This window comes from Pelodiscus sinensis, chromosome 24, assembly GCF_049634645.1.
Source record: "Pelodiscus sinensis isolate JC-2024 chromosome 24, ASM4963464v1, whole genome shotgun sequence".
Classification (NCBI taxonomy): domain Eukaryota; kingdom Metazoa; phylum Chordata; order Testudines; family Trionychidae; genus Pelodiscus; species Pelodiscus sinensis.
This window is the reverse complement of record NC_134734.1, coordinates 7,720,628-7,832,656: the sequence shown is the minus strand read 5'-3', so window position 1 is coordinate 7,832,656 and position 112,029 is coordinate 7,720,628. Positions and strand designations below refer to the sequence as shown.

Sequence of the window (112,029 nt, the reverse complement as noted above, 5' to 3'; positions counted from 1 at the left end):
CCCCTTCCCTCAGTTTCCCTCTTTTGAATGGGGAGAGGAGGAGACATGCTCCCAGATGCATGTGTCACCTGCTCCCTGTGGCACCAGCTCCCCTTAGGGCCTGTCCACAAAGTGGGTTTCAAGGAATTCACAGACAAGGTCAGCTCCCAGAGAAATGCACTAGGCAACGCAGTATGGGAAGGAGGTGGACAGCCCTTAGTGAGGAAAGAACAAGTTAGGAACTATTTAGAAAAGCTAAACATACACAAATCCATGGACCCAGATTTAATGCATCCGAGGGTACTGAGGGAGTTGGCAAATGTCATTGCAGAGCCTTTGGCCATTATCTTTGAAAACTAGTGGAGATCGGGAGAGATCCCGGATGATTGGAAAAAGACAAACGCAGTGCCCATCTTTAAAAAAGGGAAACAGGACAATCTGGGGAACTACAGACCAGTCAGTCTCACCTCAGTCCCTGGAAAAATCATGGAGGGAATCCTCAAAGAATCCATTTTGAAGCACTTGGAAGAGGGGAAAGTGATCAGGAATAGTCAACATGGATTCACCAAGGGCAAGTCATGCCCTCACCAATTTGATTAGCTTCTATGATGAGGTAACTAGCTCTATGGATATGGGAAAGTCAGTGGATGTGATATACCTTGACTTTAGCAAAGTTTCTGATACGGTCTCCCACAATATTCTTGCCAGCAAGCTAAGGGAGTATGGATTGGATAAATGGATTGTAAAATGGATAGAAAGCTGGCTTGGCTGTTGGGCCCAATGGGTAGTGATTAACGGTTTGATGTCAGGTTGGCTGTCGGTTTCTAGCAGAGTGCCCCAAGGTTCAGTTCTAGGACCGGTTTTGTTCAATATCTTTATTAATGACCTGGATGAGTGATGGATTGTACTCTCAGCAAGATTGCAGATGACATTAAGCTAGGGGGAGAGGTAGATACGCTGGAGGGCAGGGATAGGGTCCAGAGTGAGCTGGACAGATTAGAGGATTAGGCCAAAAGAAATCTGATGAGGTTCAACAAGGACAAATGTAAAGTCCTGCACTTGAGATGGAAGAATCCCAAGCATTGTTACAGGCTGGGGACTGACTGGCTAAGTAGCAGTTCAGTAGAAAAGGACCTGGGGTTTACAGTGGATGAGAAGCCGGATGAGTCAACAGTGTGCCCTTGTAGCCAAGAAGGCTAATGGAATATTAGGGTGCATTAGGAGGAGCATTGCAAGCAGATCCAGAAAAGTGATTATTCCCCTTCATTTGGCTTTGGTGAGGCCACATCTGGAATATTGTGTCCAGTTCTGGGTCCCCCACTATAGAAAGGACATGGACGCATTGGAGAGGGTCCAGTGGAGGGCGACCAAAATGATTAGGGGGCCGGAGCGCATGACCTATGAGGAGAGACTGAGGGATTTGGGTTTTTTTATTCTGCAGAAGAGAAGAGTGAGGGGGGATTTGATAGCAGCCTTCAACTGCCTGAAGGGAGGTTCCAAAGAGGAAGGAGAGAGGCTGTTCACAGTAGTGATGGATGGCAGAACAAGGAGCAATGGTCTCAAGTTACAGTGGGGGAGGTCTAGGCTGGATATGACGGAAAAACTATTTCACTAGGCAGGTGATGAAGCACTGGAATAGGTTACCTATGGAGGTGGTGGAATCTCCATCCCTAGAGGTTTCTAAGTCTCAGCTTGTCAAAGCCCTGGCCGGGTTGATTTATTTGGGATTAGTCCTGCCTTGGGCAGGGGGCTGGACTTGATGACCTCCTGAGGTTTCTTCCAGCTCTGTGATTCTATGAGCTGGAGAGACGAGCGGACAACAAAAGGGCCGGGGTCCTGTCCCTCCAACCCACCAGCAGGGCTGGCATCTCCATGGCCTTTGGCTTGGAATTGCTGAGCAGCGGCTGCATTCAGTAAAGGGGGGATCTCCCCAGTACCTCTGGGTCCCTTGAGTGTCTCGTCCAAGGGGCTTGGCCAGAGTTGGAAGCCGAGAAGCGGTCAGGCTCTCCCTGGGCTGTGCCATGTTCAGGTGCAGCCTGGGGCTGGGGATTGCCAGCCTTTGGCCAGCCCCGGTCAGGCCCCCTTCACACTCCCACCCGGAATGAGAGGGCTGTGCCGGGCCCTGCTCTCTCTCTGAGGGGCGGATGTGGGGGACACCCCTGCACTGTGCCAGGTGGGGCCGGGGTATTCAGTCTGCCAGGGCGGCGCCCCAGCTACCTCATGTTCCCTAGCACACCCCACCCCACGCGGGCTCACGAGCTAGCGGCAGGATCCCTCCCAGCCCCATCCTCCATCCAGGACAAACCCTCCTTCCTCCTGTCCCAGGGTGCCCCTTCCTCTGTGCTCTCCGCGAGCTTGGCCCCACCTCCAACGCCCCTCCCCCCGTCTCCCCACGTCAGGGACACGGCTAATGGAACTACAGGGGCTGAGCGGGGCTAGCGACTCTTCCCCACCTCTCAATACTGCAGGCTGCAGGCCTGGCCCAGCTGTGTCTCTGGCCTGCAGGAGAGCGGCACCAGCTCAGCCCTTCTGAGATGTTCCAGGCACCGGAGAAGCTCTGAGTTATCAAGCCCTGGGAAGGGAAGTTGGGAAACTGAAACTGGATCCCAACTGTCTGCTCCTTTCAAACATTTACCCTCAGTGTCGACTGAGCCCAGCCTCCAAACAATCCGTGGCAGAGAAAAAACTCCACTTGTCATCGTCTGCATTTAAACTAAACAAGCCCAGAAAGTTTCCTGACCTGGCCAAATCTGTGTTTAAACTTTCCCTTTGTGTATATAACAAGGTGACATTTGGCTCTTTGCTCCTTCCAGCTCCACACAAGCGCAGGGTCAGTAGGTAACTTTCCTGTCTTTAGGACTACTCCACATCCAGATCCTTACGTCAAAACTGGATCCTTGGAGGAAGGGAGCAGCAGGTGTCGCTCTCCACTTGCCCCAAAGGATGTAAATGGAGAACCGCAGAGGCTGCAAACCTGCTCAGGCAGTTATCAAGTAACTGAAATGTTTGATTTAAGCCCTACGTGTCAGCACAGCAATTTTAGTGCACACACACACACACACACACACACACACAAAACCCACGTGCACACAGACATACACGCCACATACTACACACACCCCACATGCGCACACACACAAACCCCATGTGCACATGCACCCCACATGCACACATACGTACACCTCACATGCATGCACACACAGCACACGTGCACATACACATACACATACACCCCACATGCACACACACATAAACCCCCACATGCATGGGCACACACCACACATGCACATACACATACACCCCAATTCACACATACCACATGCATGCACACACACACCTCTCCCCACCTCCCCCGTTACATTTTGATTAGTGATGGGAATATTTCCCAGCAAGACAAAGCAAAGGAAGTGTTGCTGGCGAGCCAGTGGGAGGCGAATGCCAGGCTACTTACTTGGTGTATTTGGATGGGGGTTGGTGACAACGCTGTCAGATTATCAAATTTCAGTTGTAGCTCAATGGTTGAAAGTTCATCCCTTGTCATGAACGCCCAGGTTGTGCTCACACTTGGCCCAGGTCCCCTCCAGCGCTGAAGCCCCTTCTTGGGGCCACTCTCTCTCTGGCGCTGAGCCCCTCCGGCTCCTGAGACTGCCCCCTCTGAGCTCCCAGAGCACCTGGCTCTGCCCTGGGCCCCTCGGGGAGTCCACTCGCTCTGGGCAGGTCCTCACTCTGCAGCCCATTGGCCTCCCCCTAGCCAGACCTGGCTGTGCCATCTCAGCTGGGTCTCCCGGTCACCAGGCCACCAGTTGCTGGGGGCTTCATTCTCCAGAGCACTGGCCGGGGTCCACACCCCCGTGATGGTTCCTGTAACAACAAACTCCCCTCCCCTCCCCTGATTAAACCAGTAACAGCCAAGGGCACTCCTCTCCCCTCCCCCCTGCATGTAACCCCTTTGAAACTTTCCGCAAATCCCCCACTTTGTCTTCCCCCCGTCTCTCACAAGTCTGTAAATTAAAATGGCTAACAATGGAAAACCACATTTAAAACCCACACTTTGCACACCTGTGAATTCGAATTGACAGCAATTGGGGTGCAGGGAGTTTAAAAATCAATGTGGACAATATCCGTCCAAATTATGATACCGAAAATGAATTCTGCCACGCCTGGGCTCATTTGAAGATCTCACGTGGCCATTCATGAGTATGCTAGCTCAGCCAGGTTATTCAGGAATGTTTCTAGGTGCTGTGATTTTCCAGGATACGCCTTCGCCTAAGTCAGTGGCGTCTGTAGCATCAGCCAGTGTCATGGGTACACGGGAGGTAACACAACCAGTTGCCACCCTAAGTTGCACTGTGAGCTGTTCATTGGTGTTCATGTTAAGAGTTTGGTATAATGGTTGCTCACTTGGGCCTTGCAATTCACCGGGCAGGGAAGCAGTACTACTGGGGAAACTGAGGCAGGAGCCCAGGAATTGCCCTTCAAGCGCTGAGAGGCATGTGCCTCATTCTGGGATCGCGGAATGCACGAGGGTCTGGAACTAATGGGTGAAAACATGACGGCAAGAATGGCCCAAGAATGACGTGTCCCCCTGGCCCAAGCACCACCAACCAGGGAGAAACTGATGTGTGAAAATAGCCCAGACAGCTTAATACAGGCGCCGGGATAAACTGTCCAGGGAGGCCATGGATCTGCGGCACTGGTGGTTTTTAAGAGCAGATTGGACACACACCTATCAGGGATGGGCTGTGGATTAGATGCACTATGGAGAGCTCATCTGGTGCCACACACATCTGTGATGCAGCAAGAGTCCTCACACACACACACAAGCATGTGGAGAGAACATTCAGTCTCCAGCTCGGGGCGGGGAGTGGAGGTTGGAGGGTTAGAGTAGGGGTCCTGGGAGCCAGGACACCTGGGTTCTTGCTGTGCAGTGTTGGTGCTGGTAGTACTAGGGTGACCCTATTTCCCTGCTATGCTGAATATAGGACCCCTGCTAGACTTGCTCCTATTCAAGTCAGTTCAACGGCAATCAATGAGAATGACGCAGTACAAGTGTTCAAATTGACTGAGCCCCCATTAAAAGGAAATACTTAGTCACTGGATTCTTTAAATTTACCTTTTGATCTTTAAGGCTTTAGGATTCCCACGGGGAGCCGTGACACATCCCTACCCCGCACACACATGGGGACTGGTGACACCCCTGCACATCTCTCTCATACAGGGGGAGGGGCAGGTGACTGACCCTCCTCTCCCTGCCCAGTGCTCTCTGCTCTCCATGGCTGGCTGGGCCCCCAGCAGAGCTGTCCCATCCATAGGGCAGTTCAGGCAGCTCCCCTTGGTCCCACACTCTGGGGAGTCCTGTGAGCCCCAGGGCTGCCTGGGGGTGGAGGTGTAGCACGGTGCCACTTACCACTGGGGCACCCCTCCTGGTCACTTGGGAATTAGCGCTGCACAGAGCGCCCCCTTCTGACGAGTGCCTCACCTGCTGTCACCCATTGTCTGTTCATGGCTTCGCCACGTTACGTTAGTCCCCGCACCTCTCCCAGACCACAGCGCTCTTCCCTCCAGGTACTGCCCCATGGCAGAGCCCCCACACTCTGGGGCCCTACGCCCTACAGTCACCTTGCCTCAGTGACCCACCAGGCACCTTGGGGGCAAACTGCAGACTGACATAGCCACTTGTCATTAGCAGGGGGTGTGGCCCTGCTGCCTTCTCTTGCCCTGGCTGCTTCCCTGCAGCACTAGTGCCCTCAGGCCCCTGTCACTGGGCCTCCGCCTGGGACTGCCCAGGCCAGGGTGCCCTGACCCTGTCCGTGGTACCTCAGCTGGCAGGCAGCTCTGGCCTTCTCTCCCCAGCTGGCATGCGAGCATCTGCACCAGTCCTCCAGAGCCCATCTTAGGGCCTAGCCAAGCCCTGACTGGTTGGCTCTAGCTCACCTCCGATTGGCTCCTGGGCAGCCCTCCCCCAGGTCTGTTTTTTACCGTTTTTATTCCCTGGAGCGGGGTGCCCACCCTGCTAGAGAGCCGGGGGCCGGCAGCAGGGGTGAGGTAGCCCCACACGCACTGGTGGTGGCGAAGGCCTGGGGAGCGGAATGCCCTGGGAGCTGGGCTCAGGCCAGGTCGTTCAACTTCCCGCTGCCGTGGGGGGAGGGGCGACCCCTGCTGCCAGTGCCAGGCCCCCTGCTACTCCCCCAGGCGGCATCGCTTGGGGGAGAGGATGTGCAGAAAGGGGTGGAGGCGGGGCTTGGAAATGGGGGGGAGTGGTGGCAGAACAGAGGTGGCCAGGGGGTGGAGCCTGCAGTGGAGGTGGGGTTGTCCAAGGCTCCGCAGTCCCATAGGGACGATGCTGGCCCCCAGGACTGAGTCACCTCTCCCCATACCTGTGCTGCATCTTCCTGAGGCAACACATAGGGCAGGGTCACATGTCCCCCCCCTCCTGGATATCTGCCAGGCTCCCACCAGAATGTGGCCAGCAGCAGCCTTTCAGCACTGAGTGGGAGGGAAGGAATGGGAGCGCCACCCAGCCACAGGGGAGGAGGGGGAGGGGAAGGGATGATTTGCCCCATGTCTTTTCAGTCTTCATCCTTCCTCCCCCACTCCCACCAAAGTGTGGCTGGAAGCAACTTGTCCCTTCCTACCCGCAGAGTGTGGAAAGGCAGCTCACACCTCCAGGCTGCTGCTGGTCACCAACATAACTTGTCCCTTGGCTACATCGCAGGCAGGAAAGGGTTAAGCCCTCAGGTCACATTGTGCACCAGGGCCCAGAAATCCAGCCAGAGAGATGGTGCAGCATGGGAAGGTGCCCAGCAGACAGGGCAGCCCCATGCTCCTGGAGCTGGGACCCAGGCTGGCAGAGGGGAGGCATGGGTGAGGAGGTTGCTAATCCCCTGCCTCGGGGGGGGGGACTGTGTGGAGCCTGCATGTTTGGATCAGGAACAGGCTGGAAACTGCCTCCAGAGCATAGCTGAGGGGCAGACAAGCTTCCCCATGCCAGTTGTGTGCTCAGCAGTGGGGGAGAGAAGGAGCCTGAGGGCCAGGTTGTCCGTGGCTGGTTCTCCGCACAGTGCTGAGAACGGCACACACCCCACAAGGGGATATGCAGGAGCAGCAGGCCTGGGGGGCATGAAATATGGCAAATCAGGGAGAGGACAGCGAGAGGGAGTGCACATAAAGGGCCAGTGCGTGGGCAACAGGAGATACATAACCGGCCACCACCGGAAATGAGATGGTGGCAGGCTCTGTTGGCTGGCAGCCTCGAGGGGCCTGTACTGATGTATGAGCACAGGAAGGGGCCAGCCCCACACACTGCATCTTCACCTTGCCACCAGCATGGCACACCCACTCCTATTACCAGCCACTAGAACCCCCTACTCAGCACGGGTGGGCAAGCGGCTGGCAGGCAAGGATCTGGCCAGGCCCAAGAGCCAGGACTATGGGGGGAAGACAGAGGACCCAGGGCAAGGTGCCCTTTTTCGAGAAAAAGTCGGGATACCTGCAGAAGAGCTTCAAGTCTGGTCACCCTAGGTATAGCTTTATGGAGACAGAGCCGCTCTGAACCACACAGCACTGCCTCATCTGACCCCGCTCCTACCCGGCTGGACTTCTTGGGCGGGGCCACATGCCAGCCCGCCCAGTGCAGCTTTGGCCCCCTCTGGCAGTCTCCAGCTCGGCCCCTCCCGCCTAGCCCCAGGCAAGGAATAGTGAAACACAGAGTCAAATCCCTGGGAAATTCCCCTGACTGAGCCTCCCTGGTTGGAGACTCCCTGGAGGCAGCTACCTGAAGCAACAGGTGCATTGGGGTCCTCTATGGGGACTGGGGACCAGGATTCCTGGGTTCTCTCCCTGGTTCAGGGGCCCATAAAGTTGAATGGGGGGGGAGGGTTGAGAGACCCGAGTTCTTTCAATGACTCTGCTTGACTTGGTGATCATAGTCCATCTTCCAGCTGCATCCTCCTGGGGCCAATTTCTCTTTCTCCTCAGAGAGGAAGAGGGCTTGGACACCCAGCCTGGCTCCTTGACACAGTGTCGATGGGCACAGCTGGGGTTTGGCTCTGAAGGGCAGGTGGGGACATGGCCCATGCTGGGAGATGCTGGATGTGAGCAGAGGGGTCCTCTTGGGGCTGTCCCCAAGTATGCTGACAATGCCACTGACACTTGCCTTCCTGCTCCCTGGGGCTCCCCACCACCCGGTTGTGCTAGGCCAGATCCTCAGATCCTGCACACCCTGTCTGGACTGTTTGGATCCCACCCAACCCAACTGCCTGGATGGGCTCCCCTCAGAGTGACAGCCTTGTGTGTCCGCGGCAGACTGCTCTTGATGCGGCACCCGAAATCAACATCCAATGCTCAACCATGCACGGGTGTCCGGCGCTGTGGGCCTGCCCCGGGTGTCACTCCCTTGTGAGCCACATCCAGAGGGGCTGCCACACCGTGTGGTGCCCAGAGTGCAAGTGCTCCTTCTGCTTTCAATGCTTGAAAGTGGGGTATTGTGGGTACAGGGATCCCCAGTGCCCCATCCGGGGCAGGCAGAGATTGCAGAGCAAAGGACGCAGCCAGCCCCAGTGGTGAGCTACAAGAGACCATAACTTCTTATGGCCGTTTCCTTCATAGAACATGGCTTTACATAACATAAGCATAAGAACGGCCGTACAGGGTCAGACCAAAGGTCCATCTAGCCCAGTAGCCTGTCTGCCAACAGTGGCCAGCACCAGGTGCCCCAGAGAGGCAATGATCAAGCAATTTGACTCCTGCCATCCCTCTCCAGCCTCTGACAAACAGAGGCCAGGGACACCAATTCTATCCCCTGGCTAATAGCCATTTATGGACCTAATCTCCATGAAATTATCTAACTTCCCTTTAAACTCTGTTATAGTTCTAGCCTTCACAGCCTCCTCTGGCAAGGAGTTCCACAGGTTGACTACATGCTGTGTGAAGAAGAACTTTCTTTTATTAGTTTTAAACCTGCTACCCATTAACTTCATTTGGTGTCCTCTAGTTCTTCTATTATGAGAACTAATAAATAACTTTTCTTTATTCACCCTCTCCACACCACTCATGATTTTATATACCGCTATCATATCCCCCCTCAGTCTCCTCTTTTCTAAACTGAAAAGTCCCAGTTGTTTTAACCTCTGTTCATATGGGACCCGTTCCAAACCCCTAATCATTTTAGTTGTTCTTTTCTGAACCCTTTCCAAGGCCAAAATATCTTTTTTGAGGTGAGGAGACCACATCTGTACACAGTATTCAAGATGTAGGCGTACCATAGTTTTATACAGGGGCAGTAAGATATTCTGGGTCTTATTTTCTATCCCTTTCTTAATAATTCCTAGCATCCTATTTGCCTTTTTGACCGCCGCTGCACACTGTGTGGAAGTTTTCAGCGAACTGTCCACGATAACTCCAAGATCTCTTTCCTGATTTGTCATAGTCAATTTAGCCCCCATCATACTGTACGTATAGTTGGGGTTATTTTTCCCAATGTGCATTACTTTACACTTATCCACATTAAATTTCATTTGCCATCTTGTTGCCTAATCACTCAGTTTGGTGAGATCTTTTTGGAGTCCCTCACAGTCTGCTTCTGTCTTGACTATCCTAAACAGTTTGGTATCATCCGCAAACTTTACCACCTCACTGCTTACCCCTTTCTCCAGATCATTTATGAATAAGTTGAACAGCTTTCTTACAGTGTTTGCTCTCAGATCTTGCTCTTGTTAGCATTACATATTAAAGCAGGGCTACTCAACTTTGGAAGCCCCATGGGGCCATAATAATACTCATGGCACATGCTGAGAGCGGCAATTTAAGTGTGGTTTCATATACATGCAAGTATACATGCAAATATATACAAATAGCTTCTTTCACACTGACAAGCATGAACACAAAGATTAAGGCATGACTACTAAATACACAGGTCCCATTTAAGTCAGTTCTGCTGATATTAATAAAATGCAATATTTACCCAATTTCCACCCATATGACAGCACTTTTAATGAGCAATAACAGTCCAGGAATTTAATTACTAAAACACGTATAAACAGAAGACTATTATATTGACTACTTTTTTGTTTTGGCTCCCACCCTTAGGCCCTGCATAAACCCAAACTGCACCGTGGGCTGCAAACAAACAGGCCATGGACCGAATGTGGCCCACAGGAAATGTGTTGAGTAGGCCTGAATCAGGGTATACAACGTACAATGGAGCTCCGATAGCACCTACATGCCCTAAGTTGGCCTGTGCCTTTATACGACCCTGTGAGTCATCACTGCCAGCGTTCGCTGCTGCATCTGACCCACACTAACAGGAAACCGCTGGAAATCAAGCCAGATCCGTCCTGTGTCTTTGTGTTGCCAGAGAAGCCCCTCCAGGGCTTAGCCCCTGAACTCCAGAGTCCAAAACCCAGCGTGGGAACTGGGCCATGCAGCTGGGCTCGGCTGAGGCGACATGGCACTTGGGAAAGCCTGGAATAAACACCCCCAACTAATGAGCCACAGGAGAGCCCCCATGTTACAGCTTCCCAGAGACCAGCTCCTGACAGGACGTATGATTCAGTTCGGTGGAGATCTGGAATCCTATTTTCGCCACCTCCGCCTGATGGAGTATTTCCAACACACCAATGTACAACACACTGACCTTACTGCTCCCCCCCACCAATCCCACAAGAAGAAGGCTTCTATGTGGACCCTCACCAACGGACGTAACACAAGTCTGGATTTCTACATCGACTGCTTCCGCAAACACACTCGAGCTGACATTATCAGCAAACAACATATAACATACAACTGCAGTCACACAAAACGCAATGCTATTCACAGCCTCAAAAGCAATCCTTACATCATAATCCAAGAAGCTGACAAAGCAGGCACTGTAGTCATCATGAACAGGACAGATTATGAACAGGAAGCGAACAGACAACTCACTAACACAGGATTCTACAGGCCTCTCTCCTGTGGTCCTACTAAGGAATACCAAAAAAACATGAAAAAACTGCTCATGAAACTCCCTGATGCTACTCAGGACCAAGTCTATGCTAACACCCCTCCTAATCCCCGACCAGGAACTTTCTATCTACCACCCAAAATACACAAACCTGATAATCCCGGACTATCCAGCATCTCCAGCATTGGCACACTCACCACAGGATTATCTGGCTATATCAACTCCCTCCTCAGACCCTATGTCACCAACACTCCTAGCTACCTCCGCAATGCCACTGACTTCCTGAGGAAACTCCAAAACATCAACAGTCTTCCTGAAAATACCATCCTGGCCATGGATGTAGAAGCCCTCTACACCAACATTCCACACAAAGACGGATTACAGGCCATCAGGAACACCATCCCCGATAACAACACTGCACACCTAATTACAGAGCTCTGTGATTTTGTCCTCACCCACAACTACTTCCAATTCAGAAACAATTCCTATCTCCAAATCAGCAGCACAGCCATGGGCACTCGCATGGCACCACAATATGCCAACATCTTTATGACTGACCTTGAACAATGTTACCTCAGCTCTCGCCCCCTAACACTCCCACTTTACTTACGCTACATCAATGACATCTTCATCATATGGACACACAGAAAAGAGACTCTTGAAGAATTCCACAAGGCTTTCAACAACTTCTACCCCACTATCAACCTCAGCCTGGACCAGTCCACAAGAGAAATCCACTTCCTGGACACTACAGTACAGTTAAATAATGGACAAATTTCAACCACCCTATATCGGAAACCCACCGACCGCTACACTTACCTTCATGGTTCCAGCTCACATCCCAGACACATTTTTCAGTCGATTGTATACAGCCAAGCCCTACGATACAACTGGATTTGCACCGACCCCACAGACAGAAACAATCACCTACAGGATCTTTACAGAGCATTCATAAAGCTGAAATACCCACCTGGGGAAGTGAAAAAGAGAAAATAACAGAACTCCACTTGTTGTTACCTACAGTCCACAACTCAGATGCCTCCAACGCATCATACACAATCTACAACCCATCTTGGAAAATGATCCCTCACTCTCAGAAGCCTTAGGAGAAAAACCCATTCTTGCTTACAGACAACCCCCTAATCTGAAACATATTCTTTCTGATAACCATGCCACACAATCACATCATAAGCCTCCAGGAACACAGCCCTGCAACCAAAAGAGATGCCAACTCTGCCCACATATCTATACTGGCGAATTCATCACTGGAGCAAACAACATAAACCACAATATCAAAGAGTAATTTGACTGCACATCTAGTAATTTGAGCTACGTCATCAAATGCCAACAGGGCCCCTCTGCTATATATATTGGTCAAACTGGACATTCTCTGTGGGAAAGAATCAATGGACACAAATTGGATATATGTAAAGGGAATACTTGGAAAACATTTCTGCTTACCTAGCCATAATCTGACAGATCTGCAGGTGGCAGTCTTGTCACAGGCCAGCTCCTCAAGCCAAATTTACAGGGAAAGCCTGGAATTACATTACATACACAAATTCAATTCACATGCTAATAGACTCAATCGTGATTTAAATTGGTGGGGACTCTATTACTTAAGGTGTTAACAACTTTCTGAGTGGTATCCTTCCTGTCTTAGCAATCTATCTGTTGACTTTTATCTTTACCCTTTTCCTATTTATTTCTAGTTTTCATATCCCCTATTCATAACTCCCGTCATCTGAAGAAGGCTGTGCCCATGAAAGCTCATGATACCATCTACTGTTTTGTTAGTCTATAAAATGCTACCAGACCATTTGTTGTTTTTTTCCTGTAATAGACAAACTCGGCTACTCCCTGAAGCTCCTGCACTGCGCGGTGCCTCATAGCCATACAGCTGCCTACGCTTGGCTATTTGTTCTCGGGAGCATTTGGTCTCGGGAACATTAGCATAAAGTGCGGTCAGCAACTGACCTGCCATTTATCAGCTGTCACAACCATCCCCTCTGTCCTTAGACTCCGAACACAACCTGGGTGTGTTGTTTGATGGGCCTCTTTCTCTCCCAGATGTGGAGGGGAGTAGGGGCTGGGAGCCAGGACTCCTGAATTCTCTCCCTAGCCCTGGGATGGGAGTGGGAATGGGGGGGGGGGGGGGCTGGAACTCCTCGGTTCTCTTCCAGGCTCGGGGGCTGGTGGAGGGAGGGGCTGGGAGCCAGGACTCCTGGGGTCTCTCCCAGACTCGGGGGCTGGTGGGGGGAGGGGCTGGGAGCCGGGACTCCTGGGTTCTGTCCCCAGCCCTAGGATGGGAGTGGGAGTTGGGGGGGCTGGAACTCCTGGGTTCTCTTCCAGGTTCGGGGAGGTGCTGGGAGCTAGGACTCCTGGGGTCTCTCCCAGACTCGGGGGAGGCAGTGGGGGGAGGGGCTGGGAGCCAGGACTCCTGGGGTCTCTCCCAGGCTCGGGGGCTGGTGGGGGGAGGGGCTGGGAGCCAGGACTCCTGGGGTCTCTCCCAGACTCGGGGGAGGCAGTGGGGGGAGGGGCTGGGAGCCAGGACTCCTGGGGTCTCTCCCAGGCTCGGGGGCTGGTGGGGGGAGGGGCTGGGAGCCAGGACTCCTGGGGTCTCTGCGTTGCAAGATACTCCGGGGGAGCGGAGGCTAAACACGCTCACGCCTTCCCCTGGCTGGAGGAGCCGGAGCCGGGGCCGTGCGAGGGGCGGGCAGGAGGTGCCCGCAGGCTGCCGGTTCAGGCGATGCTGGCGGGACCCGCACGCCCCGGACCGGCTCTCGCCCGTCGCACAAGCCTCAGTCGCGGCTCCCGCCCCACGCGGGACGGGCCTGGCCCCAGCTGCAGCGCAGGGCAATGCGCATGGCCGGGCGCGAGCTGGGCGGGTCCCGGGCCCCAGCTTCCTCCCCCCGCTCCCGCCTGCTGGCGCGGTCCGGCCTCCGCCAGGCCCAGCTCAGGGCCGAGACCGGCTGCGGTCGCTCCCGGGACGCCGCGCGGCTGGGCTGCCACGAAGACTTGCCCGGCGCCCCTGGCCCCTGCTCGGAGGCGGGGTGTCTGCGGGGTGAGTGGGGCGGTGCCCCAGTTCCCGTCCTGCTGGGGGTGCCCGGCTCTGGGCGGGGGGCGGGGCTGGTGGTTGGAGCAGGGCTCTTGGGTGCTTTCCCTGGCTCAGGGGCCCATAAAGTTGAATAGCGTTGGGGGGGGGGGGGTTGAGAGACCCGAGTTCTTTCGCTGACTCTGCCGTGACTTGGTGATCATAGTCCATCTTCCAGCTGCATCCTCCTGGGGCCCATTTCTCTTTCTCCTGGGGTCAGGAAAGGGGGTTTGGGCACCCAGCCACTCTCTGACACAGTGTTGGTGGGTACAGATGGGGTTTGGCTCTGCAGGGATGGTGGGGACATGGCCCATGCTGGCGGATGCTTGATGTGACCGGTTAGATCACAGGGTCCTCTTGGGGCAGCCCCCAAGTATGCTGACAATGCCACTAACACCCGCCTTCTTGCTCCCTGGGGCTTCCCACCACCCAGTCCTGCTAGGCCAGATCCTCTGGTCTTCCCCACACAAGGCACAAAGTGAGGATAACCACCCCTACAGAACAACAGTACAGTTCCAGGAGGGCATAGCTGTAAGGCCTCAGTGCTCAGGAAATCAATCCCCAAAAGGGAACAAAATTCAAAACAAATCTTCCTTAGTCTGTGTAGAAGTTTTACACGGGGAAATCTTAAGCATCTGCCCCCTTTATCAGTAGGAGAGATGCACAGTGGTTGCCTCCCCAAGTAACAATTCATTATACCGGGTTTGATAATAAACAAAAGTATCTTATGAAGTACAAAAAGTAGGATTTAAATGATTGCAAGTGAAAACAGATCAAAGTATGTTAAGATAAAGTAAACCAAAGAGCTAGCTAGTCCTAACCCACTAGGAAACTTGTTACATGCAAATTCTTACCCTAAACAGCTGTTCTAATTCTCTTTTTGACAAGCTAAGCAGCCTCTTAGCTCAGGCCCAATCCTTCCCCATCCAATCTTAGATATTTCCAGCAGACATCTTAGGTTGTAAGGGCCGGGGGGGAAGGGGGGAGTCTCCTGGCATCTGACCACTGCCCCAATTGTTTGGTTCCCCTCTTTTCCCCCATGTGGGAATTCTTTGTGGTCAGTTCAAACTTTTCTCACTTCAAGTAGGAAAGTACCAGATCCAAAGTGGGTTTCAGCATTAGGACCAACCACAGTCAGGGCTCATAGGACAAACAAGAATATTCACAGGTCATTGACTTGATAGCTGAGTCATTAAGTTTCCAGGGCATCCAAAATGGCTATCATTAATGTGTACACAAATACAAACTTCATATGTCTAACTTCACACATAGGAATGATACATGGTTGCCTTTTAGCTATCACATTTTAAGTCACCTTAGCTATCACCTTTAAAGTCATGGAAGTTGGGAGAGATTCCAGAAGACTGGAAACGGGCAAAAGGAAATGAAAACAACCCAGGAAACTACAAACCAGTCAGTTTAACTTCTGTCAGGAAAGATAATGGAGCAAATAAATAGGGAATTCATCTGCAAACAGATGGAAGTTAATAAGGTGATAGGTAACATAGAGCATGGATTTATAAAGAATAAATCATGTCAAACCAATCTGAGAGTTTTCTTTGACAGGGTAACTAGCCTTGTGGATAAGGGGGAGCCACTAGACATGGTATACCTAGACTTTAGTAAAACTTTGATATGGTCTCTCGAGACCTACTTATAAAAAAACTAGACAAATACAACCTACATAGGGCTGCTGTAAGGTGAGTGAATAACTGGCTGGATAACCATTCTCAGGGTACGTATAGGCAGCAGGGCTGTTTAAGGATACTAGAGGTGTACTGAAATAGCTACCCCACATCTTTGAAAAGTGCCCATTATTTTGAAATAACAGGTGTGCTATTTCGGTATCCCTGTAACCCTCATTCTGCAAGGGTTAAGGGATGTCTCATAATAGCACATTATTTCAAAATTTGGCGCTGTGTAGATTTGCATAGCACAAATTGCGCAAGAGGGCTTATTCCTGAGCGGGAGCGTCAAAGTATTTGCACAAGAAGCACTGAATTCTTACATTAGAACATAAGTGCTCTTGCGCGAATTCAAGCAGCCAATGTAGACAGCTGGCAAGTTTTTGCGTAAAAGCGGCCGCTTTTGCGCAAAATCTTGCCAGTCTAGACGCACTCCACATGTCTACACTGCAGGGGTTTTCCGGGTTACTCAAGGCATCCCGGAAAAATTCCCATCATGTCCAAGGAACGTGTTTGCTCTTCTACTTTTTTTTGTGGAAAAGCAAATGTGCTCTTTCGGGGAGCCCTAATTCTACAAGGAATAAAGATTCCTCCAAAAGAGGAAAAGCCTCTTCCAGAAAAGCAATCAGAAAAAGCTACTCAAATTGCAGAGTGCAATTGCGGAGCTTTTTCCCCCCAAAAAACACCATAGCCTGACCTAGCCTGAGAGGGAACACAATAGGGCTGTGTCTACACTGCACCCCTTTTCCGGAAAAGGGATGCAGATTAGACAAGTCGGAATTGCAAATGAAGCGGGGGATTTAAATATCCCCCGCATCATTTGTATAAACACGGCTGCCGCTTTTTTCCGGCTCGGGGCTTTGCCGGAGAAAAGCGCCAGTCTAGACGGGATCTTTCGGAAAATAAAGCCTTTTCCGAATGATCCCTTATTCCTCTTAAATCCCCCGCTTCATTTGCAATTCCGACTTGTCTAATCTGCATCCCTTTTCCGGAAAAGGGGTGCAGTGTAGATACAGCCTAGCAATTTTCAAGTACCTAAAAGGAGGAGGGAGAAAAATTGTTCTTGTCTGATGATAGGACATGAAGCAATGGGCTTAATTTCAGCAAGGAAGGATGAGGTTGGACATAGAAAAAACTTCCTGTCCGGGTGGTTAAGCACAGGAATAAATTGCCTAGGGAGGTTGTGGAATCTCCATCACTGGAGATATTTAAGAGCAGGTTAGACAAATGCTTATCAGGGATAATCTAGATGGCTACATCTACATTGGCAAGATTTTGTGCAAATACTTTTAACGCAAGAGTTTTTGCGTTAAAGTATTTGCGCAAGAGAGCATCTACACTGGCATGTGCTTTTGTGCAAAAGCATCCGTACCAGTGTAGATGCTCTCTTGCGCAAGAAAGCTCCAATGGCCATTTTAGCCATCGGGCTTTCTTGTCAAGAAATTTATGTTGCTTGTCCACACTGGCCTCTTGCACAAGAACAGTTGCACAAGTGGGCTGCACAAGTACAGCAGCCCTATGTAGGTTGTATTTGTCTAGTTTTTTTATAAGTAGGTCTCGAGAGACCATATCAAAGTTTTACTAAAGTCTAGGTATACCATGTCTAGTGGCTCCCCCTTATCCACAAGGCTTGTTACCCTGAGTGGGAGCATCATAGTTCTTATGCAAGAAGCCCTGATTTCACACATTAAAACGTCAGTGTTCTTGCTCAAGAACTCCCTGCCAGTGCAGATAGGTAGCAGCTGCTTTTGCGCAAAATCATGCCAATGTAGACAGCTGATCAGTGTTTCTCAACCTTTTTATTATAAAGTACTCCTTAAAAAAAAAGTTCTCCTGGTATCTAATAGGTTTTTTTCCACCATTGCAACACATTTGTTCAAATAACTTAATCTGAGCCGAGCGGGTAATTAAATTTTTCGGTTTGAAATGTAGAAAAATAATAAAATGCTGTAAAACTTAAAACAAAAATTCAGTTTTCTCCAAATTTCAGTTGTGTTCACGTACCCCCTAGACTTCTGTTGTTGAGAAACACTGATCTAGATGGTGCTTCATCCTGCCGTGAGAGCAGGGGACTGGGTTTCATGACGTCTCGAGGTCCCTTCCAGCTCTAGGATTCTATGATGCATATTCAGGGGATTGTGACATTACAAAGAGATGTTACCTGAGGTAGTTTGTCTAAAGCATCTTTGAGTCATTCACATTTGTATTCATAAGCCAGTTCTCATAAAACATGCAGGAGCCATGACGCTAGGGCAAGGGGAACTGGGGCAGGAACAGGGAGGGGCACTAGGGATGCCCTGACTCTGGCAGGTGGCTCTATGACATGTGGCGCCCTCAGAGTCAAGAGTATCCTGGGCCCAGGGATTCTCCGGGACTTCCAGTCATCCTGCTAGCTCCCTACACTTGGCACTGTGGCTACTGGGCCTGGGGGATATACCAGTGGGGACTGAGGAAGAAAGAGGGCCAGGTGGGGACCTCAGAGGTGTTGCTGATGGCTAATGCTCCTCCCATCCCGCATTCTCCTAGTGCCTGATCCGGACCCAGGTGTCCTGTGTGCCCTGTCTTGACTGGTTGGATCCTGCCCAACAGCCTGGATGGGCTCCCCCCAGAGCGACAGCCTCAGTAGCTCACTGCAGACTGCTCTTGATGGGGCACCCGAAATCAACAACCAACACTCAACTGTGCACAGGTGTCCGGCTCTGCGGGCCTGCCCTGGGTGTCACTCCCTTGTGAGTCACATCCAGAAGGGCTGCCCCACTGTGTGGTGCCCAGAGTGCAAGTGCTCCTTCTGCTTCCGCTGCTTGCAAGTGGGGTATTGTGGCTACAGGAACCCCCAGTGCCCTATCCAGGGCAGGCAGAGACTGCAGAGCAAAGGAAGCAGCCAGCCCCAGCGGTGAGCTACGAGAGACCATAACTTCTTATGGCCGTTTCCTTCACAGAACATGGCTTTCTTACAGTGTTTGCTCTCAGGTCTTGCTATTGTTAGCATTAGAAATTAAGGTGTGCTTCTTGTCTGCATTGCAAACTGCGTGGTGTACACTTTTATTGTCATTTCCTTATGTAACCCTTTCTACAATGTAATCCCATCTGAACCTCTCTAAAATTCTGTGGTGCGAGTGAGGGTGTGTGCACAGTTCAGGAGAAGTGTGAAAGCTCTCACAAGCACCCAGATGGTCAACAAGACCAAGAAACTTGGAGACAATTGGAAAACTTCCATTGTGCCCCATGCTAAACGAATTAGCACAACTGACAGCCCAGGGGACAGGCAGGCACCCTCAAAAGTGAGACCTCAAACAAGAGACAATGATTGGAAGTCTGACAAGAGCTATCAAAGGAAAAGTGTGGGAAACTCTGAGGTTAACACTATTTAAAGATTACTAGGGGGCTGGGCCCCCTGCTCGCTGTGCTCACCAGACCCCCTGTTGTGGCCACTTTGTGGCCAGAGAGCCTGTTAATCTTGCACTGAGCCCAGCTGTGCTCCCCGAAGCCCCACGTCACTCTCACCCTTCTCCACTCCCACTGACCACATGTCTGGATGGGACCCTCTATCCGAACGGTCTCAGCCAATCTCACCCACTTGTGCGCTTCAGAGGCCAACCAGTCCCCACTGCCTGCACCCTTCCCGCTCCTGCCCCACCCGCCATAAAATAGTCCATGGCCCACGGCCCACCCCTCTCCTTCCACCCCTAGCCCCACCACCAGCCTGCGTTCCTACACCCCCATTCCCCTGCCTCCATTCCTACACCCTTCCTCCCTAACTCCTCCTACCTTGCCTCCTCCCTCTCCCCATCCCACACTGCCTATCTGTACTCCCACCTCCTTCCTCGATATTCCTACACCCCCATCCTTCCCTAATCCCGCCCATTCTGCACCCCCATACCATCTCCGTTCTTATATCACCCTCGCTTCCACCATCCCCCCTTAGTACACCACCCATCCCCACATATTCCCCTATCCCCCTTCCTCCCTCCTTACGCACACCCTGCCCCCTCCCATGAACAGGCAACCTAACCAGCAAAGAAACGGCACTAGCTTGTAGGCAGGAATTTGGGGGGGGGGGCTGCTCCCAGTGCTGTGACAGCAGGATATGGGGGGCTGCCTGGAGAGACGGGGCACAAAGGTGCATTGCTGGGGTGTGTGAAGTGGGAAAGGGGGATGTCTGTGGGCAGAGGAAATGAAAAGGAGGCACAGAAAGAGGCCGGAGGGAGGGTCAGAGAGCGGGGTTCTTTCGGGATGCCAGGTGGAGAAGGGAGGATGGGCTGAGGACACACATGGAGGATAGAAAGAGGGCCAGGGAGCCATGCAGTGAGGCTCTGGGCACCACCATGCAGAAGCAATCCCCTACCCCCCAACTAGCCTGCCCCCACTTGGCCATGTTGGCAGCCACTTCAAACGCTGCTGGGCCTTGCCTGTGTGATGCCTCAAGGGCTTCCGGACTGCAGCAGTGGTTTTCGGACTGCAGGGTGGCTTGGTGCTGGTGCGGCCACTTGGGGCGCAGCGGGGGATCGAGCAACCAGAGATACAGAACCTGCCTCTGTTCCCAGCACAAGTGGGTTGCTCTCTGGGCCTCACACCAGCTGAAGCAGCCCCCTGGGCCAGGGGTCTGAGAGCCCACATCTGGGAAGAGCATGGCCTTGTGGCCCCCGCTTCTAGGCAGCAAGCAAAAGTTCAGCCTGCCCCACGCCCGCGGTTGCGCACCACAGTTAGCTGCCAGAAGGGGACATGGTGCAGTGGTTGCTCCCCCTGACCAGGGAGCCTCCAGGGCTGGCCAGGCATGCAGCCAGCACTTCCCCTCAGCCACCAAGCTCTGCCCCGCTTCTCCTGTGGGCCTGCTCCTGCGTGTTGCCTCAGGCCCTCTGGTCTTTGGGTAGACTCCCAGCGACCTCAGGTCCAGCCATCCCAGAGCCTGTACCTGGGGTTTCCCCTCCGAACAATGGTGGTGGCGCTGCCACAGCACCATTTCCTGCAACATGCTGATCCGGGTTGGTGCCTAGGCCCTGGATGGAATCACTCCCTGCACTGAGCACTGTTCTGGGACCAGCAAAGCCACCTGGCAGCCCAGCCTGGGCAGATTCTACCTCCAAAGGGTCCTGCCCACTCAGCTCTTGCTGCAGTCTTTTGGGAGGCAGAATCTGTCCAGGCCGGGCTGCCAGGCAGCTTTACTGGTTCCCGAACAGTGTCTGAAGCAGGGAGGTTCTGGGACTGCGGAGCCTGTGGGATGCAGTGATGTGCACCACATCACTCTGTCATCCCACAGGAAAAACAATTTGTATAGCGAGAAATGTCAGCATGACATTGCAAAATCTGCAGCCTCAAATGGGAACTTACAAATACAAAGATGGGGTGCTTTTGCCATGGTTCTCTGGCTTCAGTCCTGTAGCACCTCAGAGCAAAGGGATCGTGAACAACAGAGCCCAGCTCCTCAATCATCTTCAGTCTAACTGGCCACAACAAACAGGTAACCAATCACAGGATGTGTCTGTGGGCATGTGTGCATGCATATGCTGCGCTCCCAGTTGTATTTCAGTAAACACGGCGCATTGCCTTTTCCCTGAATAGATCCCATGTGCGCTCCCAGTGCCAGGGAGAGAACGCCGGAGTCCTGGCTCCCAGCCCCTGGGCTCTAACCCACCAGCCCTCAACCACTCAATGGGGATGAAAAGGGATCAGATTTGAACAGCTCCAGCCATTGCAATGAACTTCTGCTCTTTGGCCTGTGGGCACCTCAGTTCCAGCAGGCAGGTGATTAAACACAGAAGAGCTATGAGAAGTATTGGAAATCTGGCCTTCGAGGGCACAAATTCCATAGCAGGCTCTGCAACATACAGACCAAATCACGATGCACTCCAAGGGCTGGGAGCTGAAGGGAGGCTAATTCAGGCAGGAAATAAGGCAGGTGATTCTTCACCACATAAGTAATTAGCTCTTGGAACCATTTCCTCAGGGGCTTCTCCATCCCTGGAAACTTGCACAGCAAGCTGGGCAGCTGGTCTAACACATCTGCTTTTGTTCAAAGGATGATGGGGGAGCAGCTCTGTGTTACACGGGGGTCAGACCAGGCAATTGTATACATGCTAACCTGTTCGTACCCCATACCAGGGTATGGGGCACCCGGCAGGCTTGGATTGGGGTACACAGAGCACACAATGGAGCTCAGAGAGCACCTAACGCCGGTCATTCGTGCGCTGTGCCCACGAAAGCTCATGATACCATCTACGTGTTTTGTTAGTCTTTAAAGTGCTACTAGATCTTTTGTTGTTTTTTGTTTTTTAAGATTACTTGCCCTACGTTGGCCTGTGCCTTTATACAGCCCTGCTCACCTGGGCACAGTGAGTCATCACTGCCAGCGTTCGCTGATGCATCTGACCCATGTTAACAGGAAACAGCCGGAAATCAAACTAGATTTGTCCTGTGTCTTTGTGCAGCCAGAGAAGCCCCTCCAGGGCCTAGCCCCTGAACACCAGGGTCCAAAACCCCACAAAGGCAGGACAGACCCAGCATGGGAACTGGGCCATGCAGCTGGGCTGAGCTGTGGCAACTGGGCACTTGGGAAAGCCTGGAATAAACACCCCCAGCTAATGTGCCACAGAAGGAGAGCCCCCATGTAACAGCTTCCCAGAGACCAGCCCCTGACAGGACGTCCTGCACTGCAGGGTGCCTCATAGGGATACAGCTGCCTAGACTTGGCTGTTTGGTCTCGGGAGCATATTTCACACCAGCATAAAGTGGGGACAGCAACTGACCTGCCATTTATCATCTGTCACAACAGTCCCCTCTGTCCTGAGACTCAGAACACTGTGTTGTTTGATGGGCCTCTTTCTCTCTTGGGTTCCAGCCCAGCTGTGGAGGGGAGTAGGGGCTGGGAACCAGGACTCCTGGGTTCTGTCCCCAGCCCTAGGATGGGAGTGGGAGTTGGGGGGGCTGGAACTCCTGGGTTCTCTTCCAGGTTCGGGGAGGTGCTGGGAGCTAGGACTCCTGGGGTCTCTCCCAGACTCGGGGGAGGCAGTGGGGGGAGGGGCTGGGAGCTAGGACTCCTGGGGTCTCTCCCAGACTCGGGGGAGGCAGTGGGGGGAGGGGCTGGGAGCCAGGACTCCTGGGGTCTCTCCCAGACTCGGGGGAGGCAGTGGGGGGAGGGGCTGGGAGCCAGGACTCCTGGGGTCTCTCCCAGGCTCGGGGGCTGGTGGGGGGAGGGGCTGGGAGCCAGGACTCCTGGGGTCTCTGCGTTGCAAGATACTCCGGGGGAGCGGAGGCTAAACACGCTCACGCCTTCCCCTGGCTGGAGGAGCCGGAGCCGGGGCCGTGCGAGGGGCGGGCAGGAGGTGCCCGCAGGCTGCCGGTTCAGGCGATGCTGGCGGGACCCGCACGCCCCGGACCGGCTCTCGGCCGTTGCACAAGCCTCAGTCCCGGCTGCCGCCCCACGCGGGACGGGCCTGGCCCCAGCTGCAGCGCAGGGCAATGCGCATGGCCGGGTCCCGGGCCCCAGCTCCCCTCCCTCCTTCTCCCGCCTCGCCCCCCGGTCCCGTCTGCTGGCGGGTTCCGGCCTCCGCGGGGCCCAGCTCGGGAAGCCGCGCGGCCGGGCTGCGACGGAGACTTGCCCGGAGCCAGAGCTCTGAGCTCTCGGCCCCTGCTCGGAGGCGGGGTGTCTGCGGGGTGAGTGGGGCGGCGCCCCCGTTCCCGTCCTGCTGGGGGTGCCCGGCTCTGGTGGTTGGAGCAGGGGCTGGGAGCCAGGGCTCCGGGGCTGCTTTCGGTCTAGACCGCGGCCCCTTCTTGTCATCTGAGCCCTTCCCTGCTGCAGCTGCCTGAGGGCGGTGGAGCCTCGGCCCGCCTCGCAGTAAGAACCCAGAGGCAGGAGCGGAGTCTGGGGGGAGACGGGGTCCCTGTGCAACCGGCCGGGCGACAGGCGCGCTCAGTGGCAGGGCCGGCCCACAACATTTTGGCACCTGATGCGGGGAGGTCAAATGACGCCCCCTTTTCTCCTGCCTCCCTGTTCTGTCTCTTGTGCCCCTCCTCGAGCACCGCCCGCCCCATCTCTGCATGGAGAGCAGAGAATACAGATGCACCAGCAGCAGACACAATTTTCTGCACTCTGGGTCCTAGTGCCCCCCACTCCCCACAGAGTCTGGCACCTGAGGCAGCCGCCTCAGTTCGCCTTATGGTAAGGCCAGCCCTGCTCAGTGGGCAGTTGCAGCAGGGTCCTGTGCAATGTGGGGGTCAGCCCTGGCTCTGGGCTCATTGCGGCCATCGCTCGGGACCAGATAATGGAGCAGAAGAGGGGCGCAGATGGTTTGAAGTCAGGGGCTGATGCAGGGGAAGGGACTCCGTGAGGCAGTGACTGTGAGTGGCACAGTGGGGAGGGCCGTGGAGCCTGCTTTGGAGGGTGGCGGGAGTTCCCCAGCTATTCACTAGCTGGTACCCTCCTGACCATGGTGATCAGTGGGGTCCTAGCCCGCCACAGGGCTCAGTGATTGGGGAGGCCCTGCTGTGGGGCAGAGGCCCCCCCTCCCTGGGATCTCACAGCTTCCCCCCCCCCCCCAGTGATACGGCTCCAGGAAATGGGCTCTTGCTGCAGCAGCGGGGATGGCTCTCAGCGCAGGACTGCTCCCAGGAGCGATGGAGATGGCTGGTTCAGCGGGGACATCGGTGGGGAATTCTTCGTCGGCGGGGACCATGTTGGCGGCTTTGATGCCAGTAGCAGCAACTGGGGCAGCGGCGGCTGTGACGCTGGTGGCAGCGGCTGGGACGGCAGCGGCTGTGACGCTGGTGGCAGCGGCTGGGACGGCGGCGGCTGTGACACTGGTGGCGGCGGCTGCGACGCTGGTGGTGGAGGCTGTGACAGTGGCGGCTGCGGAGGGGGTGACTGCTAAACAGCCGGAGCTGGCCCCGGGGACTGCAGGCTTTCCAGGCAGCCCTTGCTCACAATATGCACGGAACGAGGCTCGCTCCTCAGGACCCCCTGCTCTCTTGGCCTCTGGGAGAGGAGTGGGGGCTCATGGGTTAGGGGTGGGAATCCAGATGCCTGGATCCTAGTCCTGGCTCTGGGAGGAGAATGGGGCCTGGTGGTTAGAGCAGGGAGCTGGGAGCCAGGACTCCTAGGTTCTCCAAACCGCTCTGTCTCTCTTTTGCTGGCCTGTCTCAAATCATTCAGCGCTGGGGACTGGTCTCTCTCTGACCTGCATAAATGCTGACTCTTAGGAGGAGGCCAAGCCTGTCTGTCCATGTCTGGCCCATCTGGGGTCTCAGCGGTGTGATGGGCCCCACAAAGGGTGGCTGGGCTCCGTCCCCCTGTGGCTGATCCTGCCTCCCAGATGGGGCTGAGCGATTGCCATGAGCCCCAAGGATGCATGGGGCGGGGGAGTTGTGGAAATGGGGGGGATGCCTGAGGGCAGAACCCAGCTACCTTAGGGACCTCCACCGGGTGGGCTTTGGAGCGAGGGGCAGTCTAGTGGCACTGCTCACCCCGGGGCCCTTTGCTAGTGAATAAGGCGCGATAGAACTGGGCTGATTTTTATATCTGCACCTATAGTAGTTAGGCTAGAGACTACTAATTCTTTTGCACACTTTTCAGGTGTTGCGTGATTGAAATGTTCACAGGGGTAAGAGAGGGGGAATCAGATCCCTCTTTGCCAAGTCACATTTGCCTTAAATCTTTGGAACTGTTCACTCACAAACTCTCACCAGCCCCTCTCGAAGTAGAGTAAAAAGCCTTGAATCACCATATCACCCGTGTTTTGCTCTTCATTTCTCTCGGGCACATGGAACAAGCCTGCTTTCCCAGCCTGGGTCCCTGGGGTTAGATGCCAGTGCATTCCCACGGGATTTGCCTGGCTTTGCCATTCTGCACACTTGGATCGCGATGGTTGGATCCATGGCAGAGTGTGTGTGAGAGGACCCAGCAGAGGGGATTTTTATCTCTGTGGTTGGCCTGGGGACCAATTCTAAGTGCAGAGAGGGAGAGTTCTGAGTATTGAGCCATGGGAACAACTTTTCTCCATTTGGGAGAATTTTTCAATGATGAAGCGATGGTTTTATTCACCTTGTTATGTTGTATGTGAGTTCTGCTGTCCTGTAGTAACCGTGTGTGAGTGCCTCAGTTTCCCTTGGCATAGTACTAATGCCTAGATGGTGTCGAAGCAAACGCCTCACTCACTTTACGCAGCTAAACAGACAGTTTTATTGGCCAATAAAAGCAAAGTGAGCCAAACGTGGTCCTAGCAAAGCCGGGCCCAGTAAGGCTGCTTAATACAATCAATCCTAGTATTTTTATACCCTTAACCAAACAGTCTGACGTTAGGGCATCTAATTACAGAAATAATCAATTAGACTAGGAAAAACAAAGCCTTATTAACAAGATGGCAGACAGGTACGAGGGAGTACCTCTCCTCTCTGAACCAGCCCAATTAACACATTCCAATAGCACATCTGTCTTGGCCTGGCGCATGGGGTGATAGAAAGTTCACTCTGGCCTACGTGCAAAGACAAAAAGCTGAAATGGTTTCTGTTATACAAGATGGCTTCTAGCTAAACATAAACTAGCTTCATCAACTCCCCCCTTTTAGCCTTTTAAAGGCTAACCATGAAACCGTTTTACATCTTTATTTTTATCAAAGCCTTTATATACATTTTTTGTTCCTCTCTCTGTTCATCATATTTTAACATCATTACTTTCACATTTCCTTTAGTGAGGGTCTGTCCCTTGTTTTCTAGAATACAAGAAATACAGCATTTGATTAGCAAGAAACAAAAATAAGCACAAAAGAATATAGCCAATACTAAAACTACACTTTGCAAAATCCAGGTTCCCACATGTCCAAACCAGCCTTTTAACTAATTCCAGAGGGTCTAGTCTTCCCCCTGCCTTAAGCATTCCACAGTTTTTTTAATTTCTGAGGCATCTTCCTCCACTTCTTTGCTGGTGTTAGTGATATACACACAGCATTCCTTTCCTACTAAGGCACAAACCCCGCCCTTACTAGCTAGGACATAGTCTAGGGCCATCCGGTTCTGGAGAACTATTTGTCTTACTTTTTCTAGTTCCATATTAATGGCACGGAGAGCTTTGGTTGTGGCATTAGCTACTTTTTTGAAAGCTACTTTCAGCCTCCGAATTTCTCTTACTGCATAGGCCACACCCAATCCTGGGAACGCAATTCCCCAAAACCGCTGTGTTTCTGTTATCTCTCGGTAGTTTCGGATTCTACTACCAGGGAGATGGTTAGTGATTTGAATGGCTGGGAAGGCTGCTCCAATGTAGCAGGTTTCACTCCAGCCCTTGGGCACTGTTTTGTATGCTCGGCGACTACATATAAAGTAATGGCCAACCTTTGCTGTTAAGGTCCTTTGGCATTGGGGCTTTATTATCCATTGCAAATAGTACCCATCGATTCCAAAGTCATAAGGGCCTTTGTTATTTTCCCAGGTGTTATTTCTGTTTTATACTTCATTTAGGACAATGTTTACTTTACACCTGCTTTTCCCCACTCGGGCTTCTGTACCATTACATGTCCAGCAGTATTTTCCAACTGGTGTCAGAGCTAGGCGGATGTACCCTGGGCTAGTAAACCCTTTATCCTGCCAGGTATTATTTGGCTTTAGCTTATTAAACAATGGGCCATTCATTTGAGTGTTGTTCAGTGGAACTGGAATTATTGGGATGCCTCCTTCTGAATGTACAGGACTGTGAGCACATATCCAGCAACCTGTGGAATTAAATTCTTGGGAAACTTGGTTCATTAAAAGCATAAACACATTTGAACCATATAGGTTATAACTACTAGGTATTAAAAACAAAACTAAGCATAAGCTTAACATGAATTGTTTGTCCAGCCTCATGCTGACTGTTCTTCAGGACTTTGTAGACTGCTTCACCTATCGCTGGCAGGTCCTTCTGGGCCGCAGCTGGTACCTTGGCCTCGGTCTTTCAGGATCGTCTGCTTCAGGGCTTGGATTGCCGGTACTAAGCCTGCGCTGATCCTCATCTACTTTTGGACCTGGATTTCTGGTACCAGGTCTGCGGTGATCCCCGTCTGCTTCTGGACCTGGGTCTCCAGTACCAGGTCTGTGGTGCTCCTTGTTGGGGCCAACTTCTGTAGGGGCCAGGACGGATTTGCAGTGGGATGCGTGAATCCAGGTGGGCAATCCTTCGCACTTTACAGCAGTATGGGTGGTCAAAAGGACTTGGTAGGGACCCTTCCACCTGGGTTCTAGGGCAGTTTTTCACTGGTGAACTTTCACGCAAACCCAGTCTCCTGGTTGTAGTTTATGGCACGGCTCAGTCGGGGCCTCTTGGAAGGCGTCCTTAACCTGTGAATGATAGGACTGTACACACCTCATAAGTTCCTGACAATACTTGACTATGCTTCCTTTAATGAGTATGGCATCAGCCAGGTTAATGTCTGGGCTGCTTAACAGTCTTATAGGTCGGCCACATGCAATTTCATGTGGACTGAGTCCAGTTTTCTGATTAGGAGTGGCTTTTATGCTTATTAGGGCAATCGGGAGTGCTTCTACCCATGTTAAACCAGCGTCCTCACGTATCTTAGCAAGTTTGTTTTTTAAAATCCCGTTACGTCTCTCTACTGCTCTTGCGCTTTCCGGGTGTCGCAGGCAGTGCAGTGCTTGTCTGATAGAGTAGTGCTTTGTTAGCTTTTGAACAATTTGTCCAGTAAAGTGGGTACCTCTATCACTGGAGATCACTAGGGGTATTTCCCATGATGGGATGTAATGATTTAGAAGTTTCTTAGCTACTGTGATGGCATCTGCTTTCCTGCAGGGATAAGCTTCTACCCATCCCGAAAACAAACAAACAATAACCAGCACATATTCAAAGGATTGACATTTAGGCAATTGAATAAAGTCCATTTGTAAATTCAGAAATGGTCCTAAAGGCGGAGGTCTGGTTGCCGGAACTGTCTTTACAGGTTTACCCACGTTGTGGGCTTGGCAGACAGGGCAAGCCAGACAGTAATTTTTTGCTGCTTGGGAGAATTTGGGAGCAAACCAATTTTACTTTAGGATTGCCACCATCCCCCCTTTGCCAACGTGCGACAATTTATGGAGCACGGAGGCAAGGTGAGGTAGCAAGACTACTGGGGCAACAATGCGGCTGTTAGAGCTGCGCCACAAATGATCTGGGTGCAAGGGGCACTCTGCCAGCTTCTACTTTTGCTTTTCTGATTCTGGGGCTTGGTCCTGCAGGAGGGCCAGTTCTGACAGAGATGGCAAAGGAGCTGACGGTGGTGGGAAAGAAGGGTACAATGCTTCAGCTCGAGGAGGACATAGGGCGGTTGCCTTAGCAGCCCGATCGGCTATGTCATTTTTTAATGAAACTTCATTAGAGGAAGAGGAATGAGCTACACACTTAACAATAGCAAGAGCCGAAGATAAAAGTACTGCATTAAGTAAAGCGGCTACATAAGGCTCATTCTTTATAGAGTGGCCAGAGGAAGTAAGGAAACCTCGCTGCTTCCAGAGCGTACTAAAATTATGAACTACGCCAAAAGCATACCAGGAGTCAGTGTAGATAGTAGCAGACGCTCCTGCAGTAATGTGACAAGCCCTTGTTAGAGCTATTAATTCCGCCACCTGTGCGGAAGAAACAGCAGGTAGAGGAGCAGATTTTATGACATCCCGGACAGTACAAACTGCATAGCCTGCTACTAAAACTCCACTAGAATTATAAAAGCAAGAACTGTCTGTATACAGTATAAAATCAGGGTTATTTAAAGGCATTTTAAACAGGTTTGGTTTTGGAGAGGTGACGGCTTGCACAACTTGCAAACAGTTATGATGCTTCCCCTCATGGGGTGCAGGGAGCAGTGTAGCGGGATTTAAAGAGTTACAGCAAATTACAGAGACATTGGGAGAAGCAAAGAGAAGCCGTTCATATTTAACAAGACGGGCATTAGAAAGGTGCTGGGTTTTCCCTTTTAAAAGTAATGCTGACACCGAATGAGGAACAGCCAGTGTTAATGGAGATTGTAAAACCAAAGGTTCTGCTTGCTCTAAAATCCGTGCTGCCGCCGCAATTGCACGGAGACACGGTGGAAATGAGGCCGCAACGGGGTCAAGATAGGTGCTGTAATAAGCAAGAGGGCGGTATTTATTACTATGTTTTTGTACTAGTACACCTAAAGCACATCCTTCTTTTTTATGACAGAACAAAGTGAAATGACGGGAGTAATCGGGCAAGCCCAGAGCTGGAGCAGAAGCTAGTGTTTGTTTCAGAGACGAGAAAGCAGTGTCTTGCTCAGATCCCCACGGTATAGGGGAAGGGGTTGCATTACGGGTGAGCTCCTGGAGCGGTTTGGCTAGCTGAGAAAAGTTAGGAATCCATTGTCTGCAGTAGCCAGCCATACTGAGGAAAGAGTGGACTTGGGAGGGGGTAGTGGGTTTAGGGGCAGAAAGGATTGCCTGGATTTTATTAGCAGAGAGGTGACGGTTTCCTGCTGAGAGGTTATGGCTCAAATACCGAACTGTGGGCTTGCAGAGCTGAAGTTTTTGTTTAGACACTTTATGACCCTTATTAGCTAAAGCAGTGAGAAGTACAACAGAATCTAATCTGCAGGCTTCAAGGGAAGCACTACAAAGAAGCAAATCGTCTACATATTGAATAAGAGTAGAGCCAGAAGGGAATGTAATGTTAGAGAGATTCTGCTGTAGAATTTGTGAAAAGTAGGTGGGAGAATCTTTAAACTTTTGTGGCAGAACGGTTTAACAGTATTGCTGTCTTTTATAAGTAAAAGCAGTAAGATATTGGCAATCAGGATGGAGGGGAACACTGAAAAAGGCGGAGGAGAGATCAACGACAGTAAAATGGGTGGAATCAGGTGGGATAGAGGAGAGAATAGTGGTCGGGTTAGGCACAACAGGAAATTGAGTAATTACAATAGCGTTAATAGCGCGAAGGTTCTGGACGAAACGATAGTGTTTCTTCCTGGTTTCTTTATAGGCAGTATAGGAGTATTACACTCACTTGTATAGCGAACAAGAACACCTTGTGCCAAGAGATCAGAAATAACAGGCTGAATTCCTGCCTCAGTTGCAGGATTTAATGGGTATTGGGTAATACGGGGCAGACGCTTAGTTTTGTTAACAGAAATGTAAATGGGATCTACTGGTATCTTGCCCACTTTGTTTGGGGTGGTGGCCTACAAACAGTTGGGGACCTGGGACAAAAGATCAGCATCCGAATCAGGAATTAAGGGAAGTAGTTCGGTGTCAGGACCCTGCAGCAGGTCTTCCACCTCCTGTCAGGTCTGTGCAGGCACTTGAAGATAAACCCCATCAGGAGTATAGAAAATAGTGCAACGTAATTTGCACAATAAATCTCTTTCTAATAGATTTACAGGGGAAGTAGGACTTAGGAGAAAGGAATGATGCTCAGAAATAGGTCCTAGTACAAGAGACACGGGTTTAGAAACAGGGTGAGGCACGACTTGATTAGAAATACTAACTGCATTAACAACCTGGTTAGAAATAGGAATAGAGAAAGAAGACGCTTGGAGAGTGGACTTGCTAGCACCTGTGTCCACTAAAACCTGGGTGTTTTGTCCAGCAACTTGGCAAGTGAGGGTGCCGTCAGAATTCAGGGGAATAAGCGGAGATAAAAGGGTGAAGTTGCAATCCTCCTCTGGGCACCCCTATTGACTTTTAGCTGTTGCTAAAGTAAACTGACCCTGCGGGGGTTTGAAAGCTACAGGCTCTGGCTGCGTGGGGCGGTTTGGGCACTGACTTTTCCAGTGTCCTGGCTGTTTGCAATAGTGACAAGTGTTTGCATTTATCCTGGGGTTGCCACGGCCGGCAGAATTTTTAGACCAGGGTGAGCCCTGTGACTGTTGTTCTATGGGACGCCCCCGACCCCTGCCTACTTTAGTAGGCAGTGATTGCAGAACTATAAGCTTAGGTTCTTTGTCCTGCTTAGCCTTTATACACTGTCTGCAGTGGTTTGCCACTGTCAGAAGCTCCTCTAAGGGTTTAGTTTCCTAGCCAATGGTTATCTGTTTTAACAGGGTTTGGATAGCTGGATCCAGTCCAGTAACAAAAGCGGCACCCAGCACTTGCTTTGCAGTGTTAGCTGGGTTTTTAATGCTAGAGTGCCTTTCAAACACTTTAGTAAGCCTTTTTAAATAGGCACCTGGTGATTTATTTTCTTCCTGTTTGCAGGTGCTAATTTTAGCCTAATTTGGAAGTTTGGGAAAGACTTGAAGGATACTATCAAGCAGTCCATTTCTAGCTTGGGTGAGAGCCTCTTTATTAGCTGCTAAATCTGGGTCTCCTGAAATAGGTCCAGGTGGCCAGCCTGCTTTCTTTAAAATCTTTTTACGCTTATCATCAGGCAGAATTACTTTCAAAAGCAGATCGAGGTCTTGCCAGTTAGGATCATAAGACCGTATTACTAGTGCCAGTTTTGCTTTAAATTTTACCGGGTCCTCTTCTACCGAGGGAAAATTTTTGGCCATGGCGTGTAATTTGGTTTTGGTCCAGGGTTGGTAAACCCGCATACGCCCTCCTTGTGGGTTTGGGACTTCCCGTAAAGGATAAGCGGCGATGGGGCTATTATTCCCCGACTCAATACGTGCCACTGATCATTGTCCCTTAGGAGTTGCTGGCTGGAGGAGAATAGTGCTTCCCCCAGAAATCTTATATGTAATCGGGAACACCCCTGTTCCTTGTTTTTCCTTCTTAGTTACAGCCTGGCTTCTTGAAGCTACTTGGGGCTCGGGAACTGGAAGTGGGTCTGGGAATGGCGGGGGATTCCACGCGGGGCACAGGACATCATTCATGTTATCCTGTGAATCGGGGTTTGGGAGACAAGGATACAATTGCCCAACAGGTGGTGCACTAGGCTTAGTTATCACTGCTTTTGATTGAGTGCCAGCCTCTTTCAGCAGTTTAATTTGTGTTTGCAGTTTTTCCTGAGTATTTTTAAAGCTTCTTAATTGAGATTTTTTCTGCCTTTTAAAAGTTTTTTCATACCATGGTAGATAGGCAGACCATTGAAGATCAGGAGTTTTTGCTCCACGATCCTCAAGAGCCTCCCTTAAATATAAAATTTTAGTTACATCAAAAGTCCCTTTTAATGGGAATTGCAATTTTGGGTTATTTTGAGTATACAAATTCCACTTATCTAGAAACTTGCAAGTATTTTTTCTATAGTGGGTATACATAAAGAAAGCCGGACTGTCCTTAGAAGGCACTGGAATTCCTGTAGACTGACCTACCCCCATTTTCTGCGCGCGCTTAATTTTGTAAGACACCGAACCAAAGTTCGCCTGCTTACACCATATTCTGCAAGTCACCGAATCAGAATTCGCCTGCTCGCTCCGCGAGTCACCGAATCAGGATCCGCCTGCTCGCTCCGCGAGTCACCGAATCAGGATCCGCCTGCTCGCTCCGCGAGTCACCGAAACAGGATTCGCCTGCTTGCTCTGCGAGTCACTGAATCAGGATCCGCCTGCTCGCTCTGCGAGTCACCAAATTAAGAATTCACCTGCTCGCACTGGTCCCCCCCCTTTTTGTTGCGAAGCACTGGACTCAAGGTCCACCTGCCTCGCAGGGGTTTCTGGCACCTGCCCCAGCCCGGCAGAACACCACGTCCTGGCGCCTGGAGACAGCCTGGCGGAATGGGGCACTATGGCCTGGGTCAGTACTACACCCGCAAATAACAGAGAGAGACAACAAAGCTTTCCCACAGTTCCGTGTGCCGAGAGAGAGTAATGGCACCACACCAGCTTTTAGCGTCCGAACACAGAGGGTCTAGCGCATGGCTGCCTCACTAGAGACACCGGTGTGCCCTTTTGTAACTGTGACACATAAGACAGGCCTAATAAAGACAGACACAGACAGACAAAAATGTTAGCCGCTCCACAAAATTGAATTCTGTAGCTCTCCTTACCCCGATGGCCGGCCGTCACTCCAAATCCCAAGCCCTCAACTAGGAGATTTCATAACAGGTATCTCCTTACCTTTTATTGAGCGCTCTGAGAGGTTTGGAAGTGGAGTGCCGGTCCGTCCATACGGGTAAGTGGCGCGTTAGGAATCTCGGTGGAACCTCCAAATTGTCGAAGCAAACGCCTCACTCAGTTTACGCGGCTAAACAGACAGTTTTATTGGCCAATAAAAGCAAAGTGAGCCAAACGTGGTCCCAGCAAAGCCGGGCCAAGTAAGGCTGCTTAATACAATCAATCCTAGTATCTTTATACCCTTAACCAAACAGTCTGACGTCAGGGCATCTAATTACAGAAATAATCAATTAGACTAGGAAAAACAAAGCCTTATTAACAAGATGGTGGACAGGTACGAAGGAGTACCTCTCCTCTCTGAACCAGCCCAATTAACACATTCCAATAGCACATCTGTCTTGGCCTGGCGCATGGGGTGATAGAAAGTTCACTCTAGCCTACCTGCAAAAACAAAAAGCTAAAATAGTTTCTGTTATACAAGATGGCTTCTAGCTAAACATAAACTAGCTTCATCAATGGTGATGGGAATTTCATATGTAGCAGTCTCCCTCAGGTACGCAATGGCTGATACATTTTGTAACCTGAGCCTGGGAGGGGCTGCAGCCAGGTGACAACTTTTCCCCTGCCCTGGGAAGCTGGACAAAGGCCTGACTGGGGGCTGGGACCAGGAGCTGGGAGTGGGTCAGATGGCTGGCTGAGGAGGCAGAGGAAAGCCAGGGCCCTGGCTTTGTCTCCCCAGGATGGATGGTGCTGGCTGCTTCTGGTTCCTGAGCTGACAAGTCTGCTCCACACTGTGACCCTGTCACCTGATAAACCTTCTCTTCTACCTGCTGGCTGAGAGTCACGTCTGGCTGTGAATGGGGGTACAGGGCCCAGTAATTCCCTGCACTGCTGTGACAATGGGATGTTTTGTTGATAGCTCTGCTCTGGGAATGAGTCTGGGGCTCAGCAGGGAGTAGAGCAGAGGGTCTGTCCCTGGGCTCCTGGAATGTAAACGCAGAACCTGGAGGAGTCAGGTGGTCGGCCACGGTCCAGGGGGCTGCTCGGCTGTGGATCCCATTCCTGTGACAAACACACGGGGACCAGACTGGGGTGTTCTGACCCTGGGATGTTTCAGAGCGTACCACAGATGGAGGCTTTATTTGTTTCCTCAGACGCAAGGGTGTGAGTTACAAGGTACCAACCCTTGAGGGTAATAAAGCTGCTGCTTTTCCTGCCAAGCACCCAGGGCAAGGTCAGCTGGGGGCCAAGGAACAGCATTTCAGGCTCACTTTTACAACAAGGCCTAGAGAGCCAGAGGGGAACTCACCCTTTGCAAGGGTGCACTTTACAGCCCCGGTTCTTAGAACTACTCGTTTCATTGGCCTTTGCCCTTTATACAATTTCTCGTTAATTCCTGCCGCACTTTTCCGCCTCCCTTTGTGGTACCATTTATGCTGTCATAGTTTGGCAGGCATTGGACAGGCTGTTTATCTACTCTCTATTTTAGAGAGTTTGTCTGGTTCATCAAGAACTCCTCTGAAATGGTACAAAGCTAGGACCATCAAATTCAGTAGGCAGCTTCCTCACAGAAAGCAATGTAAGGGATGGTTGTGCCAGGACAACGGGATGGGCTTCTCATAAAACCCAACAGAAAAGAGACAATCACCAAAGCAAGTACAGGCCTCGCAACTGACATAACTGAGCCAATGTTGGAAGAGACTGAACCTAGATGAGCCAGAAACATAAGATGAACCTGGCACAGGATTGCTTCTCACTAGCCCTTCCAGGAAACGGAGACATTAAGAGCAGTGCCCTGTCTGAGCACTAACGGGCAAGGCCGGGTAAATTTGCAAAGGTTACAATATTAGCTGTGTAAGGAAGTGGCCGAATGCTAAGCATAAGATGGTGTTTAGTTTTATATGCTCTGTCCCAGGAGTTTTCAAAGTGCAGGTTGCAAGCCAGCACTCAGTCGCACTGGGGCACCTTGCTGCAGTGACCAGCAGGGGGCTGTCCTGGCACTGCAGACTCTGGTGCCTGGGAGGTGGTCAGCAGCAGGTCCATCTCCGGGGGGGGGGGCAGAGGGGGCACAGAACTTCACATGGCCCCCTCCCAGAGCACTGTCTCTGCACTTGTTCCCAGCCAATAGGAGCTGGGGGATGTCGGCAAGAGCAGAGCTGCTTGCATATGTAGGAGGTGGGCTTGTTGCTGGCTTCTTCTGGGACCCAGCATAGCCCACGATGCCAGGACAGGCAGGAAGCTGTGAGAGGTAAGCCCAGTCCCCTGTCCCAGCCCTGAGCCCCACCCCAAGCCCCTCACCCCAAGCCCCTCACCCCAAGCCCCACCCCTGCACTCTACTCAAAAGCTGTAATTATGCTGGGTCATGGCATCAACAATTTTCTTCAACTGGGTCACGAGACAAAGGGTTCGAAGCCCACTGCTGTATTCTCCAGCCCCCTTCCTGACCAGCAGGAAGGAGCAGCCTGGTGCCAGTGGTAGAGCCGCATTGGGGAAGCTGTTAGTGTCTGCGCTGACGCTGAGGCAGGAAAATACCAGGCTGGAGATACAGGAGAAGGCAGCGCTGGATCCAGAGTGTCAAGGGAGGAGTGAGACTGGGACATGACAAGACTCAAATGCAGCCAGTGTACCTGATGCCCAAGGAGAGGCAGATGGGAGACCCTGAAGGTGAGGCTATCTAGGAATAAGTGGGGGAGGGGCTCGAAAGGGGCTACCCGCAAGAGGGTACTCAGTGCCCCTGGGTGTGACTGGGTTAATGAGGGGAGGGGGAAGGCTCTGAGCAGGAGCAACAGGTGAGGAAGGATGCAGGGACCTTGGTCATGTGACTGCCCCTCCCGTGTGACTCCTCCTTGCACCATCCCTAGCCCCAGGCCAACCTCCCACCCCTGCCACCCCAGGCTCTACCCCTGCCTTTTCCCCCAACCCTCCTCCCCTGAGCGATGCAGCCTAGGGCACGGGGGGGGGGGGGGGGGGGGGGGCAGCAGAGGAAGGGAACGATACAGCCTCCGCCTGTTCCACTCCCCGACCGGGAGCATGGTGGGTGATTCCACCCCTCCCCTTCTCAGAGCGGCATAGCCCCAATGAGTGCAAGGGTCCAACCCCTGCCACAGGTGCCTGGCCTCCCTGCTCAGGGTCTCTGGCCCCTCCAGGTCATGGTGTTTAGGGTACACCCGCCTCCTTCCCTGCACCAAGAGAATTGTCTTGAGTTACCACAGAGAATTGTCTCCCTGGTCGCTAGGCCTGGGTCCGGGAAGATGCGCTTTCCAACCACAAAGCTGCTGGGGAGGAGGGGAGTTTTCTGTCACCAAAGGTGCTGCCAAATGGCACTCACACTGCCCACTTCCAGTGACGTGGCCGTGCCAAAGCAGTCACATGGCGGAAATTGGCGCCACGTTGACAGGGCAGGGCACGCTGATTTCATACCTGCACGTGGAGCATGGCACTGGTGCCAGTGGGCAGTATCTGTAACTCGGGAAGCCTGGCTCAAAGAAGGCCTGAGGACTGGGAAAACACCCACAAAAGAGTCCAAGTTGATGCAGATCACCCAGCTGGCCCCTCTCAGGCTGGCCTCCCTCTACCCTGAGACAGAGCCCTAAGGTGGGATTGCACAACATTACGCAAAAGGAAACGCGTAAAGGAGAAGCGGAGGAGCTGCACGCCAAGACTGCAGCAGGGCATGAAGTGACTGGTCCTAGCGCCAGCTGTGCGTGAGAGCATGCCCCCAGGATGGAGTCAGGGCATAGTGGTCAGAACTGATGGGGCAAAATCCTTTAGCACAGCTGGAAGTTGTGGGAACGCACCATGTGATCCAGTCCCCTCTGCTGATGAAGGAACATGCACTTGGGGTTAGAAGCTGGGGCGTTACCATGTCACAACAGACTCCTATGAACGGCCTAGAGCTGCTCATGGTGGAAAATCCATGCCCAGATCGGGCTGCTGTGCAAAAGGAGATGCTGAGGCCTGGGACAGATGTCTGAGCAAGGTCCCTCTGGAGAGCACCCAGGTCAGTAACTGGGTTCCCAAACCCTTGTGACCCCACTGCCCAGGCCTTATGAGAATTAGCTTGTGAATACAGGGCCAGACTGAGATATTCCAGTGCCCCGAGAAGACAGGTGAATTGCGCCCTGGGTTGGGGGAGGGCACATGCGCGGCCCCACCCCCGCCTGGTGCGTGGGGGAGGGTGTGTGGAGCTGGCGGCGGCAGGACACACGTGCCCAGCCCGGCCCAATCCAGCTACCGCCACTGGCATGCAGCCCAGGGTGGGCCGAGCCTGGCCGTGCAGGGCCCCACGGCTGCGGGAGGAAGGGCGCTGCTGGCCGGCGCTTCAGGGGTTAACGCGGCCCTCGCCCTGGGTAGCCACTGCAGGGTGGCCGCTGGGAGCTGCTGCAGCCCGCAATTCGGAAGCCGGGCACACAGCGCCTAATGGAAGCTATAAGGAGCGCTGTGGGCCCCTTACAGCTGCCATCAGGTACCCCCCCAGAAGTTGGCCCGGCTAGCCCATGCCTTAATCTGGCCCTGTGTTAATATGAAGAGCATAACTCAAAGATGCTTCAGATCTGATGCCTCATTTGACCTAGCCATTGTAATGTTGCAGACTGCTGTCTGTGGACACCCCATGTCTGGCCATGTGTCATTCCTGTATATGAAGTTAGAAGTGTGGATCTGTTTATAATTCTGAATGTGCTAACTAGGGTTGCCAGGTGTCCAGTATTTGTGGCTTCTGTCCAGTAAAGAAAACAGAAAATACTGGATATGTAAAATGTCCAGTATTTTTTGTTTTTCCTCAGATGGAAGGCTGGTTGGGACATTCTTCCCCTGTCACATTGTCGGGAGCAGGGGGAGCGGGGAGTGTGGGGATTTAAAGGAGCAGTGACACCTTTTGGTTTTGTGTGGCTTTTTTTTTTTTTTTTTTGGCTCAGCAACTTTGGTCCCCCTCCCCCCCCCTTTTTTTTTTCAACCAATGTTCGGTATTTTTTGTGAAAGTATCTGGCAACCCTAGTGCTAACCAGTGCCATCACTGGTGCCCTGTAAACATGACAACTCAGTTCTCAAACCAACAATCTGTGGGTGGTCATTTTTGTCCTGTGAGTCCAAACAGTGGCTGGTCCTAGAGAGACATGTGACCATGCCACATGGCACTGGAATCCATCTTGAACCTGGTATTTTTCCATGGGGAGGGGAGGTGCCCAGCAAAGGGTTCTTGCCCTGAGGGAAAGTCTAAACAAGAAGAAGCCATCAGATTTTGTCTTCATCTGGCTTTTGAAACTGCCCTAGGCACCCTCAGAGGATACAAGTCAGAGTAAAAGATCAACTTTGATGTGACGTTCTTTACCTGCAATAAGAACAGCTGTTTAGGATACATATTTGCATGTAACAAATTTAGTGGATTAGGATTAGCTGGTGGTGTTGTTCATTTAAATTTAGTGTAACCATTCTGCCAGGTAGCACCGCCAGCAGGTGTTCAATAGCTAGGGATTCCTCTCCATCCATCCCGCACAGAACTGGCTTGCACCCCCACTGTGTAACCTGGGAAATTGATACAACACCCCTGGATGCCTCCCCACAAGCATGCAGAGTCTGAGTGTAGAAGAGAAAATTTTAATAAAAGGGGAAAAAGTAACATGGTATCAGTTTTGGAAAACCCCACCAAGTTCGTAGGAAACCCCACCAAGTTCGTAGGAAACCCCACCAAGTTCGTAGGAAACCCAGAGTAAGCTGAGCAGTAGTTTGAGCAATGTCCTTTTCCTCTCAAGTCCACAACGTCACATGCCCACCCCTTCTCTGCACTCCACTTTCAGTTTCTGCCCTTGCTCAGGGCAGACCAGAGCTCAGAAGTGCTCTGCAGAGTTCACCTCCCATGGTGGGGGAGGCTCCTTTCACCCACTCTCTGCTCTCTGGCCACTCTGCTGCTGGCATGTGGTGGATTTGGCCCTTACCCAAAGCACAGTCCAGCATCCATTGGAGCAAGTTTATATACAGGCAGTCCCTGACTTACGCGGATCCGACTTACGAACGGGGCTTTTCTCGCCCTGGAGCTCACGGGCGGCGGGTCGCCGCCCGTGTCCTCCGGGGCGAGAAAAGCTTCTCCCGGTCTCCCTGGTCTGCTGGGGGGGTCCATCAAAGCCGCTGGACCCCCCCCCCCCCCCCAGCAGATCAGGGACACCCGAGCAAAGCCGCCACCTGGGCGGCTTTTCTCGTTTGCCCAGGAGCAAAGCCGCCCAGGCAGCGGGACCCCCGCAGCCTGGGCGGCTTTGCTCGGGTGTCCCTGGTCTGCTGGGGGGGGTCCAGCAAAGCCGCTTTGCTCCTGTCCCCCTGAACTCCCACAGCAGACCAGGGACACCCGAGCAAAGCCGCCCAGGCTGCGGGGGTCCCGCTGCCTGGGCGGCTTTGCTCCTGGGCAAACGAGAAAAGCCGCCCAGGTGGCGGCTTTGCTCGGGTGTCCCTGGTCTGCTGGGGGGGTCCAGCGGCTTTGCTGGACCCCCCCCCCCCCCAGCAGACCAGGGGGACAGGAGCAAAGCCGCACAGGCAGCATCCCGCCGCCTGGGTGGCTTTGCTCGGGGGCAAAGGATCAAAGCCACACGGGCGGCGGAGTCCCTCCGCCTGTGCGGCTTTGCTCGGGTCTCCCTGGTGTGCTGGGGTGGGGGGCGCAGCTAGTGCGCCCTCCCCCAGCAGACCAGGCTTTTTTTGTGGGACACCTCGGGTAGAGCAGCTGGTGTGCTGCCGGGTTGGTCCTGTGGGAACATGCCGGGCAGCGCCCCAGCTGTTCTGTCCCAGGCTCCAGATTCAGCAGCTGTTGAAACTGATCAGGCTGATTCCAGGAAGCTGGGGGCAGAGCAACTCTGCCTCCTGTAGTCAGCCCCTGGTCAGTTTCAGTGGCAGCAGCTGAATCTGGAGCCAGTTCCGACTTACATACAAATTCAACTTAAGAACAAACCTACAGTCCCTATCTTGTACGTAACCCGGGGACTGCCTGTGCAAAAGGTCTCCTGATGGAGCCTTCCTCTAACTCTGTCATAGAAATGGAGGGGAGAAACAGATTGATCCAGTCTTACAGCTGGAGGGTCTACAGCCTGTTGATTCACTTTCCTGCCCAGCTCAATCTAGATCTCTGAAAGAGCAGCCTCTGTCCATCCAAGTGCATTTACACCACAGGGTCTCTTCTTTTAACTGAATTAAACACAGTCTGACATTTGTGCATTCCCACACTAGCTGCAAGCATTGGTGCTCATATCTTACAATTCATGCAGTTAGTTTTAGTACAGTTTGTGACCTGCCCCCCATCCTTTATGAAATGGACTCATGGACATGAATATACATAACTCAAAGGTGGTTTGAGTGAACTATTTCATGTAACCCATCGATCTTCATGTCATGATCTGCTGGTTCTGTTTATCTTTCTCTGTTGTATGGATCATTTGCATGTGTAAAATTAAGCACATGGAGTGGGGAATAATTTGTGAGTTTCCAATGTGTGAATGGGAGACATGGAGGGTGTTTCCTGCAACTTCTAGATGAGCCACTGTTAAACAATCTTTTGTCCTTAAGTCTGAGCAGTGCTTGGTAGGGAAGGTCCTCAACTCCTTAGCAAACGGAATAGGAAAGCAGAGGCCTGGGTCTTTTGGCTGGACTGTACCTGAAAGAAGGGGCCAGGGACCCCAGGGAATGGAAGAAAGCCCTGGTTCGGAGGGGCAGCTGGAAAAGAGGTTTTAGGGTGAGTTTAAGTTTATACTGAGGTTTCAGTGGAGAATTAGCCAAGCAGTTTTGTTTCTTTTGATTTGTAGCCTACTTTGCTCTGCCTGTTTTCACTTATTACTACAGGCAGTCCCTGGGTTACGTACAAGATAGGGACTGTAGGTTTGTTCTTAAGTTGAATTTGTATGTAAGTCGGAACTGGCTCCAGATTCAGCCGCTGCTGAAACTGATCAGCGGCTGACTACAGGAAGCCCTAGGCAGAGTTGCTCTGCCCCCGGCTTCCTGGAATCAGCCGCTGATCAGTTTCAACAGCGGCTGAATCTGGACTCCTGGGACAGAACAGCTGGGGCACTGCCGGGTAGGTCCCCGCAGGACCAACCCGGCAGCACCCGAGCTGCTCTACCCCAGGCATCCCGCAACAAAAGCCTGGTCTGCTGGGGGGGGGGGGGAGGAGGGGCACACTAGCTGCGCCCCCTCCCCTTCCCAGCAGACCAGGGAGACCCAAGCAAAGCTGCAGAGGCGCAGAGGTCCCGCCGCCTCTGCGGCTTTGCTCCTGTCTCCCTGCTGTGCTGGGGGGGACTCCTCCCCAGCACAGCAGGGAGACAGGAGCAAAGCCGCAGACGTGGGGGACCCCGCCACCTGTGCGGCTTTGCTCCAGGGCAAAGGAGCAAAGCCGCACGGGCAGCAGGGTCTCGCCACCTGTGCGGCTTTGCTTGGGTCTCCCTGCTGTGCTGGGGAGTCCCCCCCAGCACACCAGGGAGACCCGGAGCAGCTTTTCTTGCCCCAGAGGACGCGGTGGTGGGACCGCTGCGCTCTGGGCGTTCCTGCCGCCCACGCGCTCCGGGGCGAGAAAAGCCCCGTTCGTAAGTGCGGATCCGACATAAGTCGGATCCGCGTAAGTCGGGGACTGCCTGTACTTAAATCCTACTGCTTCAACTTAATAATACCATTTTTATTTCCTATCAAACCCAGTGTAAGTGTTTGTTACCTGGGGGGCAACCAGCGTGCACATTCCCCCTTTCATTGTTAAAGGGGCTTACCTAATTCTTTGGGGTTTGATCCCATCTGGAGAGTGCTCTCTCAGGAGGCTGGGCTCTAAACTGCACTCTCCTTGGACCTGAAGTGGTTCTGTGTCTGTACTGCTTCTCGGTGGGGGCAGGGACCTCAGCTCGGGGTCTTGGCTGGGGGAGACCAGCGGAGCTGGCCCAGCAGGACCGGGCAGTGAGGAGCCCCAGAGAGCAGGAAGATGAGTGTTAGTGGCCGTGTCAGCACTCTGGGAGGAGTCGTCTGTGACCTCACCCTGTCACACTCCCCTCCCCAACAGCCAAATTGGTTGAAATGGGCAAAGCACCTTCTAACAGTTGAATATCCAGCAGGCCTGAGCAACCTGCTTGAAGTGTATTTACATAACCACACCCAGGATTCCTCTCCCATTCCAGCTGGCTGTAATGGAAGCATTGATTCAGATCCTGTTTACATTAGTAATCGAGATCTGTCTGTTTTCACTTGCAATCACTTAAATTCTACTTTTATCCTTAATGAAAACACTTTTGTTTATTATTAAGCCCAGTGTTACTAATTATTACCAGGGGGAACAACCACTGCACAGCTCTTGCTTTCATTCATAAAGGGGGCTGAACTTATGAGCTTTTACACAGGCTATGGTGGATGTGTTTGGGGCTTGGGTCCCTTTTGGGGGGTTAGTTTCCTGGTTGCTGAGCCCTTACAGCTAAGCTCTCCTGGAGCTGACTAATTCAGTTGTTACCTGCACAAATTTCTTTATCCCTTCCACACTGTAGGGACACACACCTTTACCCAGTTCCTAGGGCTCAAGGTGCAACCCTCTTAATTTACATACCCACCCTTACCCAATTCCTAGGGCTCAGGGCACATCTTCCTGGGGGTTGGCAGGATCTTAGCCACTGAAAGAGCCTTACACAGTAATATCCTTATCCTCTATTTATTGACAATTCTCCAACAAGCAGAATACACATGGTAAGCACAGTGTTATGCTCACCAGTCCTGGTACAGGCAGACTTCCCCTTTTGGCCAGGCAATATCAGTCTCTCTGGTCTTAGGCTGGGTCTTGGAAGTGAGTTCTTCTTCCAGGTCTTCCCCCTTCTTCTTGGTGTTCCTGGTCTTCCAGTCTTTTGCTTCTTTCCACTTTTGTCGACAAAATCCTGTAGTCTAGTGTGAGGGGGTGCACTCACCACTGTAACCCTCCTGCCGTCTGTCTTCAGGAATTGGCTCCTTCGGCGGGTAGGGTGCCTTCTCTGGGGTGATGTCTCCCCTCTTTACTCCCGGCTGCGGCATCCTCTTCACCACACTGCCCTCCGGCAGTACCCAAGTCTGTCTCTGAGCCCCCCTTCCGGGGGTTGATGTTCCTCCAGCAGGCCTTCTTTCAAGCCCTGCAGTCTGGGGATTTGCTGGCCAGAGCTCCTCTAGCCCTGCCTGGCCTCCCCCCAGCCCTGCCCTAGCTTCAGGGAGCCTCAGCAGCCAGGTTCTCACTCCCTCTCGCACAGCAGCAGCCCATTCTCTATTATAGCGCCCAGCTGGGCCCTAATGGGCTAGTACAGCCTCAGCTGGGCTAAATTCCCCAGCCCTGGTTCAGGCCGGGGTCTGCCCTTAAAGGGCCAGTGCAGGGCGAGCGCCCTGTCACATCTAGACACACCCACAGTGTCTGTGCTACTCTGCAGGGGGAAATAACCCCAGCTCTGTGCCTTGTCTGGGAGAGATCAGAGGATCTGGCTCAGCACAACAGGGTGGTAGGGACCCCCAGGGAGCAGAAAGGTGGGTGTCCGTGACATGATCAGCAGACCAGGGGACAACGCCAAGGGGACCTCTCTGATTTAACTCATCTCACTGCGGGCCTGGACTGCAGAGTGGGGGGGGAATCGGGTTGCCAGTGCTGGCGCTAGACTGGCTGGAGCCAGAGGCTACAGGATAGGGATCTACCCAAGAACATGAGGACCCCAAATCTGACCTCTCAGATCTGCTTCTGCTTGGTCAGGGGATGCTTGAGTCACAAGACTGAGATCTTAGCACCCCTTTTGCCAGCTCGCAGCTCACCATCTCTGCTATGAAACTGCCCTATGAGTCCTGTTCCAATCTGTAGGGTTATTGATCTTTGACTATTTGGCTTTGCTTTTTAAATAAGTCATTTAGTTAGGATTAAATGTAAGGGGCTGCTGTATTTGGGGTGATCTTAAATATTCAGGGACCCACAGGGTGTGTGCCCGATTCCTGGTGACTGGTGGAAATTTCTCTCTCATGAGCTGGATTTTCAGTGAGCCCCACCGCATTCGACTTGACTGCCAGGTGAGTCAGCAGCCGGTTGCTTTGAGAGAGAGTGGTTTTGTGGGTCATCAGGCAGCAGTTTTGCAGCTGGCTTAGCAAATCTAATGATTGGAGCAACCACTGGCTTGGGGGAGCATCTTCCGCCTTCTTTGCTGTTTGATTGACTGATGTCACCCCCACCCCATCCCCAGCTAGGCGATCACATTCCTACCTGGCTTGTTTCTCTGACCTTCCTGGTGCAATCCTAGGATGCCAGGTTCATTCACTGACACAGGCACTGCCATTGCCCTCCCCCATGCCAAAGCCCTGCCGTTGCCCCAAAAGGGGAGACGCTCACCTGGACAGTTACGGGTGGTGCCTGCAGAAGGTGGGCACGGGAAGGAGCTGAGGGGCATGAGAAGGCCAGGAGGACAGGGACCCAGCCTGGGGGGTGAACCACAGGGTTAGTGAGCTAGAACCTGGAGCCGTGGGTGAGCCGAAGTTCCCCTGGCAGCTGCTGTGGGTATGGCGCCAGCGAGGCTGTACTGAGGATTCCTGCCCAGACTGGTTTGGGAGAAGAGACTCCCCCAAGCCCCGCTCCTGGAAGGGGAAAACAGAATAGAGACGGAGCCAGAGGCTAAGTCCCCCAGGGCCTGTCATGGCTTTTTCCCCACTCTGGCATAATAAATGCAGAATTGGGGGCTCGCAAAAGTACCCCAAAACCTTATCTTTCCAGGCTTTGGTGTAAAGCTTTTCCCCAACATCTGAAAACCCTAGATTTTGGGATAAAAATCCACTGCCACTACCCAAGTAATAATAAAGAAACCAAGGAGAGACTACTTGGGAAATCTCAATCCCAAAAGTAAATCCAGGAAACAAAAATGAACCAATACCAGGTTAATAAAAAGAAAAGAGAAAGAACTTTTATTATCACCACACTATTCCTGTCGCAAGCATAATGACTAGATGGAAAAGTCACAAATTAATATACTCATGGGGGGATTCCACCATGGGCCAAAACTTAGTTACAAAGTAAGAGGAAAACCCATTTTAAATGCACAGACATCAGATTCCCATTCCCAAGCCATAAAACCTGATGGATTTATCTAAACTTTACCCTACTTACAGATAGTGAAGAGGCTTTTCTTGGAGGGAGACATAGTGTCTGTCCCCCTCAGTAGCTGGAGAGACACTGCTCAGGGACAAAGGAGGGAAAAACCAAAATTCCTTTGTCCCAATTTGAAATTCCTACCTACATTCCTATTGGTCGACTCTACCTGGCTTAGGTATAGTTAACCCCTTAGTCCCCAGGCTGCTGGCCATGCCTCATGATTAGGGCTTGCCGAACCGCGGCGAGCCCCACTCGCCAGCCACGCTGTCCGGCGATCTGCGCATGCACAGATCGCCTGAACCCGGCTCTTCCAGGTTACAATCTACTCGCCACGGGCGAGTAGATTGTAGTATTTATCGGCCCTGCTCATGATCACGATCATGATACGCCCCCCAAATCACAGATGGTGCTGGACAGCTCCTGGCCACGCTAGCTGTGATTTCTTCCTGGAGTTCTGAGATAAAACATAATAAATAAGTATGTGCACACCTTACTAGACTGTAGAATACTTGAAAAGTAAACAAAACCCTTCCACATCTGTGGAGTACCATGACAGAAATACCGAGAGTGTCCTAAGTAAATGAGTCAGGAAATGCCTCTTTAACCAATCAACTCTCCATTTCAAAATCAAATTTAGAATAGCGTGGGGTCTTGATCCAAAGCTCAATTGACCAGGTTCTGTGCCTCCTGCTGAATACACCAATGTCATACACGAGGCCAGGTCTTGGCACTGCTGAGGGTGTCAGCTCAGGGCGAATTGCTTAAAACCAGGGCTACTTACTGCCCTCAACTGGGGTCCTTTCCTAAGGTACCCTGCCAGTCAGGGCCGTCCTTAGGATTTATGGTGCCCTAGGCGGGATTATTAAACCGGTGCCCCTATGTCTGACTTGCTCTTGGCAACACAAACAAGCTTACAGCATTGGTGCCCCAGAATTACTGGTGCCCTAGGCCACTGCCCATTCTGCCATGGCTAAGGACGGCCCTGATGATAAGGGGTAAATTGCACTTCGTTATTCACTTTTTCCACAGGTTTGATGATTTTAAAGACCTTTATTGTATCCCTCCATATATATTTTCCAAGCTGAGAAGTTCCAGCCTTTTTAATCTCTTCTCATAGTGAAGCTGTTCCATACTTCTCATGAAGCAGTGGAGAACTTTTTTTGGGTTGGGAGCCACTAACCCACAGAGATATTGGCTGTGTCTAGACTGGCAAAGTTTTTCCACAAAATCATCTGTTTTTGCGGAAAAACTTGTCAGCTGTCTACACTGGCCGCTTGAATTTCCGCAAAAGCACTGATGATCTCATGTAAGATTGTCAGTGCTTTTGCAGAAATACTATGCTGCTCCTGTTCGGGCAAAAGTCTTTCCAAAAAACTTTTGCACAGAAGGGCCAGTGCAGACAGCAGAGATTTGTTTTTCGCAAAAAAGCCCCAATCGCGAAAATGGCGATCGGGGCTTTTTTGCAGAAATGCGCGTCTAGATTGGCCACGGATGCTTTTCCGCAATAAGTGCTTCTGCGGAAAAGCATCCTGCCAATCTAGATGCACTTTTCCAAAAATGCTTTTAACGGAAAACTTTTCCGTTAAAAGCATTTCCGGAAAATCATGCCAGTGTAGACGTAGCCGTCAGTTGAAGACCACCCACAAGTGAGAAAAAAAAACGCCCCCCCCCACAGCTTCAACTGATGCCTCACCCACAGCAAAAGCCTCTGGGGCTTGCCCAGCTATGGCTGCTCCTTCTTCCCGTTTCTCGGCTCCCCACTTTGAGAAGGGGTTCTGGGACTTGCCCAACTCTGGCCACTCCTTGCAGCAAAGACAATGAGGCAGTCTTCCCAAGGGATTTCCCCTCCCCCGCTTCCCTTAGGTCCCACATGCCTTCTTAACTGTTAAGGAGGCGTTGCTGGCAGCCTGGGCTGGGCTGCAAGATGCTTCTTGCTGCAGCCACCCTAAGCAAGGAAGGCTATGTCTGAATTCACGGCTTCTTGCACAAGAACAGTCATTCTTTCGCAGAGCATCCACACTGCCCGCCTGCTCTTGCGCAAGAAAATGTACAGTAAGACATGGTAAGAGAGAGCTTCTTGCGCAAGAGCTATGCTCTTTTCTAACAGATGTAAGCTCTCTTGCGCAGGGGCTCTTGCACAAGAGGGCAGGGTGGACGCATGGAAGGGATTTCTTGTGCAAGAGAGTGTCCACTCTGCCAAGGATGCTCTTGCGCAAAAGCACATCTCCCACATGGCAGTGTGGACGTGTTCTTACACTTGCTCAAGAAGCCACCAGTGTAGACATAGCCTAAGAGTTTCCTCCCATGAGCAGGATGAATTTTGTGTTGTGTACCAGTCCTGAGTTCATGTGGCTTGTCTGGATGTGCCACTGTGGCACCCAAGTTATTAATAAATATTTTATAAACCTCTACCTTTTCTCTCTGCTGCCATGTCTCCTCCCCTTGCTCCATCAGCTCCCCTGGTGCCTGCTGCCCCCCAACCCCTCAGCCCTCCTGCCCCCGTCCACCAGCCCTTCTCTCCCCCCTGTGCCCACTCCTCCAGTAGCCCCACTCTGATCATGTGAGCTACCCCTTCTCATCTCCTCTTCCAATATCTCCCTCTACACACCTGCCCTGCCTCTCTCCTCTGATCCTGGTCCCTCCCCTGCAGATATCTGTCCTTCTGCTTCACCCCCAGAATCCCCTGGCACCTGCACCTTCCCTTAGCCCTGCATCCTCCTGGTGCCTCCCCCTTCCCTTACTGCTCCTGGCCCCTTTTTCCCTGATGCCCACCCCCTCACCACCTTCTGCCCCCGTTCCCCTCATGCCCCTCTGTGCCCTCTGTGACGGCGCGTTGGGGGTTCCCCGTCTCCTGCACCCCGAAATGGCACAAACAGACTGCACCAGCCAGTGGAATTGAGGGTGGTTTATTGCTCCTCCAGCACAGCGCAGCACAGATGTAATCTGGTTACAGGAACTGGGGCTAAGAGGCCTCAGTGCCCCCCCTTGAGATAGGGGAGTCCCAGCCCTCCTCCCCAGTTCCTTATTCCCTGCCTTCCAGCCAGGAACTAACTAACCCTCTACCAGCCCTGCCCCCCAGCCAGGGCAGCATTCCACCTTCCTTTGTTCCTCTCCATGGGGGGTGTCTGGCCACTGGTTCAACAAGTTTGGCCTTACCTTTGCCTAGTGAGGCTTTCCCTGCTGGGTCTTGCTCCAGACAGCAGAGGTCACCACAGCCCAGCAAGTACCCCCACTACGTCACACCCTCACACATGACTTGCTCAATCCCCACCTTTCTCATGCCCACCCCTTCTTTCAAGCCTTCTCCCAGCACCTCCCTCTATAGCCCCCAATGCCCTTACCCTCTCCTCTCCCAGCATCACCCTTTTCCCCCTCCCACTGACACCTCCCCTCCTGCCCTTTTCCTCATTGTCTGCACTTGGCCCCCTGGCATTTGTCTCTCCTCCTCCCTGTCCCTTGGTGCCTTCCCCTTTCTTCCCCCTCCACACAAGCCTGTTCCTCTCCCACCCTTCCCCTATTCCCCCCCCCTCCACACAAGCCCCTTCCCCTATTTCCCCCTCCGCACAAGCCCCTTCCTTTCCCTCCCCTTCCCCTATTTTCCCCTCCACACAAGCCCCTTCCTCTCCCACCCCCTCCCCTACCTTCTGCCTTCCACTTTGCGGGGCCGGAGTCTGTACTTGGGTCCCGGACTCCGAATCTGGAGCTAGGCCAAGTGGCGCAACGCGGTGCTGAGCAGTTTTAAAGTCCCGGGGCCGTGACATCACGTCATGTCTGGGCGTCCTCCCCGCTCACCTGGGAACGCCGCGCATGGCAGCAGCAGCAGCATGCACCAGCAAGGGGGAGCCGCACTGAGAGCCGCACATGGCAGGGACAGTCCGGGGCTGAGGGGGACGCTCTGGGGCCGGGGTGGGAGAACGCATCGGGGGGGATGGCGGGGGGGGGGGGGGAGGGACCGCTCCAGCCACGGGGAGAGACCCAGCTCCAAATACTGCTGGAGTAGGGCCCCCACCACCTCTGGTGCTTACCGTCCGTCCTGGCAGAGTGGTGTCCCAGCAATAGTGGTGCCCTACACAGCTGCGTACTCTGCATGTGCCTAAGGATGGCCCTACTGCCAGTTACACCGAGCATTTCAGCTGCTACCCTGGCCAGCAGGAAGCCTCACCAGCAAAACCCCTTAGACACCCCAGCATCTCTGTGCCACCATCAGATCCAGGCCTCATGCACAGGTGAGAGGTTATAAAACCCACACTCACCAACTCCAAACGGATCCACCTGGTCCCAAGGACTCAGCCACAGTTCCAGGCCAATTTTCACTTTAGATCTTACCCACAAGAGCATGCTGGTCCAATCCCTTAGAATCCAAACCCTAAAGATAAATGACTAAAAGAAAGAAAAGTTGAGAGTAAGATTGTTAATGAGAACACCTGTCATACATCAGTCACCGAGTGCTTGATGCAGGCTGGCTAGTACAAACTGCTCGCTTAACAGTGTCAGCCTCAGAGGGCCCTTTGATGTTCCTTGTGTCTTCCAACTGGAACTGATCACATGCAGCAGTCCCATGCCAGCTGGATTGCAGTCTTCCAGCTGCATTCCTCAGATTTGTATGGGCCACTCTGAGAGTCATTGCCATGAGGCATTGCTACTCAGCACAGCCATTTACTGAAGAAGCAGTAGGCAGTCCACGCCCACTTAGTCCTCCAGACAGAAAAATGTTAACATACAAGAACGAAGTCCATTCCATAACTTCATATACAAAAATCACACAAGTACACAAGTATCATTCATAGAATCAGCAGAGTAAAAGCTTTTATTAGACACCTTACATGGGCCTGTGCGCGAGGCCTGGATCCGATGATGGCACAGGGATGCTGCACAACATTTGGACCCAACACCCATTAGTGAAATTTAATATGTTAAAAATATTAAACATTTATGAACATTAAATGTATCCATGCCAGCTTTGGCAATGGTCTGAAATCCAATTAACACTGGGACAATGAATGTACCCATAGCATCTTGGCTTTTAGCCATGAAAACAAAATGTTGCCATGCCTCAGTTTCCCTTTTCCACACAGCACACCAATTTTGGAATGTCCCTTCTCAAGTGAGAAGTTCCAACAGAAGTTACAAATATTAACAGTGAAATATCAGTATCACAAGGCTTTTGAACATACAGGCTGTGTCTACACTGGCATGAATTTCCGGAACTGCTTAAAACGGAATACTATTCCGTTTTCAGTTTTTCCAGAAAAGGAGCATCTACATCGGCAGGCTGCTTTTCCGGAAAAGTCCTTTTTCCGGAAAAGCGTCTGTGGCCAATGTAGACACGCTTTTCCGGAAAAGAGCCCCGATCGCCATTTTCGCAATCGGGGCTTTTTTCCGGAAAAGACTACTGGGCTGTCTACACTGGCCCTTTTCCAGAACAGTGTTCCGGAATAAGGACTTATGTCCGAGTGGGAGCAGAATAGTTTTTCCGGAATAGCGGCTGATTTTGTACAGTACTCTGCTTACTGTACTCTGCTCTCATCCCCAGGTAGGTGGGAGCCTGAACTCCTGAGTTCTCCCCTTGGCTCTGGGAGCAGAGAGGGGGCCAGTGGGTTATGGCTGGGAGTCAGCTGGAGCTGGGGAAAGCGATGGTGTCATTTGGTGCCCAGTCTGCTCAGGACATCCCTCAGGATTGGGAACACAAAACTCCAGAGCTGATGGGAGTGGCAGCTATGATGGTGACATTGGCAGCAATCTCCGAATTCCCCCAGCTCCACTCAAAGTCTCTCCCACTTGGGCCCCGTTTCTGACACCCCCATTTTGGGTCCTTGCTTTCCTCTCTCTCTCGTTCCTTGTTCACCAGCCAGGATCTTCACATGGCCCCTGAGTTTTAGGGGAGTCCTTTAAGATCTCTTTCAGGATGGTTCTCATCAGCGGTTCCAGGTCCTCGAGAGGCCTTATGAATGTTCCCGGCTGTTTGACAGCTGGGCTCCCAGCTCTGGTGAATTTCTCAGCCCTAGTGTTGCACTGACCCGGGAGTAGGGGTAGTACGTCCAAGGCTTACTCCAAATGGACGCCGAGTGTCCGGTATTTTTTGGGTGACCATATGGCAACCCTAGCCAGGAGAGGGAGCTCAGCTCCCATGTGCTGCAGCTGGCGCTGGGCAAGCTCCCCTTTGGCCTGGCTGATAGAGGATGAGGGGCCTAGGAGATGGGAAACGGCTCCCGGGATCCCTAGGGCAAAGTGGGGGATTCGTGGGTTTGAGGGGTTACCTGCAGGGGCACTCAGGCTACGTCTACACTGCAGTGCTGTTTCAGGATCCCGGAGTATCCCAAAGTAGCTATCCCACGTCTGCACAGAAATCCCGTTATCTCAGGCTGGCTATTCCAACGTCCCTGTAACCCTCCTTCTACAGGGAGTGAGGGACGTGTCGGAAAAGCGCTCTATTCAAATCTGGCGCTGTGTAGACGAAATAGCGTCGAAATGAGAGACCCAATTTGCCCAGCTCAAACTCCATAGCTTATTTCGGCCTGCGGTGCAGTGTAGACGCACCCTCAGTGTCCCCGGCTATTACTGGTTTAACGAGAGGACGGCGAGGGAGTTTGTTGTTCCAGGGACCAGCACAGAACTGGAGCCCCCAATGACTGGTGACTAGGAGACCCAGCTGGGATGGCACGGTCGAGTCTGGCCAGTGGGAGGTCAATGGGCTGAGGGGAGAGGACCCCGGGGACCTGCCCAGCTGGTCCCAGCTGAGGTGGGGGACAAAGAACAGAGGAGAGGGGAGGCAGAGAAGACGGGGATCTAGGCAACCCTGGTTACCTGGGCAGAAGACAGAGGCCGGGGAGGGGCTGCTGGGGAGGGATATGAGGGCTGGGCTGGGAGGAGGGGGCTGCTGGCCTGGGCAGGGGGAGCAGGCAGAGCCCACCTGGCTGCAGGGGAGACTCAGACGTGCTGGGCTGAGGGGGGCCAGGCCTGCAGGCCTGAGAGTTCCTGTGCTGGGTTCAGTGCTCAATGAACCCTCCTGTGTGCCGCTGGCGGAGAGTCGCTCCAGTCTGAGAACAGGGCTGCACTGGCCCCCCTGCGAGTGGAGGCCCCGGGGGCCCAGAGCGAGTGGACTCCCTGAGGGGCCCAGGGCAGAGCCATGCACCCAGGGGGCTCAGAGGGGTCCCAGGAGGGGGAGGGGCTTAACTCCTGAGAGAGAGTGGCCCCCCAAGAAGGGGCTGCTGCACTGCAGTGGTTCCACTCAGGGGCCTACAGGCCAAGTGTGGGCACAGCCTGGGAGTCTGTGACAGATGGATTCAGTGGGGCAGGAGGCTGGTGGGGGCCGGGTTCCAGACAAGAGGGATGGTTTCCAGCCAGGGGGATGTGGGGCAGGGATTCTGGGGAAATTGTGGATCATTTCCCTACACTCCCCCAAAAATCCACCTCCCTGCCAATGTCAACATCTTGCATCCAGAGTGATGGGCTCCCCAGCTATGGGGCTGCTGCTGGCTGGTTACAAACCAGGTGAATGCTGGGAACTGAAATGTTGTGTCCTTATTGCAGGAGCAAAGGGCAGAAGAACAGAGCGCAGCCTGGCCTGAGGGAGGGGCCCCTGCCAATGGACGGCAGGGCTGGCTCACGCCAGAGCCCAGCGCAGGCAGGGGAACAGGACTGGGTTTCACTTGATGGTCTCTGGGGCAATGTGACCTGCCCCCACCACTGCTGTTTAAAGGCCGATCCGATCCGGCTCCATAGAGGGCCTGGTGCGCACACTGCTGCCAGGCCAGGGCTCTGAGCTGCTGTGGAGCTGGCAGCCCAGTCTCAGGGCTGTGGCCAGAGCCGTGGGACAGTTCAGAGCGATTTGGAGAACCTTGCAGCAGCTGCTCAACTGGGCTAAGGACGGGACCCAAGTCAGTTCGGGGGATTACCGGGGCCAGGTGCAGGGCAGCAGCAGAAGTCTGATTGCAGCAGTTTGAGCTCGAGCGACCTGGCAGCTTGCTCTGCTCCACCCTGCCCCCCTCTGCCAGTCCACCGTGCTCCCCTCTCTGCCGCTGGCCGCCCCCCGCTCTCTGTGCTCCCCTCTCTGCCGCTGGCCGCCCCCCGCTCTCTGTGCTCCCCTCTCTGCCGCTGGCCGCCCCCCGCTCTCTGTGCTCCCCTCTCTGCCGCTGGCCGCCCCCCGCTCTCTGTGCTCCCCTCTCTGCCACTGGCCGCCCCCCGCTCTCTGTGCTCCCCTCTCTGCCGCTGGCCGCCCCCCGTTCTCTGTGCTCCCCTCTCTGCCGCTGTCCGCCCCCCGCTCTCTGTGCTCCCCTCTCTGCCGCTGGCCACCCCCTGTTCTCTGTGCTCCCCTCTCTGCCGCTGGCCGCCCCCCGCTCTCTGTGCTCCCCTCTCTGCCGCTGGCCACCCCCTGTTCTCTGTGCTCCCCTCTCTGCCGCTGGCCGACCCCCGCTCTCTGTGCTCCCCTCTCTGCCACTGGCCGCCCCCCGCTCTCTGTGCTCCCCTCTCTGCCGCTGGCCGCCCCCCGCTCTCTGTGCTCCCCTCTCTGCCGCTGGCCGCCCCCCGCTCTCTGTGCTCCCCTCTCTGCCGCTGGCCGCCCCCCTGTTCTCTGTGCTCCCCTCTCTGCTGCTGGCCGCCCCCCTGTTCTCTGTGCTCCCCTCTCTGCCGCTGGCCGCCCCCTGTTCTCTGTGCTCCCCTCTCTGCCGCTGGCCACCCCCTGTTCTCTGTGCTCCCCTCTCTGCCGCTGGCCGACCCCTGTTCTCTGTGCTCCCCTCTCTGCCGCTGGCCGCCCCCTGTTCTCTGTGCTCCCCTCTCTGCCACTGGCCGACCCCCGCTCTCTGTGCTCCCCTCTCTGCCGCTGGCCGCCCCCTGTTCTCTGTGCTCCCCTCTCTGCCACTGGCCGCCCCCTGTTCTCTGTGCTCCCCTCTCTGCCGCTGGCCACCCCCTGTTCTCTGTGCTCCCCTCTCTGCCGCTGGCCGCCCCCCGCTCTCTGTGCTCCCCTCTCTGCCGCTGGCCACCCCCTGTTCTCTGTGCTCCCCTCTCTGCCGCTGGCCGACCCCCGCTCTCTGTGCTCCCCTCTCTGCCACTGGCCGCCCCCCGCTCTCTGTGCTCCCCTCTCTGCCGCTGGCCGCCCCCCGCTCTCTGTGCTCCCCTCTCTGCCGCTGGCCGCCCCCCGCTCTCTGTGCTCCCCTCTCTGCCGCTGGCCGCCCCCCTGTTCTCTGTGCTCCCCTCTCTGCCGCTGGCCGACCCCCTGTTCTCTGTGCTCCCCTCTCTGCCGCTGGCCGCCCCCTGTTCTCTGTGCTCCCCTCTCTGCCACTGGCCGACCCCCGCTCTCTGTGCTCCCCTCTCTGCCGCTGGCCGCCCCCTGTTCTCTGTGCTCCCCTCTCTGCCACTGGCCGCCCCCTGTTCTCTGTGCTCCCCTCTCTGCCGCTGGCCGCCCCCTGTTCTCTGTGCTCCCCTCTCTGCCACTGGCCGACCCCTGTTCTCTGTGCTCCCCTCTCTGCTGCTGGCCGCCCCCTGTTCTCTGTGCTCCCCTCTCTGCCGCTGGCCGCCCCCTGTTCTCTGTGCTCCCCTCTCTGCCGCTGGCCGACCCCCGCTCTCTGTGCTCCCCTCTCTGCCGCTGGCCGCCCCCCTGTTCTCTGTGCTCCCCTCTCTGCTGCTGGCCGCCCCCCGCTCTCTGTGCTCCCCTCTCTGCCACTCGCCGCCCCCTGTTCTCTGTGCTCCCCTCTCTGCCGCTGGCCGACCCCTGTTCTCTGTGCTCCCCTCTCTGCCGCTGGCCGCCCCCCTGTTCTCTGTGCTCCCCTCTCTGCCGCTGGCCGACCCCTGTTCTCTGTGCTCCCTTCTCTGCCGCTGGCCGCCCCCTGTTCTCTGTGCTCCCCTCTCTGCCACTCGCCGCCCCCTGTTCTCTGTGCTCCCCTCTCTGCTGCTGGCCGCCCCCTGTTCTCTGTGCTCCCCTCTCTGCCACTCGCCGCCCCCTGTTCTCTGTGCTCCCCTCTCTGCCGCTGGCCGCCCCCCTGTTCTCTGTGCTCCCCTCTCTGCCGCTGGCCGACCCCTGTTCTCTGTGCTCCCCTCTCTGCCACTGGCCGACCCCCGCTCTCTGTGCTCCCCTCTCTGCCGCTGGCCGACCCCCGCTCTCTGTGCTCCCCTCTCTGCCACTGGCCGCCCCCGCTCTCTGTGCTCCCCTCTCTGCCGCTGGCCGACCCCTGTTCTCTGTGCTCCCCTCTCTGCCGCTGGCCGCCCCCCTGTTCTCTGTGCTCCCCTCTCTGCCGCTGGCCGCCCCTGCTCTCTGTGCTCCCCTCTCTGCCGCTGGCCGCCCCTGCTCTCTGTGCTCCCCTCTCTGCCGCTGGCCGACCCCTGTTCTCTGTGCTCCCCTCTCTGCCGCTGGCCGACCCCTGTTCTCTGTGCTCCCTTCTCTGCCACTGGCCGACCCCTGTTCTCTGTGCTCCCCTCTCTGCCGCTGGCCGACCCCTGTTCTCTGTGCTCCCTTCTCTGCCGCTGGCCGACCCCTGTTCTCTATGCTCCCCTCTCTGCTGGTGGCCGACCCCTGTTCTCTGTGCTCCCCTCTCTGCCGCTGGCCGACCCCTGTTCTCTGTGCTCCCCTCTCTGCCACTGGCCGACCCCCGCTCTCTGTGCTCCCCTCTCTGCCGCTGGCCGACCCCTGTTCTCTGTGCTCCCCTCTCTGCCGCTGGCCGACCCCCGCTCTCTGTGCTCCCCTCTCTGCCGCTGGCCGCCCCCTGTTCTCTGTGCTCCCTTCTCTGCCGCTGGCCGCCCCCTGTTCTCTGTGCTCCCCTCTCTGCCGCTGGCCGACCCCCGCTCTCTGTGCTCCCCTCTCTGCCGCTGGCCGACCCCTGTTCTCTGTGCTCCCCTCTCTGCCGCTGGCCGCCCCCTGTTCTCTGTGCTCCCCTCTCTGCCGCTGGCCGACCCCCGCTCTCTGTGCTCCCCTCTCTGCCGCTGGCCGCCCCCTGTTCTCTGTGCTCCCCTCTCTGCCGCTGGCCGACCCCCGCTCTCTGTGCTCCCCTCTCTGCCGCTGGCCGCCCCCTGTTCTCTGTGCTCCCCTCTCTGCTGCTGGCCAACCCCCGCTCTCTGTGCTCCCCTCTCTGCCACTGGCCGCCCCCCTGTTCTCTGTGCTCCCCTCTCTGCCGCTGGCCGCCCCCTGTTCTCTGTGCTCCCCTCTCTGCTGCTGGCCGACCCCCGCTCTCTGTGCTCCCCTCTCTGCCGCTGGCCGCCCCCCGCTCTCTGTGCTCCCTTCTCTGCCGCTGGCCGCCCCCCGCTCACAGCGCTCCCCTCTCTGCTGCTGGCCGACCCCCGCTCTCTGTGCTCCCCTCTCTGCCGCTGGCCGACCCCCGCTCTCTGTGCTCCCCTCTCTGCCGCTGGCCGACCCCCGCTCTCTGTGCTCCCCTCTCTGCCGCTGGCCGACCCCTGTTCTCTGTGCTCCCCTCTCTGCCACTGGCCGCCCCCCGCTCTCTGTGCTCCCCTCTCTGCCGCTGGCCGCCCCCTGTTCTCTGTGCTCCCCTCTCTGCCACTGGCCGACCCCTGTTCTCTGTGCTCCCCTCTCTGCAGCTGGCCGACCCCCGCTCTCTGTGCTCCCCTCTCTGCCACTGGCCGACCCCTGTTCTCTGTGCTCCCCTCTCTGCAGCTGGCCGACCCCCGCTCTGTGTGCTCCCCTCTCTGCCGCTGGCCGCCCCCTGTTCTCTGTGCTCCCCTCTCTGCCACTGGCCGACCCCCGCTCTCTGTGCTCCCCTCTCTGCCACTGGCCGACCCCCTGTTCTCTGTGCTCCCCTCTCTCCAGCTGGCCGACCCCCGCTCTCTGTGCGCCCCTCTCTGCCGCTGGCCGCCCCCCGCTCACAGCGCTCCCCTCTCTGCTGCTGGCCAACCCCCGCTCTCTGTGCTCCCCTCTCTGCCGCTGGCCGACCCCTGTTCTCTGTGCTCCCCTCTCTGCTGCTGGCCGACCCCCGCTCTCTGTGCTCCCCTCTCTGCCGCTGGCCGACCCCCGCTCTCTGTGCTCCCCTCTCTGCCACTGGCCGCCCCCGCTCTCTGTGCTCCCCTCTCTGCCGCTGGCCGACCCCTGTTCTCTGTGCTCCCCTCTCTGCCGCTGGCCGCCCCTGCTCTCTGTGCTCCCCTCTCTGCCGCTGGCCGACCCCCGTTCTCTGTGCTCCCCTCTCTGCTGGTGGCCGACCCCCGCTCTCTGTGCTCCCCTCTCTGCCACTGGCCGACCCCTGTTCTCTGTGCTCCCCTCTCTGCCACTGGCCGACCCCTGTTCTCTGTGCTCCCCTCTCTGCCACTGGCCGACCCCCGCTCTCTGTGCTCCCCTCTCTGCCGCTGGCCAACCCCCGCTCTCTGTGCTCCCCTCTCTGCCTCTGGCCGACCCCCGCTCTCTGTGCTCCCCTCTCTGCCACTGGCCGACCCCCTGTTCTCTGTGCTCCCCTCTCTGCAGCTGGCCGACCTCCGCTCTCTGTGCGCCCCTCTCTGCCGCTGGCCGCCCCCCGCTCACAGCGCTCCCCTCTCTGCTGCTGGCCGCCCCCCGCTCTCTGTGCTCCCCTCTCTGCCGCTGGCCGACCCCTGTTCTCTGTGCTCCCCTCTCTGCCGCTGGCCGACCCCTGTTCTCTGTGCTCCCCTCTCTGCTGCTGGCCGACCCCCGCTCTCTGTGCTCCCCTCTCTGCCGCTGGCCGACCCCTGTTCTCTGTGCTCCCCTCTCTGCCGCTGGCCGACCCCTGTTCTCTGTGCTCCCCTCTCTGCTGCTGGCCGACCCCCGCTCTCTGTGCTCCCCTCTCTGCCGCTGGCCGACCCCCGCTCTCTGTGCTCCCCTCTCTGCCGCTGGCCGACCCCCGCTCTCTGTGCTCCCCTCTCTGCCGCTGGCCGACCCCCGCTCTCTGTGCTCCCCTCTCTGCCGCTGGCCGACCCCCTGTTCTCTGTGCTCCCCTCTCTGCCGCTGGCCGACCCCCGCTCTCTGTGCTCCCCTCTCTGCCGCTGGCCGCCCCCTGTTCTCTGTGCTCCCCTCTCTGCCGCTGGCCGCTCCCTGTTCTCTGTGCTCCCCTCTCTGCCGCTGGCCGCCCCCTGTTCTCTGTGCTCCCCTCTCTGCCGCTGGCCGCCCCCTGTTCTCTGTGCTCCCCTCTCTGCCGCTGGCCGCCCCCTGTTCTCTGTGCTCCCCTCTCTGCCGCTGGCCGCCCCCTGTTCTCTGTGCTCCCCTCTCTGCCACTGGCCGCCCCCCGCTCTCTGTGCTCTCCTCTCTGCCACTGGCCGACCCCCTATTCTCTGTGCTCCCCTCTCTGCCGCTGGCCGACCCCCGCTCTCTGTGCGCCCCTCTCTGCCACTGGCCGACCCCCGCTCTCTGTGCTCCCCTCTCTGCCGCTGGCCGACCCCCGCTCTCTGTGCTCCCCTCTCTGCCGCTGGCCGCCCCCCGCTCACAGCGCTCCCCTCTCTGCTGCTGGCCAACCCCCGCTCTCTGTGCTCCCCTCTCTGCCGCTGGCCGACCCCCGCTCTCTGTGCTCCCCTCTCTGCCGCTGGCTGACCCCTGTTCTCTGTGCTCCCCTCTCTGCCGCTGGCCGCCCCCCTGTTCTCTGTGCTCCCCTCTCTGCCGCTGGCCGACCCCCTGTTCTCTGTGCTCCCCTCTCTGCCACTGGCCGACCCCCTGTTCTCTGTGCTCCCCTCTCTGCCGCTGGCTGACCCCCGCTCTCTGTGCTCCCCTCTCTGCCGCTGGCTGACCCCCGCTCTCTGTGCTCCCCTCTCTGCCACTGGCTGACCCCCGCTCTCTGTGCTCCCCTCTCTGCCGCTGGCCGACCCCCGCTCTCTGTGCTCCCCTCTCTGCCGCTGGCCGACCCCTGTTCTCTGTGCTCCCCTCTCTGCCGCTGGCCGACCCCTGTTCTCTGTGCTCCCCTCTCTGCCGCTGGCCGACCCCCGCTCTCTGTGCTCCCCTCTCTGCCACTGGCCGACCCCCGCTCTCTGTGCTCCCCTCTCTGCCGCTGGCCGACCCCCGCTCTCTGTGCTCCCCTCTCTGCCGCTGGCCGACCCCCGCTCTCTGTGCTCCCCTCTCTGCCACTGGCCGACCCCCGCTCTCTGTGCTCCCCTCTCTGCCACTGGCCGACCCCCGCTCTCTGTGCTCCCCTCTCTGCCACTGGCCGCCCCCTGTTCTCTGTGCTCCCCTCTCTGCCACTGGCCGACCCCCGCTCTCTGTGCTCCCCTCTCTGCCACTGGCCGACCCCCGCTCTCTGTGCTCCCCTCTCTGCCACTGGCCGACCCCCGCTCTCTGTGCTCCCCTCTCTGCCACTGGCCGCCCCCTGTTCTCTGTGCTCCCCTCTCTGCCACTGGCCGACCCCCGCTCTCTGTGCTCCCCTCTCTGCCACTGGCCGACCCCCGCTCTCTGTGCTCTCCTCTCTGCCACTGGCCGCCCCCTGTTCTCTGTGCTCCCCTCTCTGCCACTGGCCGACCCCCGCTCTCTGTGCTCCCCTCTCTGCCACTGGCCGACCCCCGCTCTCTGTGCTCCCCTCTCTGCCACTGGCCGACCCCCGCTCTCTGTGCTCCCCTCTCTGCCGCTGGCCGACCCCCGCTCTCTGTGCTCCCCTCTCTGCCACTGGCCGACCCCCGCTCTCTGTGCTCCCCTCTCTGCCACTGGCCGACCCCTGTTCTCTGTGCTCCCCTCTCTGCTGCTGGCCGCCCCCTGTTCTCTGTGCTCCCCTCTCTGCCGCTGGCCGACCCCCGCTCTCTGTGCTCCCCTCTCTGCCGCTGGCCGACCCCCGCTCTCTGTGCTCCCCTCTCTGCCACTGGCCGACCCCCGCTCTCTGTGCTCCCCTCTCTGCCGCTGGCCGATCCCCGCTCGCTGCGCTCCCCTCTCTGCCACTGGCTGAACCCTGCTTCTGCCCAGTAAACCCCTGTCACAAGTTGCTTGGGGGAGGAGGCAGGGCAGGGGTAGAGTTTGCAGAAGGGGACTCCCTGATCCCTGCATATGGGGTCCTGGGTGGGGTCCCCCAGACTCCATAGTCCCCTAGATTAGACTTTGCAATGTGGGTTCCCTACAGGGAATTAGAGAGACTGACTTGCAGAGGCCACAGTGCAGGTGGCAGCATGTGATGGTGCAGGCCACCAACAACAGAGCGGGGGGTGATCAGTAGCACAATGAACAGCGGCTGGGGCGAGTGGTGAGTGGCTCGGGAAATAGCAAGGTGCCTCCCCCTCCCCCTCTCCTGAGAGCTCCTCTGGTCTCCGAGTCTGCACTGAGGAAGGACAAGGGTGCCTGGCCGGGGGCAAAGTGAGAGGCACGTGAAGGGAACATTTCCTTCTTGGACTGTATTTTAGGGACTTTCTCCTGGAAACGTTACAGAAATGCGTGTTTCCTGGCAGGAGAGGGTTTTGTAAATGCTTTGTTTGCCAGGGTTGTTATCTCCAGTGGTCAATACCTGGGGGAGTTTCTGTATTCATTTCTACATACGCGCGTACAGACTGGGCCACATCAAAGGTCCATCTCGCCCAGTCTCCTGTCTTCCAACAGTGGCCAGTGCCAGGTGCCCCAGAGGGAAAGAACAGACCAGGCATCCAACCCATCACCCGTTCCTGGGTTCTGACAAACAGGGGCTGGGACACCATCCCTCCCAGCCTGCCTAACGGCCATTGAGGGACCTACCCTCCAGGAATGTGTCTAGTGCGTCTTTGAGCCTGTTAAAGTTCTGATCGTCACAACATTCTGTGGCAAGGAGTTCCACAGGTGGGCTGTGCATTGCGCAGAGAATTGCTTCCTTTGGTTTGTTTTAAACCTGCTGCTTACTCTTTTCATTGGGTGACCCTAGTTCTTGTGTTATGAGAAGGAGTAAATAACTCTTCTTCAGTCACTTTCTTCATACCAACCATGATTTCATAGAGCTCTATCATATTCCCCAGGCATTTTTTTTCTGCACTGAAAAGTCCCAGTCTTATTAATCTCTCCTCCTGATTCAGTTTAGTAGCCCTTCTCTGTTCTTTTCCAATGCCAGTCTAAGGGGCAGGGAGAGAGGGGACCAGAAAACATACAACATTCAAGGTGTGGGCATGCCATGGCTTTATATAGCAGCTTTATGGTATTTTCTGTCTTATTCTCTATCTCTTTGCTGATGATCCCCCATGTCCTGTTAGCTTTTTTGGCTGCCATTGCACTTTGAGCAGATGCTTGTAGAGAACTCCACAGTGACAGCAAAATCTCTCTCTTGAGTGGGGACAGATAATCTAGCCCGAGTGTTTGATGCGTCTAGCTGGGGTTCTGTGTTCCAGTGCGCATTGCTCACACAGCCCAGCTTCCCTCGCTCACACCCCTCCTTTGCCCTGATAGCCTGAGGCCGCCCCCATAAAGTCAACACCCCCAATTTCAATTCCCAAGGAAAACACTGCAGGGGAGGATGGGCTGATGGTGGAGATGGGGCAGGTGTCCCAGGGCACAGGTGACCTTTCACCTGCTGGGTTTCCCCCACAGCTGCTTGACAGTACCTGGGTTGGAGCTGTGGGGGCCCAGATCAGCAATGTAGAGTTAGACATGGGGACCCCATTCACTGTGGTGGGAGGAGCCAAGAGCTAGGGGTCAGGGCAGCTGGGCAAAGCAAAGCAGGGAGCTGCTCTCTCATGCTTGTTTGCCTCCAATCTCACCCCCTTTCCATGGCCACCTTTTAGTTTCAGATGTACAAGTGGCCCTGACTCTCCTGGTCCCCACCTACTCTAATCCACCAAAGCTGGGGCGAGAGCCCCAAGAGTCCTGGCTCCCAGCCCCCTGCTCTAACACAGTGTTTCTCAACCGGTGGTACGAGTACCCTTAGGGGTACTCGAGATACATCTGGGGGGTACATCAACACAACTGAAATTTGGAGAAAACTGAATTTTTGTTTTAAGTTTTACAGCACTTTATTGTTTTTGTACTTTTTACACCCTAAAATTTCATCACCCACCCAGCTACAATTAAATTGTTTAAAAAAATGTGTTGCAATGGTAGAAAAAAATTGTGCACCTGAAAACTGTAGGTACTGGGGATACTTATAATTTTTTTAAAAAAGGGTACTTTATAAAAAAAAAAAAAGGTTGAGAAACACTGCTCTAACACACCAGCCTCGTCCCTTCCCTGCTGTCTGTGCTAACCAGCTCTGACCTACACCAGGTTCCCAATGGCTCAGACCCAACCTCTCTATGTCACCGCTAGCTGGGAGTCCAGGCTGGCTGTGGAGGGGTGACAGGGCCTGTCAGGACATTCACGGTCTGGTCCAGGTGGCCCCACTGCAGGGAGCTCATGATGAGGAAAGGGAACTGAAGGCTCTGAGGTCAGACCCAGGGAGGTTTTTACCCTGGATAGTGAGTCCTGCAAGGAGTCCCACCACCCCGGAGTCTAGGCTGGCTTCATACAGAGCAGCTCATGCCTGGTGGGTTGCCCCATCAGCTGCCATGTCCCTGGAAGATGCAACACAGCTGAGGAGCCTGGCCAGCAAAGGAGAATAACATAAGAACAGCCAGGCTGGGTCAGACCAAAGGTCCATCAACTCAGTGTCCTGTCTGCCCACAGTGGCATGTGCCAGGTGCCCAGAGGAATGGACAGACCAGGGACTCCTCCAGTGATCCCTCCCGTCGCCCATGCCCAGCTCCTGGCAAACAGAGGCTGGGACACCATCCCCTCCCAGCCTGGCTAATAGCCACTGACGGACCTGTCCCCGCGCAGCCGGGCTAATAGCCACTGACCGACCTGTCCCCTCCCAGCCTGGCTAATAGCCACTGACGGACCTGTCCCCGCGCAGCTGGGCTAATAGCCACTGACCGACCTGTCCCCGCCCAGCCTGGCTAATAGCCACTGACGGACCTGTCCCCGCGCAGCTGGGCTAATAGCCACTGACCGACCTGTCCCCGCCCAGCCTGGCTAATAGCCACTGACCGACCTGTCCCCGCGCAGCCGGGCTAATAGCCACTGACCGACCTGTCCCCGCCCAGCCTGGCTAATAGCCACTGACCGACCTGTCCCCGCGCAGCCTGGCTAATAGCCACTGACGGACCTGTCCCCGCGCAGCCGGGCTAATAGCCACTGACCGACCTGTCCCCGCCCAGCCGGGCTAATAGCCAAGGATGGACCTGTCCCCGCCCAGCCTAGCTAATAGCCACTGACGGACCTGTCCCCTCCCAGCCTGGCTAATAGCCACTGACGGACCTGTCCCCGCGCAGCCGGGCTAATAGCCACTGACCGACCTGTCCCCGCCCAGCCTGGCTAATAGCCACTGACGGACCTGTCCCCTCCCAGCCTGGCTAATAGCCACTGACGGACCTGTCCCCGCGCAGCCGGGCTAATAGCCACTGACCGACCTGTCCCCGCCCAGCCTGGCTAATAGCCACTGACCGACCTGTCCCTGCCCAGCCTGGCTAATAGCCACTGACGGACCTGTCCCTGCCCAGCCTGGCTAATAGCCACTGACGGACCTGTCCCCGCCCAGCCTGGCTAATAGCCACTGACCGACCTGTCCCCGCCCAGCCGGGCTAATAGCCACTGACGGACCTGTCCCCGCCCAGCCTGGCTAATAGCCACTGACGGACCTGTCCCCGCGCAGCCGGGCTAATAGCCACTGACCGACCTGTCCCCGCCCAGCCGGGCTAATAGCCACTGAGGGACCTGTCCCCGCCCAGCCTGGCTAATAGCCACTGACCGACCTGTCCCCGCGCAGCCTGGCTAATAGCCACTGACGGACCTGTCCCCGCGCAGCCTGGCTAATAGCCACTGACGGACCTGTCCCCGCCCAGCCTGGCTAATAGCCACTGACGGACCTGTCCCTGCCCAGCCTGGCTAATAGCCACTGACGGACCTGTCCCCGCGCAGCCGGGCTAATAGCCACTGACCGACCTGTCCCTGCCCAGCCTGGGTAATAGCCACTGACCGACCTGTCCCCGCCCAGCCGGGCTAATAGCCACTGAGGGACCTGTCCCCGCCCAGCCTGGCTAATAGCCACTGACCGACCTGTCCCCGCGCAGCCTGGCTAATAGCCACTGACGGACCTGTCCCCGCCCAGCCTGGCTAATAGCCACTGACCGACCTGTCCCCGCCCAGCCTGGCTAATAGCCACTGACCGACCTGTCCCCGCGCAGCCTGGCTAATAGCCACTGACCGACCTGTCCCCTCCCAGCCTGGCTAATAGCCACTGACGGACCTGTCCCCGCCCAGCCTGGCTAATAGCCACTGACCGACCTGTCCCTGCCCAGCCTGGCTAATAGCCACTGACGGACCTGTCCCTGCCCAGCCTGGCTAATAGCCACTGACGGACCTGTCCCCGCCCAGCCTGGCTAATAGCCACTGACCGACCTGTCCCCGCCCAGCCTGGCTAATAGCCACTGACGGACCTGTCCCCACCCAGCCTGGCTAATAGCCACTGATGGACCTGTCCCTGCCCAGCCTGGCTAATAGCCACTGACCGACCTGTCCCCGCCCAGCCTGGCTAATAGCCACTGACCGACCTGTCCCTGCCCAGCCTGGCTAATAGCCACTGACGGACCTGTCCCCGCCCAGCCTGGCTAATAGCCACTGACGGACCTGTCCCCACCCAGCCTGGCTAATAGCCACTGATGGACCTGTCCCTGCCCAGCCTGGGTAATAGCCACTGACCGACCTGTCCCTGCCCAGCCTGGCTAATAGCCACTGACGGACCTGTCCCTGCCCAGCCTGGCTAATAGCTAAGGATGGACCTGTCCCTGCCCAGCCTGGGTAATAGCCACTGACCGACCTGTCCCCGCCCAGCCTGGCTAATAGCCACTGACCGACCTGTCCCCGCGCAGCCGGGCTAATAGCCACTGACGGACCTGTCCCCGCCCAGCCTGGCTAATAGCCAAGGATGGACCTGTCCCCGCCCAGCCTAGCTAATAGCTAAGGATGGACCTGTCCCTGCCCAGCCTGGCTAATAGCCAAGGATGGGTCTGTCCCTGCCCAGCCTGGCTAATAGCCAAGGATGGACCTGTCCCCGCCCAGCCTGGCTAATAGCTAAGGATGGACCTGTCCCCGCCCAGCCTGGCTAATAGCCACTGACCGACCTGTCCCTGCCCAGCCTGGCTAATAGCCACTGACCGACCTGTCCCTGCCCAGCCTGGCTAATAGCCACTGACCGACCTGTCCCTGCCCAGCCTGGCTAATAGCCACTGACGGACCTGTCCCCGCCCAGTCTGGCTAATAGCTAAGGATGGACCTGTCCCCGCCCAGCCTGGCTAATAGCCACTGACCGACCTGTCCCTGCCCAGCCTGGCTAATAGCCACTGACCGACCTGTCCCTGCCCAGCCTGGCTAATAGCCACTGACCGACCTGTCCCTGCCCAGCCTGGCTAATAGCCACTGACGGACCTGTCCCTGCCCAGCCTGGCTAATAGCCAAGGATGGACCTGTCCCCGCCCAGCCTAGCTAATAGCTAAGGATGGACCTGTCCCCGCCCAGCCTGGCTAATAGCCAAGGATGGGTCTGTCCCTGCCCAGCCTGGCTAATAGCCAAGGATGGACCTGTCCCCGCCCAGCCTGGCTAATAGCCACTGATGGACCTGTCCCCGCCCAGCCGGGCTAATAGCCACTGACGGACCTGTCCCTCCCCAGCCTGGCTAATAGCCACTGATGGACCTGTCCCTGCCCAGCCTGGCTAATAGCCAAGGATGGACCTGTCCCCGCCCAGCCTGGCTAATAGCCAAGGATGGACCTGTCCCCGCCCAGCCTAGCTAATAGCTAAGGATGGACCTGTCCCCGCCCAGCCTGGCTAATAGCCAAGGATGGGTCTGTCCCTGCCCAGCCTGGCTAATAGCCAAGGATGGACCTGTCCCCGCCCAGCCTGGCTAATAGCCAAGGATGTGTCTGTCCCTGCCCAGCCTGGCTAATAGCCATGGATGGACCTGTCCCTGTCCAGTGGTCTGTTTGCTTTTTACCGCTACCGTCCATGAGTGGATGCCGACCCAAACAGCAGCAGAGACGTGTTCTGGTTTGGGGCTGTGCCTGGTGCAATGCTGCCGCCAGCACAGAGAATGACGTGCATGGCCAGTGATTTGCTTTGCCCACAAATTCGGCTTCCCAGCCCCAAAATGGCTCCGGCTGCACCTGGACTTGTGGACCTGGAGACTTTGGCTCCAGAGGAGCTGGTGACTTACTCCATTGCCCTTGGGAGTGTTGTGCAATTGCCAGCAGTGCTGACATCATCTGCCCTCCCCACAGAGCTGGGTACGGCCCCCCGGCGCTGTCAGCCGGTGCCTGGAGCAATAAAGTGCTATCTGCCTGGACAGCTTTGCATGGAGACCAGGTAACAAAGGAGCCTTGTGGGCTGTCCAGATAAGCACAGTGGGATGGGCTGTGTAGCTCCTTGTTGGAAGAAGGCGGGGAAGGAAGGAGTCTGTGGGTCAGCTGCACCCCTCTTTTGCTGGGATGTGTGCCAGCTAGCTGTGGGCAGAACCAGGCTCGCGTGGCGAGGCCAGGGAGTGTGGCGAGCCAAGGGGAAGAGGGTTTGAGTAGGGGCCACAGTGTCTCCACCGAGTCTGATGGGATGGGACGTGCTGGGGGATGGGAGGTTGGCAGGGAGCCATCCTCTGAGGGCTGGTTTATTGCCCATCCTCCACCCTTTGGCCTGGGAAAGGCGGGACGGCATTTCTGTTATCACTTACCAAGGTGTGAGCCAAAGGTTCTCGGCACAGAAGGTGAGACTAGGAGCTGCAGAGGGGCTGCACCTCTGGCAACGCTCTCCTGACGCTCATCACAAAGGATGAAGAAGCTTCTGGCCCTCGTCCTCATCCTGGTCCTCTTCCTTGGCTGCTTGGCTTCTTTGCACCAGCCAGGAGGTGAGTGGCAGGTGGCTGGAGATCAGCCAACCCCCTGCTCATCTGGTGTTACTGATTTTGTTAAGTTCCCCAGAAATTGCCATGCCGGGGAGGGGTCTCCACAGGGCCTCAGGATCCCCTCACAGTTACCATCCCAGATACCCCTCTGGCCCCACAAGTTCCCACCTCCAAGTCTCAGTGAGACAGGGTCCAGGGGACAGAGTCAAGGAGAGCTGGGTGCGGGAGGAAAGGTTTCATAAAAACCAGAAGGAGTAGTTTTTCACCCAACATGTAACTGGCCTGTGGAACTCCTTGCCACCAGATTTTGTGATGGCCAAATGCAAAACTTGACTCAGAAAAGCACTAGATGAGTTCACAGAGGATTGGATTATCAATGGCTGATGGCCCTAAACCTCTGACTACTAGAAGCTGAGAGTTTGTGGCATTGCAGCTGCATCAGTTCCCAGAAAAGATAGAAACAAGGTGTGGAAGCGAACAGCTTTTGCTGGACCAGTTTTCAAACCAAGCAGAGCTCTTCCTCAGCACTGGGAAAGGGGCCCAGAGTGTCACAGCTAAACACAAGACACAGGACTATGTAGAACTTTAAAGACTAATTGTTAGCAGGTCTGTAAGCGCTCCGCTAGTTCGAATTAAGTTTGAACTAGCGGAGCGCTAGTGTAGCGCCTATCAAAGTTAATTCGAACTAACGGACGTTAGTTCGAATTAACTTTGTAGTATAGACATACCCTCAGGGACTAGAAGCAGCCCGTTAATAACTCTGCTGTCTAGGAAAATGAAAGGGGGTGAGATTTGTAAATACCCCAACCTGGGGTGTATCAGACAGTTGCTGGTTTTCAAGACGATGAATTTCAGCTCTTGGGTTGGCCTTTGGCGGGCAGGGGGCAGGTGGTCTGAGCAGTCAAACATGCAGTGGTCACTTGGTGAGAAAGGTTCCCTCACCGGTGGCCAGGCATTTTTGTCCTTTACCATTTCCCTGGGTGAGCTCAGTCGGGGGCGATTGCCTGCCCCCCTCACAGCCGCTGGCTGGGGTACCGCAGCACCTGCCCCTTTACCCCAAATACCATTTGGTATCGAACTTCACAGCAGTGGTGGCAGTTTTTGTGCCCATTCCTCTGGCAGGGCCTGGAGTCGCTTGGCGTTGGCGGGTGTGCTCTGTAGGGAGCGGGCGTTTGGCGATGAAGCAGGAGAGGCTGGGGGTGTTGCAGGCCAGAAGAGGGAGTCCAGGAAAGGTCGAGGGGTGTGCGGTCAGGAGGTTATGTTTCTTGGGCAGAGCAGCTTGGGTGGCCGGTTCCAAGATACAATCTGCTTCTGCGGGAAGCGGCCTGGTTCAGTGAGGTAGGATGGAGCATGTAAGGGGTGTACCTCAGACATCCTCCGCGGAGCATATTCTGCAGTATGGGAGGGCTGGGCTGCTGCTCTCGGGTGTGCTCAGGATGGGGACAGGCTCTGGAAAGGGCAGGGGGCAGGGAGACGGGGGGGGGGCTGGGCTTCCCAGTCTGTAGCTGCCTGTGAAATCCATCATGGGGTCCAGGATGATGGCACAGGGATGGCGCAGCTCCAGAGGGACACTGAGGGTGGTTGAAGCCATGAAACAGAAGCAGGATAATTGGTCACCTGTATCAGTGCTGGCTTGAAAGACTGGGGGCATCTCTCTCCATCACTGCCCTGTTTTACACACTCCCGGGACTATAGGCCAGGGTCTGGCACAGGACCCATGTTCTCCAGGAGAGCCCCAAGGTGGGGGAAGGAGAAGGGACATCTGCTGGGAGTTTCCAGGAACAGGGAGGGTGCTGGCACCAAAGGGGGTGTGCCGGGGCAAAGGGGCAGGTGCCAGGAGCTAGGGCATAGGGATGTTTTCACCATGTGGCCTCCCATGCAGTCCAGCTCAGAGAATTTCACCTGCTTTCCCTGAATGGGCCCAGTAACCTGCCAATGGTTCCAAACTGTAGGTTTTGGTCATGGGGTTCCTGGGAGCAGGTACTTAGAAGGAAGCAGGTCTCCAGCAGCACTGTGTCGGAAGGATTGCTTCAGAGGGTTGTTTGCTCCAGGCACTCACCCCCAAAACCTTTGATCTCCCTGATCCTTCCCAGACACAGTGTTTGTCGGCCTCCAAGGGGAATTGGGCACAATTGTCCAAGGAAACACTACACCCCTCCAAAGGCGTCACGACTCATTCGATGTGGTATAAGAAGGGTTCTCTTAACCCTCACAGTTTGGGGGTGGGTCACAGAAGTCCCTTTGGGGCTATTATCCAGTGTGCCGATCACATCACTGAGCTCACCTACCTGCCCTCTGGGGTACCCCATCACCCTGTCCTACAGGGCCAGATCCTCTGGTCTCCCCCTGCCAAGGCACAAAGTTGGGGTAACAGCCCCCCAGAAGAGTAACACAGCTCAGCTCTGAGAGTGCTCAATTACAGGGACTTATCAATACCCAGGAACACAGCCCCACTTTGACCAAACCCCAGATAAATCCGTGATAGTCTATAAAAGTTTTGCACATGGAAGTTTGCCCCTTTTATCACTGAAACAGAGAGTCGCACAGTGACTGATCCCTCCAGGTAACAAACATTTACACTGAGCTTGATAATAAACAAAAATGATTTTATTAAGCAGAAAAGGAAGGAATTAAGTGTTTGCCAGTGATAACAGACTGGTAAGTTCCAGAACACACCAGCTGAGACTTGTACACTGCAAGAGATTGTTACAGATCATAATTCCTCACCCTAGTCCTTATTTCAGGTAAAATCCTTAAAGTCAGTGCTGATCTTTTCTCTGCCCTGGGTCCAATAGCTCGTTAGTGTTCTTTGTTTCCAGTCTCTTCATGTGTGGCCCCTTGTGGAAGGTAGCAGTTTGTGAAGCCAGTGGGAAACAATCACTGTTTGCTTTACATCCCTTACACAGGATTTCTCCAGGGCAGAAAGCCTTGGTTCCATCCTCCCCACCCGCATAGGGAATACCACATTCAGGATGGATTCCAACAGCAGGTGCATAGTCACCTGTCATGGTAGGACCAACCAGAATTTGGGCTTATAGGAAAAATTAAACAATTTACATCTCATTGTCTCAAGCTCCAGGCTATTAAGGGGGGTAGGATAGCTCAGTGGTTTGAGCATTAGCCTGTTAAACCCGGGACTGTGAGCTCAGTCCTTGAGAGGGCTATTTAGGGACCTGGGGCAAATCTGTCAGAGATGGTACTTGGTCCTACTATGAGGGCAGGGGACTGGACTCAGTGACCTCTTAAGGTCCCCTCCAGCTCTATGAGAGAGGTATATCTCCATATATTATTATTATTATTACCACTAGTGGCTTTCACTAGAAGACCGACATTACTCAACAGGTTTCACTTCTTATTTCTAATGTCACATCCAAGAACGATACGTGCCTGCAGAGGGAATAGACAGAATCAGGCTTTTCAGAGAGGCTACATGCCCCATTTTGCATAAAGCATATTCAAATTAGGCATATTCATATTCAGAAGCAAAGGGGTGTCGCATCGTACTGCTTGTTCTAGCTGCCACAGATGGTCTTTCGGCCCCAGGATAGCTCAGGCTCAGTGATGAGCTGGACAGACGGAGCTTGGGTTTCATACAGGCTGAGGTTGTTCCCTTGCTCCTAGGTCACTGTGCTGGCTCTCCTCTGGCTCCAATTATTCAGTGCCCCAAGGCCATGTCACCCTTTTCTCCTCAGGGGAAAGTGACCTGTCAGGCCACGAAACCTGCCACACTCCAGATAGGCTACATCTAGACTGAAAGCCTCTTTTTGAAAAAGAGCATCTAGACTACAACCAGTACTTTTGAACAAGCAAGCTGCTTTTTCGAAAGAGGGCACCTAGGCAGTCTGGATGCTCTCTTTCGATAAAGCACAGTTTGCAATACATAGACCTTTTTTCGAAAGAGCACTTTCCTCGTACAATGAGGCTTTCCGCAGTCAAACAACCTGGTTCTTTTGATTTACTTTCGAAAGAATGCGGCAGTAGCCTAGGTAAAGATTTTTCGAAAAAAGGCTACTTTTTTCAAAAAATCCCTGTGGTCTAGACACACCTGTAGGGGCCTAACAGGCCAGCCAGGCCAGCACCACCGCCCAAAGCTCTGCATAGAAGTGTTGTGAACTGAGCTGTGCAATGTTCTCCCTGCAGGACCCCCAGGGCGATCAGTGAGAGAAACACTGCAGGAAGAAGACACACCAGCCAAGGGCGGGGATGCCAGGCCACCCACGGGTGCTGGAGTGGACATTGGGGGCGATCTCACACCAACTGTGAGGGTAGAGGCTGAAAACACCCAACCCCCAGCAAGGGATGAGGAGAGAGTGAGAGGAGAAAGAAATAACAGCAGCAACTTCACAAGCTCTGCCAGCAGCCCCACTGTGGCCAAGCCTTCTCCTGTCCTCCACGGCTCCAGCACCACAGACCTGCCATATCCCCCGGCTAGCGCCTTGGGTCCCCCAAGCCTGGCTGCCAGCCTCAAGGCCTTGGCCACCTCCAGCCCCCAAACCACAGCTATCCCCACTACCTCTACTGGGACTGTGACACCACCCACCACCTCCACAGCTACACCCATCACCACTGCTGAGACTGTGACACCAGCCACCACCACGACAGCTACACCCATCATACCTGCTGGGACTGTGACACCACCCACCATCTCCATAGCTATACTCACCACCACTGCTGCGACTGTGACACTAGCCACCTCCACAGCTACATCTGCCACTGTTGCTGGGACTGTGGCACCAGCCACCACCTCCGTAGTTACACCCACCACCTCTGCTGGGATTGTGACACTAGTCACTATCTCCACAGATACACCCACCACCTCTGCTGGGATCGTGACACCAGCCACCATCTCCACAGCTGCACCTACCACCTCTGTTGGGATTGTGACATCAGCCACCATCTCCACAGCTGCACCCACAACTGTTGCTGAAACTGTGACTCCAGCCATCACCTCCACAACTACAAACATCACTACCACTGGGATTGTGACACCCATCACTACCACAAGCACTACCCCCACCTCAAGTACAGTCACCGCTACCCTCACTGTCACAACTACCCCCACTGTGGTCCCCTTCACTACTGCCATGACTACTCTTACAGGTATGCCCTCTTCCACAATGACACCCAACACTACACTCATCACCACCTTGGCTACTCCTGAAACTTCACCAACAGCACCTGATGCTTCACCCCTTACTAACATAACCACTGCCACTTCAACTACATTTGACATCCACACAACTACACTATCAACAGCTACACCTGTCATGTCCAAAACCACACTTGACACTTCACCCCTTACTGATACCACCATCACTATGCATAACACTATTTTCACTACCACCACCATAACCATAGCTACCAGTCCAAATACCCCAACCACATCTATTCCTGAAACTATACCCAGCACCAACACCTCAGCTACACCCACAACCACACCAACAACTACACCTTATACTCCACCTCTCACTGACATAATCACCAACACGACAACTACAACTGATGTTACACTTGACACCTCCACTACAGCTACATGCAACACTACACTTGGCACCAACACTACAATCTCTACAACTACACCTGACATTTCACCCCTTACTAATACTGCCACTCCTACACCTAATGCTACACTTGCCACCAACACCACAACTACATCTGATGTTACACTTGACACCTCCACCCCATATACAGCAAACACTACACTTGGCACCAACACAACTACACCGTCTACTACTACCTCCACTACCTCTGCAACAATACCTGACACTTCACCTCTTACAAATACCGCCACTCCTACATCTAATGCTACACTCACCACCAATACCACTGTACCCCCCATCCCAAATACACCAACCACTGCTACACCTGACACTACAGCCATCACCGTCATGTCAGCTATCTCCAAAACTATACCAACACCTATGACCACTGCCACCACTACACCCACTTCCACAACTACCACCACCAGTGCTACACCCCCTACCACCACAAGCACTTCTGGGTCCTCGTCCACCTCCTCCTCAAGCACCATGACAACAGGTGGGTTATTGTCTCATTTGGTGAATATTGTGATGATCCATATAACCACACTTCGTTCTCACATATTTATAGTATGTATTTGTAATGTTGTGCACTAAGAACTAATTCCCCTGAGGAGATTCAGATTGGAGGGACACCAGACTAACTCCACAGTGACTCCTCCATTGTGTCAGCATTCCTGGGTTCTCTCCCTGACTCCAGGAGGAGAGTGGGGGCTGGCAGGTCAGAGCAACGGGGCTGGGAGCCAGGACTCCTGGGTTCTCTTTCAAGTTTTGCCATGGCGCTTGGTGGTTGCTCCCTTCCCTTCTCCGTTCTCCACCACCTACCAGGTATAACCAGGGATACTTCCTGACAGCCATAAGGTGCTTTGCTTTCTGCAGATGGGGGTCCTCTCATCCCCACAGGATGCTGGGGAGGGGCACTGCAGTTGTCAGTTGCAGCTCCAGTCCCACCTACCCCTGAACAATGGGTTGTCTCTTTCAGTGCTCTGCCAGAATGGCGGCACGCCGAACGGCACCAAGTGCCTGTGCCCAGCGGGCTACTCTGGCCCCCTCTGCGAGTTACTGGACACCAGGTTCTGCCAGAACGGGGGGGTCTGGACCGGGGCAGAGTGCAAATGCACCCCCTTCTTCCAGGGGGCGAACTGCGAATTCGTCGAGAGCACCATCATGCTCAAAGCTGGTAGGAAACTCCTGCTCTGTGTCCGGGTTAACCAACCAACCAAAAATAACCTCGACCCCTCCTTACTAAAACCAACATTTCTAGTTCAGAGGAACATTCTGATTCCTTCTCCCTCCCAAATTCCTCATGTTCCATGATGTTTCATTTGTGTTTCATATGCAGGTTCTCCTGTCCCCGCCCACACCTGGGGCCATGCCAATGACTGGCTGGGTTTTATCACACGGTGGGAAAAGGGTTTCCAACAGGGCCAGTTTCAGTTTTCCAAAATCAAAACACTTTGGTCTCTGGAAATTCCAATTTTTTAGCCAATCACCCAAAAAAACCCTCAACCCAAGAACACAAGGCAAGGACAAATCTGGGTGGCTCTGAAATTTCTGTGCTATTTCGAGTCATTCCACAGTCCAGTCTGCAGCCCCTCATCTTGCAGTCACCCCACATACTGCTGTGGGCAGGCCGGGGCTGGCTGGAACCCGTGTTCATCTCAGGGCTGGTTAAAATCCAAGGCCAGAGGCCGTGTTCATGAGATATTTGGTCTGAGCCCAGGCGGGAGACTGGCCCAGAGAAATTCCCAGAGCCCAGTGGTCAGCAGTACGTCCCCCAGGGAGTGAAACATTGCTGGTGAGGGAGATGCCAGCCCCAGAAGCTGTTCTGAGGGACCATTCCCCTGGCGAGCAAAGAACCGGTGGCTGATTTCTCACCTGGCTTTGACTCCCAGGCCTCAGCTGGGGCGGGACCTGCCTCTGTGAAGCTGGCGCCGGTCAGACATTTGTTCCCCCAACTGGGCTCATGCTGCCCTGCCGCTGTTCTGTGTCAAGCTAATTTGATGGAGCTCTCGCAGTCCTTCCCACCTCCTTGTGGCTCCTCTCTGACCCATGGCATCAGGGTGCAAAGGGACCCGAATGCCTGGCACGTCTCACTGGGTTCCTGGTCTCTCCCTCCCCCGCCAAGAGGTGAATGTGACACTGGATGTGAAGCTGCAGGTGACCAACCGTGAGTTCACTGCGGACCTGGCGAATGCCTCCTCTCCAGCCTGGCGAGGGTTCAGCACCATGTTCACAGAGCAGGTGAATCCCTGGGGAGAAAACAGGGCAGGAGGAAAACCCATCCCAGGAACGGACAAGGAGAGAAGCCTCCAGCTGGCTCGAGGGGGGAGAAATAGTCATTGTGGTGGGGAATGAGGAGGGCACTGGAGAAACTTCCCAAAAGGGAGAAGAGTCAGTGCAGAGCCTAGTGCTGGAGCCTCCCAGGGGTGGGAAGGGCTGGGGGCCTGGCACTGGAGCCTCCCAGGGGTGGGAAGGGCTGGGGGCCTGGCGCTGGAGTCTCCTAGGGGCGGGAAGGGCTGGGGGCCTGGCGCTGGAGTCTCCCTGGGCGGGAAGGGCTGGGGGCCTGGCGCTGGAGTCTCCCTGGGCAGGAAGGGCTGGGGGCCTGGCGCTGGAGTCTCTCAGGGGCGGAAGGGCTGGGGGCCTGGCGCTGGAGTCTCCCTGGGCAGGAAGGGCTGGGGGCCTGGCGCTGGAGTCTCTCAGGGGCGGAAGGGCTGGGGGCCTGGCGCTGGAGTCTCTCAGGGGCGGAAGGGCTGGGGGCCTGGCGCTGGAGTCTCCCAGGGGTGGGAAGGGCTGGGGGCCTGGCGCTGGAGTCTCCCAGGGGTGGGAAGGGCTGGGGGCCTGGCGCTGGAGTCTCTCAGGGGCGGAAGGGCTGGGGGCCTGGCGCTGGAGTCTCTCAGGGGCAGGAAGGGGGACTTAGTGTGCAGGGAGCCAGCTGGAGCCAGCCAGAGCCGGGCTCTGCTGCAGTCTTCCTAGCTGTTTAAGGGAGAGGAACGGAACAGAGACAGGACGGGGCACGGTTTCCCGCACCGAGCTGGGAGCACTGGCTGCGTCTGTGCTGCAGCTGGGAGCTGCACCGGCCCCCTGCACATCCCCAGCTCAGTGTTTGCCAGTCAGGACATCCCGGTCTGTGACACCTGTCCCCCTTCCCTTCCAGATCAAGCCGGTTTATAGCCACCTCCTGGGGTTTCGGGATGTGGAGATCTTGGAGCTTATGTGAGTGTCAGAAACAAAGGACCCCAGTGCCACCCATGAGCCTTGAGTGCTGGCACCCCGGGGGGGCAGGTGTTCCTGCTGCCACATCCCCAGACACATCAGAAACAGCCTCTGCCGGGGCGGGGGGAGAGGGTGCTTGAATGGAGAGGGAGATCGTGTGTGCACAGGAGTCCTAGACTCTAGCGCTGGCAGAGACCTCAGGAGTCATTGAGTCCAGCCCCCTGCCCTAGGCAGGACCAGCCCCAATGAAATCATCCCAGCCAGGGCTTTGTTAAGCCGGGACTTAAACACCCCTAGGGATGGAGATTCCACCAGCTCCCTAGGGACCCATCCCAGAGCTTCCCCACCAGCCTAGGGAAAAAGTTTTGCCTAATATCCAACCTAGACCCCCCTCCCCCCCTGTAACTTGAGACCATTGCTCCTCATTCTGCATCTGTCACTACTGAGAACAGCCTCTCTACATCCTCTTTGGAACCTCCCTTCTGGAAGTTGAAGGCTGCTCAAATCAACCCTCACTCTACTCTTCTGCAGACTAAACAACCCCAGATCCCTCAGTCTCTCCTCATAAGTCATGTGCTCCAGCCCCCTCGTCGTTTTGTTGGCCTCCACTGTGACCACATCCTTTCTGTAGTGGGGGCCCAGAACTGGACACAATACTCCAGATGTGGCCTCACCAGAGCCGAATAAAGGGGAATAATCACATCTCTGGATCTGCTGGCAATGCTCCTCCTAATGCACCCTAATATGCCATTAGCCTGCTTGGCTCCAAGGGCGCACCTTGACTCATATCCAGCTTCTCAGCCACTGTAACCCCCAGGTCCTTTTCTGCTGACCTGCTACTTAGCCAGTCGGTCCCCAGCCTTTAGCAGTGCTTGGGGTTCTTCCGTCCCAGGTGCAGGACTCTGTGTTTGCACATGTGACTGCACGCACGTGGATATGTGTGTGCTGCTACCATGTGACCCAGCCACATGCAGCATCGTGGCAGAGGCTGATCTGGGGTGGGGGGACCCCACAGGGGGATGGAGAGGCGGGTGCAGGCTGATGGCCCCCGGGCGTTTGCTCCCCAGGCAGGGCAGTGTGGTGGTAGCCCACAGGCTGGCCCTGTCCGTCCCTGTCACAGCCCAGCTGGGCAGCGTGCTGCAGAGCCTGCCTCAGCAGCTGGTGGAGGCCATCACACAGGCGGCCCGTGACCAGGTCATCTGCACCAGCAGCTTACGTGAGTGTCTGCCCCTGGCGGGGGGGCAATGAGAGGTGCCAGGTGGGGACCTCTCCCCAGGGCACGGCCCCGCCTGGCCTGTAGTGTGGGATGGGATAGATCCCAGTGGTGGCTCCGCTGTGTGGGACCAGCCCAGTAACCCATGAGCACTGGGAAGTGTGTGAATGCAGTGGAGGCATACGGGGTTGGGGGGTTTATCAGCAGGCAGTAGGGAAGCAGGGGTGGAGTAAGGGAGGAGAAGGGCTGGGGGAGAGGTGGGCATGGGGGAGGGAAGGGAAGTGATGGAGTGTAAGGGCGGTTGCAGGTGGTGGGGAGGGTGGGTGGACAGGGAATGGGGGCCTGGGCAAGGGAGGGGAAGGGAGGGGACGGATGGGTGGATAGGGAAGCAGGCATGGGCAAGGAAGGGGAGGGTGCGTGTACAGGGAAGCGGCCTGGGCGGGGGGGAGAGGGAAGGGTGCATGTACAGGGACGCGACCTGGGCAGGAGAGGAAGGGTGGGTGTACTGGGAAGGGGGCCTTGGCGGTGGGGGGAGGGTAGGTGTACAGGGAAGCAGCCTGGGTGGGTAGGTGGGGGTGTACAGAGAAGCGACCTTGGCGGGGGCGGGGGGAGAGGAGGTTGGTGGACAGGGAAGCGGCCTGGGTGGGGGAGGGGAGGGAGGGTGTACAGGGAAGCGGCCTGGGTGGGGGAGGGGAGGGAGGGTGTACAGGGAAGCGGCCTGGGTGGGGGAGGGGAGGGAGGGTGTACAGGGAAGCGGCCTGGGTGGGGGAGGGGAGGGAGGGTGTCCAGGGAAGCAGCCTGAGTGGGGGAGGACAGAAGGGGGTGGCTGGCTGGCTGGACAGAAGGTTCTATCGGGGGGTCAGATGGACTGTCTGGCAAAGCCGAGCACCCTGAGGCAACCCAGGGCATCTCTCCGGCCCCAGGCACGCTGTGTTTCAAGCCCTCCCCCACGGAGCTGAGCTGCCAGGTGACCGCGTTCAACGGTGCAGGTGAGAAACTCCCTTCCCAGCCCTTGTGGAGCTCGAGTGGCCCAGAGCCAGGGCTCAGGCACTGACCCCTCCTGCCCCCTCCCTTCCCCAGAGCTCTGCAGGCAGGCGCTGCCCCCCGGATACAGCGCCCACTTCGTCCCCCACGTGACGGCCATCGGCTTCGCCTGCACCGCGCTGTGCCCCGGGGGCGCGTTGGGCACCGCGGGCTGCAACGCAGGGCAGTGCCGGGTGTCCCGCGCTGGCGCCCAGTGCCAGTAAGTGTCCCCTGCCCTGGCTGCCGCCTCTCCAGGCCCCACTGCACGGCCAAGGGAGCCTGGGGAGAGGCTTGGGACCTGATCTCACCTGCCATACCTGCCCCGCAGCTGTCCGGAGAGCAGCCAATTCTGGTACCTGGGTACGAGTTGCCAGATGCAAATCGACCGGGTCGGCGGCACCGTCAGCCTTGTCATCGTGGCCTTTATGTTGCTCAACGTCGCCTTCCTGCTGGTGAGAGCCGGGCCAGCCCCCTGCGTGTGTCAGGCACTGCAGCTGGGCCCCGGGGAGGTGGGGAGTGGGATGGGGGGGCTGCAGTTGGGCCCTGGCAAAGTGGAGAGTTGGGGAGGCTGCACCTGGGCCATGGGGAGTGAGTGGGCTGCAGCTGGGCCCTGGGCAGGTGGACAGTGTGGGGGGGCTGCATCTGGCTTCCCCCTGTGGAGGTGGGGAGTGAGGGGCTGCAGCTGGCTTCCCCCTGTGGAGGTGGGGAGTGAGGGGCTGCAGCTGGGCCCTGGGCAGGTGGACAGTGTGGGGGGGCTGCAGCTGGCTTCCCCCTGTGGAGATGGGGAGTGGGGGGGGCTGCAGCTGGCTTCCCCCTGTGGAGATGCAGAGTGGGGGGCTGCAGCTGGCTTCCCCCTGTGGAGATGGGGAGTGGGGGGGCTGCAGCTGGCTTCCCCCTGTGGAGATGCAGAGTGGGGGGGCTGCAGCTGGCTTCCCCCTGTGGAGATGCAGAGTGGGGGGGGCTGCAGCTGGCTTCCCCCTGTGGAGATGCAGAGTGGGGGGGCTGCAGCTGGCTTTCCCCTGTGGAGATGGGGGACATTGTTCTGTTAAGCTCTTTCATTCCACAATCTCACAACTTCCCCTTCTCCCCCTTCCCCTTTTTGGCTACAGACCTACAGGGGCTGCCTGCGATGCCGAGGGAGTGCTGACTGGGAACAAGCAGCCCCACAGCGGGAGGAGGAACCCCATGCCACGTGCTAGGGAGAGACGACCGACGCCAACCTGAACCCGGGCCAGGCTGCCAGGCACCAGGACTGGGGGGGCGTCCTAGGAAGGTGATCACTGGCATGATGAGGGATCACTGATCTCAGGCGGGGCCCAAGGACCTGCCGAGACCAACCTATGGGAAGCAAAGCCATTGGCTGCCCACCGGTGCCCCTGCTCACCCGGCTCTGGACAGGGTGCGGGAACCACAGCATCTCTGTGCCCCAGGGCTTGGAGGGAACTGGCTGGCACCCAGGGACACCCGCCCAAGTCAGGGCAGAGCAGCCGGGTTCCTGCATTGGCAGGTGATGCAACTCCAGCCCCACAGCCACAGAGCAGGGCTGCCGAGCCGCAGCAAGTGGCCAGGGACTGGGGGGCTCTGCTGGGACGGAGGACAGAGAGGGACACCCCCAGACTCTGTGCTGAAGCCCAGCACTTCTGGGGCAGGGTTTCTGTGGGCACTAGAAGCAGCTCAGCAGGCCCCTGCAGACGGAGCATCGCACTGGCAGTGCAGGGATGGAGGGGCCCTGCTCTGACAGCCCCTCATGCCAGGTGCCTTGGGGGGGGCGTGGCCAGATCCAGGGCAATTCCAAGGGACCCAGCCCCTGTTGTCCCACCGCAGCTCTGGGCAGGTAGAAGTTTCGGGACACCCCGAGCACAGGGCTATGCCAGAGACCCCCAGGTTACGAGCCAGCAATAGGGGAGGGCAGGGTGAGGCCAGAGGACTAGGGATGAGAACAATTGGTCAACTAGCGGATAAGCAAATGCTTATTGGACAGTCGACTAGTCACTTCCCCCATTTGCTGCCTCTATCTGAAAGGGGCAGGGGAGGAGGAGGTTCAAAGCAGCAGTGCTGCGTGGATCTGGCACGGCCGCTTTGAAATGCCACAGGGAGCACAGGGCCAGCAGGGGAGTTCCCAGATGACCTCAGACTCCATACAGTGCTGCTGCTTTGAAACCGCCAACAGAGAACTGCTGATCTGGTACTTCCTGCAGCACTTTCACCCAGGGCTGTTGCTACACTTCAAAGGCAGAGGTGCCCTTATCAACTAATTGACAAATTGCATTGACTATTCAATTAGCCTGAATCTAAATTTAACATCCCTACAGGGGACAAGCTCCACTTAGCAATGGGAGCACGAGAAGGTTTGGGGCTATGACAGGGCTGGGGGGAGGTTTGGGGTTCTGACAGAGCTGGGGGGGAGGTTTGGGGTTCTGACAGAGCTGGGGGGGGAGGTTTGGGGTTCTGATGGGGCTGAGGGCAGGTTTGGAGTTCTGATGGGACCAGGGACAGGTTTGGGGTTCTCAGGGGGCCGGGGGGAGCTTTGGGGCTATGATGGGGCTGGGGAGGGGAGGTTTGGGGCTATGACAGGGCCAGGGGGAGGTTTGGAGTTCTGATGGGACCAGGGACAGGTTTGGGGTTCTCAGGGAGCTGGGGGGAGGTTTGGGGCTATGACAGGGCCAGGGGGAGGCTTGTGTTAAGGGCAGGAGCTGGCGATGGGTTGAGATCAGTGATATGGCTGGGAGGAGGTCTGGAGTTGGTGGAAAGGGAGTGAATTTGAGGGCAGGTCAGCCCTAGACTGGTAGCCAGAGGTAGGAGGGGATCCCCTGTCACACAGACCTTCAGCTCCACAGGGTCTCGTCCGGGGCCCCAAGGAACAGGGGGCAAAGGGACAAACAGAGTGAGTGGATCCTGTCCCCACAGTCCTGGCTCTAGCCCATCTGCATCCTGCCCTGGCCAATCACCAGCAGCACTGGGCTGCAGACCTGCCCCCGAGTCTTACCCCAGCCAAGCTGGTGGGGACAGCGCATCTTGGCTGCGCCCCAGGGGATGCGTTTCAGGCGCTGTCAGACACCATGTGGCCTGGCTCTCTCACCCCCTTGGCTGAGTTACTACTGGGCCGATGCCAGCACCTGCTATTAAATATATGCTTCCTCCCGCCTCTCATGGTGCTCAGTCTGGCCCCACATCTCTCCTGCATGGGCCGTGTGAAGCTCTCGCACTCAAATCCTTCCCCCAGTTCTTCGCCAAGCCCGAGAGTGCACCTGCAGGCCAGGCCAGCTGCTCGCAGCTCCCCGCTAGGAGCAGCCATGCGGGGTACTGCCCTGGGGGCTTGGAGGCCATGGGGTGACACTGAGCCACTGTGCCTCTTGTTGTGCAAAGGCACACACCCTGCACCAGAGACACGGGCACACTACACAACTGTAGCCCATAGAGAAACACGCATGCACATGCAAAAGGACACAGGGACTGTGGCACCCACCCTCACGCACTTCTGAGGAGACAGTGACACACTCCCCAGCCACACAACCACAAAGAGAGTGCTCAGAGCCCCAGTGTGACCAAGGAGACACACCTGCCCAAAGACCAAACAACCAACAACCACACAGATGCTAACACACTCACGGACACACTAATTGCACACATGCACACTGACACACACACACTGACATTAACGCATACATATCTGTGCACACAAGGAGACTAACACAAGTCTGAGCAAATACGGACACACTAACTACCCACATACTGACACTAAAACACACATCTGTGTGCACGTGGACACACCGCACACACACATCTGAGTACACACAGACACACTTACTGCACACACACTGACACTAACACACAGACATCTGTGCACACACAGACACACCGCACACAAAATGGCACTAACACACACGTCTGAGTACACACAGACACACCGCACGCACACTGACACTTACACACATGTCTGTGTGCAGACACACCACACACACTGACACTAACACACACATCTGCACACACGGACACACCGCACACACACTTACACTAACACACAGGTCTGCGCACATGGACACACCGCACACACACTTACACACACGCGTCTGTGTGCACACGGACACACCGCACACACACTAACACTAACAGACACGGACACACCGCACACACACTTACACTAACACACACGTCTGTGCACACACGGACACACCGCACACGGACACACCGCACACACACTTACACTAACACACACGTCTGTGCACACACGGACACACCGCACACACACTTACACTAACACACACGGACACACCGCACACACACTTACACTAACACACACGTCTGTGCACACACGGACACACCGCACACACACTTACACTAACACACACGTCTGTGCACACACGGACACACCGCACACATACTGACACTAACATTCGGGGGCTGGGAGCCATACGAGGCTCTGGGCAGGCCCTGTGGGGCTGGGAGCAGCTGGGGGCTGAGGAGGGGGGCGGGCTGGGGGCTCCGAGGAAGCTGCGGTTCCGTTCGGGTGGGTCCCCCGGAGCCGGGGGTCGCTCTCCCCTGCGGTCGGGAGCGGCAGTGACACCCAGCCCAGCCCGGGCGCTGCCCTGGACACGAACTTTCACTTTCGCTTCTGCCCGAGTCACCAGCAGCTCCACGTTTGCACCCTGGGGAAGCGACACCCTCCCCCCGGACTCAGGTAATACCCTGCCCCCGCGGCCCTGCCACCGCGCCCTTGGGAGGGCAGCTGCCCGCCGCGCACCCCACTGCAAACAGAGCTGGGCCTCCCTGACCCACCGCCCCTTCCCGAGCCAGGGGGGAACCCAGCAGTCCTGGCTCCCCCCCCCCCCCCCGCCCCTCCCAGAGCCAGGGGAGAACCCAGCAGTCCTGGCTCCCCCCCGCCACGCCCCTCCCAGAGCCAGGGGAGAACCCAGCAGTCCTGGCTCCCCCCCCCCCCGCCCCTCCCAGAGCCAGGGGAGAACCCAGCAGTCCTGGCTCCCCCCCGCCACGCCCCTCCCAGAGCCAGGGGAGAACCCAGCAGTCCTGGCTCCCCCCCCCCCCGCCACGCCCCTCCCAGAGCCAGGGGGGAACCCAGCAGTCCTGGCTCCCCCCCCCGCCACGCCCCTCCCAGAGCCAGGGGAGAACCCAGCAGTCCTGGCTCCCCCCCGCCACGCCCCTCCCAGAGCCAGGGGGGAACCCAGCAGTCCTGGCTCCCCCCCCGCCACGCCCCTCCCAGAGCCAGGGGAGAACCCAGCAGTCCTGGCTCCCCCCCCCCCCCGCCACGCCCCTTCCCGAGCCAGGGGGGAACCCAGCAGTCCTGGCTCCCCCCCCCCCGCCACGCCCCTCCCAGAGCCAGGGGGGAACCCAGCAGTCCTGGCTCCCCCCCCCTTCCCTCCCGCCACGCCCCTCCCGGAGCCAGGGGAGAACCCAGCAGTCCTGGCTCCCCCCCCTTCCCTCCCGCCACGCCCCTCCCGGAGCCAGGGGAGAACCCAGCAGTCCTGGCTCCCCCCCCCCCCCCCGCCATGCCCCTCCCAGAGCCAGGGGGGAACCCAGCAGTCCTGGCTCCCCCCCGCCACGCCCCTCCCAGAGCCAGGGGAGAACCCAGCAGTCCTGGCTCCCCCCCCCCCCGCCACGCCCCTTCCCGAGCCAGGGGGGAACCCAGCAGTCCTGGCTCCCCCCCCTTCCCTCCCGCCACGCCCCTCCCGGAGCCAGGGGAGAACCCAGCAGTCCTGGCTCCCCCCCTTCCCCCCCGCCACGCCCCTCCCAGAGCCAGGGGGGAACCCAGCAGTCCTGGCTCCCCCTCCCCCCCCCCGCCACGCCCCTCCCAGAGCCAGGGGAGAACCCAGCAGTCCTGGCTCCCCCCCTTCCCTCCCGCCACGCCCCTCCCGGAGCCAGGGGAGAACCCAGCAGTCCTGGCTCCCCCCCCCCCCGCCACGCCCCTCCCAGAGCCAGGGGGGAACCCAGCAGTCCTGGCTCCCCCCCCTTCCCTCCCGCCACGCCCCTCCCGGAGCCAGGGGAGAACCCAGCAGTCCTGGCTCCCCCCCTTCCCCCCCGCCACGCCCCTCCCAGAGCCAGGGGGGAACCCAGCAGTCCTGGCTCCCCCTCCCCCCCCCCGCCACGCCCCTCCCAGAGCCAGGGGAGAACCCAGCAGTCCTGGCTCCCCCCCTTCCCTCCCGCCACGCCCCTCCCGGAGCCAGGGGAGAACCCAGCAGTCCTGGCTCCCCCCCCCCCGCCACGCCCCTCCCAGAGCCAGGGGGGAACCCAGCAGTCCTGGCTCCCCCCCCTTCCCTCCCGCCACGCCCCTCCCAGAGCCAGGGGAGAACCCAGCAGTCCTGGCTCCCCCTCTTCCCCCTCCCCAATCACCAGCCCCCATGCCCCTCCCAGAGCCAGGGAGAACCCAGCAGTCCTGGCTCCCAGCCCCTCCCCTGCTCTAACCACCAGCCCCCATGCCCCTCCCAGAGCTGGGGAGAGAACCCAGGCATCCAGGCTCCAAGTTCCGTAGCATCTCCATATCCGCCCTAGGTGCCCCTCACCATGGCCTCGGATGCCCCGTCCCTCTCAGACGCCATCACCACCGACTTCCTGACCTGCCCCATCTGCCTGGAGCGGCTGCGCCGACCGAAGATCCTGCCCTGTCTGCACACTTATTGCCAGGGCTGCCTGGAGGGGCTGCTGGGTGAGGGGCCAGGGCTGCGGTGTCCCGAGTGCCGAGAGGATGTGCCCTTGCCGCAGGGGGTGGACAGCCTCAAGAGCAACTTCTTTGTCACCGGGCTACTGGAGCTGGTGCGCCCAGAGGGTGAGGCGGGCCTGGCCTGTGCCCTGTGCCCGCTGATTGGGCAGCAGGGCAGCCACCCAGCCGTCTCTCGCTGCCTGGATTGTGCTGACAACCTGTGCCAGGCCTGTGCCGCCGGGCACCGCTGCTCCCGGCTCACCCACACCCACCAGCTGGTCAGCCTCCAGGGCTTCCTGTCCGGGCAGCATGATGAGGAGATCCGGCAGCGCCGGGCTGTGCGATGCCAGGAGCACCCGGGCGAGGAGCTGCGCTTTCTCTGTCAGCCCTGCGCCAGCCCCATTTGCCGGGAGTGCCGGTTGGGCCCGCACCTGGAGCACCCCTGCCACACGCTGGAGGAGGCAGCTGAGGCCCGGCGGCCACTGGTGGCTGAGTTGCTGGCTGGGGTGGAGGAGACAGCCAGGCAGGTGGCCCAGGGCCGAGTGGCACTAGAGGAGGAGCTGAACCAGCTGCGGCGGCACGAGGCTGGGTTGCGGGACGTGGTGGAGCGCACCTGCGGTGACGCGGCCCGGCGCCTGCAGGCCCACCAGGAGGAGGTGCTGGCCACCCTGCGGCACCACATGGAGGGGGGCGAGAAGGCAGCCGGCCTGCTCCGGTCCAAGCTGGAGCTGCAGGAGCAGCTGGCCCGTGGCACAGCAGACATGGCCCGCAAGGTGCTGGACCTGGGCCAGCCAGTAGAGATCGTGTCGCTGGAAGCCCTGATCACCCAGCGGCTCGGACAGCTCCAGGCCTTCCACTGGGAGCCGCTTGGGCTGCCACGCCCCCAGCTCATCGTCCGCCTTGATCTGCAGAGCTTGGGTAGCCTCTTCCAGCTGGACCTGGCTGAAGCCAGGGAGGACAAGGCCCAGCATGATGCCCCTGCCCTAGAGCTGGCACCCCTTGCCCCAGCGCCATCACCCCATGCCCTGGAGCCTTCACCTTCTGCCCCAGAGCCATCACCCCTTGCCCTGGAGCCAGCTCCCCCTTCCCCAGAACTGGCCCCCTGCCGGCCACCCCCCACCGCCCACTTCTCCTGCAGCTTCTCGGTGCGGGTCCTGGGAGACAAGAATAGGCCCCGGATCACAGGGATTTGCCCCCTGGGCCTCAGCGAGCTGCTCCTGGCCGATGAGGAGAACCGCAGCCTCAAGCGCTTCTCTCTGCAGGGGGACTTCCTGGGCACTATCCCGGTGCACGGCGGAGTGGCCCCTTGCAGCGTGGCGGCCATAGGGGCCAAGGTGGCCTACACGGCTGGCTCCCGGCTCTATCTGGCGGAGCGGGACGGTGCCCTGGTGTGGCAGAAGGCCCTGCGCCCTACCCAGGCCAGCCACGCCGTCGTGCCAGCAGCAGAGGGGGGCGAAGCCGTGGCTGTGAGTGTGGCTGGGCACCTGGAGGTCTACAATGCCCGGGGGGAGCTGTTGGAAAAGATCTTCCCGGATGGACACAACCGTTTGGCTATGGTGTTCGTGGCCAGTCGGCACGGCCGCTACGTGGCCTCTGACTGGCACCGGCGCAGCGTGGTGGCATTCGACGGGCATGGGCAGCTGTGGGCAGAGCTGGGTGAGGAGCAGCTGAAACAGTGCCAGCCGGGGGCCGTCTGCGCTGATGACAAGGATTATTTCTACGTAGCCCTGCGGGAGCTGAACAAGGTGGTGGCTTTTGGGCCGGGCGGGGAGGCGTTGGGGCCGTTCCTCAGTGCCCGGCATGGCATTGAGAGAGCCCGGGTGGCTACCATCACCGGGGACGGGCGCTTCGCCGTGGCCCTGAGTAATGGCACCGTCCATGTTTTCCGCATCCAGTACCTGGGACAGGGAGCGCCGGGGGAGGGCACAGGGAGAGGGAGATGAGAAGAGTGCATGTGTGTGCACATTGGTGTGCAGACAATGAGTGTGTGTGCACACTAGTGTATGTGTTCGTGTGTGCATTAGAGCGTGTGCATTCTGTGTGTGTGCATTAGTATGCGTCACTGGCTGTGTTAGTACATGCATTAGTGCATGCTTGTATGCACATCAGCATCTGTTTGTTAGGGTGTGTCTACACTGCAGGGTTTTTTTTTTTTTTGGAAAAACAGTTGTTTTTCCGAAAAAAATTTCACTTACATCCACACTGCTATTATATTCTATCAAAAGAAAATCAAAAGAACAGAGGGGTTTTCCCAACATTGGTAAACCTCATTCTACGAGGAAGAATGTCTTTTCTGAAAGTGCTCTTTCGGAAAAAGGCGTGTGTGGACACGGAAGAAGGAGTTCAGGAGTTCTTTCAGGAGGAAAGAGGAAAAAGCACCAGTGCCCTGGTGGCCCCTCTGTCCATAGCAATCACAGCTGAAATGTGAGATAGCATCCATTCCCCTGTGGACACTATCGGTCGAAAGAGCAGATCGCTTTTTCGATGCGCTTTGGCAGTGTGGACACTCTCTTTCGGACTTCGAAAAGAAGTCTGTAGTCTAGACATTCCCTTAGTGTGTGCTAGTGTGGGTGACACTACATGCACTAGTGCCCACTTGTGTTAGTGTGTGCACTAGTGTGTTGATGCTATCAGTGAGTGGGAGTATTTGAGGAGCATGTGCGCAAGTGTGAGCCTACACTGCGGTGGCTGGCTGTGGCTGAGTGTGCGTGACACAGCCCCACCCGTGCTGGCAGGGGGGAGAACGCCCCCTACAGGAGAATTCCCCTGTGGTCTAAGGAGGCAGGGATCCAGGTGGGTGGGAGAGAGCCCCTGGGGGGTAGGATGAGAGCTGTATCCAAGCACAGCACTAGGCAGTGGGGGGGCCCATCCCCACGGCAACCTGATGGGGCCCAGGAATGGGGGAGCAGAGCATCCCCATCCCTGAATCCTCAGCCCAGACCGCTTCTCCCCACCCTGGCTCCCAGAGCCACAGACCACGCCCTGTTCCCAGACACCCCCATGTCACTCTGAGCTACACCCCCCAAATGTGAGACACCCCTCACAGACTTCTGTCAAGGCCCCCAACAAAGGGACATCCTGTGGTGGTGGGGGTCCTGGCACCTGCCCTCTAGCACTCTGAAGTAGTAGCATCTTGGGGGGGGGGGCTGGGTATGAGGGACTTGGCAGGACATGGGGGTCAGGAGGGGATCCCTCCCCCCAGATCAGGCCCTGCCAGACTGCTTGGTGCAGGGCTGGATTCCTGAGGGGGCTAGCTGTGCTGCCCGGGCACCTCTGAGGTCCATAGAAGCCCCACAGGGGGCTCTGTCTGTCTGACCCCAACCTTCAATAAAGAGATGGATTTTGTTTCAGAGCCGGTGACTCTGCGTGGGGGGCAGAAGGGGACAATGTGCTCTGGGGCTGGCAGGGAGGAAGGGAGGGCTGTGCTGGGGGCCCATTTGAGTCCCAGCACACTCTGGGAACACCCCCAGGCTGTGACTCAGCCCGATTTGGACTCCAGGCCCTGTGGGACGTGACTCAGCCGTGTGAGCCTCCAGCACGTTGGAAGCCACATGTAGGCCCAGCCTCCGCACATGGACACCAGGTCTCGTTGAGGACCATGTGCTGGGGGAAAGGGGGGGCAGGCGGGGCTGGGGAATGGGGGCACAAAATTTGGGGTGTAGGACAGGTGTGGGGCAGGGACATGGCAGGCAGCAGAGCAGATGGGAAATCTAAACCGCCCTCCCTGGGTTGGGTTGGGCCCTGTGGTTCTGGGCCACACAGGGCTGTCTGTCTAGCCATCTATCTATGACTGATCAATCCCCCCAGGGCTTCTGGACAGACCAAACTGAGCCCCTCCCCACCTTAATGTGCCTCTCCATCCCATCCCCCAGGCCCAGGCTATGCCAGAGACTCCCTTGTCCCAGGGATGAGTTCCTGTCTGATGGCACAACCAGGCCCCTGCACCATGCATAGGGAGCTCCCCTCCTTGCAAAAGGCCACCTCCTCTGATAGGGGGAAGTGAGTGCAGAGTGGGGGGGGAAGGGGGTCACTTGAGTTTTCAGGCAAATTTCAGACCCTTCAGCCCTCAAATGAGTTTCGACTTAAAATTTCCAGCCAGCCAAACCCCAAAGACAGAGTTTGGGAGCAAAACCCCAGCTGTATGTAAAGACACATTAGGACTCTATCCCCCCTTTCCTACTGAAAATTTAGGGTGTGACTGCCCCACCTGGCTCCCTGGTTTGGACGCTGTGTCTTAGCTGTGCCCTCTACAGTGTGGGGAGAGAAAGGGCTGGGCCAGTCTCACGTGACTCCGGGACCTGCAGATTTCAGGACAGGCCCAGGAGTGGGAAGGTGCATGTAAGCCACAGGAGCTGTCATCCCTCCATTTCCACTTCCCCGTGAGGCCAAGCCCTGCCCAGGTCCCAGAGAAAAGCCTTGGCAGCTCCAGCATCTGGTTCTGGAGACACAATGGAGCAGTGCCCGGCAGGAAGTGTATCCAATGGAGAGAGGAAACCAGGGTCGGTATCTGTATTGGGCTGCGCTGGGGGGTGAGCTAATGGGTGTTGATTCGGGAACTGAAGATGCAACATGACCTGTTCCGGGAATTCCCAGCTGGCCCCATTGTAGGGGAACTTCACATGATTCATGCAGCACCAGTGTGGGAAATGGGGTCTTTCCCCTCTAGGAAATGCCAGCTCCCATCTGGCCTCAAGGCCCCACAGTGTCAAGCATGGCAGACTCCAACTGAGATAGCCCCCTCCCTATACCCATGCTGTGCCAGGCCCTGCCCAGACCCGGATGGGATCAGGCCCCGTGGGGCCGAGCGCTGCCCAGATCCGGCTGGGCTTGGGGCTGGCTGGGTATTGCTCCCACACCAGCTGTGAGAGCCTCCTCCCCGGCCTGCGGCGCCCCAGGCTCCGTCTGGCTGCTGGATCCTTGGCGCGCCGGTGATGTGGCTCTGAGTCGAGAGGAGATAACGGAGCAGCCGTGAATAAGGGATGGCTCATCCGAGCCGGGCGCAGGGGAAAGTGCGGAGAACATGGGGGCGGGAGCCTGCAGGTTAAACCCCCTCCCCCTACCAGCCAGGGCAAGAACCCAGGAGCCCTGGCACTCGCCCCTCTGCCAGGGACCTTCCCCCCCCCCCCCAAAGCGCTCCCCAGCGCCTGGGCCGCAGCCGTGTGGTGCCTGGGTCCCTGCGCGAATCGCCTCCGTCCCGCCACTCGCTGGCTCCTGGGCTGGATCGCACGTGGGCGCCCGCGGCCCCGTGAGGAGTCGTGGGCACAGGGGGTGTCTGGGGATGGGGGCCACGCGGACGGTGCAAGGGAGCCCCTCTGTGCAGACCCGCCTGGCCCCTCCCGACTGCCCGAACTTGCTGATCCTTAGGTAACCCCCAGACCCGCGCCGCCGCTCGCCCAGTGACCCCTCCTGGCGTGACGTCACTCAGGCCGCCCGCAAGCCCGGCCCCGCTCACCGCACCGCTGTTCCCAGAACCCGGTTCCTCAAACTGAGTCCCCGCCCCTCCCCCACTTCCAGGGCTTGGCCCCGGGGCAGGGGCAGGGGCTGCGCTGAGCCAGGGAGCCGTGTGCAGCCATGGCCGCCGGATTCCTCCGGCTTGGTGTGCTCCCCACCACCTCCTCCCTCCACACCCGCACCGCGCCCGCACTCCCCGGCCACTTCCCCTGCGTGCGGCTGCTGTTACCAATAGAAAAGCGGCAGCGCTGGGCGGGGCGGTGCGGGACTGGGGTCCGCTCTCCAGGGCTCTGGCTCGGATCGGGGCTCAGGGTGAGGGGCAGGAGTCACAGGCCAGCAGGAGCTCCATAGGGTGCTGCTCGGGGCCGGCCAGGGCTCAGTCCGGATGTAATGACCTCGCTGCCTATTTTTAGCTCCCCAAACACGTTCCCAGACTTGTGGAAAGTTCTTGATGTTTGAGGGATTCCACCGCCCTCGCCCCCAGCGGCAGAAATAACTCTGGGCTTGGAAGGGTTGGATCCAGCCCAGCCCCAGAGCCGCTCTTCACTCTAACCACTGGCCCGCACTACTCTCCTGGAGTTGGCGAGAACCCAGGAGTCCTGGCTCCCAGCCCCACCAACCCCCAGACACCTCTCCCCTCGCAGACACAAAGAGACAACCCGGGAGTCCTGGCCCCCCCGCTCCTCACGCTAACCCACCAGCCCCCGCTCCCCTGTCAGAGCTGGAGGGAGGAACCGTCCAGGTTCCCAGGGCCTGGCAGGCTGGGGACTCTGTAGCTACTGACTGGATGAGGGGGCGACGCGGAACATTCCATCCTGGCCACTCACCAGTCAGACCCTGGCTGAGCTCCCCACAGTGACCAAGGCTGAGCCGGCATTCCCGACCCACGGGCTCAGAGACAGCCCAGCTCTGGCAGGGGATGTGGGGCTAGTCGTTAGAGCAGGGGGGCTGGGAGCCAGAACTCCTGGCTTCTCTCTCTGGGAGGGGAGGGCTGGCAGAGGGTCACTGATACGGTGTGGGATGTGGTGCACCAGCACTGTCCCTGTGTCTCCACATGGCTCGCAATGCCCTGACGGGGGCTGCTGGCGACTTGGGAAACGTGCTGGTTCCCCAGTAGCTGGGTCTGGCCACAGCGATATGGGGACCGGATGTGTGAGGAGTGCAGAAGCCACAGCTGTGGAGCGGCATGGGAGTAAGGACTCCCAAAGACAGCCCCAAGCCCCCACCCACATCCTTTGTATGCAGCCCCTGTGCCCATCTCCTGTTGCAGCCCCTCTGCCCGCCACATCACACTAGTGATGCCACCTTCGCCTGCGGCAAAGCCCCTCTCCCCCAGCCAGGAGACAGCATAGGACCTGTGCCTGGGTCTCCTCTTTGTCTGCAAAGCCTTGGCGGAGCCAGTCCCCAGGCTCTGCAGGGAGGGGTCAGGCTGCTGCCCCAGTGTTCCGGGAGGGGGGGGATGTCCCATGGAACTGGGGAACCCCAGGATCAGAGCTGTGGCAGGGGGGCTGGCTTGCACTCAGGAGCCGGAAGAGCAAAGCCCAGAGGCAGCTCTGAGAATGGAACTGACAATCCCCCCCAGCATCTCCCCTGCTCCACACCAAACCCAGTGTTCCCCAATCTTTCAGCCGCCAGATCCCACCCGCTCCTGCCCGTCCAGTCACACCTGGGATGGGATGTGAAGGGTCAATGTGGGGCTGGCCAAAGTGATTCTCTGTACACAACCTGCCAGATTCCCCCTCCCCAGACTCCCCCTCCCCTGCTGCTCTGACACCCCCTGCCCCCAGCACCCACTCCTCTCCCATCTGGGGTGGAACCCAGGCATGTGGGGGAAGGGCTGGGTTGCGAATTTCTCAGCCAGGGAAGTGAGTGCCAAGGGCTACTTTTGGAGCAGGTTGGTGCCTGGCCAAGAGCAGAAACAGAAGCTGGGAGTCACATGCTGCCCCCACTCCCAGCTGGGTTCATGCCCCCTTTGTCTCCATGCTGCTGCCTGTCTTTATCAACATTCCAGCTCCTCTTACAAGATCCCCATGGGCAGGCAGCCTCTCCATCCCCCACAGGAAGGGCTTGACATCAGCCCTGCATTGGGGTCATTGAGGGGGCAGTGGTTGCAATGACAGGATGCTATGGGAACATCTGGCTCACCACTGGCGGGGACACTTCGGGGGGAGGGGTTGATGCTCCCTTGGGGCCAAGTCCCTCTCTTAAGCTCACAGCCCCTACCCTGGGCATTGTCCCTGCAGAGTGCTAAGCTGGGGAAGGGAGCTGGGAGGCTGTTATCCAGCAACTGGAGCCTGGTGGGGGGCACAGAGCAATACAGGACTGGTTGGACCTGGCAGGATGGGGGGCTTGGCAGTACTGAGAGCAAGGATGTGGGAATGTTCCCCAAAACTTAAGCCACCACTGCACTCCCAGAGCTGGGTGAGAGCTCAGGAGTCCTGGCTCCCGTGCTCTAAGGCACCCCTCTTCCTGCCCCTCCCCAAGCTGGGGAGAGAACCCCTTCCTCTGGATCCTGTGCCCCACTGCCCCTAGGCTGGGACACCCTAGACCCAGACACCCCCCCCCCCCACTTCACCCAATGTCCCAGTCTCACCCCGGATCACCCACTGCCCTCCTCTACCCTCTCCACAAGGTGTCTCCCTCTCGAATGCTGGGCAGGAAAACCCAAAGCCCCTCCCACCACACCCCCTTTGTGGCCCAGAGGAGGCTGGATCGGGGGAGGGGGGTTTCCAGAAAATCCTCTGCCCAGCTGGGGTGGCTCATACACTCAGAGGCCAGGTTTGGGATCAGGAGGTGGCGGATTTGGGGGGCAGTGTCACTATCATCTGGGGCATGAGTCCCATGGCTCATGGGCACACTCAATGGCCCCATTCCCTGCCAAGCCAGAGCCTCCTGTAGCGGGGCTGGGCACTGGGAAACTGAATTGGGGGGCACTGGGTTGGGCTGGGGTCACTAAGGAAGATCTAACACTCCTCCCAAACCCCCAAATACCACGTACCTCCTGAACACACCTTCCCCAGCCCCACCACACACACACAGACACCCAGCCCCCCACACGTGTATGGAGGCACCCTGTTTCCTCCTCCCCAACACACACCCAGCCTCCCCAGGTGGACAGAGATGTCCAGCCCTCCATACCAAATCACACACACACAGGAAGACCTCTCTCTCTCTCTCTCTCTCTCTCACACTCACACACACACACAGAGCCAGGCCTGTCTGACACACACATACACCCTTTAACCCTTTTGGCTTTGCTCCCAGCTGGAAAAACAAATTGTGTTTATTTTGTTCCAGAGTTTCCCTATAGCAACAGCCTACAGTTCAGCCCCCCAACCTGCACCTACGTCTGACCCAGCTCTGCTCCCCAGCATGTCCTCCCTTCTGACATGTAGTAGGGGATACAACAGAAAGTGGGTCTCTGGGGCAGTGTTTCTCAACCTTTTTTTTAATATAGTACCTACCCCTCCAGTACCTACTGTTTTCAGACACAATTTTTTTCTACCATTGCAACACATTTGTTTAAACAACTTAACCATAGCTGGCAGGGTGATGAAATTTTTGGGTGTAAAAATTACAAAAATAATAAAGTGCTGTAAAACTTAAAGCAAAATTTCAGTTGTGTTGATGTACTCCCCCCCCCCCCCCACACTTCTCTTGAGTAAAGGTACTGGTGCCACGGGTTGAGAAATACTGCTCTGGGGGCCTGCCCTGCCCTGCCCTGGGGGTGACACACACTAGGGGTAACACAAGGGGGCTGTGCATGGGGGTGACTTGCTTTGGGGGCAGCAAGAGGGGCTCTGTCCCTCCTTTACCTGGGCGATACTCCGGAGCCCGTGAGGACGGCGGGGAGGCGGTTGGGGGCATGCTAAGCGCCTCGGGCCACGGGCCACGCCTGCCCTCTGATGCCACCCCGGGGAGCGCAACAGGCAGAGGGGGCGTGGCAGAGAATCCCGCCACCCCGGTCCACTCGCCCCCGCAAAGAGCGGGCGCTAGGACCCGGGCCGGGCTGTTGGCTCCCCCCGGGGTAGGAGGAGGCGCGGGGGCGATGAGTTCATCGCGGTTTTCCGCGCCTTGGGCGCACGGCGAGCGGATAAAAGGCGACGGGGCCAGACACTTCGCAAGTCTCCGGCTTCGACAAGTCTCTAGGTGAGGCAGCCAGCGGTGCGGCGACGCCTACCGGGCTCCCTACTGCGGGCCTGGGAGAGGGGTACGCCGCGTCCCGGCTGCGCTCTTTGCCCAGCTCGGGGGTCAGAGCCGGGACTCCTGGGTTCTTTTCTAACTTTCCTGTTTTCTCCCTTTAGGATGCAGCTCCCACTAGTGGTTCTGGCCTGCACGGCCCTCCTCTGCGTGGCCAGCCCTCTGAGCCGCCCTGCTGGCTCCCGCGTGGCCCAGCTCTCTGCTGACTTTGGGGTGAGGGTTTTCCGGGAGGTGGTCAAGGCTTCCTCGGATCGTAATGTCGCTTTCTCGCCGTTCGGCGTGGCCTCCGTGCTGGGCATGCTGCAGATGGCGGCTGCTGGGGAGAGCCGGAGTCAGATCAAGGCAGCCATGGAATACGGGGTGACTGGTAAGTGGCTAGGGAAGTGGTGGTATCCCCATCAGCATTACTGGGGCCCCAAAGCATCTCAGTTGTAGCCAGCTGCAGCCACCTCCAGGGCCAGGCATCTCCACTCCCTGTGTAAGTGCCCATCCCGTTCCAGAGGTGGGTGCATCTTAGTGCCAGGCAACAGGTCCCTGTGTAACCAACTGCCCCCACCCCCAGAGGTGGCTGCATATTGGCTCTGAACAACAGAATGTTGTATAACCAGATACCCCACCCCAGAGGCAGCTGCCTTTGCACACTGGGCGAGGGGCTTGTAGTATTAACCAGGGGTGGGCAATAAGTTTTGCAGAGGAGCCATTTCACAAACTGGTTTGTGATCATGGAGCCTCCCAGAAGGGTGGGGCCTCAGTCAGAAGAGGTGGTTCCCCCTAGGTGCCATGCCTCCTGGAAGGGGAAGAGACTTTGTGCTCCCCCTGCCCTGCCAGGGGTATGCAGTGCCTAGAGGGAACTGCCAGCTGTCTTGAACAGCTGGTGGTTCCCTCTAGGTCAGGGCTCCTCAACATGTGGCCTGTGGAGTGGTCAGGGCTACTCAACATATAGCCCACAGCCCTTTTCTTTGTGGCCCGTGGGGTGGCTTGGGTTTACATGGGGTTCAACTTGTGGCCCACGGATGGGATCCTCTGAACAACAACAAAGCAGCTCCCAGGCAGGGTAAGCATTGAAAAACACAAGTGGATGGGCAGGCTGGAACAGACGGGTACAGCGTTTCTAGCCCTCAGGGAGGAGGTGCCGGGAGCGCTGCAGCATTGTGGGCGTTATTGTATTCATGCCTGTCAGTGTGGAAAGTATTTGTATGTATATACAACCACACTTAAGTTGTGGCCCTCGGCATGTGCTGTGAGTATCATTGTGGCTCCTGGGGCTTCCAAAGTTGTGTAGCCCTGGTCTAGCCACCAGACAGCCCTTCATTCTTCCTCCTGGAGGGTCACAAAGTAACTTGCTGTTCAGAACAGCTGATGGCTCCCTCTAGACATTGCATGGGGTGGGGGGGAAGCCACCAGCTGCTTGGGCTGTTCAAAGCATTGACATTGCACACTCCCCTGCCACCATGTCTTGATTGGCCTGGGGGCAGGGGAGCAGTAGGGCAGGCTGTGGGGCTTGATGGGCCAGATCTTGCCCACTGTGTTATTAATGTTGCATTGTCCTGACAAGTTGTCCCTCCCTTGCAGAGCGAGGTGCCCCCCAGGCCCTGCGGTGGCTGCACAGAGAGCTGACAGCCCCATGGAACCAGGACAGGGTGGATGTGGCTGATGCGCTGTTTGTGCAGCGGGATCTTGAACTGACTCCTGGCTTCATGAAGATGTTCGCCCGGGTCTTTCGCCAGACCGTCAAGCAGGTCAACTTCACAGAGTGTGAGCGGGCACGCTTCATCGTCAATGACTGGGTCCGGACTAGCACCCACGGTGAGCGGCCAGGATGCCTGGGTCCTGTCCCTGGCTGGGGTGGGTTGGGGGGGGTGTGCGCACACAGCAGGGAGCCAGGATTCCTGAGTTTTGTTGGTCTCTGACACTCTTTGCTATGGTTTCAGGGATGATCAGTGACTTCCTGCCCCTGGGCACTGTGGATGACCTGACCCGCTTGGTGCTGGTGAATGCTGTGTATTTCAAAGGGCTCTGGAAGCTGCCTTTTCCAGAGGCAGCCACACGCCACCGTGTCTTCCACAAGCCGGATGGGAGCAGCATGGCGGTGCCCATGATGGAGCAGACAGCCAAGTTCAACTATGGTGAGAGGGAGGTGGGCAGGTCTCGAGCTTTCTCTGCAGCCTCTTCCCCACTCTCTGGGCTGAGACCATCTAAATTCAACCTTTCCTGGAATCTCTTCTGCTCTCTGCTCCCCCAAAGGAAAGGGGCAGAATGACCTGCACCACACCCAACCACTTAACCTAGCTCTCCCCACCCAGGTGAATTCTCCACCCCAGATGGAGTAGAATACGATGTAGTGGAGCTGCCATACCATGGGGACACACTCAGCATGCTGATCGCTGCCCCATACCAACGCAACGTGCCCCTGGCCACCCTGACCCAGGTTATTGATGCACGGCTGGTGGGAGAGTGGAAAAGCAACATGACCCGGGTGGCCCGGCTGCTTGTGCTTCCCAAGTAAGAACTACCCCCTACCTGCACCAGCCTCATTCTGAAGCTGGGATTCCTGGGCCCTCTCCCTAGCTCTGGGAGGGAATCTGGGTTTGGTGGGTTCAGGATGGACTGGGAGCCAAGACTCCTGGGCAGTGTTCCCTCTAATTTCCATCCATGTGCAAAATTTTGTTCTATGCACAGTCATGTGCAGACATGCACCACCAGTAGATACATGCTGCTGGCTGTGGGTGCTCTGCTAGTCAGGGCACTAGATGAGTCCTTTGCACAGGTGGGCTTTTACATGCCCATGCTGCTGGAGGGGGTGCTGAACATGTCTCTCATTTCCCCCCCTCCCCCCTTTGCTGATCCTGTTTGCCCCCTACAGGTTCTCCCTGGAGACAGAGTCCAACTTGCACTGGCCCTTGCAGCAGCTGGGCATTAGAGATGTCTTCCAACCTGGCACTGCAGACTTCACCAGCCTCTCAGGTGAGGGCTTTGCCTCTGTGCAGAGAAGAGGCTGCCCCCGCTGCCACTTCTGTCTCCTGCTTGTTCTTTGCCTCTTGAGTGCTGGGTGGGCAGAGGCGTAGCAAGGATGTTATGCACTCAGGACCTCGCCACCACTTCTGCACAGCTGGGCCCTGAATCGGGCACATGGCTGAGCCCAAGTCTGGGAGGACAGGGGGGAGTTTGTACTGCATCTTCCTCTGCTCCCTACAGTTTGGGGCTGGCCTCAGCATGCACTAACCTGCCAGTGGCTATGGGCTGGGGGCAGAGAGGCAGGGAGGAGACTCCAGCCAGTGGAGCAGGCAGAGGAGGAGCTGGCCAGCTGAGGGATGACAGGGAAATGGAGAGGGGACTAAATTGGCACCACTCCCCTTACTGTGGCACGTAGGGGCAATTGCCACCCCCTTGCTATGCCACTGGGGGTGGGGGAATGCCCTGGAACCCCATGCTCATGACTCATTCTCTTCCAGCCAAAGAGTCGCTGTATGTGGCCCGTGCACTGCAGAAAGTGAAGATTGAGGTGAACGAGAGTGGCACCAAAGCCTCATCAGCCACAGGTGAGAGGGTCAGTGGCCTCCCAGGGTGCGCTCGGGGGGGGGGGGGGGGGGAGGGCAGCCAGGGGGTGCATTGTGGCCTGGCTGAAGAGTCTCCCTCCTATCACGACCTATCCCACAAGGGCAGTGAGCTCTGGCCCTGGGGAATGGAACCGGCATCTCCATCCATGTGTGGGGCAGCCCAGCCGACTCCCTGGGGTGACTTCCACTTCCTCTCTTGCAGCTGCCATTGTCTATGCCCGGATGGCACCCCCGGAGATCATCATGGACCGGCCCTTCCTCTTCGTGGTGCGCCACAACCCCACAGGTGAGGATCCAACCTGGGCCCCAGCTGTTTGGGACACACTCCTCTCCCAGAGATGGGGAGAACCTGGCTTGAGGAATTCCAGGACCGGCTTAGCCATGGGTTTCATGTACCCCAGCATCCTACCACTGGCCAGACCACCTCTGCTGTATTGGGGGGAGGAAGCAGTGGGATTGGGAGGGGGAAGTTGTGACTTTCATGACTCTCCTCCTTACTCCGTTCTCTACCCACCAGGTGCCATCCTCTTCATGGGACAGGTAATGGAACCCTGAGTTCAGGGACACCCTGCGCTGGGAGCAATCGGGGAAGCAAACCATCTCTGGGGAAAGGGGCTCCCCCAGCCCCTCTGCCTGAGCATCAGGTGCCTGCCTTGTTCAGTTTGACTCTCTGGGAGCCAAGATCGGGTCCTGCTCAAGCGATTACTCTGTTTTGGGCAGCATGTTCACGACCCCCACTGACAGGACAGCTGCCCACGCTGACCACTTCCCTTGGAACTGTCTACCACCACCAGCAATTCCAGGCACAGGCTGGCGTTGACTCCCAGCAACTCGGTTCTTGTGATTCCTGCTTTGCTTGGGCTTAGGGCCCACATGGATTTGAGTGTTTACACTGGAGGCTACTACCTCGCCCACTCTTGGAGGTGGGGGGGGGGGGTTTGTTATCAGGAACCCTGTTCTCAGGAGTACTGGGAGGCCTGGACTGGGCATGAGTGTATGGAAGAGTAATATATTGTAGAGGATATAATATATTTCTAGCTTTGTTTGCATTTTTGAGGGGTAGGGGCAGGAATGTTGGGCCAGAGGGTGGATGGCTGAGGTATGGCCAGAGATGTTGCTATAACCTTTGTTCACTATAGGAAGCACAAACTAATCACCACCTCCTCCAAGATTTGTGTGGACAAACAGATGCAGTTACCTCTCCCTGAGGGCCTCTCAGTCAGCCACCCAGCCCTGAGCATGCTCCACTTCCTGCAAGAGCTGCTCTCTAGCAGCCAGACAGAGTCCTATTGCAGGGGGCCTTCTCTGCCTGCGTCACTCCCTGGCAGTACAGGAAGCTGGGTGAAGCAATCGGCACGTGTCCCCAGCAGTGCTGCACATGCAGATCAGGGTCAGGGGTTAGTTGCTCTCACCAGCCAGTACGCATCACCCCCCAAAAATCAGTGGATGTCTAAAAATAATCCAATGGTGGCTGGGTAAGGGACTGGCAGCTGAGGTATATCATTCCCTTCCACCCCCTTCTTTTTTCCTTCTCAACCCTAGCATTTTCCCCTTTGGCATTAAAGGAATAGTATGTGCTGTGGGAATCTAAATAGCCCACTACCACCTCCCAGACTCCATTGCAGTAGTGCCTTTAAAGTAATGTGTGCCTTTTCCCTATGCAAGCTGGGCAAGGGATGTGGGGGACCCCATAGATTTGCCTGACCTATATCCCTACTGCATGGAAGCAGGATTGCCCAACAGGAGCAGTGAGTTGTAAGGAACATGCTTGTGTGTGGGTGTGCATATGTATATTTTAATAAAATATCTATGGAAACATGGTGTGGTCCTTGCCTTGTGGCTGTGCCTGTTCCCTAGCCTGAGCCCTGGGCCCAGCCTGTGGGAAGGAGGCTGTAGCAAGATCTGATGAGCAGGCTCTGGGGCCAGCCATGCCCCATAGCAGTGGAGTGAGCACTGGCTGTAAGAGAGGAGCACACCTCTTCCAGGCCCTGCACCACCAGCCCCACAGGGGGGCCATGATCCCTCCCTGGACCGAGCTAGGTGCCAGGGATGTGCTAAGGCCCTTGGGATGGGCTCTGTGCCCCATGGGCCCCTTTGCTGGGCCTGGCTGGTTTTATTAAACTCACACTGCTCTGTGTTTCCCTCTCCACTCAGCCATGCTCCCTCCCCCGAGTCCCCTTCCTCATCCATGGCCCCCAGCCCTCCCCTCCTGACCGAGCCCTATCCACTCCCTCAAGCCCCCCAGATTCAGCCCCTCCCCTGGGGCCCCGCTCACTCCGCCTGCCTCACTGCAGAGCCCCGACCCTTCCTGCCCCCGCCCCTCCCTTTTGGTCTGTTGCCATGGATACATTCCCCCGTTCCCATGACACAGCACCCGCCCACCCTTGCTATGGGAGCGGCTCCCCTCCCACTCACTCTTGCCCCCGTTGCCATAGCACCAGCTCCCCGCCGCCTCCTTCTTGCCCCCGTTGCCACGGAAACGGCCCCGCCCTCTTCCTCCTGCCCCCATTGCCATAGGAACGCCTCCACCGCCCCTCCCGGAAGTAGCGCCTGTCCCGCACTGGCGCATGCGTAGCGCGGGGAGGCCGGGCCCGGCTCCGTACCTGGCCAGGTTGAGCGCGGCCCAGGGGCCGGGAGGCGGCGCCATGGTGAGGGGGCACCGGGGGGAGCTGGGCTGGAACCCAAGGGGGGCTGGGCTGGGGTCCCCCGAGACGGGGCTGGGCTGCAGCCCAAGTGGGGGGTCTGGGCCGGGGGAGCCGCTGGGGCACAGCGCCCGTGGCAGCGAGCTGGTGATGGGGCGGTTGCCAGGGGCTGTTTGTGCAGCTCAGTCCCATTCCCACAAGTGGGGGTTGGGGTGTATCTGCCAAACACGCTGCCTTTTGAACAGCTGCCCCCCTGCCCTTGGTCTTGACACAGCCACTAGATGGCTCCTATCTGGGACAAGGCTTCTCACTGTTGCCACTCCTAGTGTGGACAGCATCCGCACGCCAGAGGCAGGCTGGTGAGTGCGACTGAACCCCTGAGTTGAGGCAACGCACTAGGGGCTGCACCTGACATCCATGTTTGTAACCATGAGGGACAAGGCTGCTCCTGCCCCAGCATATGATGAGGCCCATGCACCCCCAGGCCTGGTGTAGTGCATGCAGGGGAATGCCAGTACCTGAGCTACTGTGTGTGAAGGCAGCTTGTGATTCTACTGGGAGATGGTTTTATGCCCTGTGGCAGCCCTTGGGGTAGACTGGACCTGAATGCCATGTGTCAGGAGCTGTGCATTTTGCATGGCAGGCATTGGGGTGGCATGTGCGATGCTGTGTTGATGCATGAGTCTCATGTGATGGTGCAGATGTGACGAGGAAGAGAGTCAAACTCCGGAGCAGCCCCAGGTGGAGCTAGAACCTGCATTGCCCATTTCAGGGTGTGTGTGTGTGTGTGAGCGGCCAGGATAGCTGACCTGCTGCGATGGGGCTATAGTGTTGCAGTCCTTAGTGTAGACAGCACCTGTACTGCAGAAGCGTTGCTTGCACTCATTGGCAGGGTTTCAGGGTCAGAGCCCATTTAAAAGCAGGAGCCATTGTGATCTGGAGAAGTGGGCTGCATAGGGTCACTGGGGTGGGGAGCCTGCCCCAGAAAACAGGCCTAGCAGGTTTGTTTCAGCGAGTTGCATGACTAACAGTGGTGACCAGGACAGGTCAGGTCCAGCTCAAACACTGGCATCTTCTTCCAGCTCCCTATGCTGGCACTGGATCCTAGGCCTGCTGTGCTCCATGCCTCCTTGTTAACTCCTCTGGGGCTCAGGCTGTGCCAGTTGTCATTAGTGTAATTAGCAGGGGTCAGGCCATGTACCTGTAGGCAGGGTAGGTGCTCACACCTTGCAGGGGCAGTGAGCCTGGTTTGGGGAATCCCATGGGATCTGACTGCATGGGGGGAAGGGACATCTGGTCCATCAGGGTGACCCCCAAAAGTGGCTCTCACCCCCATTTGGGACAGACAGTGCTAGGGTCTGAAAGGGACAGAGCCCAGGAGCCCTTACTCCCAGGCCCCACTCTCAAGCTTCCTAGTTACCCCTCACCCAAATTCCCTGTGTTCCCTGTCTCCACCTATCCCAGACCTGGGCTCACTGCTGTTATACTGGGTAGCCCCAGCCCGTGTCTGTCTGGGCACGTATGCCACGGCCATGCCCTGCTGGTGCTGCAGCCTGGGTGGGAAGGAGTGGCTTGGGGTTAGGGGATGGGCCCCATGGGGAGCTCTGCTCCCAGGCACACCCCTCTGCTTGGATTAGGGGCTTCCAGTGGCACCAGCTGTCACTTACGAGTCTCTGGCCCTTGCTGCCCCTGACTCTGGCTGTTCAGCTGCTTGTGGCACAGTGGGGAAAGTAGGGGCACAGGCCAGGGATGGGTTCAAACCCTTCACTGAGCCAGTCCCTCCCATGGCAGATGCGGTTCATGCTGCTATTCAGCCGGCAGGGGAAACTGCGGCTGCAGAAGTGGTATCTGGCCACCTCAGATAAGGAGAAGAAGAAGATGGTGCGGGAGCTCATGCAGGTGGTGCTGGCCCGCAAGCCCAAGATGTGCAGCTTCCTTGAGTGGCGGGACCTCAAGGTGGTCTACAAAAGGTGAGCCCTCCTCCCTCTCCAAGAAGCCGCCCTCCCCAGCAGCTCTTCCCACCTTCCCCACTGCCTACATCCTCTGCTGCTGTTGTGTCCCCTGGATCCCAGCCAGCCCTGCTTCCTCCTTTCCATGCCTGTAGCAGCCTCTCCCCTGGGCCAAGGCTCGATTGGGCTGGGAACTGCGGCAGCCCCACCCTGCGCTCAGGTGAGGCTCCTGCAATGAGTCAGCCCTGGCAGCTGCCTCTCCATGCCCCTCCCCCCAGTGAGTTAAGGGAGGGGGACATGAAGCAGAGGCAGCCCAGGACAGCCCATAGCCCCATCCAACAAACAAACCAAGTGCCCTAAAGGAGTGGGGAGCTTAGAAAGAAACCCCCCCACCCACCCTTTGCTGGCCCCTGAAATGTGTGTTCAGGTGCCCCCCCAGTCACTCTCAGAGTTCTTCAGGTGCACCCTGAAGGCCCAAGTGGCCTTCAGGGTGCACCAGGAGCCCAATAACAGCTGGCCTAGCCCTGAGGGCCCCAGCCATGGGGCAGCCAAAGCAGAGAGCTCCCCTTCACGCACACAAACCCCTCCCCCATCGCCTTCACACAGTTCCTCCCCTGCCACTCACTATAGGGGAGAAGGAAACTTTCCCCACTCCCTCTAGAGGGGACAGGTACAGTATGCCCCATTCCCTGCCTCGCTGAGCCAGCTAGTCCCTGTCACAAGGCACTGTCAACACCTGCCACCTCTCATGCTGGGGGCCGGAGCAAAGGAACCAGAGGGCTAATGAACCATGGGGTGGGGAGACCACTGCATTGCTCTGGGCCCAGGAGGCACAGGGGCATGATGGGAAGGGCCCGGCATTTCTGACCCTGCCCATCCTGTGTGGCCGTGGGAATGGAAACTTGGAGAGATTCCATACTCTCCTATGGTCACTGTCAGGCCTGTACTGGATGAGATCCCAGCCCAGTCTGTGGCCTATTCCCACCCTCACTGAGCGCTCTGCCCTTTGCCTGCAGGTATGCCAGCCTGTACTTCTGCTGTGCCATTGAGGGCCAGGACAACGAGCTAATCACGCTGGAGCTGATCCACCGCTACGTGGAGCTGCTGGACAAGTACTTCGGCAGCGTAAGTCCGGCCCCCCCATGGGTCTGGCACTGGGGCATGGTGCACACAGCTACACCAGGGTGGGCATGGGTCCCTGGAGATGGGCAGCAGGCCTTGCTAACCCTTTGCGAGGGGCCTGGGTGACCCTGGGACTGGCTCTGGCACTCAGGCCCAGGGCCCCATGGGTGGATGGGCACATCAGCTCCACTGCGAGGGCGGGTGCTGGTTTGTGGTGGCAAATCCCAGCTAATCCCTCACACATTAATTATGCCTCCTTAATCCCCCGGGCAGGCTCCGGGCACCCTGCCCACTGAACTGCTGGGGATAGAAATGTTAATTGGGCTTAGTGGGACCCAGTCTAATCCGGCTATTTCCCTGTCAAAGAGCCACAGGCAACTCCGGGGTCCTCTCTGCATCCTGTACAGGTCCTAGATGGAGCCTCAGGGCATCTGCAACTCCCCAGTGGTCAGGTCTCTCCCTCTCTGGGATGTAGCATGGGCAGTCCTACCTAGCCCCTGAGCCATGCCAAGCCGGAATGAGCCCTGTTTTCTGGCTTGCACTCTGACACCCTTCCCCAGTCCAGCCAGTACAGGGGTGCTAGCTTCCTCTGAAGCTCAGCTACACTGCACATCTCCCACCTTGCACCTCTCCATCCTTTGCCATGGACAGGCGGGGAACCTTCCACCCTGGGGCATGGATCACTAGGCATCAGTCTGCCAAGGACCGGCTTCACCCTTCATCTGGCTTGGCTGTAATCAGTCCTTTCAGTGGCTTGTTCAGCCCACTCCGGCGACACGGTCACGCCAACAGGAGCCCGCCACACCATGTCGATCAATGCTGCCAGTTGTGTGGGTGTGACTCGTGTCGCTCCTGGCTATGCCGATTCCCCCTTCCTCCCCATGAGCAGCGTAAATTACACCAACTTCAGCGCCAGCATAGACTGACATCAGCATAGAACCTCCTTGGTGCACACGCTGCACTGGCACAGCTGTACTAGCAGTCCTTGTTCCCCACTGGAGATGGGGGAAACTGAGGCACACATTGGCCACAGACAAAAATATCCCCACTTTGTCACCTTTCTCCCCCCTTCCAGCTATCTGAACCCCTCCCTCGGAGAGGGGAGCACAGTCCAGGCAGGGCCTGGGAGTCAGGACTCCTGGGTTCTCTCCTTGACTCCCAGGAGTCCTGATACTCCTTCGATCCCCCCAGGTGTGCGAGCTAGACATCATCTTCAACTTCGAGAAGGCCTACTTCATTCTGGACGAGTTCCTCATGGGCGGGGAGATCCAGGACACTTCCAAGAAGAGCGTGCTGAAAGCTATCGAGCAGGCCGACCTCCTGCAGGAGGTAGAGGGGGCTGGGCCTCTACTGGGAAGTGACTTGATACCCCCCCTCAGTTGGAGCACAGCCAGTTGCCGCTGGGTTCTTACCATCAGGGCTGGGTGTGGTCTGGTATGTCAGACTCCCAGGTTGTAGCCACGCTTGTCCTATACGGTTCCAAGGGGAACCCACTCCACTGGACAGCCTCTTCTCAGGGGGTCCACTTTCTCTTGCAGTCCCCTCCGCCTCCTGGGAGCGCCTCTCTGAGCCCCCAGCACACCTGTCTCTGCCCTGGGCCCCTCGAGGAGTCCCCAGGGCCTCCACTCCCTGAGGGACTAGTGCAGCCCTGTTCTCAGACCGGAGCGACTCTCCGCCAGCATCACACAGGAGGGTTCATTGAGCACTGAACCCAGCACAGGAACTCTCAGGCCTGCAGGCCTGGCCCCCCTCAGCCCAGCACGTCTGAGTCTCCCCTGCAGCCAGGTGGGCTCTGCCTGCTCCCCCTGCCCAGGCCAGCAGCCCCCTCCTTCCAGCCCAGCCCTCATATCTCTCCCCAGCAGCCCCTCCCCTGACCTCTGTCTCCTGTTCAGGTAACCAGGGTTGCCTGGGCCTCCCTCTCCTCTCCTCTCCTCTCCTCCGTCCTTTGTGTCCCCCCCGCCTCCGCCTGGTTGGGACTAGCTGGGCAGGTCATTGGTCCTCTCTCCGCAGCCCATTGGCCTCCCCCTGGCCAGACCCAGCTGTGCCATCCCAGCTGAGTTTCCTGGTCACCAGTCACTGGGGTCTCCATTCTCCAGAGCACTGGCCAGGGTCCCCAGTTCTGTTCTGGTCCCTGTAACAGACTCCCTTCCCCTCTCCTCATTAAACCAGCAACACCCAAGGACACTGAGTGCCCCCCCCCCAGCAGACAACCCTTTCGAATCCCCCACTTCATCACAACTGGTTCTGCTTGTAGCTGCAGAATTCCCTTTCCTCTGCGAGCAGCAGGATGGCGCTCTGTCCAGAGACAAGAAAGAACCCGCACTGGTGCTCCCAGAGATGGGAAAGGGATGTGAGCCCCCCAGTTCCTCAAACAGCGCTCTCATGTCCCCATTCTAACACTGGGCACCCATTGTCACACCCCTATCTTGCCCCCCTACCCAGATCATGCCCTCAACTCCTCCAAGCAGCAGGCACCCTGATCTCCTCATCCTCCCATGTCTTTAGCCCTGGCTGTGTCGCAGCGCGGGGAAGAAGCCCGGGGCCCCCAACCCCCACTGCAGTTGCCGTCTCATTGCCTGGGCTGTGGTGCAGGGCGATGAGTCACCGAGCTCTGCAGCTCTCTTCTCCACTCAGCGTGGGTGAGCGGGCTCCCAGCAGAAAGCAGCCAATTCTTGCTTGCTTCCCAGCCCCGCAAACCCATTGACTGCCCTCCCAGTGCCCAAGGGGTTAGCGCGAGGCCTGGGCGGGGGGTATTGGCTCCCTCCTCTGTCCCCAGGAAGAGTTGTGCTGGTTAATGTTGGGGATGGCAGGAGATGCCCCCCCCACCTCTGAACATTCCCAGGGTCCGTTGGCGAGGGAGGCGCACACAATGGAGCTAGACCTGGGGGGACTAGCTGGGCCCAGCTCCAGGGTCAGAGGCTTGGCTCAGGATAATGGAGACAGGCTGGTGAGGCTGAGTCCAGCCTGGTTATGGGGGGCACTGAGTTGTTGGTGTGTCTGGGTCTTGGCTTTCTCTCCCACCCTCTAATACCCCCCCCCCCCCCACTATCTCTCTGCTGCAGGAGGATGAGTCACCTCGCAGCGTGCTGGAGGAGATGGGGCTGGCATAGCCAGCGGTTCACTGCGCCCCCTCCATCCTGTCCCCAGAGAGACTCTCGGATGCCACAGGGGCTGCATCGCCACCTCCCTCGCCCCAGCAGCCAGATGTTGGACCAATTTGTCCTGGAGCTGCTAGGGAGTGAGCTCCAAGAACTATGTGTGTGTGTGTGTGTGTGTGTGTGTGTGTGTATATATATACATACACATACACACACACCACGAAGGGCGCTGGGGAGCCCTCTCCCTGGCCCATTTTCTCTGCTCCTGGCCTTCTCCTGCCCTGCCCATGTTGCTAGGACTCCTCGCCGGAGCAGGGAGCATGGGCGGCGGGATGGAGTTGTGTGTTGTCAAGGGGGTCCTTGCACCAGGATCCTGCCCTTGGCGCCGCAGCAGTGTACCCCCCATGGAGGGGTGGATACCAGGGATTCCATTTCCCTCAAATCTCTAACTCCAACAGCGTCTCTGTGAATAGGTGTGGGCCCCGGGTGTTCAGGGTGTGGGGGAGCACGCGTGCCCCCCTGGGAACTGGGGTCCTCTCTTTGGAATAAAGTGCATGTGAAGAACTCAGCCTTGTGGGGAGAGTTTTGTACGGAGAGGAGGAGGTTCTAGCTAACTCTTATGGGTCTGTCCGCACCCCTGTCTCCCCCACCCCAGCCTGACCGCCCTTTTCTTGCCTCATCCCCTGAGGGAGATGGTCCTGGTTGGCTGGCAGTTTGTCCATCCGTCCCCACTGTGTCTCTTGCACAGTGCTGCCCGGCTCTGAAGCTGGGGTCTGTGTTTAGGAGCGATCTCCAGGGTCTGTCCCCTCCATGTCCCACTCCAGGGGATAGGCTGGCTACCTGAGGGACATCCTGGGGTGTCAGGACGGCACCTCAGTGTGGACCTATCTGGAAGGGGAGAAAATCTACCCATTCCTGCAACTGCTCTGTGGAGCTCTGATCAGGCCTGAATTCTGCCAGTATTGTTTCTGACTGCCAAATAGGAGATACACACACACACACACCCCAGGGCTGTGCCATAGAGGCTGAGTGGGGCTTCCAGACCTCCCTGCTCTAACCCACCAGCTCCCCTCCCCGAGCCGGGGAGAGCAGTGGTTCCCATCTTTTCTTACACTATGGACTGGCAAACCCATTCACAAATTTTTAGTGGACTGGCATCATTTTATTTGCAAATTTGCATATTCATTATACAAATAACAAATATGCAAATAAAACATTTCCTGTCTGCCTAGCCATAACCCAGCCCCTTGCTCCCTAATGCCTGACACCCTTTGATCCCAACCCCTACACCCTGTGCCCTTTGACCTTTTAACCTCTGATCCCTACAGCCCTTGACAACACCCTCATGCCCTATGACTCCACCCCAACCCTGCACTCCCCAGAGTGAGGCTGCCCCCTCAAAGGAGCGTGGCCATTACTGCTGTGCGGACAGGGCACTCCCTCCTCCGTGCCCCCTCCCTTCCCAAGCAGGTCCATCTCCCTCTCCAATCAGCGGAAAGAGTTCCATAGAGTTGGATTCCCTGTCTTGCCACAAACTTCCTGAGTGTCCTCTGGCAAGTCACTTAGGGTCAAATTTTCACAAGTGACTGAGGCACTTAGGAGCCTCCAACTTACTGACTCTCAGTGACTCACACTCCTCCGTCACCTCTGTGCTTGTGACCATGTGTCCCTCTGCGCTAGAGGCAGGGTGGGAGGGTGGAACCTCAGACGAGCTGTCATCTTACCTGGGGAGGCACCTCCTGCTCCTACTGCCACCTCAAGCTCAGTGCCGCCACCAGGCAAAATTGGCCGCTCAGGCTGGGGAGTGGCCATTGACAGCGCACACCTCCCTCCCCAAGCATGACCCCCTCCCCATGGAGAGAGCGTAAAGCCCTGGCTGGGCCACCATCTGGGGAGGCAGGATGGAGGTGCCTCCTGCTTCACCTTCTCCTGCCACTGCCACTGCCTCAGCCCCAGTGCCTCCGGCGGGCAAAATCTCAGGCAGCCACTGCAGCCTGGCAGCCAGCGGTTCACAGGTCCGCAGACCAACAGTTGGCAACGGCAAGAGTAGAGGACCTAGGAGTCCTGTCTCCTAGCCCCCTGTTCTAACCCACAAGCCTCCACTCCCCTCCGAGAGCCAGGGACAAAACCTAGAGTCCTGTCTCCCAGCCCCCTGTTCTAACCCACAAGCCTCCACTCCCCTCCGAGAGCCAGGGACAAAACCTAGAGTCCTGTCTCCCAGCCCCCTGCTCTACCCACAAGCCTCCACTCCCCTCCAAGAGCTGAGGAGAGAACCCAGAGTCCTGGTTGCCATCCCACTCTAACCCCTGTGCCAGTTCTGCATTTAACTGCCCTTCCAAACACCCCTTTATGTATGTTTGGGTTGGGGACAGAGTTTGATGTGGATAATTCTCCCCACCTCTGACCCTTCGGTGAAACTGTTGCTATTTAACTCCACTTGTGTCCTGGCAGCAGGAGTGCCAACACTCCCTGCCATTCGCAGCCTTGTACCGCCTCCTCCAAGAGCCAGCCCTGCCCCTGTCAGAGTCTGCTACCTGGAGAGCATGGCCAGGCCCAGCTCCCAGGTCCGGAACTCAGGGCTCCTGCTTTGACACAGCCCCTCTGTGTGACAAGAACTTAAGAACAGCCAGACTGAGTCAGACCAAAGGTCCATCTAGCCCAGTGACCTGTCTGCCCACAGAACAGAACAGGGAAACATCAAGTGATCCCTCTCTGTCCCACCATCCCTGCCCAGCCTGGCTAATAGCCATTGATAGACTTAACCTCCATGGTCTGATTTGGTGCTTTTTTGGACCATGTTAAATAGTCTTGGCCTTCACAGCATCCCCTGGCAAGGAGTTCCACAGGCTGACTGTATGTCATATGCAGATATACTGCCTTTGGTTTGTTTAAAATCTGCTGCCTATTAATTTCATTGGGTGACCCCTAGTTTTTGTGTTCTGAGAAGGTGTAAATAACACTCCCTTATTCACTTTTTCCACATCCATCGTGATTTTATAGACCTCTCTCATATTCCCCCTTGGTCATCTCTGTTCCAAGCTGAAAAGATCCAGCTTCATTAAAACCTCTCCTCGTACAATAGCCATTGTAGACCCCCATCATATGTTTCCGTTCTCTGAGGGTATGTCTACACTGCTATTGCGTTCTTTCAACAGAAAGTCGAAAGAACAGAGGGGTTTTTCCGACAGCGGTAAACCTTTTTCTACGAGGAAGAAACCTTTTTTGGAAAAAACTTTTTTGGAAAAAGGCATGTGTGCAGCCGGAAGAGTGGTTTTTTTTAAAGAAGAGGCCTCTAGAAAAGAGCACAGGTGCTCTGGTGGCCACTCCGTCCACAGTAATCACAACTGAAATGCGAGATAGCGTCCAATCAACGTGGACACTATCTTTCGAAAAAGCAGATCGCTTTTTCATTGCGCTTTTGCTGTGTAGATGTGCTCTTTCGAAAAAAGTTTTTCTCTAAAAGAAGCCTACAGTCTAGATGTAACCTGAATCTTCTTCAGTTCCAATAGATTTTTTTTTTGAGCTGGGGAGACCACAACTGCACGCAGCATTCAAGGTGTGGGCACACCACAGATGTATGTAGAGGCAATATGACATTTTCTGCCTTATTCTCTATGCCATTGCTAACGATTCACAACATTTTGTTTGCTTTTTTGGCTGCTGCTCCTGTACACTGAGCAAATGTTTTCCCCTTGGGTGAATCACAGCATCTCTCCAGGCCTCAGTTTCCCCTATGTGTGAACTGGGAGAATTGGTCTTTTTACATGGTGAGCTCTCTGGGGCAGAGCTCTCACTCATTTTGTCTGTATCTTTCCCAGCACAAGCAGGGGGAGCCCTGAGCTCAGTCTTGGGAGGTCTGAGCAGTGTCCAGACCAACGAGGGACTGGGGGTGATGAGCCAAGATAATGCCGCTAGACACTCACACACAGTGGGGTGAAATTCAGACCATGCCGTAGCTAGACAAGAAGGTGCTGGCTGCTGCACTATGGGAGAGACTGGTCCGGAGGGCAAATGACTCTGTGCCAGTAAGATAAAAGTTCTCAGTGGGCCCATGAGTCTGCTCTGGGGGGAAGGGTGATGGGATCTGGGCTGAACAGGCCACTGAGGGATGGGGGTGGGAGGAAACTGGGCTGGATGGGCTCATTGAGCTAATCTGAGGGGTGGGTGGGGGCCAATGTGTCTCTCAATTTTTCCACACGCAGAATAAATTTTGCTATGTGCTCCGAGTTGTGCAGATGTGCACCACCAATAGAAACATATGCTGCCAGATATGGGTGCACTGTTAAATAGCTGAGCAACAGTTGCATTTCTCCTGGGTAGCTGCCCAAGCGCTCAGCTTACAGGAAACTCTGGTGAGGGAAGTGGGACCATTGGGCTGACTTGAGAGGCTGATGAAGCAGTCAAATCCAGTCTAGATACATCCATTAGACTAACCCAAGAGGTGGGTGGGGGAAATGAGATCTGGGCTAGATGGGACCATTGGGCTGACCTGCAGGGAGGTTGCAGGCAGTGGTATTTGGGACCCTCGGGCTGATCTGAAAAATTGGTGGGAGAAGTTGACCTAGGCTATCTACACCCGTTGGGTGGGATGGAGGATGTCAGCCTAGATGGCAATCAGTTTTGGGGGGGGGGGTGAAAGTAAGGCAAGTCCTCAGCTGGACATGCCCACTGGCCTAGGATTCCCAGTGTTTCCTAGGGAACCCCAGCACCATCTGTAAATAATGAGAATAACTCATAATAAAATAGTTGCTTTTATTTCTTAGCAAAACTAGTAATTCCACGTGCTATTTACAACAGGCCAAACATGTTTTATTAAGTACAACAGAGAGGTCAGGACATCAAAACAAACAGCACAGGACTGGGAACCGGACACCACAAAGCCAAGAATCTCACACTCAGAAAGTGGATGCA

At 56.6% G+C, this 112,029-nt stretch overlaps 4 protein-coding genes and 2 long non-coding RNA genes across 7 annotated transcripts; 4 read left to right on the top strand and 2 right to left on the bottom strand.

The window, feature by feature from the left end:
* Window positions 1-43,398: 43,398 nt before the first annotated feature.
* Window positions 43,399-45,850, bottom strand: LOC142819633 (uncharacterized). 2 transcript variants are annotated; one of them, XR_012897496.1, is made up of 3 exons: window positions 45,749-45,850; window positions 44,981-45,066; window positions 43,399-43,533 (listed from the first exon to the last, which is right to left on the bottom strand). It is a non-coding gene; the product is annotated as an uncharacterized LOC142819633 (long non-coding RNA). The 2 variants fall into 2 exon arrangements; XR_012897495.1 differs by lacking the exon at window positions 43,399-43,533 and adding an exon at window positions 44,007-44,071.
* Window positions 45,851-66,032: 20,182 nt separating this feature from the next.
* LOC102443964 (uncharacterized) lies at window positions 66,033-80,819 on the top strand. The gene is made up of 10 exons (XM_075907980.1): window positions 66,033-67,461; window positions 71,599-73,497; window positions 73,981-74,178; window positions 75,127-75,242; window positions 76,156-76,214; window positions 77,282-77,430; window positions 78,351-78,416; window positions 78,508-78,670; window positions 78,779-78,902; window positions 79,560-80,819. Exons 1-10 carry the CDS (start codon window positions 67,386-67,388, stop codon window positions 79,647-79,649), a joined length of 2,940 nt encoding a protein of 979 aa, XP_075764095.1. The 5' UTR covers window positions 66,033-67,385; the 3' UTR covers window positions 79,650-80,819.
* LOC112544941 (uncharacterized) lies at window positions 70,104-75,129 on the bottom strand. The gene is made up of 3 exons (XR_012897500.1): window positions 74,877-75,129; window positions 70,761-70,845; window positions 70,104-70,295 (listed from the first exon to the last, which is right to left on the bottom strand). It is a non-coding gene; the product is annotated as an uncharacterized LOC112544941 (long non-coding RNA).
* A 2,102-nt stretch (window positions 80,820-82,921) lies between the features above and the next one.
* Window positions 82,922-88,712, top strand: TRIM56 (tripartite motif containing 56). Its single transcript, XM_075907981.1, has 2 exons — window positions 82,922-83,128; window positions 84,952-88,712. Exon 2 carries the CDS (start codon window positions 84,964-84,966, stop codon window positions 87,040-87,042), a length of 2,079 nt encoding a protein of 692 aa, XP_075764096.1. The 5' UTR covers window positions 82,922-83,128; window positions 84,952-84,963; the 3' UTR covers window positions 87,043-88,712.
* Window positions 88,713-94,540: 5,828 nt separating this feature from the next.
* SERPINE1 (serpin family E member 1) lies at window positions 94,541-100,125 on the top strand. The gene is made up of 9 exons (XM_006117981.4): window positions 94,541-94,699; window positions 94,855-95,117; window positions 96,323-96,556; window positions 96,682-96,876; window positions 97,054-97,252; window positions 97,614-97,714; window positions 98,203-98,289; window positions 98,510-98,593; window positions 98,825-100,125. The coding sequence occupies exons 1-9, from the start codon at window positions 94,599-94,601 to the stop codon at window positions 98,860-98,862; spliced, it is 1,302 nt and encodes a 433-aa protein (XP_006118043.1). The 5' UTR covers window positions 94,541-94,598; the 3' UTR covers window positions 98,863-100,125.
* Window positions 100,126-100,796: 671 nt separating this feature from the next.
* On the top strand, window positions 100,797-107,686 carry AP1S1 (adaptor related protein complex 1 subunit sigma 1). Its single transcript, XM_006117980.4, has 5 exons — window positions 100,797-100,955; window positions 102,741-102,919; window positions 103,915-104,023; window positions 105,212-105,349; window positions 107,083-107,686. Exons 1-5 carry the CDS (start codon window positions 100,875-100,877, stop codon window positions 107,128-107,130), a joined length of 555 nt encoding a protein of 184 aa, XP_006118042.1. The 5' UTR covers window positions 100,797-100,874; the 3' UTR covers window positions 107,131-107,686.
* The last annotated feature ends 4,343 nt before the right edge of the window (window positions 107,687-112,029 follow it).

Excerpts from the sequence above, each read along its gene's own strand:
- LOC102443964 (XM_075907980.1), top strand. The coding sequence starts at position 67,386 with ATGAAGAAGCTTCTGGCCCTCGTCCTCATCCTGGTCCTCTTCCTTGGC. Across the intron at positions 78,671-78,778 it reads CGCGCTGGCGCCCAGTGCCA|CTGTCCGGAGAGCAGCCAAT; the intron begins GTAAGTGTCCCC and ends CCTGCCCCGCAG. Across the intron at positions 78,903-79,559 it reads TCAACGTCGCCTTCCTGCTG|ACCTACAGGGGCTGCCTGCG; the intron begins GTGAGAGCCGGG and ends TTTTGGCTACAG.
- TRIM56 (XM_075907981.1), top strand. The coding sequence starts at position 84,964 with ATGGCCTCGGATGCCCCGTCCCTCTCAGACGCCATCACCACCGACTTC.
- SERPINE1 (XM_006117981.4), top strand. The coding sequence starts at position 94,599 with ATGAGTTCATCGCGGTTTTCCGCGCCTTGGGCGCACGGCGAGCGGATA. Across the intron at positions 95,118-96,322 it reads CATGGAATACGGGGTGACTG|AGCGAGGTGCCCCCCAGGCC; the intron begins GTAAGTGGCTAG and ends CCTCCCTTGCAG. Across the intron at positions 98,594-98,824 it reads GGTGCGCCACAACCCCACAG|GTGCCATCCTCTTCATGGGA; the intron begins GTGAGGATCCAA and ends TCTACCCACCAG.
- AP1S1 (XM_006117980.4), top strand. The coding sequence starts at position 100,875 with ATGCGTAGCGCGGGGAGGCCGGGCCCGGCTCCGTACCTGGCCAGGTTG. Across the intron at positions 100,956-102,740 it reads GGCCGGGAGGCGGCGCCATG|ATGCGGTTCATGCTGCTATT; the intron begins GTGAGGGGGCAC and ends CTCCCATGGCAG. Across the intron at positions 105,350-107,082 it reads AGGCCGACCTCCTGCAGGAG|GAGGATGAGTCACCTCGCAG; the intron begins GTAGAGGGGGCT and ends TCTCTGCTGCAG.